At 49.0% G+C, this 144,179-nt stretch overlaps 1 pseudogene across 1 annotated transcript; it reads right to left on the bottom strand.

Annotated features, from left to right (window-relative positions):
- Positions 1-23,562: 23,562 nt before the first annotated feature.
- LOC311188315 (BOLA class I histocompatibility antigen, alpha chain BL3-7-like) lies at positions 23,563-140,960 on the bottom strand (annotated as a pseudogene). Its single transcript has 7 exons — positions 140,956-140,960; positions 136,745-137,061; positions 136,277-136,545; positions 135,426-135,701; positions 30,022-30,239; positions 29,551-29,750; positions 23,563-23,569 (listed from the first exon to the last, which is right to left on the bottom strand). The product of its transcript is annotated as a BOLA class I histocompatibility antigen, alpha chain BL3-7-like (transcript).
- Between the last annotated feature and the right edge of the window lie 3,219 nt (positions 140,961-144,179).

Raw genomic sequence — 144,179 nt, 5'->3', positions numbered from 1 at the left:
AGGGCACAGCAGACCTTTCCTGCCTTGCCGGCTGCTCCCCTCAGCAGTGTGTTTCAGTCAGTCTGTCTTTTCTGCTCACTCTACACCTCTGGCCAATACCCCAGTTATTCTGCACAAAAAAAGAAAAATGGTCCAACCAGACTTGATGTTGGGACACCCTGAAGAGTGATACAAGCCAGGGTTAGAGGGAGCTGAGGGGCTCTGTTCCAACCTCCAAAGAAAGAAGGGGAAGACTCTGTTCCTGGCCTCTGAAGAAAGGAGAACCAGAAGCTGAAAGAAGAAAAGCAGCATCCAGTAGCCAACCTCTGCAGGAGGAAGAGAGGATGAAGACCTCTGTCAGAGACTGGGCCTCCAGTCCTGTGTCTGACATCACCGGAAAGCAGCACCAAAGGCTCCGAGCCTCGTGTCTGAAAGAGCTGTTTGTTGTTGTTGTTGTTGTCCAGCAACTCACAAAGAATGTTTTAACACTTTGTGTCTCTGACATCAGCTGGGATCCCAACTGAAAAGGGTAGTCACAGGGCATGAATGGGATGCCAGGATAGGCCGCAGTGGCACCCACCTGCCCAGGCTCTAAGACAAGAGAGCTGCCAAAAAGCCCCAAAGCCAAAACCAAAGGCTGGAGCAATACAGACCCCATACGCTAGGGGCCTACAGGTTAGAGCCAATGGAAGGATAGTGCCCGGTAGGGGACTCATCACTGTGGTTCTCAACCATGTGCACAATTGCAAGAGACTTCAGGCTCTGGAAACAACCACATTGGGGTTTATTTTACAAATGGGAAACGGAGCTTACTGTAGCCACAAGTGGTGTCTACCTCAGCCAGGTACTGTCCACCAGAAGTACAAGTAGGGTTCCAATCCCCTGTCACCAGGAGTGCTGAGCAGCACTGGTCAGTAGTGATGGTCACTACTGGTCTCCCTGAGGTAGCGTCTAGCAGAGGCAGCTGGGTTCCAGTGACAATTTGGAGGCCAACTGCCACCTGCCCTCACCCCCCCGCGTCCTCCCTGCAGGTGGAGGAGAAATATCATGAGGGTCAGGAGCTGCAGCAGCAGCGGAACCACTACCTTAGTCACCTTCAGCAGTACATGGCCGCCTACGAGCAGCTCATGGCCGCCTACCAGCAGCTGGCCAATGAGAAGGACGTCCTGCAGAAGCCGGTGCTGCTTAACACCCAGCTTGGCGACTGGATGCAGCATGAAGAGCAGGGCAAGATGGAGGTCGAGTTGGCCCGCCAAGAGCTGCTGGAAACACAGGTGGGGCAGTTGGAGTGCCAGACACCCGGTGGCCGCCCGAGCAGGAAGACCTGCGAGCAGCATCCCTTCTCACTCTTACCTGCCAGCCCCACTGAACCTCCTGGCTCGGACTGGAGAAAGTGAGTGGGACTTCAGCAGAGGAGGGGTTTGCAAGAGTGGAAGCCACCCTTAGGACAACTTGGATCCTTCTCCTTTGGGGACTTGCTGGTGCAGGGTTGCACAGAGAGGAGGGAGCAGAGCTTGCTGGCTTTCAGGGCTGCTTCAGAACCCAGGTGTTCTTTGAGCCCCTCTGGCTGCCCCCCAACAGTAAATGGACTGAGCAGTGAGGAGGAGGAGGAAGAGGAGAACAAGGATCCCCTGCCAAAGCTAAGCATCCCTGACGACCTAGACAGCCACGAGGCCATGGTGGGGAGAGTGTGCCTGGGGAGACCCACCAGGCCTTTCAGGGAGCCATGGAGAAACTACAGGTGAAAGTGTGTAAGGCAGGAAGGAATGGCCACAGGGCAGGTTTTCTGATCCAGCAGACCAGGTACAGGAGAAGAGAGTCCTGGAAGCCTCAGTGGCTTTTGCAGGCTTTTATTGGGATTTACCAGGTACATGGCAGGCAGGGGTGCTGGGGGGGTCAGGAGGCAGACAGCCCTCCCAGCCCCCAGCAAGTCTTCACTCTTTCTGGGCTCTCTGGCGTTCTCTGGTGGTCTCTGCTGCTCTGCTCTCTCGGTTCTGCTTCTGCTTCTCTGCTGCTGCTGGCATCCCCGTGACGCCGCCCTTAAAAGCCCAGTCTTGGGCCTCGCTGGTGGCGCAGTGGTTGAGCGCTGGGTTCTGAAGCTGCCCACAGCCTCCGCGGCGCTGGTTTGATTTCTGGCCGCAGGGCGAGGGTCCCACACGGTACGCAGACCTCTCCTGCCGCCCGCTGCTCCCCTCAGCAGTGTACTTCGGTCCTTCTGCCTGCTCTGCTCCCCGCTCTGGCTCTGGTGAATTCTCTCACCCTCCCGCGCTTCTGACTGTACCCAGTGCTTGTATGAATAAATAAATCTTTAAAAAAAAAAAAAGAGACTGACATCACAAAGTTCATTTAAAAAAATAGATAAATAAATAAATAAAAGCCCAGTCTTAGCCCAGGTGAATCCCATCTACCTATACCCACACCCTATTCCAGGTGCCCGCATCAGGCATGCATTTGGGACCACAGGGTTCCGTCATCCATCCTAATGGCGGGAGGGCAGAAAAGCCTGATACTTTTACCTGCCAGACAGTCTATACGAGTTATACACACGTTTCTCTTGGCGAATATGAACACTGCAGCCATGGCCCACAAAAGCAAATGAAATATATCACAATGAAATATAACAGAACACAAATAAGTCCAGGCAGGGCACCGACCTAGGGGCAAAAGACTATAGGCACCAGTACGTGATCCACCACTTCAGCTGCCAAAGGCACTGCTCATGCGAGGGAGGGAACCACTCAGGCATCTGCCGTCACACGCCAGGAGCCCTCAGGCCTCCCGGCCCCCTCCAGCTGGGGTCTCGGCCACAAGCCACACACCGCATCCACCCCAGGATGCACTCACTCTTGGGTTGGCAATTCTGTACTCTTTGGGGGTAATCACCCAACCCTCAGGGTTTCTGTCTGCAGTCACTCCAACACTCGCCTTTCATAGCCACCAATGCGACACGCAGGCCCCTGCACTCAGGCCAGCCCACTGCACAAGCACATGGGTCGGGGATCCGTGGATGCAAGGTCCACATGCAGCCTCTCTTGGGTCCCTTCTTTGGCTGTGGGCCCCACCACAAGCCATGTTCCCTGCCCGTCCCCCAAGGATGGGTTCCTCAGCTCCTCACTCTCACTCAGCAATGAACAGGGCAACACCCACAGGTGATTTTAAGAGACTCACTGGCCTTCTTTAGCTTACGTAGTGCTTAGCAGCCACTCAGGGCTTCCCGAACTTAGCACCAGCTTTTGCCTTCTCAGTTGGCTTTTTCTCCTCTGCCTGGCTGCTGGGCAATACACTGGCTGCTTTTGGCCACCAAGGCCCACTGGCCACCCCCAGATTCCCATCTCCGGGGATGTACAATCCCATCCTCCCCCAGGGCCCCCAAAACATATCAAACTTGCCAAGGTCCTCCGCCTTCTGGCGGGATTGTTAGTCCATTAGTCCAAGTTCATCGGCTTTTCCCTTTGTCCACACTGGGGAGCTCTGAATCGTGGTCCTTTCTTCCCTAACGATTCTTGCTGCCTCGGGGATCATTGGCTGGTCCTCTTGGGAGTTTCCTCCTCCAGGCAAGGTCTCATCCTGCAGCTTCCGGACCTTTTCCATCCCCTGTGCCGCCATGACACGTCCAGCGCTGTCACAGGGAAACAGTCTGCTGCTCCTCAGTCCCTCCCAGTCTTCGGAGGGCTCCATACCCATCTGCATGGATCACCTTGCCGACTTACGTCAATTGTAAGGCAGAAAGGAATGGACACGGGACAGGTTTTCTGATCCAGCAGACTGGGTCCAGGAGAAGAGAGTCCTGGAAGCCTCAGTGGCTTTTGCAGGCTTTTATTGGGATTTATCAGGTACATGGCAAGTAGGGGTGCTGGGGGGCCGGGAGGCTGACAGGCCTCCCAGCCCCCAGCAAGTCTTCACTCTTTCTGGGCTCTCCGGTGTTCTCTGGTGGTCTCTGCTGCTCTGCTCTCTCGGTTCGGCTTCTGCTGCTCTGCTTCTGCTGGCGTCCCCGTGATGCCGCCCTTAAAAGCCCAGTCTTAGCCCAGGTGAATCCCATCTACATATGCCCACACCCTACTCCAGGTGCCTGCATCAGGCATGCATTCAACCGCAGGGTTCCGTCTTCTATCCAAATGGCGGGAGGGCAGAAAACCTGATAGTTTTTTCTTACCCTACAGTGTGGTTCTCTGGAGGGCTGGGCGGGCTGGGTGCTGGGCAGGCCAGCACTGCTGAGCCCCTGAGCCCGCTGTCTGGCTGCAGGGTCACTTTACCGAGCTCATGCAGGAGAAAGTGGCCTTACAGGACTGGATGGAGGAGCTGGAACATCGATGTATCCAGATGTCTGGAGAGACTGACACCATCAGTGAGTGGGGAGGCCTGTGCCCTGAAGCTGGGGTGTTATGAAGAGGCTAGGGAGACCCCAGCAGCTGAGCTATCTACACACCCTCCCCCTAGGAGAATACATCGCTCTCTACCAGACCCAGAAAGCAGTGATGAGGAAGGAGCACCTAGAGAAGGAGGAGTCCATAAGGCAGCTGGCCCAGAAAAAAGAGGAGATGAAGGTAGTTCAGAGCTCTGGCTCCATGGTGGTGCAGGTGGGGGCGGGATGGGTTTCTGAGTGTCTCTGCTTCCAGGTGAAGCTGTTAGAGCTGCAAGAGCTGGTTTTGTGGCTGGTGGAGGTGCACAACGAATGGCGGGTGAAGCTCCAAGCACCTGCCCAGAACCCTGCTGCTGATCCCACTAGCGCATGACTAGCCCCCAAGGAGCTTGGCGCTGCCAGCGGCCAAGGTGAGGAAAGCCCTGCACGGGCATCTAGGCAGGAGGAGCACACTCCGCCAGGCACACAGCATCCTGTCTCTGTCTCTCTAAATCACAGAGTGAGGTGAGCCTCGTCTACGACTTACAGCCGACCCAGGGGGAGGCCCAGCTGGGCCTGACTCCGCTCAAGAACACCTCTGTGCAGCAGATCATTCAGCTGCTTCAAGAAATGCAGAACCCCCAGGAAGGCATCACCATTGGAAACAGCCCATGCCTTCCCTTCTTCTACCAGGCTGATGACAACAAGGTGAAGATAATTGTGGTCTAGGCCACCAGCATGGGCCGGAGGCTCTGCCCCCACCTGGCCCTCACCAACCCATCCCTGTTCCCCAGGCTTTCCCCCCCTGTCCTTTGGCTCTCCTTCCCAGTCTTCATTTTATCCCTTGGCTTAAAAAAGGGGTACAACAACTCCCCTATCTAATAGGGGGAAACAGGTGCAGACCCTAGCCTCTTAGGTCAGGGCAGTGTCTTAATCTCTGGGCTATTCATACTTCCAGAGACAAGGAGCTAGAAACATCCAACTAGTTATTTAGGGGACTCCCTTCTACAACATTGGGGCTCCTTGATGACCAATTGAATCCTTACCAGAGGGCCTAGGTTATATCAGGCAATTTGGGGCCACGTGCCCCCCCACGCTACCCCAACCATGTGGAGTGGGGCAGCATTTTGAAGGCCCGGCACGGGGGCTAAGTCCAGACAGAGATACCAGCTGGGGCAGGTGGGCACCTACACCTGTCTAGAGTGTAGCCAAGAGATAGCAGTGGTTTATTTGAGACCACCCAGATCCACAAAGGGGTGGCCTCCCCTGCTCCCTTTTGAAATTTCCCCACGGCCCTTTACACCCAATTTTTTTTTAATTTTTTTGTTGGACTCAATAATTGTTTTGATTTTTCTTTATTTTTTTTCTTTTTACTTTTTGTTGCACCCAATTATTTTGGAGGTGATCCCTATTTGCAGAGGGGAGGCCTCTCCTACTACCTAGCAAAAGTCCCCATGGGAATGTATGCCCGATTATTTTGTGGGCACCCACCTGTTAAGGGTGGGGGTGCTCTGCTCACTACACAAGTCTTACGGCTTGAGGTTACCCTGTCTCCCTCACAAAAGTCCCGCGAGCATGAGGGCACCACAATCCTCAAAGGGGTGTCCTCCCCTGTCCCGGCTCACAAAAGGCCCGCGGGCATGAGGCCACCCCAATGTGCAAAGGGGTGGCCTCCTCCTTCCCCCCTCACAAAAGGCCCATGGGCATGAGGCCACCCCAATCCACAGAGGAGTGGCCTCTCCTGTCCCGCCCCTCACAAAAGACCCGTGGGCATGAGGCCACCCCAATGCACAAAGGGGTGGCTTCCCCCCTGTGCCCCGTCACAAAAGTCCTGCAGGTGTGAGGCCACCCCAATCTGCAAAAGGGTGCCTCCCCTTCCCTCCTCTCAAATGTCCCGCAGGTATGAGGCCACCGCAGTCCACAAGGGGGTGGCCTCCACTTGCTGTCTTTACAAAAGTCCCGTGGGCCTCTGTGCCTGATTATCTTGGAGGCCACCCAGGATTTGCACAGAGGTGGCCTTCACTGCTTCTTTAATAAAAGGTCCCCATAGAGGGGATGCATGGCTTACTCAGGCAATTTGGGGGTACACATTTACTCCCCCAACCCTGTGGAAAACTGGGCTTGGCCAGAAGCTGGGCCAGGGTGCCTGGTGGAGGCCAGGCGGAAGATGTGCAGGCACCCCGCGGTGTACATACTGTGCTGGGACATGTGTACATGGGGCTGAGACGGCCCCTGTATCACAGCGGAGGCCGCGGTGGCCCCTGGGAGAGGAGGTTTCTATGAATCATTTGACATCGAGGAAACTTATTTATGGGTCGCCCAGGACAGAGGAAGGAGGCAAGGCCAGGGAGTGGTTCCTGGTGTTTCACTTTTGTTTCTGAATAAACGGAACTCACCCTGTGGTCAGGCCCTGGGATCTGGGCTCAGGGGCTGCGCTGGGTGTGGGTCCTGCCAGCAGAGGGCAGACTTTGGGGTGCGAGGTGCTCTCTGCAGCTGCCTGTCAGGGCATCCAACCCAGCTCAGCTCTTAGGCCCTACAGGTGCCACCCATCCACTGCGTGCCACCCCGGGAGGGCCAGGTCCTGCTCTGATGACCAACACTGGGAAACCTGGTCTACTTCTGTGGGAGGAAAGCAGGGTGCCAGCACCCCAGACTACTGGCTTCCAGCCTAGGCATTTCTCCTCTCACCCTGTTCCTCTGGGGCCCCCACCCAGGTCCCATGAGTCCTCCAGGCTGGCACTCTACTCCTGGTGGCCACAGCAGGATTCAGATGAAGACCAGCTAACATCCAGGTGCTTTCCAGGGCAGCCCGGGAAGGACTGGGGCATCCCAGGCACCCCTGCGTCCACATGCTTAAGACTTCCCCTCCCACTGAATGCCACAGAACACAGCCAGCACACAACACGTTGCTCCCCATTGTTCAGAAATGGGTTTCATTCTCAGCCAAGAGACAGCAGGACTGGTCGCGGCCAGAAGCACACAGCTGCCCGGACAGCACCCCCATGCTCGGGGAAGGGGCAGGAAGGTGGCTGGGGGGGCTGACTGTGCACAGGCCGGGAATGGCAGGGAGGCTCGTCGTAGGAGGTGGCACGTTTTGACCGGAGCAGCTGGGGTGACAGTGTTTGCTTGTAGTTGGGCCGCAAGACTCAGAAGGACAGCACAGCCGGCAGTTCCCAGCACCAGAGATGCATGCGTGTATGTGTGTGTGCCCGTGTATTTATAGACATGTATAGAGCAGGGCAGGAGCAATACCACCGAGGGGGCACAAGTGTCACCGAGGTCACGCCTGGGGTGTCAGCTCACCGCCACAACAGACTAAAGTCACAGATGAAGGGGGAGGCTTGGGGGCTGGGGGCCAAGTCACAGAACAGCCACCCAGGCAGGCTTGGGAAGAGAGGTGTCCCAGGAAGAGGAGGGGTCTGGTTAGAGGCTGAAGGGGGCCCTGGGGCTCTCAGGACAGGATGGACTTGCCTGACCCGATCAGCTGGCAGCTGGAGAGAAGCAGAGAGAAAACGGGGGAGGGCAGAGAAGGGGGAGAGCTGGGAAGGCAGGTGCAGCCTGGGCTGCAGCACTGGGGGGGAGGTGGGGAGGGAAGACGAAGCAGGGGAGGGTGTGGACAGGGGTTCTGGATGAGAGGGGAGGGGGACAGGGAGGGGGGACGCAGGAGCAGGAGCTGGAGCCTCTCCCTGCTCGCTCAACGGCCTCTCACACACAGGAGACAGTGCACCCATAGGCCAGCATGTGATCGGCCCCCTCTGGCTCCCTCCTCTCTGCTCCCCTGTCTTTCAACCTACCGGCCCAGGGTCACCCTTAGTGTCAGGAGTAGGGGCCCGCGGGCCGATGCGACACCACCATTCCTGATGGAGAAAGACAGGGGAATACCACTGTACCTGGAGGGCAGAGCTGAGAGGATGGCTGGAGGGAGCACTGGGGGCCCCCTGGGGTGGGCAGAAAGCCCAGGAGTCCTCCATATTGACCCTGGGGAGGCAGGGAGGACAGGAGGCCAGATGCCAATGGCCACAGGCTTATAAGTCTAAGAGGGGAGCCTCAGCAGGCTGGAGGACCGCAGGTTGAATAGGTGAGGCTGGGCCCTTCCTGGTGTGGAAAAGCAGAAGAGCAAGCATCAGTGTAGGGGTTGGGGGGGGGCAGGCAGGTCTGTGGGGCAAGTTTTACTGACCAGCTTGGGTAGAACTCAGAGAAGCCGACTTGCCCAGGTCAGCCGACACTGAGGTCCCCTGGCTGAAAAAGGAGAAGTGACACTATGAACAACAGGCCCAGGTCCACGGGCCTGCAGGCGGGCTTCGGTGCTTCACCTGGGGCACAGGGACGGCCGTGGCCCTGTGCTGGCGGGAACAGCAACAGCAGGCACGGAGGGCAAGGCGCTCTGTGGCCTGCCTGGTTGCAAGGTGGCTGCGGGCCGAGGGTGTGGCTTGGACCCTCAGGCTTTCCAAAGCCATCAGACAACCTGAGCCTTCCTGAAGGCGACTCAGTTGCCACAATAAGGAGGAGGGGTCAGACCTCCTCTGCCCTGTGTTGGACCTGGTTCCAAAGCTCCCAAGGCAGCTGCCCTGCCCCAGCAGCATGCTCACATAGGGGGATGGGGGCTGCACCCCCAGGATGAATTTCTAAGGCTCCCTGACGGCCTGCTCCCTGACAGCGGCACAAGCGTCCTATCAGCTCAACACCCTGCGTGACCATCTGCTCTGCGGGCCCTTGAGCCTAGAGACTTCCACAGCCAGAGAACATCCACCTAGGTGGAAGACCCGGCTGAGACAAGTCGCAGTGACTGTCTTCAGTCAAAGGTACTTTGAGAACTTGGGGTTGGCTTGCCTGTATAAACGTAAGTGTGTGTGTGACCAATATAGGAATAAAAATTCTCTCTGAGAGCCAACTTCTGACTGAAGAATATCTATCACGCTCGCAACAGATGCCTTCTCTCAAACCTCGGTCCCTTGGGCCTTAGGCCAGATATGTGCCCTAAGCGTCTCATCTTTCACTGCAGCGCTGCGTGGCCTCAATACCAATTGGACAATGGCTCCCACGGGCCCGAGCATGGCGCTTGTGACTTCTCGTCCTTACAGACCTAAAGAGTTCTGTCACCGCCATGGAAAATGGTCAGAGATCCCTTAGGGCCAGGCTGGCTTTCTCTTGTGCTCCCGTGCCCCCTCCAGGCCCTCCCTCCTGAAAACCTGCCACACTCTCCAAGTCTTGAGACTCCTCTCACTCTCCCCCTCTTTGGACCCTCTTCAAAGTTCTCTGATCCTCTAGTTCTCAGTCTTCACCTCCTCCAGCTCCCCAATCCAGCCTCCCCTCTTTTTTTCACCTCCTAGCAGCCACACCCGTTCTGGGTGGTCCTCTTCTGGGTCCCCTCAGGGAAGTGGCGGGGACTGAAGGAGGAGTTAGAGTCCATGTTCCTTCCTCTCCGTCTGGTCTCTCCCAGACTGAAAAGCTTCTTGGCTCTTTCACTAACAATCCCACCACCTACACCAAAGAGTTTCCTTATCTTACCCAAGCCTGTGACCTTACTTGTCATGATTACATGAGATCCTCTCTTCCACCCTGACCTCTGACAAAAGGGAGCAGGTTTTTAGGTCTGCCCAAGACCAAGCAGATCAGATCCCTGTGACTGACACAACCATGGCCCCAGGCTCTGCAGCAGTTCCCAGCCCAGAGCTGGGTGGGGCTACCAGACTGACACAGGCAGGGCCCCCGGGGCAGGGCTCACCAAGACCGTTTTATTGCCTGTCTCCTAGCTGGTCTCCAAGCGGCTGTGCACAAAAGTGTAAATTTTGCTAAGCTCAGGGAGATCATCCAGTCTGCCTCAGAAAACCCTGCTGCCTTCCTTAGTCGCCTGAGGGAGGCGTTCCAGCCCCATACCAGGGTTGTCCCTGACTCAAATGAAGGCTCAACAGTTGTGGCTACCCATTTTATTTCTCAGTCAGCCCCTGACATTAGGTAGAAGCTTAAGAAGTTTGAGAGGCCTCCCCTGGTGGCACAGGTGGTTGAGTGCCACGCTGTGAGGCTCTCCCAAGCCTCTGCAGTGCCGGTACCATGCCGGCCCGCCAGTGAGTGTCCCACATGGCACACTGTTGCACCCACTGCTCCCCTCAGCAGTGTATTTCCTCAGTCTGCCTGTTCTGTTCCCCGCTCTGTCTCTGGTGAATCCTCTCATCCTCCCACGTATCTGGCCTGTACCCTGGTTCTTGTGTAAATGAATAAATAAATCTTTTTTTTTTTTTTTTTTAAAAAAGAAGGCTGAGAACTGTCCTCAAACCCTATCCGGGATCTGCTGAGTATGGCCTTGACAGTATTTAACAACCGGAAGGAACAGGACAGGGCAGAGAGAGAACTCCGTAGTCGCCAGAAGGATGGGCTTCAAGCTCAGTCCCTGGTAGCTGCCTTGAGACCGCCAAGCCCTCCTCCTCCAACCACCACAGCACCTGTCACCCCACAGAGTACGACAATGGGCCCCATAGCCCCCAACCGACCACCGCTGGGAGCCTGCTTCAAATGTGGTCAAGAAGGCCACTGGTCCAGACAATGCCCCAACCCCTGCCAGGACCGTGTCCCACCTGCAACATCTGGGGTCACTGGACAAGTGACTATGCCTCCACGCCTGGCTGTGGTGGGCCAGTCCTTCCAGCCCCTGCAACTCTTGCCACTGGCAGTCTTGGGTTTGGCAGCTGAGGACTGAAAAGGCCCGGACTCGTCGACCCCGATAAACTTCAAGGAGCCAAGGATAACAGTCAAGGTAGCAGGTAAGTCCATCTCCTTTCTGGACTCTCCTCCAGGATGTTGCTGGCCTCCTTCTCTGCAGTCCTTCTCCGCCACAATCTCAGCAGCACACTGCACAACTCCTCACCTTCCTGTGCTCAAAAGGAAATTGTGTTTCCCCATCCAAAGCCCAACTTTCAGTACCACAGTTGTCTATCTGGGTCTTCGACTAACTCCTTCCTCCAAACAGCTGACGGTGGACCACAAACAGGCCATCTGGGACCTTCCCTCCCCTGAATCGGCAGAACAAATCCTTTCCTTCCTAGGTTTGGTCGGATTCTTCCATCTTGGATCCCTAATTTTGCATTCCCAGCCAAGCCACTGTACAAGGCAGGAAAAGCCTCCCCTGAAGGACATCTCCAATCCCCAGGGAGGTCCGCAGGGCCTTCCTTTTACTCACACATATCCTCCTTAGGGCACCTGCCCTCGGCCTTCCTGACCCAGAAAAGCCTTTCCTCCTATGCACAGACGAACGTCAGGGTATGGCGGCAGGTGGCCTTTCCCTGCATCTGGGCCCAGCCCTGCATCCTGTTGCTTATGTCTCCAAGCAGATGGATCCCACCGTCAGGGGCTGGCAACCTTGCCTTAGAGCCCTGGCGGCGCAGCTCTACTCACCCGGGAACCCCTCAAATTACTCTGGGAAGACCTGTCCAAGCACATTCCCCGCACCGCCTTCAGGCTCCCCTGTCTCCCCGCCCGCTCTCCACTCTCACTCCTGCCCGCTCACAGGACTTCCACGTGCTCTTTATCGAAAACCCTCTGGCAAGTCTCACTCAGTCAGAGTGAGTCTCACTCAACCCAGCCCCTCTTCTGTCTCTGGCCCCCCTTCTGCCGCTCATTCGTGTCCCGAAATCCTGGAAAAAATGCAAACCTCCAGACTGGGTTTGGCCGACTCCCCTTTGTCAGATGCCTACTGGACTCTGTCTGTAGACGGCAGCTCTTGCGAAGGTGCGCGAGGTCAGCGGAGGGCTGCCTAGGCCATGGTTACCCTCGATCAGGTCATCGAGGCAGGAAAGCTGCCCGGGGGAAACACCTCCCGAAAGGCAGAACTCAGAGCACTTCCCGGGGCCCTGACCCTCAGCAACCATAAGAAAATCACCATCAATACGGATTCAACATATGCCTTCCTTATGGCTCACAGTCCTGCTGCGATTTGGCAGGAAAGGGGGTTCCTCTCCACCAAGGGGTCCCCCATCATGAACGCTAAACTTATTCTTAACCTTCTAGCGGCCTTGCAGCTTCCAACTGAAGTCGCCATGATCCACTGTGAAGGACACCACACGGACAGTTCTTACGTGACCACAGGGAATAACAAGGCTGATGCAGCAGCAAGGGCTCCCACCACTGACTCTGCTGCAGACCCTGCCTCTATTCCCAATCTGTTCCCTCCATCACTCTACTTAGGAGCCTAATGAACGCCAAATCCTGAGTCTGCTCTTCACCCCTCCTTGAATGCAAAAGTCTGGCAGATATGTTCCCGTCGTCAAACCTGTGCTCGTGTGTCACCTCAAGGGGGAGTTTTCCCACCTTCTTCTTTTGCAGTTCACCAGCTGCGTGGACACTTACCCGGACAGGATTGACCTCTCCCTACTCAGGCAACTGCTCCAGGAACACGCAGACCGGTACCTACCCAGTCCTGCCTCGGATCCTGACCTCCTCAGCTGACCTTCCCCTCCGTCCACACACGGTCATTCTCCCCACGCCTATAGTGGTAACACTTCTGGGACACCCCTCCTGGCACCATGTCTCTTGGGTCAAACGTGCCCCCGAAGACAAACAGTATGCATGTCGTAACCTGGGTCCTACTCGGATGCGCATTTCTTGTCAAAATCTCCCCTAGCCCAGTGTCCTGTGCATGGATTTTCAAAGTTAGGGAGACCTTTGTCTCAGGATCCATGGAGACTACCCACTTGTGGGTACTGCGGATGCCCACAGGCCGGATGCACAGCACCCATCACCCTCACCCTAACTCTTTCATCAATTACTAACCCTATGAACATCTTCTTTTGTTCCTTTTACCATCAAACCTTAGATCACTGCAAGAACACCTACAAATGTACACTCATGTACAGTGCACCTTCCAGACAAAGGCCTAATGTTCTCTCCAGTCTGTCATAATACGGGTTTGAATACAAAACAGGTTAACGATCTTTTTCAGATTCTTGGGACCAACGCTGGGTACAGGGAGTCCAAGCAGCAGTGCACACTGGCTGGCATTCCTACCCAGTGGCAACATTGTCCATCTCAAGGGACTATGTCCCAACACAAAATGCCACAGTCCAAGTCTCCCAGGACATCCTCCATTCAGAGCAAGTCCTACAAAATCAGCTAACATCATCAGAAAAGACAGAGACACCCTCAACCTGGATTCATATAATCCAAAGTGCTATACCCTTCCTAAATGACTCTTTTGGGACTAATACCTCCTCTTGTTTCCTCTGTGCTTCCCTTCAGAGGCTTCTACTGGCGGCAGCTCCAATTAATCTCAATACCACCATGACCAAGATAATGGACGCTGCTTGCCAGACTCCCCAACTCTCAGTCCCCCTATGGGACTCTAATCACAGCTACCCCTGCTAGCAAACTGGCGCCCTTGTTGGCTTTCATTCCTGCACTTCTAACATTTCGGTTAATGAATAGATACCTCCTTAGAAAAAAACTCTGTGTTTTTAGCATTATCACAAAGACAGCTCCCCTCCCTTGCACAGGCCATGCTCCAAAACCGACGGGCTCTCGACCTGTGAACGGCTGCTAAAGGGGGCACCTACCTGTTCCTCAGGGAAGAATGTTGTTACTATATCAGTGAGTCAAGGATTATAGAAGAAAATGTGGAAGCCTTCATGAAACTACGCAAGGACATGGCAAGGGAAAGCCGGGGCTCCAAGTCTCCACTCACATGGTTTCAAAATCCTGTAGCCTCATGGATCCTCCCACCCTTGGGGCCAATACTAATGATCACCTTATTTTTTTTCTTTTTGCTCCTTGCCTCCTAAAATTCACACAGGCTCGCATTCAGGAAATGTCTCCTACCACATTTAACCAACTCCTCCTCCACCCGTATTCTCGCATCCCTGCAGAAGACCCTCATAACCAGGCCTGAGCCACCCCCTCGGCTCCTGCCAGACCAGGGAGCAGTGATGAGGGAGGAGTTTGAGAGTCCATAAGCAGGCTGGCCCAGGACAAAGAGGAGCAGCGAATATGCAGGGGGGTGGGGGAGTGGGGGGACTAGGGGTGGAATGTAGTTAAATCACAGTCCCCTAGGAATCATCCTTACAGTCACCTAAAGAGCTGGGTGCTTGATCTGTTGCCCCAGCCCCCCAGGACTAACCCCCTTTCAGGTTTCCCTTGTGGCCTAGAACACCAACCTGAAGGGGGACTCAAGACCCTGGAACCCAACCCTGGGAGAGGATTCAGGCTCACTTGCTCTGTTCTGTACCCCACCTTTAAACACTGAGCGCCTACAAAGCCTACGCTTCCCTAGTAAACTTGAAACGCTGGCAACTGCTCTGGGAGACACTGGGAAGAATTGTTTAGTTTGGTTTTCTGCGGGGTTTCTACTTCTCCACGGAGACTTTCCAATTTTTGTCTGACTCCTCCATCTCACATTCTAATTCCTTATGACCCTGGGGCCAGAGTGCCCCCCAATCAGTGCTCTTTGGAGTGATCTGTTTACCCTCTGTGGATCAGACCCCAGCAAACTGACCTTCCCAGTTGGGAATCTTCCCCCAGTCGTCTCAACATGGGTTGCTCAGCTCACCACAGGATAAACAGGCGACTGAAGCATCAATTCTGCTTGAGTCTCCTGAGAAAAAAAAAGCCTTCTGTGTTAATGCACGTATGCAGACATATGTGAGATTGTAACAGATTGCTCTGAAATGGGCCTGGCTGTGCCCCTGGCTGTCCCCTCACTGCCTCCTGCCATCAGCATCCACTGGTGCAGGAGCTTGAGCAGCGCTGTTAATGGGTAACATGTACAAGAAAGGGCCCTGACGTCTGAGTACTCACATGCTTGCTTTTCCACCCCGCGCTGGCTTTGCCCGCTGGCAGCTACTGATTCATGGCATCCCAGAAGTTGGAGTCTGAAGACTGAGTGTAAATTCCTAAATATTTTTTCTTTAAACCATGTTATCAGTCCATTTCTTCTGTCATTGGGAGGGAGGTGGGGGGGGACTACTCACAGCACCTAGTAGAGGTGTTGGTGGCATGAAGTCAGATGGCAAATCTAACTTGTAAAGTGGGATGTGAGTACAGGGGCTTGCCGTTCTTGTGAGCCTCAACTCTCTTTTTCCTCTCTGCAGTTGAGAGACTACCAAAGGAAAAATATCTTGGGTTCTCCTGCAGGAGTTAAGAAAAAGAAGAAGAAACATGGTAGTAAGCCAGAGACAACTGCATCTGGTGGCTATGAGTCATCAAAAGATGTAAGTCTTGCTCTGCCAGGCTTCCTGGGAGAGGGGTGCTCCAGGGCAGCTGAGTGAGAGGTGAAGAGCATGAAAGAAGTGGGTAAGAACCCTGCGTCTGAGTGCGGCCTCTCCGTAGCTCTGCTGGGGATCTGATTTGGGGCGACACTGTTTAAGCTCTTTGTACACCTGTGAGTCAGGCTGCTACAGCTCTACTTAAATCTAGGCAGCATCCTGAGATGATTGTGTGGGGGCCTGGTTCGCAGTAAGCCTTCAGTACAGGACTTCTTGCTCTGGCAATTTCCCTCATCCCCAGCCTCAAGGGGAAGCCAGTCAACGAGGACATCCTCTCCCTTTAGAGCTGCACAGATGAGCTCTGGGTGCTTGGGATTAGGTGACTTCTGAGATGGGAGTCTGTCTTTGCCACCTGCTTGCTGGGTGATCACAGGGAAAATCATGTCCTTCCCAGGTCTCAGTTTCTCACCTGGAAGATAATATTGTTGGGCCAGATCAGTGTCTTCCAGACTGATTTGGTAGCTTTGATCATCTTTTGGTTCACGTTGCTTTCTGCCTCAGGCGAGGCAGTGAGTGGCCATTTGGAAAGATGGCACAGGCCGTGGTATGGATCCGTCACCCTTGTCTCCAGCATCCATCATCCACAGCTGCTCTTTTTCCTTCTCTTACCTTCCTGTCTTCTCTAAGTCACTTTTCTCTTTCTCCCCTTGCCCTTGTTTTTCCCTTTTCACCTGTAGATTCAGGATATTCTGCAGGTGTTGGTGTCTGACCTTAACCGCTCCAATGGGGTAGCGCTGCCCCCATTGGACAGGAGGCCGTTCTGAGACCCCCTCTCTTGCTTGCCCTCTCCCAGCGTGCATGCTGGAGGCTTGTCTGGTTGGGGTACTTGGCCTCTGGCTGATTTTATGTTGCCATCATTAACTCTTGGTGTGTCCATATCTGCAATTTCACCTGCTGGGTTGGTTGTTGTTTTCCTTCCCGCACATCTTTATCATCTTGGAGAAGATACAATACACCAAGAAGCATGGGAGGTCATTTGGGAAGAGCTTCCAGGGCAGGGGTGTGAGAATGGGCCTTCCAAGCCTCCAGGGTGAATGCTCAGGGGACCGTCCTACTGGGAGAGCGTCAATAAACGCCTCCCCCCAAACATAGGCTTGCCCTCTGGGCATATCCCCCAAAGACCAACAGTCCACATAGGAGTTGATTGGGCAACATAATGAATTTAGTTTAGCTTAAGAGTGGGAAATGCAGGCTTAGGAGAAAGGGGGCTTTTGTTATAGGTGCAAAGATTAAGGTGAGTTTTATAGAAGAAGTGCAAAGTACATGAGGTTCACCAGAGATGAGTGACTGGGATATTCTCCCTCACTGTCTTTCAAAAATCAACTGGACACTTACCCATCTCCCATGGGCCTTGGCAGTAGACACTTTGCTAGGCGGCAAGATGGGATGTGGCAACTGAGGGAGGAGTTGGCTCTGAAGGGTCTGGAGGCTGGAGGGGTGGCCTTTCAGACTGATGTGTAGAGGTGGGCAGTATTCATTCCTGTGGAGAGCGGGTGACGTGGGAGTCCCAGGCAGAGGGTGGGTGCAGGAGATGATCAGGATCCGGAGCCCAGAGAGCGCTTGGCAAGAAGGTAAGGTGCCTGGGGTGCCCTGGGCTGGGGGATGACCTCGTCCTGATGTGGGAGGGGACACCGAGCTCTGGGTCTCCAACTGCATTGGGTGGTGTCTCATTGTTTCTTCTGTCTGTCCAGTCCCATCAGAACATGGAGGTGACTGGCTCACTCCAAACAGAGCAACACACCAAGAGCGAGCTGGCCACGAAACTTGGCCAGCTGCGGGAGAATCTGGCAGAGCTGCAGGAGCTGGTAAGGCCTGCGCCAGCTGGGAAGGGCTCGGAGGCCTCCGGGAGGGAGGTCCTTAGGCCAGGACAGAGATGGCTCCAACTCAGGGCTGGGGGGCACTGAGGACCCTGCAGTCCTGCCAGGTCCGTGACCACCTGTGCCCTAGGCTCTGACATGAAGTGGTGGGTTCCTCGGGACTGCAGGTCACCTCCCTGCTGGAGGCATGAGCCAGTAGGGGAGAGACGAGGAGACGTGGAGACATCCTGGTTCCAGACTTGGCTCTAGGTCGCGCTTCAGTGAACAGGGCTGAGCCTCAGCATCCTTCACTTCAGAGAGCACTAGAAAGCAGTTCTGCTGCGGTGAAGGAAGGGGCCTGGACTGGTGGCAAAGTCCCACAGTGCCTGCCTCAGGAAGAGGGGCCTGTGCCTGTCCCCCGCATCTGTGGGCACAGATTGGGAGGTGCCTCGGTGGCAGGAACCAGCAGCAGCGGTGGTCTCCACTCTGCTGCTCCACCACTAGTCCATTGAGGCAGTTGCTCCTCAGAACTGCCCTTTCCTGCATGCTTCCTGGGTTATGGCAGGACCAATCAGGTGCAAGCTATGAGCTGATTGGTGCTAAGTGGCCCAGTCAGCCAAGGATGAAAAATGGTCCAGGGCCTCCCTGGTGGCCTAGGGGTTAAGTCTTGGCACCATCACCACTACTGCCTGAGTTTGATCCCTGGCCGGGAGCTGACCCACAGGGCGCAGCAGACCTCTCCTGCCTTGCCAGCTGCTCCCCTCAGCAGTGTGTTTCAGTCAGTCTGCCTGTTCTGCTCACTCTACACCTCTGGCCAATACCCCAATTCTTCTGCACAAAAAAAGAAAAATGGTCCAAACAGACTTGAGGTTGGGACACCCTGAAGAGTGATATAAGCCAGGGTTAGAGGGAGCTGAGGGGCTCTGTTCCAACCTCCAAAGAAAGAAGGGGAAGACTCTGTTCCTGGCCTCTCAAGAAAGGAGGACCAGAAGCTGAAAGAAGACAAGCAGCATCCAGTAGCCAACCTCTGCGGGAGGAAGAGAGGATGAAGACCTCTGTCAGAGACTGGGCCTCCAGTCCTGCGTCTGACATCACCTGAAAGGACCACCAAAGGTTCCGGGCCTCATGTCTGAAAGAGCTGTTTGTTGTTGTTGTTGTCCAGCAACTCACAAAGAGCTATTAACTCTTGGTGTCTCTGATACCGGCTGGGATACCAACTGAAAAGGGTATTCACAAGGCATGAGGATGGGATGCCAGGATAGGCCACAGTGTTACCCACCTGCCCGGGCTCTAAGACAAGAGGGCTGCCAAAAAGCCCCAAAGCCAAAACCAAGGGCTGGAGCAATCCAGTACCCATACGAGAGGGCCCTACAGGCTGCAGCCGATGGAAGGATAGTGCCCAGTAGGGGACTCATCATGTGGTTCTCAACCATGTGCACAATTGCAAGAGACTTCAGGCTCTGGAAACAACCAACTTGGGGGCCTCCCCTGGTGGCGCAGTGGTTGAGTGTTGGGCTGCATAGCTGTTTGAAGCCTCTGCTGCCCGCAGACTCTGCAGCGCCGTTTGATCCCTGGCCACCGACGAGGGTCCCACATGGCGTGACAGTCCTCTCCTGCTGCCTGCTGCTCCCCTCAGCAGTGTACTTCGGTTTTTCTGCATGTTCTGCTCCCTGCTCTGGCTCTGGTGAATTCTCTCACCCTCCTGCACTTCTGACTGTACCCAGTGCTTGTATAAATAAAATTAAAAAAAAAAAAAGAAGAAGTTCTGTTTGCAGAACTTCTAACCTCCTGGAACCCCCTGTGCAGAGTAAGCAGGTGCTCTCAGAGACTCCAGCTCCCTTTAGGGCGGCAGGTGCCAGCACACCAGCAGAGGACCTTACACTACTTCAAAGGAAACCGGCACCCCCCTGATCACTGCAGCACTATTTACAGTAGCCAAGCTGTAGAAGGGATGGTACATAGATAATAGGATACTACTCATCAAGAAACATAAACTCATGCCATCTGGGGCAACATGGATGGAGCTAATGGAAATAAGCCCAAAGGAGAAAGACAAATACGTCACTTAGATATAGAAAAATTAAACAAAGGGCTAGTTTAAGCTATCCTTTGAGTCTCCCCGGTGGTGCCTGACTACTGGCTGGGGCTGCAGACCAGCCCAGACTTTCTGGCCTGGCAGCGCTGGATGGTGGACTGACCCTCTCTAGTTTGACATCAAACTCATTTGACAACAAAGCCTGACTCCAGCTGACTGAATCCCCCATTGTGTCTTGTTTCACCTGCACCACCGCTGGGTCCCCAGCCTCTGCTGTTTGCTGGGTCTGAGATGGATCTTGTACTTGATGCTGCTCGTAATTTTTTGTTTGTTTGTTTTTAAGATTCATTTTTTATTTATTTATGCATACAAGAACTGGGGTATAGGCCAGAGGGGCAGAGGGTGAGAGGATTCACCAGACATAGAGTAGGGAGCAGAATAGGCTGATCCACTGAAATCCACTGCTGAGGGGAGGGGTGGGTGAGACAGGAGAGGTCTGCTGCCCCCTCTATGTTGCTCCCTAGCCAGGGATCAAACTCAGGTCTAAGCAGTGATAGCACTCAGACTTAAACCTTATGCCACCAGGGAGGCCCTCTTTTATATATTTTTTACATCTTTTGATATTATTTAAAATAATAGAAGTGCTCCTACTGCTCTACTTTCATAATAAACACGCTCCTTCCTCCCAGCCCTTGGCTCAGGTCGGGTTTACACGTGTCTTTGTCACCTTTACTCAGTGTCCATCTCTCATGACAGAGCAAGCTCCACGTCTCCGGGGTCCTCTCTCTGCTCCCCATTGTATCTGCAGGGGAGGCAGCTTGGGGAGGCAGGAGCCAGCCAGGGAGAGGGATGCTGGCAAGTGAAGAGGAGGCAAAGGCAGAGAACACTTGGGAGATGCTCCCTGGTTCCCTGAGAAAAGCATTTCTCAAAGTGTGGTTGTGGAATCCTTGAAGTCACCCAGAGCCTGTCACAGGAACCACGAGGTCAAAACTATTTTCAAAACGTCACTAAGACACCATTGGCTTTTTCACTATTTCGCCATCTGCTGAGGTAAAACTTACTAAAAATGGAGCTTAAATTACTAACTGCAGTTATTCTTCACAACTACCTACCACAGAAACACAGCTCCAAGCCAGTTTCACTTCAAAGTGTTTTGGCTGAAGCATTAAAAATTATCTTCATTATTCTGTCATCCTCAAATCCACATTTTACAGCACCTGATGCGATGACACGCAAGTGCACACACAACACTCCTGCTGTGTCCCCAACTACCATGTGCCAAGGAAAACATTTGCATGAGATGAATTAGACTGAGAACTGGGGAGGAGTCACAAGTGTCCAGGGCCCAGCACAGGTGGTGGAGACAGAAGGGAGGCCCCCTGTGCTGGGCCCTGGACACTTGTGACTCCTCCCCAGTTCTCAGTCCCCAGTGCCTGGAGGTTCCCAGAGAACCAGTCAGCATCACTGCCTGTCCAGGTAAGTCTCCACCCACCAGCCTAGGGTCAGAAGCTCCCCAGACCCCAGCAGTGCTGATCATGGGGCCCCCAACCCTGCTCCTGCTGCTTCTCTCCAGGGCTCTGGCCCAGACAGACACCTGGGCTGGTGAGAGCAGGGTGGAGGGAAAAGGCTTCTGCAAAGGAAGCTGCTGCCTTAGGCCCCTCTGTCACCCCCGTGGCCCCCTCAGTCCTGGTCCCTTTCTGTCCCCCCACCCTGCCTCCTCCTTTTGTCCCCTGAGTCTTGCCCCCTCTGGACCCGCTGCCCATGTTCAGTCTCTGGAGCTCCCTCCCTCCTGGACACTTTCTCCCCTGCCCCATCTCCATGGGACTCAGGACCTGCCCCGGGAGGAGGGTCCGCCAGGCTTCACCCCTCCCCGCCCCCAGGCTCCCCTTCTCTGAGGGTGTTAGAAATGGTGATGTCCCGCCCGGCCTCGGGGAGCCCCGGTGCATCGCGGGGGGCTACGTGGACGACCCGCAGTTCGGGGTTCAGCAGCGACTCCCCGGGCCAGAGCGCGGAGCCGCGGGCCCCTGGGCGGGCGGGGCGGGAGGGTCGGGCGAGGAGACGCGGCTCCGCAGACACTCGGCGCGGAGGCTCCAAGCGCTCCTGGAGGCCCCGCGCGGCCGCCGCAGCCAGAGCCGGGCCGGGGAGCAGCGCGGGCCGGGGCGGGTCACCGCTCCCGCCCCACCCCCCGCCCCGAGTCTCGGGGCCCCGTGACCCCCGAGGCCGTGGCCCCTGCCAGGCCCCTTGACCAGGGAGGAGCCCGCGGGACTTTCACCCTTTAGGTTTCTTTTAAGTTTGGGATTATTCAGGGCGGGAGATCGGGTGCGGGCGGAGACCACGGGGTGACTGAAGGGCCGGGGCTCAGGGTCTCCCACGATCCAGAGGACTCTGGGCTGCGCCGCGGGGCCCGACGGCGCCTCCCCCGCGGGCACGACCAGCTCCCCACGACGGCGCCGGGGACGCGCCCTGGGCGGGGACCTGCGCGCCTGGACCCGGCGGGCCCGCGGCTCAGCTCCCCGGCGCGAGGGGGAGGGGGAAGGTCGGGCAGAGCAGGACGGGAGCAGCCTGGGGGGCGGGTGCGTGGTGGGGCCCCCAGACTCCTGGGGGTGGGGAAGGAGGCGCCTCAGCTCAGAGGTAAGAGGGCTGCGGGGCCTTTGATCTCCCTGAGGCGCGCACCCCGCAGGGAAATGGAATCATGGTGAGGAAGCGCCCCCTTCTGGCCAGAGAGGGAGCTGTCGGCCACGTTTTCCAGCTCTGGGATGGAGACTGGCCCAGAGGCTCCTACTTTTTCTGAAGGACAATTAAGGAATCCAGTTCTTCCTGAGAAAGAGGGGAGACCACCCCTGAAATCACCCTGCACAGGATCCTTTTGACCGGCAGCCATCTTAGGAACAATGAGTTTCTCTCTCGAGATCTTGTTTTTTGGTGAGAGAGCATTTTTGGAGATCTCACTCCTGCCTGTCTGTGTCATCACCCTCCACCCAAGGCAGCAACAAAATGCTCAGAGACCTGCATCCCACCCTGGGCTCTCACCTGCTATCCCGGACTCCCAGACCAGGCTGTTTTTGGGGGTTTGTGCTCCTCCCTCCAAGCATAGTGTTCTGTCCACTGGAGTATGGTCACATGAGGCTGCTTCAGTGTCCATGGAGGAAACACAAAGCATGAAATGTCTGATTCTTCCTACTCAGGCCCCCAATCGCCCTATGTGACCCATCACCCCATCTCTGAGCATGAGGTTACCCTGAGGTGCTGACCCTGGGCTTCTACCCTGCGGACATCACCCTGACCTGGCAGCAAGATGGGGAGAACATGACTCCAGGAAATGGAGCTGGTGAACACCAGGCTGGGGGTGGCGGGGTATGGAAATTACCAGAAGTGGGCAGCTGTGGAGGTGTCTTCTGGAGAGGAGAAGAGATATACATGCCATGTGCAGCATGAGGGGCTGATAGCACCCCGAGTCCTGAGATGGGGTAAGGAGGGGGATATGGGCACCCGGCTGACTCAGGGGCATCAGAAGCCCTTCTGGAGACCTTCAGAGGATCACACTGAGGCCTCAGGTTCAGGGTCTGACCTTCTCTTCCATTCCAGTTCCCCCTCCTCAGTTCTCCATCCTTGCTGTCGTCCTCATTTCCAGCTTGGTTCTCTTTGGAGGTGTGCTCACTGGACACAAGTTGGCTTCATGTGAGGGGCTAGAAGAAGTGCTCAGGTAGGGAAGGGAGTGGGGGATCTTGTCCACTGGGGGCTTTCATGTCCCAGGGAGAACTTCCTACCCTGTTAATGGGTAGTACCATCCACACGTGTGTGGCCCAAAGGGCATCTGGTCCAGTTCCCTCTCACCTCCGTTCTTCATTTTTCCCAGTCCAAACCTGGGTCTTTACTCACAGTTCTGGAAACTTCCCTGTGGTGCAGGATTAGAAGATTCCTTTAGGCTTCTGACCTGATTCCTCCCTGGTCTCACATGATGCTTCTTCCCACAGGAGGACAAGGAGGAAGCTACACTCAGGCTGCAAGTAAGTGTGGTCAAGGGTTGGATCCCTGAGCCCCTGGGAACAGTGTAGATGGAGTCCATGTAGGAGTCACTCTCATCTGTTCCTCCTGTGGTCTCATCTCTGACCAAGTTTTGTTGTGTTCTCCCCCAGCAGCCACAGTCCCAGTGCTCTGAAATGTATCTCAGCCCCTAAAAGGTGAGACCCTCGAAGACTGCTGGGGGGGTTGGGGTTTGTGGCAGAGAGGCTGGGACAAGATTTTGGGGATGCTTTCAGGAGGACATCTTGAGAATGCAGTGGACCATTGATATTGTTAACACTGAGGTAATTCACCTGAATTTCTTCCTCATTATTTTCTTTTGGGGTATTAGACAGCTTTCCGTGGGCCTGAGTGTTACAGGATTTATTTTTGCCCACATTTTGTGGCTTTATGATCCCCTGGTTTAAACCACTTCACACCTTTGAGAACGGCCCATATCCAAAAGACCAGAAACAACAAGTGCTGGCAAGGATGTGGAGAAAAGGGGACAGTCCTGCATTGTTTTTGGATATAGACTGAGCCAGCCCTTCTGGAAACAGTACTGAGGTTTCTTAAAGAGTAAGTGTGGTTCTGTCATTGGACCGAGCAATTCTACACTGAGGATCTCCTCAGAGAGGATAAATACTCTCCTGTGAAGGAATCTGCACTCCCGTCACGCCACCAGTGCAGCAGTATTTACAGTAGCCAAGCTATGGTAACCACCTAAACGCCTCCAAACAGGTGACAAATCAAGAATTTGGGATTATATGTATACATATATGTACATATACAGGTGACTCCAAAGGACATGAACGTTGGGGTTTGGGGGAGGGAGCTGTCAGGGGTGAAGTTGCCACCACATACTAGTAGGGGCCAGGGTGGGGGGAGGGGAGTCCTGCCCAGCTCTCTATACCTCAAGCCAACTATGAGATACTTCTCAACCTCCTCCACTTCCTCAGGTCCTGTGCTTTTTCAGTCCTGCTCAGAAGCTGCTTCTCCATGGAACTGCATTTATAGAGGTGTTGTTCTGACACTCTCTACTCTGTGTGCAATTTGAATTAATTTATTCTGGAGCTTGATGTTATTTGATTTCCCATCATCTTATGTTGTGTATCCTGTCATTCCTGTTACACACACACACACACACACACACACACACACACACTCACTCCCCTCTCCTTGGGAACCAGACCTTCACTCAGCACTGGGGCTACTCTGACCCTCTGTCTCTGGTTCCCTCAGAGTCGCCCTCTCTGCAGTGTCTCTACTCAGCAGTTTCTGAGCAGCCCCAGGAGTCCCTGCACCTCCTGCCTCTGACCTTATGGGAAACCAGCCTCTCAGCCTGCATGACAGTGAGGAGGCGAAGGCAAAGTCCTGAGGTCAGTGACTGATGGAGGAGACAGTTTACTTTTTTTTCTTTTTACCTTCATTGTATTATTCAACTGAGGTTAGCATTGGTTTACAACACTGCATGTGTTCAGAGGCAAGGGTCACACCTCTTCAGATGTTTGTTACATCACACCCACCCTAACGGCACCCACAGTCTTAACCATAGTCCATTGGACCCTCTTCCTACTTTGTTTCCTACTCTTACCCCCAGCCCATAGCTTCCATTCTGCAGTCATATATATAGAGTATGTTTTGGTTTAGTTTCATCTGTCCCTGCTTTGTTTCTTTATATTACAAATATGAAATCATCCAGTATTTAACTTTCCCCTTCAAACTTATTTCACTTAGTATCATCCCATCCATATCTATCCATGTTGTTGCAAATCTAATATTTCATCTTTTTCACGGCCGAGTAGTATTCCATTGTGTATATAGCTTGTATTCTTTATCCCTTCACCTACCGCTGGGCACGTAGGTTGTCTTCATTGCTTGGTTATGGTAGACAGTGCTGCAGTGACCATAGGAGGTGCATATTCCTTGGAATTAGTGTTTTTACCTTCTTTGGGTAAATACCAAGGAATGGGATGCCTGACCATGTGACAGGTCTATTTTGAGGAACCTTCATTTTTTTTTTTTTCTATAGGGGCAGGACCAATCTGCTATCCATTGAAAAGAGAGGTTCCAGGTTACCGCCCCGCCCAAGGAAAGGTGGATCTGAGCAGTGATGAGAAGCTAAGGAAGAGGAGGAAGATGTGGAGTAAGATGAGGAAAGGAGACTGGAGGGGGAGCATGGAGCAAAGAGACATGTTAAGAAGAAACCACACTTGCTTCTCACTTGGACTTGTGCCAGGGAGTTGGGGACATGGAAAGAGACATGTGAAAGAGACAAAAATGTGAATGAGAGACCCATCAGGAGGCTGACAATGGCAGCTGTTATCTTGATGTGGATTTTGATTTTGTTCTTGTCCTTCCAGACTCACCTGGCCCTTCCTGCCCCTTTCCCATGGGTCTCTACCAGTAGGTGCCTTAGCCTTGTGGCAGGCGTTCAGGCCCCAATGGGCCTGCTTTGGGCCAAGCCTGTTTGGCTGGGCATTTACCCATGAGGGGGACGGGTAACTTTGAGTGCTTCACCTGGGAACTATTCTAACTATATTCTTTCTCTTCTCTCTCTCTATTGCACACTGATTTTTTATTTTATACTAATTGTATTAAAGTGCTTTCCTATTGACGATCTTACACTTTAGAGTAGTTTTGTCTTTATGCAGCTGATGGCAGATTGCTGCACCTCCCCCTGCAGTGACCTTTAGGGCTAACTGTCCCTAGGTCCGGCTGGGCAACCAGCGCGCAGGGGGAGAACAGCAAAACCCTACCTGCTGCACCTCCCCCCGCAGTGATCTTTAGGAATGGCTTTCGCCACGGTCCCTAGATCCGGCTGGGCAACCAGAGCGCAGGGGGAGAACAGCCTGAAGCAGAGAAAGTGCAGCAGAAGTTCCCTGAAAAGGCAGAAGCTTATCAAAAGATAACTAATGACCACCAAGAACCACTACAAGAATGCTAAAAATCTTATCCTGTCTTTCTAGAACTACAAACTTTAATCCCTTATTTGTCTTTCTAAACTTCCTTCTTTCTTCTATAATGGTCATTGCTTGTTATGTAGATCACCTCCCTGATAGTGATAGACTGAGCCCATGAGCAAGCTAATTTCCTTGATATTCATTCCTGTGCTTTTGGAAAACATATATATACTGGTCACAAACTCAAAGAAAATTACACTCAGATTTTCACTCTTGAAGTGTGTCTGTTTGTCATTTCTTTCGCAGACTCCCTGACCACCCTGCACGCTTCTCTCAACCCTGAGGTGGCCTCATCGTCTACTGCTGTGCTGGTCTGTGGCAGCAGATCCCATGTAGAATGTGCAGTTTTGAGGGCCCAGGGAACCCCTCATTCTGCCCACTAACAAGACGAGACATCATTCCCACCCACCATGTGCCAGAGTTCCTTTTCCTCCACACCCTTCAATGGGCCATTCTCACAGTGTGAGGTGGTAACTCATTATGGTTTCAATTGGCATTTTCCTGACAGCACATGACCAGCATTTATCCATGTACCTATTGGCCACGTGTGTGTCTTCTTTAGAAAAAGTATCTATTTAGCTCCTCTGCCCCTGTTTTGACTTGTTTTCTTGTTTTGGAGTTCTTCGTAGATTTTGGATATTAACTCCTTGTTGGATTGATGATGTGCAAATAGTTTCTCCGATTTGATATTGTCTTTTCATTTTAACGATAGTTTCCTTCACTATGTAGAAGCTTTTTTCTGATGTGATTCCATTGGTTTCTTTTTGCTTTTGCTTCCTTGGAGCACAGAATGCATTATGGGCAGTGAAAATACTCTGTATGATATTCTCATGATGGACACAGGTCATTATACATTTGTCCAACACCCCAAGAATGGACAATACCAGAGTGAACCCTGAGAGAAACCATGACTTTGTGACTGTGACATGCAGGTCCATCACTTGTAGTCGACGTGTCAGTCTGGTCTTCACACATGATTTGGACATGATGTGTGAAGAGTTTTATAAGTTGAGGAATGAAGTGTAATTTACTTTAGAAAGCATATTTCATGCTCATACAAGAACATTTAAATAACACTCAAGGATACTCATCAGTCATTCCCCTCCACCCCCAACACCCCAGTCAGCCAATGTCTGCTCAAAACCAGTTAGCAATTTATCTTTTATCTTCTAATACATATATATTGGAGATATATATATCTCCATGCTCCTGTCTGGGCGATAGTGTTTGTTTTCCCATCAGTAAAGGAGTTCAGGTCACAGATGCGGGGAAACATTTGCAAATCACGAATCTGATAAAGGACTGTATCTACAAATAATGCCTAAAACTCAATGATCAGAAAGAAATAACCCAATTTTAATAAGGACAAAAATAGTGTAATAAATGAATGGCAACTCATTTGTAAAAATGTACAAAACTTCCACACAAACAGCAACTGTAGTCATAGAAAAGTAAAAATATGAACAAATGTTCAATATCACAGTTAAGAACAACAGTGACACCATCACCCTGCTGCCCAGGGTGTGCACAACAGGAGCCTCATCAGGTTCATTGTAAAAGATCCTTAGGGGCTGAGAGACACATCAGAGCCCTGGGCACTGTCGCTGCCTGGTTGAGAACAAAACAGAGTCTGGTCAGAGATGAGACCACAGGAGGGAGTGATAATGGTGACTCCCCCATGGAGTCCATTTACACTGTCCCCAGGGGCTCAGGGATCAAACCACTGATCCACACTTACCTGCAGCCTGAGTGTAGCTTCCTCCTTGTCCTCCTGTGGGAAGAAACATCATGTGAGACCAGGGAGCAGTCAGGTCAGAAGACCTAAAGGAATCTTTTAATCCTGCAGAACAGGGAAGTTTCCAGAACTGTGAATAAAGACCCAGGTCAGGACTGGGAAAAAATGAAGAAAGGAGGTGAGGGGGACCAAATGCCCTCTGGGTACCATACATATGTGAGGATGGCAATTCCCATTAACCAGGTAGGGCAAGTTCTCCCTGGGACTTGAAAGCCCCCAGTGGAGAAGACGCCCCCAGTCCCTTCCCTACCTGAGCCTTTCTTCCTCCACATCACAGCTGCAGCCACCGCAGTTCCAGTGAGCAGAGCTCCAAGGAGAACCAGGCCAGCAATGATGCCCGCAGTGGGGATGGAGGACTGAGGAGGCACTGGAAGGGAAGGGAAGATCATACCCTGAGCCCCAGACCTTATCCAGACCCTCTGAAGGGCTCCAGAAGGGCACCTGAAGGCCCTGAGAATGGCCTCTGTGCCCACATCCTTCTCCTTACCCCATCTCAGGACTTGGGGCTCCAGCAGACCTTCATGCTGCACATGGCATATGTATCTCTGCTCCTCTCCAGAAGGCACCACCACCGCCGCCCACATCTGGAAGGTTCCATCTCCCCCAGGCCTGGTCTCCACCAGCTCCATCTCCTGGGTCAGGTCCTCCCCATCTCGCTGCCAAGCTAGGGTGATGTCCGCAGGGTAGAAGCCCAGGGCCCAGCACCTCAGGGTGACCTCATGCTCAGAGGTGGGGTGGTGGGTCATGTGTGTCTTTGGGGGATCTGAGGTGGTAAATCAGAAAATTCACTTTGTGTTTCCTCCATGGACACTGAAGAATCCTCATGAGACCATCCTCACAATGGACAAGACAACTGGTGTGGCAGGAAGAAGCATAAAATGTAAAAAACAGGATAATCTGGGGAAATCTGTGAGGTTCTCCTATTATTAGAAAGTTCTAGAATGAGGAATTAAACCCAGGGTAGGATGAAACAGATGGAGAAGAACAAAGGCTTTTTACTCCTGACCTGGGTGGAAGGTGAATGACACAGAAAAGCAGGAATCACATAAATGAAAATGTTCTCAGACCAGAAACAAGACTGAGAGAGAAACTCGTGGTTCTCAAACAGGCCCCTGGTCAAAAGGACCCGGTGACGTGTGATGTCAGGGACTGTCTGTCTTTCTCAGGAGAGACTGGATCCCTTCACTGTCCTTCAGGAGAAGCCGGAGTCTGTGGGAGTCTCTCTAGTGCAGAACATGAAACCCAGGGGAGCCCCCCTCTCGGGACTAGAGAGAGGACTCATTTCCCGCAGTGACTCCAGGCAGGGGGGGACCGGGAGCCTCCAGGCCCCTCTTACCCGTGCGCTGCAGAGTCTCCTTCCCGTACTCCAGGAATCTGTGCAGCCACCTCAAGCACCTGCCCTTCACATAGTTCCTGATGTGATTTGCCATGCCCTGGGCCTCCCACTGGCTCCGGGTGGTCTGAGCTGCCATGTCCACTGCGGTCCAGGAGCTCAGGTCCTCGTTCAGGGCGATATAATCAGCACCGTCATAGGCGAACTGCTCATACACACGGAGGAGGCAGCCGTCGGGCCCCACCTCGCAGCCAAACATATCCTGGAAGGTGTGAGACCCTGTCCCCGCCCGTGTCACCCCATGGTCACCCCGCCCGCACCCCCCTCCCGCCGGGAATAAACTAAACAGAATGAAATGGGATGAAAGTCCTGCTGGCTGTTCCCAGGCAGGTTGCAGAGAAGCCTGGAGGGGGAGACCCCGAGCGACCCCCGTCCGTGGGGATGGGGGTGCTGACCGGGCCCGGACCCGCGCCAGCTCACCGGTCTCGCTCTGGTTGTAGAGGCCGCGCAGGGAGTCCAGCTGCACGCGGTACCACAGTGTGCGCTCCCTTGAGATCTGTGTCTCCCAGTCCCACTCCTCCTGCTCCACCTGCTCCGCCCAGTGCGCCCGGGGCTCCACTCTCTGGTCGGGGGGAGTCGCTGTCCAACCGCCCGAACAGCATGTCATCCACGTAGCCCACCGAGATGAAGCGGGGCTCCCCGAGGCCGGGCCGGGACATAGCGGTGTGGAAAACCCTCATGGAGTGGGGGCCTGGGGGCGGGAGGGGAGACCCAGGCTATTCTCCCTTTCCAGGGCTCGAGTCCCAGGGGGCGCCCACGAGACAGAAAGTGGGTGAAAGACGAGTGAGACCGAAAAGCGGCTGCGGGATGAAAATGGCCGGGACTCGGGGGGCCAGAGGAGGCTGGGGTCTCGGGGGGACAGAAAGGGGCCAGGACGGGGCGGGGCCGAGGTGGGGGGACAACTAGGGCTGCGGCGAGGTCGCGCCTTTCCCACGCCCGCCTGCGCCCTCGCTCCCGCCTCTGGGAGCGCCCTGTCCCCTCCCGACCCGCACTCACCCGCCCGGGTCTCCCTCGGGGCCGCGGCCCCCGCGAGCAGGAGCAGGAGGGCTGCGCCCCCCATCCCCCAGGACGCGCCCCCACCCGGGCTGGGGAGATGGAGTCCCGGCGGGCGGGCGAGGGCTTTGGAACGGGAGCCGCGGGGCTGCTGATTGGCTGCTCTGGAGACCTCCAGGCAATGGGGAGTGAGCCCTGGGGTGAGTCACCAGTATCCAGGAAGGAGGACCCGACAAGAGCTGTGAGAAGTGAAACTGGGGAGGTGAGGAAGCCCCAACAGTCACCTTCCCGCCCCAGACAGCGCCCTGGGGACTGAGACCTTGGGAGCCACACCTGAGACCCTCCTCTCCTGCACCAAGACCTTTGTCACACGGTCTTCCTGAGTCCAGGCCCAGGAATTGGGTCAGCGATTCTCAAACATTTTTCTTTCAGGATGTCTCTACAGTCTCACAATTTATTACGGATCCCATGTATAATTTTTTAGGTGGGTTATAGCTTTAAATATTTACTAGAATAAAACCTTTCAAAATGATGTTATTACTTCTTTACTTTAGAATATTAATAACCAATGTATGCTAACAAAGCATTTTTAAGAAAATAACTTTCTGCAAATGTAAGGATAATTGCACAATTGTATGAATTTTTTTTTTAAAAGTTACCTATTGTTTCACTACACTTTATATATAGTGTTAATTACACTGGGATCAAGTTATCAAAAATCATGTGTTTTACTTTTTACCACAGATCCCAAATGAAAAATTAGTCCATACTGTAAGTTGTCAAGTTTATAGTGATAGGACTCAATTTTCCATAATTTTGGTTTTCTCTGGGAGTTTACATTTTATTAAGGCAACAAGTGCCCTCAGTTAATTTTTATTTATTTATTTTTTAAAAAATTTATTTATTTATACAAGCATTGGGTACAGTCAGAAGCATGGGAGGGTGAGAGAATTCACCAGAGCCAGAGCGGGGAGCAGAGCAGGCAGAAGGACCGAAGTACACTGCTGAGGGGAGCAGCGGGCAGCAGGACAGGTCTGCGCGCCATGTGGGACCCTCCTCCGGTGGCCAGGGAGCAGCCGGGGATCGAATCAGCGCCCCAGCCCTGCAGAGGCTGCGAGCAGCTTCACAACCCAGCACTCAACCACTGCGCCACTGGGGAGGCCCTCAGTTGATTTTTATTTTTATTTTATTTTTTTATATAGGCATGTTTTATTTATTTGTTTGTTTGTTTGTTTTGTTTTTTGTTTATACATGCACTCGTACAGTCAGAAGCACTGGAAGATGAGAGAATTCACCAGAGCCAGAGCGAGGAGCAGAGCAGGCAGAAGGACCCAAGTACACTGCTGAGGGGAGCAGTGGGCAGCATTTTTATTTTTATTTATTTTTTTTGTATTATCTTTTATTTTTACATATGTAGCTGCTTTTTTTTTATAATAAATTTTATAGTTATATTCCCCATACAATTGTAGCCCCCCCATTCTGACCCCAATCCCTCCCCTCCCGCCCCCGCCCCCTAAAAGTGTCTCTGGTTCATAGTTTTTTGTTGATTTTGATTTTCACTTTCTTATAGTTATTCATTTTCCTGGTCCCTTATTTAAGTTTTCTAGATTCCTGCTATGAGTGAGACCATCCGGTATTTTTCTTTTTCTTTTTGGCTTATTTCGCTGAGCATGATCCCTTCCAGCGCCATCCATGTTGCTGCAAATTGCATGTGTTTATCTTTTTTGAATGCTGAGTAATATTCCATGGTATATATGTACCACATCTTCTTGATCCAGTCATCTATTTTTGGGCATTTGGGTTGTTTCCAAAGCTTAGCTATTGTAAACAGTGCTGCTATAAACATAGGGGTGCAGGTGTTCTTTGGAATTGATGTTTCTGTGTCCTTTGGGTAAATACCTAGGAGTGGAATTGCTGGATCCTAGGGAAGCTCTATGTTTAGTAGGTCCAGAAATCTCCACACAGCTTTCCACAGTGGTTGGACCAGTTTGCACTCCCACCAACAGTGCAGAAGAGTTCCTTTTTCTCCACACCCTCGCCAGCATTTGTTGTTGCTAGTTTTTTTAATATGTGCCATTCTCACTGGTGTAAGATGGTATCTCATGGTAGTTTTGATTTGCATTTCCCTGATGGCAAGTGATGTTGAACATTTTTTCATATGCCTGTTGGCCATTTGCATTTCCTCTTCAGAGAAGTTTCTTTTTAGCTCTTCTGCCCATTTTTTGACTGGATTATTTTCTTTGTTGTTGTTGAGTCTCATCAGCTCTTTGCAGATTTTTGTGATCAGTCCTTTATCATTAGTGTTGGGTGCAAAAATGTTCTCCCAGTTGGTGGGGTTTCTCTTTGTTTTTGTTATTGTCTCTTTTGCTGTGCAGAAGCTCTTTAATTTGATGTAGTCCCAGCTGTTTATCTTTGCCTTCACTATCACTGCTTTGGGTGATGTGTTTGTAAAGATGTCTTTGATGTGCAAATCACGTAGTGTTTCGCCTATATTTCCTTCTATATATTTTATGGTTTCAGGTCTTATGTCTAGTTCTTTAATCCATTTTGAGTTGATTTTTGTGTATGGTGTGAGGTAGTGGTCAAGCTTCATTCTTTTGCATGTAGCGACCCAGTTTTCCCAGCACCATTTATTGAACAAACTTTCTTTGCTCCTGTGCATAGTCTTTGCTCCTTTGTCAAAGATTAGTTGACCATAAATCTGTGGGTTTATTTCTGGATTTTCTATTCGATTCCATTGGTCTGTATGTCTGTTCTTGTTCCAATACCATGCAGTTTTGATGATTATGGCTTTGTAGTATAGTTTGAAGTCTGGGAGTGTAATGCCTCCATTCCCTTCTTTTTTTTTCAGGAGAGCTTTGGCTATTCGGGGTTTTTTGTGATTCCATATGAATTTCATCAATAATTGTTCTATTTCTTTGAAGAATGACATTGAAATTTTGATCGGAATAGCATTGAATCTGTATATTGCTTTTGGAAGCATGGCCATTTTAATAATGTTTATTCTTCCAATCCACGAGCAGGAGATGTCTCTCCATTTCTTTGTGTCTTCTTCTATTTCTTTTAACAGTGTTTTATAGTTTTCTTTGTACAGGTCCTTTACCTCTTTTGTTAGATTTATTCCCAAATATTTGATTTTTTTTGTTTCAATAACAAAAGGGATGGTTTTTTTGATTTCTTCTTCTTCAGATTTATTGTTTGTGTATAGGAAGGCTACTGACTTTTGCGTGTTGATTTTGTATCCTGCCACTTTACTGAACTGATTGATGAGTTGAATTAGCTTTTCTGTGGAGTTTTTGGGGTTCTCTATGTATAATATCATATCGTCTGCAAATAGTGATAGTTTGACTTCTTCTTTTCCTATTTGGATTCCTTGGATGTCTTTCTCTTGTCTTATTGCCCTGGCTAGGACTTCCAGTATTATATTGAAAAGCAGTGGTGAGAGTGGACATCCTTGTCTTGTTCCAGATCTTAATGGAATTGCTTTCAGCTTTTCACCATTGAGAATGATACTGGCTGTTGGCTTGTCATAGATGGCCTTTATGATGTTGAGGTATGTTCCTTGTATCCCAAGAATTTCAAGGGCTTTTATCATGAATGGGTGTTGCACTTTGTCGAAAGCTTTCTCAGCATCTATTGATATTATCATATGGTTTTTATATTTCTTTTTGTTGATGTGTTGGATAACGTTGATTGATTTTCGGATGTTAAACCATCCTTGTGCCCCTGGAATGAATCTAACTTGGTCGTGGTGAATTATCTTATGGATACATTGTTGGATTCTGATAGCTAAAATTTTATTGAGGATTTTTGCATCAGTGTTCATTAGGGAGATTGGCCTGTAGTTTTCCTTTTTTGTGTTGTCCTTGTTAGGTTTTGGTATTAGTGTAATGTTGGCTTCATAGAACGTGTTTGGTATTGTCCCTTCCTTCTCAATTTTTTGGAAGAGTTTGTGAAGGATAGGCACTAATTCATCTCTGAATGTTTGGTAGAATTCATTTGTAAATCCATCAGGTCCTGGGCTTTTGTTTTTGGGGAGGTTTTTGATTACCATTTCAATTTCGCTAATTGTAATTGTCTGTTTAGTTGTTCTATTTCTTCTTTATCTAGCTTTGGGTGATTGTAGAGTTGTAGGAATTTGTCCATCTCCTCTAGATTGTTAAACTTGTTTCCATATAACTGTTCATAGTAGTTACTTATTATTCTTTTGATTTCTGCTGTGTCCGTTGTGATTTCTCCTCTCTCATTGATGATCCTGTTTATTTGTGCTTTCTCCCTTTTTTCCTTTGTGAGCCTGGCTAGGGGTTTGTCTATTTTATTGATTTTTTCAAAGAACCAGCTCTTGGTTTCATTGATCTTTTGGATTGTTTTTTTTTTTTAGTTTCAATTTCATTTATTTCTGCTTTGGTTTTTATTATTTCTTTTCTTCTACTGGTTTTGGGGTTTTTTTGTTGTTCTTTTTCTAGATCTTTGAGCTTCGAGATTAGGTTGTTTCTTTGAGTTCTTTCTTGTTTCTTGATGTGAGCTTCTATTGCTATATATTTTCCTCTTATTACTGCTTTTGCTGCATCCCATACATTTAGGATATTGGTGTCCTCCTTGTCATTCAATTCAAAAAATTTTTTAATTTCTTCTTTGATCTCCTCATTAGTCCAGTGGTCTTCCAGTAGTGTGGTTTTTAATCTCCATGAGGTAGGAAAGTTCCTTGCCTTCTTTTTATGGTTTATTTCTAGTTTGATGCCTTCATGGTCAGAAAAGATGGTTGATATGATTTCAATCTTGGTGTATCTGTTGATGTTTGTCTTGCGAGTGGGCGGCATTTTTAAAAGGGACAGACGCACATTCATTTTCAGGAAAGTGTTGCCAATTCAACTAGTCTAAGTAAACGTGTTTTTAGCCATTCATTCCTTCAATTAAAAATGATATTGCCTGAATTCACTTCATACATTTCCCCCCCTGGGACACAGCTCTTTGGACGGTAGCAGACACGCCTTATGTGTACTTCCTTGTCATCGTTTCAGACCTTTATAAAAATGTGGATTTCAGGATGATAAATAGAAAATATGCTTTCATGATTTAACCAGGACATTTTGAAGTAAAACTGGTCTGGATTTTTTTTTTCTGCAAGAAAGTGGTGGTAAAAATAACTACTACTGCAGTTGGTACTATAATTTCCATTCTTACTAAGTTTTATCTTAGCAAATGTCAAAATACTGAAAGGCAAATGGTATCTAAGTGATGTTATAAAAATAGTTTTGACCTCCTGGATCCCGTGAAAGGTTCTGGGTGACCTCAACAGTTCCACAGACCAACTTTAGAAATGCTTTTCTCAGTGAACAAGGGAGAGTCTCTGCCTTTGTCATTTGTCAAGTGTCCTCTACCTTTGTCTCTTATTGAGCTCTCAGGATGCATCTCCTTGGTTTGGATTTCCAATTTCCAAAGTTTTTCTTAGAGTTTTGTCCCTGGAATCTCTGGATGAGCACTCATTCCTCAGAGATGATGAGAGAGTGCTCAGTTTGAGAAGGGAGGTGGAGAGACAGGTGCTTCCCTTTGGAAATGGGACAGTTTATGTCTGGAGGCACCAGACCCACTTAATATACATTTCCATCCAATGACCTTTCCTAATCTTTAAGAGAGATATAGTATTGACCCCTTGATTTTACATGTGTTTAATGCATCTGACTTGATGCTCCCAAAGCATGAAGAGCAGTGCTGTCCAACAGAATGTTCAGGAAGAAAGAAATGTTCTATATATGCACTGACCAATATGGTGCCTCTAACTGTTGAATACTTGAAATGTGGTTCATGAGCTGAGATGTTGCATATTTTACTATGTATCATTTAAAATTAAGAAGCCATATGTGGCTAGTAGCTACCATATTGACGGTACCTATCTAGAATGTTCTTAACTTTCAATACTTTGAAAGTATTGAAATACTTTACTGTCCCCCAATACTGCCCCCCAATACTTTGCCCCCCAATACTTTGTTGTATAATAAAATAGTATAATAAAATATAATGTACAATAAAATTACCTTCATGTGGAAATCATGGATTTTTCTACATGGGTTTTAGGTATATCCTTAAAATATGGCATGTCCAAATAGTTTAATTAACATGTGTTTTAACAACAGATGGAGAGGTGAGATCCCAAATCTGAATACAAACTCTGTCAAATCGATGGCTGATGACTAAACTGTGCTGAGGTGTGGGACGTTCAAGAGAAACTGTCAGAAAACCAGAAGGAACTTAGAGGGCGTTCTACCCTTGAGTGACAGACTCATCCTGGTGCAATCTTTGAGTCTGCACCTATGACTGACGACTTCCCCAATCCACACAAGCTCAGAGAACCAGAAGAAAAATCTTACTGACTTGAGAAATCAAACATCAGATCTGGTGGCGGCATTTGGGTATTTGGGTACGCCAGGAACAAGGTAACCAACAAGTGAGTGAATGCCAACATCTGGCAGACACTGTCCAAAACCTTTGTTGACCACTGAATTCCATGGAGACAAGTCAAACCCTTCAAGACCCAGGATGAAAATGCAGCAAGTGGAGACTGAAGCAACAGAGCAGGGGCCCAGCTGTGCTCACTGCAGGGACAGATTTGGCCTTGTTCAGGCAAATGTCCAACTTCAGTGGGGAAGAAAAGGAATCCCCAGAAAAATAAAAGAGTCCAGATGTGTTAAATCTTACATCTTTCATGTATTTAGAATTAAACCTGCTTTCTCCATGGCGCTTGTTTGAATAAAGCCTGACTACTCTCTACAAGGTATCGGCATAATTTTCTTTCTTTGACAAAAGGATATAAATATTTTGTGGCCAGATGATGAACAATAGAAGTGTTTCAAATGTCCACAATTTTTTAATACACTCAAGAGGTCAAGACCAATTCCCCTCCTGTGAGTCCCTGGACTTGCTGGCTCCCTGCTCCTGGAGGAGGCTGGGGTGCCCGCACCACTTCACAGTGAGGCTCAAAAGGCATTGCGATCTCCTGCTTGATCTCTCCTGCTCCTCTCTGGGGGAAAGACATTTGCCGCGCTGGATGGGCACTCAGATAAGGAGACGCTCACATGGTGAGGAACTGAAGCTTTTTTCCAGCAGCCACATGCATGAGCCTCTATGTAGATCCTTCCATGTCCACCAAGCCTTTTCTTCAGCATGACGTTGTGATTGCATAAGGTGAGGCCCTGAGCTGGAACCACCACTGGAGCACAGGCCAGAGGTGTGGAGGGTGAGAGGATGCACCAGAGACAGAGTGGGGAACAGAACAGGCAGATTGACTGAAATACATTGCTGAGGGGAGCAGCAGTCGAGTCAGGAGAGGTCTGCTGCGCCATGTGGGTAGCTCCCTGCCCGGGGATCGAACTGGTGCTGCAGAGGCTGTGGACAGCTTCATAGGTCATGTCTTAACCCCTGCGCCACCAGGGAGGCCCATAAATAAATAAATCTTAGACAACAACAAAAGAAGTCTTGGAGAAAGAAGTTATGAGTGTGGAAGCCCTGGGCTTGGGTCCTAGATCTGTGTCATGCTAAATATGGGAATGTTGCCACTCTCGCCTGTAAAATGGGACTAATAGAGTCTTGGTTGTCTGCCTCACACAGTTGATAAGAGGATTAAGCTTAAACTTACAGTACTGTAGAAGTGAACTATATATTGCTTACAAGAGATGAAGTTTCAATATAAAGACACATTGAAGGTAAATTGATGGGAAAAAGATAAGCTATGAAGATAGACATCATAAGGAGATTGGAGTGGTTCTACTAAAATCAGCCATAAAAAATTTTATAATAGAATTCATTGGCAGATATAGAGAACTCCCTCATGATGATAACATCTAATAGAGTGAGAAACTCTAGAGTACAGATAGAAAGGAGACACGTTGCCTGGCTGGGGTAGGGAGAGGGATCAAATATAAAGGTGCAGCTATTGACAAGAGCTAAGATATGCAAACAACATAAATGCCCAAAATCAGATGTCTGGATCAAGAAGATGTGCTATATATACACAAGGGAATACTTTAAGGCAATTTTAAAGGGTTTAGAATCCCCAAGAGCTCAGACACAGGGAGCCTGCACCTATCCTTTGGCCCTTTTCCATGGACCTTCACAGGACAGTTTGAGGGGGCAGGGAGATAACTGAGAGACCTGAACTCAGGCATGGAAATCCTGCTGAAGTCAGAGAGGAAGAACTAGGGGAAGTCCCGAACACCCACGTCATGGTGCTGCTGATGAGCAGCATGTACCTCTGGGTGAGGAGCTGCAGAACTGAGAAAAACATCTACTTTCTGTCCCCAGGTACAGATGGGAGTCTAAGGAGAACTGAGAGTGATTCCGGGAGAACTCAGAGTCACCCCAGAGATACACATGGGCCTTACCCTGTGTTAGGTTCTTCTCCCCACTGAGGGAAGGACCAGGAAATGGAGGTAGACAGCCCACCCCAAACACAACTACAAAAGACCCCCTGAAGACTAAGGGCAGAACAAGGATCTGGAGAGAAACCCCAGACCTTGCACTGAGTACTAGGAAGGGACCATGTACAGTTGGTAGAGGGCAGGAGCGTGGATACCTGTGTTAAGATACAGGGGGGAATTTTTCCCCACCCCCCTGGGTTCTTCTGACACTAGACAAATACATTTATATCAAACAGATAAGTAGGAGAAAATATCAAATTTAATAACAGATATGGAGAATTTACATTATAAATTCTAAAATAAATGATGCAAGTCAGCGGTTTATATTCTGTGTGAAGGGATCTAAAGTATAAGGTGGTTGGGGGTCATTTCACGTGATGAGGAGGGAACAATTTCATATGACAAAATGTTCCCTCTGGATGTTTGCCCTGCCTTAAGGTAGGTTCCTCTGATTTTAAAAAGGAAAAAAAAAAAAAAAAGGTTGTTTCTGGAAATATCCTTAATTTAGTAAATCTAGGTAATCATTCTTGAAGAAGTAGTAACAGTTTCAGTTGAGGATCTCAACTGATCCTAGTTCTACATATCAAGATAACATATATGCGGGGGGGGGGGGGATCTAGATATCTTAGAAAAAGTCTATGTGAACCTTTTTCAGGAGACTACTACCACAGAGGAATAAAGCAAAAGCAAACAGATCCTGTTAAAAATGAAGGTAAGAAAGAAGTGATTGGCCTCCCTGGTGGCGCAGGGGTTAAGACATAACCTATGACGCTGCCCACAGCCACTGCAGCATGAGTTTGATCCGGAGCCAGGGAGCAACCTACATAGCACAGCAACCTCTCCTGACCCGCCTGCTGTTCCCCTCAGCAATGTATTTCAGTCAGTCTGCCTGTTCTGTGCCGGGCTCTGTCTCTGGTGAATCCTCACACCCCCCACAACTCTGGCCTGTACCCTAGTTATTGTATGCATAAATAAATGAATCTTGAAAAAAAAAAAAAAGAAGTGATTAAATACTCCCAGGTGTTCACATCCCAGTCTGTAAGTGTTTTAGAAGAGGCTTGATGGAGATGTGTCAATTTGGCATGTGGATTATTTCAAACTAAGGTTAATAAAGACCCTGCAGGTTCTCATAGCAGAAACCTTTACCACTCCCTTAACTATCTTGAAAAATGAAAATTGAGACTATTACTCAGAATTAGGCTTTTTACCAGAAAGAACCCTTCGATGGTAGAAACCTATCTACAAGGCAGGGCAAACATCTAATTCAAAAATCTGGTCTTTGTCATATGAGTCACCCAGTCCTCATAATGTGAGTTCCCTTCCTCTCTCCTTGAAGGCCCTGGCCTCTATCTTATTCCTTAGCTAAGGACGTAGACCCTCATTTGCCCCCACTGACCCTGGAATTCACCTCCACTTAAATTCTCTATATGTGGGCCTCCCCAGTGGCTCAGTGGCTGAGTGCTGGGTTGCTAAGCTGCCCGCAGCCTCTGCAGCACCAGTTCGATTCCCGGCCGCAGGGCGAGGGTCCCACATGGCTTGCAGACCTCTCCTGCCGCCCGCTGCTCCCCTCAGCAGTGTACTTCGGCCCTTCTGCCTGCTCTGTGCTCTCCTCTGGCTCTGGTGAATTCTCTCACCCTCCCGCGCTTCTGACTGTACCCAGTACTTGTATAAATAAATAATAAATTTTTTAAAAAAATTCTCCATATGTATGTAACTCAATTTTTTTTTTTTTTTTGTCCTATTGATGTATCTGACATTACTTTGTTGTTCAGTCAGTCTAAAAGAACCCAAAGGGGTAGGGAGAAACTTCCTCTCTTCCCCTACAGAAAGTTGTGATTCCTCTACCATGTAACATGAAACCTATAATGACCTAAATAACTAAAGCCACAAAACCTTACAGGCCTAGCTCCACTACTGACTAGATTGTCTCAAATCGTCTCACTAATGGTGAGCCAGATAACAAAAGTCTGCCCTTTCTCTAGAGATGATTGCTGTTTTCTTCAGACTCTACTATTTCTTTATAATTGATGATGTCTGAATTTAATCTTTATCAAAATCAAATTATAAAACACATAGAAAAAGTAAGAAAACTATTATGTCCTCAAAGAGGAAACAGTAAATGAAACCTTCCCTACAGAATAAAATTGTTGTTGGAATTATAAGGCAGACACTTTAAAATAATGTTTATAAATATTTAAGATGAATGAAATAGAATAAGTGAACATGTTTGGATAATTTCAGAGTCAAATGCAAATGCTAGAAATGAAAGATATATTACAGATAAATAATACTGTCAATGAGTTTATTATGTTGCATACAGCAGAAGAAGGAATCAGTGTCATTGAAAACAGACAATGTGATTTTAAAACATATTTGCTTTCAGGATAAACATGCTAATAAATACATAACTTGATTCCCAGGAGAAATACTTTAATGGCCCAGAACATATGAAAGCCATTGACCCAAGATTCAATAGACTCAGAAACCTAAAGAAGAATAAATACAAAGAAATACCAAAATTATACATCACCGTCTAACTGCTTAAAATCAAACATGAAAAGAAAAATCTTAAAAGCCACAAGAGAAAACAAAACACATTCCAGAAAGGAGAAAAACAATAGAAATTATATCTCCTCATTGGAATCAATAGAGACCAGAAGACACGGCCATGACAAATTTAAAGTGTTAAACAGAAAAACGTATTAGTCTAGAATTCTAGAACTAGTTAAATTATCTTTCAAAAATAAAGATATTTCCCCAAGGAAAAGGTGAAAGAAACTGTCTTAAATAGACTTCAATAAGGAATACTAAAATGTATTAGTTCAAGGAATACTAAAGGAACACTAAAATGTTTAGTTCAAAAAGAAAAATACCAAGTAGAGACCCAGTTATTTGCGAAGGTGTGAAGAACACTGGAAAGAGAAAAGACATATCAGTAGATATAAGTGACAAACACATACACACACAAATACATACATTTTAAAGACTATTAATCTTATAAGGTAAAAACAGTAACAAGGTAATGTTAGGTTGTACCATATTTAGAAATAAAAAAATGTGTGGCGGGCCTCCCCAGTGGCGCAGCGGTAGAGCACTGGGTTGCGAAGCTGCCCGCAGCCTCTGCGGCTCCAGTTCGATCCCCGGGTGCTCCCCGGCCACCGGAGGAGGTTCCCACATGGCGCGCAGACCTCTCCTGCCGCCCGCTGCTCCCCTCAGCAATGTACTTCAGTCCTTCTGCCTGCTCTGCTCCCCGCTCTGGCTCTGGTGAATTCTCTCACCCTCCCGGCTTCTGACTGTACCCAGTGCTTGTGTAAACAAAACAAATAAACCAATAAATAAATAAAAACATGCCTCTATTTAAAAAAAAAAAAATTAAAAAAAAATGTGTGGCAAGACAGAGCACAGGGGAAGAGAGAGTGATCATTAAAATATGCTATTTTAATATCTTTACATTGTAAAGTAACAGAACTTTGTTATTATATACATATGACAAGTTAGAGATATATAATGTAATCTTTAAATCAACCACTAAGAACATAACATAAAATGATATAACTAAAGATAATACCTAACATAGAAAATGAAAATAAAAGTAAAGACATAAAAATACTTAATTAACAATAAAAAGGGAGGAACAAAGAAAGAGCAAATGCAACAATAAAAATCAAATATCAGCATTGTAGTTTAAAATCCACATATACTAATAATAACTAATAATAACTAAAAAAAGAAATTAAAAGATGCAGATTCAGACTGGCTAAAAAATGCAACATCAAAGTAGATGTTTTGACAAGTAACACTCTTTAAACATAGCAACAACAGAAAAGGGGGCCTCCCTGGAGGCGCAGGGGTTAAATACACACACTATCAAGCTCTCCCCAACTACTGCAGCATGAGTTCTACCCTCAGCCAGCCAGGGCGCAACCCACATGGCACAGCAGACCTCTCCTGTCTCGCACACTTCTCCCCTCAGCAGTATATTTCACTCGATCTTCCTGTTCTGCTCCCCACTGTCTCTGGTGAATTCTCTCACCCTCCCCCACCCCCCGCACCTCTGGTCTACACCCCAGTTCTTGTGTGCATAAATAAATAAATCTTAAAAAAGAAGACAACAGGGTCTCCCCGGAGGCGCAGCGGTTGAACGCTGGGTTGCAAAGCTGCCCTCAGCCTCCGCAGCGCCGGTTCGAGCCCCGGTTGCTCCCCGGCGACAGGAGGAGCGTCCCACATGGCGCGCAGACCTCTCCTGCCACCCGCTGCTCCCCTCAGCAGTGTACTTTGGCCCGTCTGCCTGCTCTGCTCCCCGCTCTGGCTCTGGTGATTCTCTCACCCTCCTGCGCTTCTGACTGTACCCAGTGTTTGTATAAATAAATAAATAAATCTTTAAAAAAAAAAAAAGACAACAGAAAAATTGAAAATGAAAGAATGGAAAATATATAGCATTGAAATACTAATCATAAAACATCTTCCATTACCATATTTTATAATAGAAGTAGACCTCAAAGAGTATTACCAAGATAGGCATTTCATAATGATAAAAGGGTTAAGTCATCAAGAAAACTTAAAAAATTTAAAGCTGTCATGTTATTAGCTCTGTTATGAACTAATAAAAAGTATAGACAGATCCAAATTATTGTTGCAGATTTTAGCACCTATCTCTCAGCAACTGATAACAAGACAAAAATTTAACAAACACATCGGAGATATAAATAAACCTAGTTGAAAGTTATAGAACACTACACCCAAGAACTGAAAAGAATTGTATAATCTTCTCATGTGCACTTGAAAAATTCACCAAGGTAGACTATACTCTGAGACATAAAACAAGTCTCAATAAATGTCAGAAGTCAAAATCATACAAACAAAGCATGTTCTTAAGCTGTAACAGTATTAGATTAGAAATCATTAACAAAATATTACAATAGAATTTTCTGTAATGATGAAAACATTCTATATCTGTACCGCCCAAATATGGTGCCCATTATCCATATATGACTTTTAAGCAATTAAAATTTGGCTAGAATGCCTTAGCCACTGAATTTTATTTTTTTTTCAAAAAGACACTTCAGTCTTTTTTTTATAATTGCTCTTTTTTTTGTTTGTTTGTTTTAAAGATTTATTTATTTATTTATTTATACAAGCACTGGGTACAGTCAGAAGTGCGGGAGGGTGAGAGAATTCACCAGAGCCAGGGCGGGGAGCAGAGCAGGCAGAAGGACCAAAGTACACTGCTGAGGGCAGCAACGGGCGGCAGGAGAGGTCTGCGCGCCATGTGGGACCCTCCTCCTGTGGCCAGGGAGCAGCCGGCGATCTAAGCGGCGCTGCAGAGGGCAACTCAGCGTTCGACCACTGCGCCACCGGGGAGGCCCTGAATTTTAATTTAAATTCATTTAAATAAATTAAATATCCACAATTGAGTAATGAATATCATATTGGACAGTTCAAATCCATTAAATCTCCAAATATTCAGAAATTTAAAAGACACATTTTTAATACACTTAATACACAAAACCACATTTTCTTGGGTCAAACAAATCACAAGTAAAACTAGAAAATATTTTGAACAAAGTCATAATAAAACACACGATGTCAAATTTCATGGAATACACATAAAGCAGTTCTCAGAGGGTACTTCATAATTTGAAGACTTGTAGATATCACCTAACTTCTCTGAACCTCCATTCTGATTTCTTAATGGGGAAAATAATGCTACCTACCTAGATACTTTTGTAGGAATTAGATGATTATAAGTGCTATTACTTTAAGACATACCTAATAAAGATAAGATAGCCAAAAAAGCATATTTAGGAACAAAATATCACCCATGTTTGAATTATTATCTCGCCATTACCTAGTTGGGTGACTGTGGATACTTTGTATAAGGTCACTTGACCTCAGTGTAAAAAGAAGATAAAAACAAAAGCAAGGTAATTTTAAAGTTATTTTCAAACTCTAATTTTTAAGAACCATGAAAGTGTGACATTTCCTTTGTAATGTCTACATGACTACAAAGTGCACTGCATTATCATCACCAGGATTCCCTTCTTTCCTGTGGGATCAGGAAGGAGAATGGTGGAACCATCTGCTGACAAACACTGCACTCACTTCTTCACACGCATCATTCCATTTCTTCCTCACACTCCTCCTGGGGGGCTGGTATTTTAAGAAAAGTGTTACTGAAGAATCTGAGGTTCAGAGAAATAAAATGATTTGCCTAAGTCTGCACAGTTACACAAGAAGGGACAGTTCTCAAATTTACCCCCCACCCTTCTCTCTCTCTCTCTCTCTCTCTCTCTCTCTAACTTCATATTCACCCTCGAAAGTGACCTCGAGGACCCGCCAAGCTCACCAGGGAGCAGGGCCCAGGGAGTCTCTGCACCAGAAGTGGACACGCCCGTCCAGTCACCCGCATCCCCGCGGGGAGTGTCCGGGCCTCGCGCGTCCCCGTCTGTCTCGGGCCCAGGCCCGGGGACTCGCGCTGGGCGGGGCGGGGACGCGAGAACCACGAGGAGCCGCGACCCGCCGCCGGGTGACCGCGAAGACGGTCACGAGCACCAGCGCGGGCGCGTCACGCAGAGACGGGAACAGGGGTTTTCTCTGAGAGAACGTGTGACGTCCCCCAAGGACACCTTCTGTTGGGGCAAATGTTTTCTTTCTAAAGATTTATTTATTTACACACGCAAGAACTGGGCAACCCGCCGCCCCGGGGAGGTTCATTACCGGCTCCAGCAGCCCCGTTGGTGTCGTCACGCTCTCCGCGCTCAGCCGTCGCCGCGCCCCGTCTGCTCGGCCACTCCAGCCCCTCCTCCGGCCTCGGCACCGCACCACACTGCGCTGCGCTGAGCCACGCCACGCACGCCACGCCATACCTCGTACGCCACACATGGCACGCACGCATGCCATGCCACGCACGCCACGCCACGCCGTTTGGCCGAGTGCGCATGTGCAATGGGAGGGCGGCAAAGCCTGAAGCTTCCCCCCTACTTACCCCCACACCCCTTCAGATGCGTGTTGTCATTCCACACCCACCACCAAAGCACCCACAACCCTCCACCAGTCCATTGTGGTTCCCCCCTTTTTCTCCCCCAACACCCCCTCTGGTAACCTCAATTCTATAGCAGGATTTCTAGGGTTTGATTTAATTGTGTCCGTTCCTTGGTTTTGATGTTCCGTATATGAGTATAATCATCCAGTATTTGTCTTTCTCCAACTCACTTCACTTAGTGTAATCCCCTCCAGTTCCATCAGTTCCCTCCATGTTGTTGCAAATGGCATGACTGCATTTTTTTGTGGTAGGTGAACAGTGTTTCATTGTGTAAATTTACCATAAATTCTTTTATTCACCCATCAGTCCTCGGGAACTTAGACTACTTCCACAACTCAGCTGTTATAAATAGCGCCGCAATTAGGATAGGAATTCATTTATCTCTTTAAGTTAGTGTTTTTGCATTTTGGGAAATAGATATTTAGGAATGGATTTGCCAGACCATACGGAAGATATATTACACTTTTTTGAGAAACCGCCATACTGTTCCCATAAAGGCTGAACCAGTGTACAGTCCCATGAACAGTATGTGAGGGTTTCTTTTTCTCCTCACCAATATTGTTGTTTCTGATATTTTTGTTATGGGCCATTCTCACAGGTGTGAGGTGGGTGATATCTTGCCAAGGCAATCCAAACCAAAAAGAACAGAAGAATTACACTACCAGACTTCAGACTATACCACAAAGCTATAGTAATAAAAACAGTATGGTAATTGAATAAAACAGACAAGTAGACCACTGGAATACAATTAAACACCCAGAAATAAACCCATGCTTATACAGACAAGTAATATTTGACAAAAGAGCCAAGAGTATACATTGGGAAAAGGAAAGTCCCTTCAATAAATGACACTGGGAAAAGTGGACAACCAAATGCAGAGAAACTAAACTAGACCACTGTTTCACACCATACACCAAAATAAACTCAAAATATATTAAAGACATGAATGTAAGACCTTAGGTCATAAAGTACATAGAAGAAAAACATAGACAAAACACTCCACAACATTGGCTTCAAAGATGTTTTGGGGGACTTGACTTCAAAGGCAAGGTAAACAAAAACAAAATAAACAAATGGCTTTATATCAAACTAAAAGCTTCTGCACAGTGAAATAAATATCATTAAAATAAACTATCATTAAAATAAAAGATATCTACTGAGAGGGAGAAAGTATTTGTACATCATACATTCTACAAAAGATTGATTACCAAAATCTACACAAACTCTACAGAGAACTCATACAACTTAACAAAAAAAAAAAAAGCAAATAATCTAATCAAAAAATGGGCAGAAGAACAAAATAGACACTTCTCCAATTAAGACATGCAGATGGCGAACAGACACAGGGGGAAAAATGTGGAGGAGTGAGGGTGCCTGGTGGTGGGTGTGGTGTGGTAAAACATACCTAAAGAGGTGTAAACCTATACCTCTGAATCATAGACAGTGTTGTGAGCCAATGTTATTTCAGTGGACAACTAAACATTGGTTTTTGTTCCCATTCAGTGAAAATACAAAAATGAGATAGCAGAAGAAGACATCAAAGGAAAAGAATATTCATTGTCACTTATCATCAGGAAAATGCAAATCAAAACTGTAATAAAAAGTTCTTGGAATTATCATTGGATTACAATACCATATAGATTTTTGGAACAATTTTCCACACCTTGATATGAAGATGCCTCATCATACCCACTAACAAAGTTCTAGAGCAAGTCTAAATAATTTGAGTCTATAAATATTTCCAAAATATTTTTAAAAGACTATTTTCTCAGTATCTTCTATTGTATACTTTAAAAAAGAATTTTTTAAAAGATTTATTTATACAATTACAACCCCCTTATTTTGCCCCCAATCCCTCTTCTCCCCACCAAGTGTCTCTGGTTCATAGTTGTTTGTTGATTTTGATTTTTTTTTTCTTACAGTTATTCATTTTCCTGGTCCCTTATTTAAGTTTTCTAGATTCCTGCTATGAGTGAGACCATCCGGTAGTTTTCTTTTTTTTTTTCTGGCTTATTTCGCTGAGCATGATCCCTTCCAGTGCCATCCATGTTGCTGCAAATTGCATGTGTTTATCTTTTTTGAATGCTGAGTAATATTCCATGGTGTATATGTACCACATCTTCTTGATCCAGTCATTTATTTTTGGGCATTTGGGTTGTTTCCAAAGCTTAGCTATTGTAAACAGTGCTGCTATGAATATAGGGGTGCAGGTGCTCTTTGGAATTGATGTTTCTGTGTCCTTTGGGTAAATACCTAGGAGTGGAATTGCTGGATCATATGGAAGCTCTATGTTTAGTAGGTCAAGAAATCTCCACACAGCTCTCCATAGTGGTTGGACCAGTTTGCACTCCCACCAACAGTGCAAGCACTGGGTACAGTCAGAAGCACGGGAGGGTGAGAGAATTCACCAGAGCTAGAGTGGGGAGCAGAGCAGGCAGAAGGACTGAAATACACTGCTGAGGGGAGCAGCGGGCGGCAGGAGAGGTCTGCTCGCCATGTGAGACCCTCCTCCTGTGGACAGGGAGTAGGCGGGGATCGAACCGGTGCTGCAGAGGCTGCAGGCAGCTTCGCAACCCAGCGCTCAACCGCTGCACCACCGGGGAGGCCCTATAAAAGGAATTTTTATGAAATAAATTTAAGTCTCAACAGTGTGACCTTGCCAAAAAAAAAATATAGTTATGTTGTCTCCATTTGATTACTTTCTAAAATAGTGACCACTTTGGCAACAGCAATATTCATCTGCTTGGAACAAATATTATCCACACGTGTGAACATGTATCTCAAACACATATTGCAGCATATCTCTGATGACTCACTTCATTTGTGTTTCATAAACATCTTAAAATGCTTCTGAGGTCATTAGCTTCTGGGTGAAGTCAAACTACATGGATAGTTCATTTACTGCATCCAGCTGTAAGGCACCAAACTGAATTTCAGCTATGAGATCTTTCAGTACAAGAAGTACAATGTATTTTATGAGATTCTATTTCTACTTTAACTCATATGAAGAAAAGTTGATTATTTTAATTATTACCAGTCTGTAGGAGTTGGAAACAGACTAAATATTATGCTCTCACTAAAGCATAATTAAGGGATTTTTTTCCCTTTAGCTGATATTATAAATACTAGCATTTGTCCTAAGTATTAATTTTGAAAAGAAATATTACAAATTGCAATAACATTTCCCTTTTGTATAGAAGTGAATAAATGATTTTACTTAATTTCACTTTGACTTTGATTTCAAATCCTTCTTACATGCTTTCATTAAATAACTTAAATTTATCCAAATGAGAACTAGTTCTTCTAACTCCACCTTTTTGTCCCTCATAAGCTTGTGTTCTTTTGTTAGGCCTACTCAGCCACCTGGTCCTGAATATTTAATTTGAAAAGAATCTCCAGCATCTGTCATTAACTGTCAGTCTCTCTGCATCTGGTTTAGCTATGATCTTTGTATATTTATGGATAGTCTTTTAAGCAGACATTTAAAAAAAAAATGTAGGATAAACTAGGAAAAGAGAATGAGGGAAATTAAGCAAAAATCATGTACTGTAGCAGAATTTTTATAGTGTCTGGTAAAAAAATTGGGTCTAAAATTAAATTGATAATGCAGAGTTTCTTTAAGCTAAAATATATTTTTAATGTTTCTATAACATTATTTTTTAAAAGATTTATTTATTGATTTATACAAGAACTGGGGTACAGGACAGATGCGTGGGAGGGTGAGAGGATTCACTAGAGACAGAGCCCGGAACAGAACAGGCAGACAGACGAAGCACACTGCTGAGGGGAGCAGCAGGCGAGACAGGAGAGGTCTGTGGTGCCATGTGGGACCCTCGCCGGCTGGTCGGGATCAAACTGACGCTGCAGAAGCTGTGAACAGCTTCACAGTGCTCCGCTCAACTGCCTGTGCCACCAGGGGAGGCCCTGTTTCTATAACTTTTTGAGGGAACATTGATTTGCAACATTTTATACAATTAAGGGATATAGGTTCATGCCTCATAAGTTATATGTTTCCACACCAGGCCTACCACACATGTATACCTAGAATCCTCCACCATAGACCACTGAGCCTCCTTCCCACTCATCCCCTCTCTAGCCTCTATTCTGCAGCCATATTTCTAGAGTTTGTTTTTATTAGTTTTGTCTGTTCCTTTTGTTTATTTCTCTGTATTTCATATATGAATCAAATCATCCAGTATTTGTCTTTCTTCTTCTTAGTTCCTTAGCATAATCCCCTCCAGTTCTATGCATGTTGTTTTGGCAAATTTTCATCTGTTTTTAAACTGAGTAATATTCATTGTACAAATAGGCCACAACTTCTTTACCCACTCATCTATACTTGAGCACTGAGGTTATTTCTTTTTTTTTAAATTTCTTTTATTTTTATATTCCCCATACAATTGCAATCCCCTGATTTTGACCCCAATCCTTTCCCCGCCCTCCCCCCCATAGTGTTTCTCTGGTTCATTGTTGCTTGTTGATTTTGATTTTTTTTCTTTCTTATAGTTATTCCTTTTCCTGGTCCCTTATTTAGGTTTTCTAGATTCCTGCTATGAGTGAGACCATCTGGTATTGTTCTGTTTCTTTCTGGCTTATTTCGCTGAGCATGATCCCTTCCAGCTCCATCCATGTTGCTGCAAATTGTATGTGTTTCTCTTTTTTGAATGCTGAGTAATATTCCATGGTGTATATGTACCATATCTTCTTGATCCAGTCATTTATTTTTGGGCATTTGGGTTGTTTCCAAAGCTTAGCTATTGTAAATAGTGCTGCTATAAACATAGGGGTGCAGTTACTCTTTGGAATTGATGTTTCTGTGTCCTTTGGGTAAATACCTAGGAGTGGAATTGCTGGATCATATGGAAATTCTATCTTTAGTAGGTTGAGGAATTTCCACGCAGCTTTCCATAGTGGTTGGACCAGTTCATTGAGGTTATTTCTATAACCAATGCAAATCGTGGGTAGCGAACATAGGAGTATAAATATTCCTTTGAATTAATCTTTTTGTAATTCTTCTAGTGCATGCCTAAGTAACTTCAAATAGATACCTAGGAATGTGGCATCAACCATCAGATCTGTTTTTAATATTTTGAGCAAACTCTATACTCTTTTCTATAAGGGCTAGCCCTGTCTGAATCCAACCAACACCCTCCCCAAAACTTGTTCTAGTCTTTTCAATATGGGTCATTCTCACAGTGTAAGGTGGTATCCCAATGTGGTTTTGATTTACAGATGATGAAAAGTGATGATGAACATGTTTTCATGTTCCTGCTGGTCATCTATATGTTTTGTTTGGAGAAGTGTCGATTTTATTGGATAATTTTTGTTGTTGAAGTTTGTAGATCTTTTATATTAGTCCCCTGTCAGATATATGATATACAAATATTTTCTTCCACTCAGTGGGACATCTTTTTGTTTTAATGGTAGTTTATTTCACTGTGCAAAAACTTTTCAGTTGGGTGGCATCCCATTTGTTTATTTTTGCTGCTGTTTACCTTGCCATTGGAGTCAATTCCCCAAATACATCCCTGAAGTCCATGTGGTAGAGTGTTCTGCTTATGTTTTCTTCTGTGTATTTTTTATGGCTTCAGATCTTACATCCACATCTCTATTCCATTTTGAGTTAACTTTTGTATGTGGTATGAGACAGTGGTCTAGTTTCATTTTTCTGCATGTGACTGTTCAGTTTTCCTAGTACCATTTGTTGAAGAACGTTTCCTTTCTCTAATGTATACTTTTGGCTCCTTTGTCATAGATTAATTGTCCATTTAAATAAGTTTCTGTAGTCTCTAAAAAAATGTATGTTAGAATTTAGTGTGATAGATAATATTTTGTTATTATATAAAGAATATGGTAAGTTGGGCTACTTATCTACTTTGGGTTATCTTCCCTCCACATTCAATCTGATGTTAAGCAGACCACTTAGTAGTTTGTTTTGGAATCTTTATGGAGCAGATAAATTTAAAGATTTGGGGATTTGATCCATAGTAAAGTAAGTAAGTATAACTCCATGTCTTACCTACCTATGAAAGATGAAATAATTGAATTTCACAACTCTGAAATATTAAGACAAGAGTCAGTTTTCCTACTATGTAAAAGAATGAAAGGACATTATTCACCACATTATTCACCACTTCCTGAAAGCACAACAGGGAGTTAATTGAGTAATTATAACTAACTTAATCATAATGGAAATGAAAGTGCTATAGCTTATACTTATTAAAAATCTGAAAGGTTACAATTTGTTATAGAATTGAGTCAAAATTGAGAACTATCTATTAACCTAAAATATTCCATGTAATGGTAAAATTACAAGTACTTATGAGAATTGAAACTAACAGTAGCATCATTCCAGAAATTAGCTTTTGCATTTTAAAAATTGCCACAATATTACCCTTTGTCACAATAGTTGATAAACAATTTTAATGGATATGGCAATCCTTATTTCATATGATCATTATGAAGTTTACATGAGTAAATTCATATAAAGCATATGTCAAACACAACAGTTCACATATGGAAAATCTTCAATAAATTATAAACTAACAATTAATTGCTACCTATTTCAAATTACCAAATAAGTAAATATCCAAATTGTGAGGCAGTCTTCCCATTGATGATGGCTTTGATCTTCCACTAGATAATCCATCCATTGTTGGATAGCTCTAATGCTGAGAAAGGAAACTTTTATATTACATTCCAGCCTTCAACTTTTGCTGTAAATTTTGTTCATTGGAAAACACAGACCAGCTTCCCTGTTTTCCACATGACAACTCTTCAAACATTTCTGTACAGCTACATCCTCTTCCTTCAGACCTATCCCTTGACAGTCATCTTTAGAAAACTGAACCTGGAAATGACCACTGTAGTCCACCACAGTATAATCAGGGCAGAGCTTAGATTTAATACTTTATTAGTACTACCTAGAGATTTAATACTTTATTATTAGTCCACCCTTATTCTAGACACTATGTTGGAGGTTAAGTTTAAATATTATTACTGACATTTTGTGTTGCAAGTGACAGAAACTTAATTAGCTTGAGTTAAAAGGGAATTTACTAGATTCTGGCAGGTTATTACAGTAGAATGACACTAAGAGATAAAGATGCACCTCAGCCACAGAAGCAACTGACCCAAGGAAACTAAAAATAGAAAGAAGTCTCTCCTGTTCCTGTCTATACAGATCAGATCCCTGTGTTGCCCCCATAGTGGAGATATGGCTACCTGCCAACCCAAGGTTTTACCTCTTAGACCCCAGATTTCCTAAAAGGGACTGTCTTACCATTCTCAGATCTGATTTTGGACTCGAAATAGATTCTCTTTCTTGTTCAAGTGTCCACTTCTGTCTTATCACCTACATCATGTTGTACCTTAAGTGCTTATGTGGCTACCATTCTGTATAGGTAGAGAGTTAATTTCTGGAAAAGATGTGCTGGAAGGACAGCCCTGCCAGTGTTCACTGGAGAACACGTTGTTTTAGTTTTCTTTTCTTTTTTTTTTTTTTTGAATAGCAATTAGTTTAACCCACTTTAACATTTATATTTAAACCTCAGTTTAGTCTCATGTCCTGTTCTATTCTTGTGATTGTGACATCGTTTTTACTAACTGAACTTCAGAACACCTTTGCAGCCTATATCCATTGCTTTTGTATTTTACTTATCCAGAGACTGACTTTCACATCTTCGTGAGTGAATGATAAAGTGTACAGAGTTACAGATAGAACCTTGTTGCAGCCCATTAGAAATTTCTTTGGGGGTGAACATGGATCCATTTATCAATACCTTTTGGGTACAATCATTCAAACAACCACGATGTCTTAGAAGTGAATCTTTGTAGGAGCTCATGGATGTAATGTCAGAGACACTGAGGTTAGAACACTCAACATCTCCTCATCCCATGGGCGAAAAATATTTGAGGAGCAATGTTCCTGCTGCACCAAAAGAATAAAAGCATTTCTTTTTTTTTTCTTTTTTTAATTAATATTTTATTTTATACAATTCTTATATCATTTTACATTTTTGCACAATGTCTGCATTTTCATATTGGTTATATTCCCCATACAATTGCACCCCCCCTTGTTTTGACCCAAGTCCTCTCTCTCCCTGCCCGCCCCCCCATAGTGTGTCTCTGGTTTATAGTTGCTTGTTGATTTTGATTTTTACTTTGTATTAATTTGTCTTTTTCCTGGTCCCTTATTTAGGTTTTCAAATTCCTGCTCTGAGTGAGACGATGTGGTATTTTTCTTTTTCTTTCTGACTTATTCTGCTGAGCATGATCCCTTCTAGCTCCATCCATGTTGCTGCAAACTGCATGTGTTTATCTTTTTGATTGCTGAGTAATATTCCATTGTGTATATGTACCACATCTCCTTGTTCCAGTCATCTATTTCTGGGCATTTGGGTTGTTGCCATAGCTTAGCTATTGTAAATAGTGCTACTATAAACAAAGGCGTGCAGGTGCACTTTGGAATTACTGATTCTGTGTCATTTGGGTAAATACCTAGGAGTGGAATTGCTGGATCATATGGAAGCTCTATCTCTAGTAGGTCAAGTAACCTCCACATAGCTCTCCATAGTGGTTGGACCAGTTTGCACTCCCACCAGCAATGCAGGAGAGTTCCTTTTTCTCCACAACCTTACCAACATTTGTTGTTGCTAGTTTTTTAATATGTGCCATTCTCACTGGTGTAAGATGGTGTCTCATTGTAGTTTTGAATTGCATTTTCCTGATTACAAGTGATGTTGAACATTTTTTTCATATGCCTGTTGGCCATTTGCATTTTCTCTTTGAAGAAGTTTCTTTTTAGCTCTTCTGCCCATTTTGTCACTGGATTATTTTCTTTGTTTTTGTTGAGTCTCATCAGCTCTTTGTAGATTTTTGTGATCAGTCCTTTATCATTAGTGTCCTGTGCAAAAATTTTCTCCCAGTTGGTGGGATTTCTCTTTGTTTTTCTTATTGTCTCTTTTGCTGTGCAGAAGCTCTTTAATTTGATGTTGTCCCAGCTGTTAATCTTTTTTTTTTTAATCCTCTTTTTTTTTATAGAGGCACTTTTTTTTATTTACTTATTATTTATTTATTTATTTGTTTGTTTGTTTTATACATGCTTTGGGTATAGTCGGAAGCACGGGAGGGTGAGAGAATTCACCAGAGCCAGAGCAGGGAGCAGAGCAGGCAGAAGGACCAAAGTACACTGCTGAGGGGAGCAGCGGGTGGCAGGTAGGTCTGCACACCATGAGGGACCCTCCTCCTGTGGCCGGGGAGCAGCCGGGGATCGAACCGGCGCCGCAGAGGCCGCGGGCAGCTTCGCAACCCAGCGCTCAACCGCTGCACCACTGGGGAGGCCCCCAGCTGTTAATCTTTGCTTTCACTCTCACTGCTTTGGGTGATGTGTCTGTAAAGATGTCTTTGAGGTGCATGTCATGTAGTGTTTCGCCTGTATTTCCTTCTATGTATTTTCAGGTCTTATGTCTAGTTCTTTAATCCATTTTGAGTTGGTTTTTGTGCATGGTGTGAGGTAGTAGTCAAGCTTCATTCTTTTGCATGTAGCGACCCAGTTTTCCCAGCAGCATTTATTGAACAAACTTTCTTTGCTCCAATGCATATTCTTTGCTCCTTTGTCAAAGATTAGCTGACCATAAATCTGTGGGCTTATTTCTGGATTTTCTATTCGGTTCCATTGGTCCATTTGTCTGTTCTTGGTCCAATACCATGCAGTTCTGATGATTATGGCTTGTTAGTATAGTTTGAAGTCTGAGAGTGTAATGCCTCCATTCCCTTCTTTTTTATTTCAAGCGAGCTTTGGCTATTTGGGGTTTCTGGTGATTCCATATGAATTTCATCAATAATTGTTCTATTTCTTTGAAGAATGTCATTGAAATTTTTATTGGAATAGCATTGAATCTGTAAATTGCTTTTGGTAGGATGGCCATTTTAATAATGTTAATTCTTCCAATCCATGAGCAGGGGATGTCTTTTTTTATTTCAAGATGGGCTTTTCGCTTGGGCATGAAGTGGTGGCTCATTGTGGGTTTACCTTTAAATTTTTTTTTTCTCCACTAAAGTGAAACGCATTTTTTTTTAAAGATTTATTTATTTATTTATACAAGCACTGGGTACAGTCAGAAGTGTGGGAGGGTGAGAGAATTCACCACAGCCAGAGTGGAGAACAGAACAGGCAGACTGGCGAAATACACGGCTGAGGGGAGCAGCGGGCGGCAGGAGAGGTCTGTGCGCCACGTGGGACCTTCACCAGTGGCTGGGATCGAACTGGTGCTCCAGAGCCTGCAGGCAGCTTCGCAGCCCAGCGCTCAACTGCTGTGCCACCAGGGGAGGCCCATGAGAAAGGCATTTTTTAAAAATGAAATCCAAAGCAGAGGAAAAATAATTTTCCACCAATTTTCCCTTGGAAGCAAATTCACTTCCTGCTTATATTTCATCCCTTCACTGTTTTGTGTGCTCACTGAGGAAGACTCATTAGCCACCCCCTGTCTTCCCCCTCTTCTTTCTCATTGTCCCCCCCACCCCTACTGCTTTTCCAGGCCTGCTAAGTTCGGGTAGCCAACAAGGAATTATTGACAATGCGCCCAGTAATGCCAAATGAAAACAGTGCAAGCAGTCACAGATGGCCTACCTGAATAAGTGCCGCAGACCAGCTTTCGGCAAAATGTCGGGTCAGAAGTCCTTGAAAGGAAAAGACGGCCTAGGTGTGGTGTATAGGACTGAGGGGAAGGGGATGAGGCAGTGAGGAGACACTGACACTGGATGAGGTGCAAGTATCTTCTGCTGAGAGACTCAGCAGGTCTTTATTCAGTTTTAGTAATCAGAAAAAAAATGCATTATCATGTGTAAAGCAGAGACAATCAGAGTATTCTATTCCCATGGACTACTGGCTCCTACAGGTTTCAGCTAGACGGTAGCCTTCAAGGTTAATAGATAAAAAACCAAACCTAACACTAAAACTTATGATTTCAGCTAGACAATTACCTAAGACAGTGGATAGCTGCCAGTACATCCCTATCAGCTAAAGCTTAAGCAAGAAAAGACTTTTCTTATTCGCATGGCCTTCAGCCGGGACCGGCTGCTACTCAGCTATCAGAACTTTTTCTAACTAGAAACTTCTTAACACAGTTAACTTCATTTAAAAACTTTCCTAAGAAACTTCTAAATAAAAAGGAACTTCTAAAAAAGCGAAAGAAGGACTTACTATAATAGTTGTGCTGGTTTGCTTGTCAGGCATGTACAATAAATTGTCTCCCATTGTCAAGTGGGTCAAATTGTTTAATAACTAATTTCTAAACAATTTTCCACGCCATCCACCCACAGTCTGCTGACACGTACAATCCACTGCCCAATATACTCTCGAATAAATTTTTTCTCTCTCTATGACCAAGAACAAAAAGCAAAGGGATGCCAGATCTTCAGTCCCATGGTGTGAGGCCCTTTCTCTTTGCTGCTTGTCAGTATCCTATCTGGCTGGGGCAACAAGACCCCCTGCAGCAAATTAGCAAGAGCAGGACCCTTGTAAGAATATTTCCAGGGAGGGAGAACAATGAATCAGTTTCTCAGCTACCTGGGGTTTCCTCATGCAGGCTTGTCTCTCACCAGCAACCTTATGACACCTTCATTATTGAGGAATCCCAACTCCAATCCTTCAGAGGAATGACATTTTAGGAGCCTTCAAAGGAGAAGCAGATGTTTCTCTAGTGAAGAAGGCAGAGAAAGATGGTCCAGGCAAAGGGACCAGCATATACTAAGGGACGAGAAGGCCTGGAAAAGAATGAACATTTAGGAAGCATCTAGAGGTCAGCTAAATTAGAGGGTTCCCAGGTAGGGCATGGCAGGGCGTGATGGGAACACACTGGCCATGGAGGGCCAGGTCAAGTCCAGATGTGAAAAGTGAAGGAATCCCTTTGTTACAGGAGGACGAGGGGTACCCCAGGACCTCCAAACCTAAATAGGTTCTGCCACCCAGCACATCAAGACAAAACATGCCCCAGTGCATGAAAGTTTCAATGGAAAACAACTTTAATACAATTAGTGTGCAATAAAGAGAAGAAAAACAGGAAGAATACAGTTTCCAAATCAAGCACCAAAAACTACCACCCATGCGCTTGTGGGTAAATGCCCAGCCAAACAGAGTTAGCTCAAAACAGGACCCGAGTCTAAGGCATTTCCTGGTGGGGGCCCATAGGAAAGGGGCAAAAGGGGCCAGGAAAGTCTAGAAGGAAAAGAGCAAAATCAGGGCCTCCCCGTGGTGCAGCGGGTTGAGCGCAGGGCTGTGAAACTGTCTGCAGCCTCTGCAGTGTGGGTTCGATTCTGGCAGGCCAGGGAGATACCCACATGGCGCGGCAGACTTCTCCTTCATCGCCCGCTGCTCCCCTCAGCAGTGTCTTTGGTCCGTCTGCCTGTTCTGCTCCCCACTCTGTCTCTGGTGAATTCTCTCACCCTCCCCTGCACCTGGCCTGTACCCCAGATCTTGCATAAAAATAAAATAAAAAACTAAATAAATAAATAAATAAATAAAAAGAAACAAGCAAAATCAAAATCAAAACCCAAATCAGTATAAAGGCTGCCAGTGTCAGCCTCCCCACAGGTCTCTTCCCCACATCTCTGTCTCTTTCAATTGTTTCCTTCCATATCCCCCAAGTTCCTGGTACAACCCAAGGCCAAGGAGCAAGTACAGCTTCTTCACATGTCTCTCTGCTCCACTGTCTCCTCCAGGTGCTGGTCTTGGTATCCCCTTCCTTCCTTCTCCTGCATTCTCTTGCTCCCCATCCCTGCTCAGCTCCGCACTTCCATGACGGGGCAAGTGAGACACAGGGCAAGCTAGAAATTAGGCAGTTTTAGGGACAGTGCAGGAGGGGACCTCTGAAGAATTTAGGGATTTTCTCCTCAATAAACTTTTTCTTTCTCAAAACAAACCTGCCTCTTCTTGCTTGCTTGCCTGAGAGTCTGCGAAGTTCCTGCTGCGGCTTCGGAGACACCATCCCGTGGGGGTCTAGTGGCTGGGACTCAGCGCTGCACCTGCAGCCTGGGATCTGTTCCAGGCTGGAAGACTAGGCCTGACAATTCCGGTATCACAAGGAACCTGGAAACTCCCTTTTCCTGGGGATTGCCTTGTTATACCTTCAGCTCTAAAATCATTCCTGTGTATTGGCAGCAAGGTAGTTTCTCCCTGTTTGGATAATATTAAGTATTCACCTGCAGGAGGGTGGGGGAAGGACTTTCAACAATGCTTAAGAGAAACCCACACCTTGACCATTCACTCTGCTATCTGATGAGCACTAAATTAATTTCCATATGAACGCATGATGTGGAGGTAAGACACAGAAACACGAATTACAAGAGACACAGCCGGCTCTTATTAAATTTCCCAGAAACACAATGTGTGCATTAATTAGTCTAAAGCACCTGGAACCTAATGCAAGAGAGATTTACAGAGAGCAGCTGTACAGAGATGGATTAACCCCAGAAATAGGTTTGGCTCTCAGGCTGATGTTTTCTTTTCCTCTCTGAATGGAACAAGATAAGACACATTACTTACAAAACGTAACCATTTCTGGCAGTTTTACCTCTGATTCCTGCCTCCTAACCCCCACCCCAAGTGCTGCCAGGCACAGAGACTGGTTCTGAACACAAACCCCTGGGGCCTCTTCAGCTCAAGCCCCAGAGACACTTGTGGGTGAATTGTGCAAATCAAGAGGGGGGGGGGGGGGAATATGCCAGTTCCTGATCCTCTCAGGCTTGGCCCTGTTTTCTGTCAATCCAGCTTTGCATGAGGAATTGAAGAATTTCCCATATGGCCAAAGGCACCAAGGCACCATCACCACTGGGCTTAATCCTAATGCATTTTTAACTTCCCCTTTTTTAACCAGGCGCCAAGGAGAAAAGACCAACTTGAAAAAATTCCCTGAACAGGCACCAAGGAAGCAAGAGGCATGAATGCCACTTTCTTTGAAAGGCTGAGGCACTGGGAGTAGAAGAGTTGTCATAAAATGCAGGCTAGAGCTCCAGACCCCAGGGCTGTGACTGCGGCCAAGGCCAGTGTGGCACCCTCAGGACAGTTGTGACCTGCCTCTTTATGCTCCTGTGGAGAGTTCAGCAGGTGTGATGGGATTTTTTTGGAGTTAGTGGGTTTGGAGTGCGGGGTCCTTGGGCTCACTCTGGGAAAGGTTTCACCAGAGCTCCCGTTTCAGCAATACGCGGTGAGTTTCCCAGGCAAGTTCCTCCACGAGAACAGAGACATTGGTTATATTTAAAAAGCAGGTTTGTTAGGGAAAGGGACAGAAGAATAAAGGACACTTGCATAGACACAAGCAGGCAGGAAGAGCTGCCCTGAAAGGGACAGGTTGGCTAAGAGAGGCCTGCATGTTTGCAGGCAGGTGGCCTTGAGGAGAGCGGCCTCCGCTGAAGGAGGTCAATGAGGGGAAGTACAGGTCACGGGCAGGTAGGGAGCTGCTGCCCTGCAGAGGGAGAGGGTTGGTAAAAAGAAGCACCTGCATAGGCACAGATGGGCAGAGAGATGGCTCCCAGAGCCTGTGCAGAGACTGCACTGATAAAGTCTTCTCTTGTTTGGGAGGGGCTCACTCCTTGTGAGCCTTAGGTTAGTTGCTTATTTTTTTTTTTAAGATCTATTTATTTATGCATACAAGAGCTGGGGTACAGGGCAGAGGTGTGGGGGGTGAGAGGTTTCACCAGAAACAGAGTGGGGAGCAGAACAGTCAGACTGACAGAAATACACTGCTGAGGGAAGCAGCGGGCGAGTCAGGAGAGGTCTACTGCGCCATGTGGGTTGCTCCCTGGCTGGGGATGGAACTCGTCCTGCAGTGGCTTCAGATAGCTTCATAGGTTGCATCTTAACCCCTTGTGCCACCAGGAAAGCCCATTTGCTCATTTTGGATAACTATGTAGAATCTGAAAAGGACAGGAGATTCCACAATGGACTTGATCTCCATATCTTTACCCTTGAACCTTTGCTCTGGACACTGCCTACAGCAGCTTGATACCTGCTTGGATCTTATGCTTTGTAAATTGGGCTTTGGCACCTAAGGATCTTGGTTTCCATAGCTGTGTCAACAGCTATGCTAATCTCTTCTACCCCCAATTCCTGTGTGAGCCAGGTCGCTGGTCTTGTGGGGCCGCCTTTGCAGTTTTGCTATTCCTGTCCTCCATCAGGTGTATACCATGTGAACAGTCTTGTTCTGGAAAGAACAGACTTATTTTGCTGTAATCTTGCTGAGTGATCATGGGCAAGTCACTGAATCCCACATTTTCCTCCACTGTTCAACAGAGAGGTAGACTGGCATGATCTCCAATATCCGCATGATGTTACGATCCTATTATTTTACTAACAGCAACCTTATGCTTTCACATTGTGGTGGACATGGTGATGGGCTTCCCAGATGGTCCTTCTGTAACAGGGAGCTTCCCAGGAAAAGGGGAAGTGCCAGATTCCCTGCCCCACCCAAGGGAGGTTATAGCTGATCAGGGAAGAGAAGAAGCTGAAGAGGAGACTGGAGAAGGAAGGAAGCAGGATGGAGAGCCAGAAGGAGACCTAGAGGAGGCACATGGAGTGAAGAGACATGTGAAGAAGCTGTGCTTGATGTTTGGTCCTAGACGGACTGAAACAGATGTGGGTGAGAGACCAATGGCAGCATTGATCTTGATTTTGATTTTGCACTTTTCCTCCAGACTTGTCTGGCTGTTTCTGACCCTTTTCTATGGGTCCCCACCAGAAGGTGCTTTAGACTTGTGGCAGAATTTTGGGCCTCAGTGGCCCTGCTTTGGTTCAACCCAGTTTGGCTGGGCATTCACCCATGAGGGCATGGGTAACTTTAGGTGCTTGATTTGGAAACTATATTCTTTGTCTTTTCTGTACTGCACACTAATTGTATTAAAGTTACTTTCCATTAAAGGTCTTGTATGTTTTGTCTTGGTGTGGCAGACGGCAGAACGTATTTAGAATGGGCAGGTTTGGGGGTTCTGGGGTGTCCCTCTCTTGCCCTGTAACACTTAAGTGAAGACCTTATTGTCCAGAGTTGGAAAGTGTCACCAGGAAAAATTGCCTCAAATTGCATAAAACTATATACCAGAGTCAGTGATGCTCCTCAGTTCCTCCTGAATAAGCAGCCTTCCTGCTAAGCCCCTTCATGGAGTCAGCTTCTGAGAAAGCCCAGCCTGTCAAGGTCACTCCATAGAGTTGTACAGTTTGAGCCTCTGACTGCACGTCACCCCTGCCTTCCTCCCTCATTGTAGAGGAAATGATGTCTCAGATAATGACTTGCCAAGTTCATTCTATAAGCAGGGCTGGGACTAAGTCTTTAGTTTCCCACATCTCAACCAAGTCCTCCTATCATTACTCACTGATTTCCTCAACTTAAACCACTTTTCTTTGCATATGGAGAGAGAGAGATGTGTAGACAGAGAGATAAATAGAGTCATCCATCCATCTCCTCTGCGAGGAAGAATAATAAGCAAATGCATGCATTCATGAGCTCATTGCCTCTACTTTATATAAATAAACCATTGGCTTTTGTTTGAGGGAATTTTTTTATGTCCTCGAGAAGCCATATCACATAAAGACAATAAGCTGTGGCTCAGGAACCAGGAAAGGCTTCTTATTCTCAGATTCTCATTCTTGTGCTGCAAATATGCTGCCATTTGAGAGTAGGATTTTTTTCAGAATCCAAGACTGATGGCTGGGGGATAAGAGTGGGGAAGGGGTAATCATGTTATGAAATGAAGGTTCCACAAAAATTGATGTCATTGGGGAAAGCAGTGTGAAGGAGAAATAGGAATTTCTGTATACACACACATATTTGTATATATTTATATACATATATTTTTATATACACATTTATATTTTATATATGTATTTTTAGCAATATCTTGTGATCAAAATTATTTCATAAACATTTGATAATAATAATAACTCTCAATGGTTTCAGTTATTCTCACAAAGAGTGGATGACTTGAGGGGTGGGGGAGGGATGGGCAAGATACAGAGCATACTCACAGCACCTCGTTGCCAAGCTAGTGTATTTTGAGTGCCACTCAGTGAGGTAGAGGTGATGAAACTTGTTGCACCAGGCATGTGTTTTTGAAAAACATGCTCTCTATGAAAAAGCTAAGGGACGGACATTCTTTAACCAAAGCACTGAACACTGTCGGCTACAGCACTTGTTTTCTTGTTTGGGTTATATCACCCCAGGTGATTTAAGTCAGACCAGCTCCTTCATTTCATAGGTGAACAAAAACAGAAACCCTGAGAAGAAAACAGCTTTTGCAGGTCGGCCAAAGAGTGACTGATTTAACAAAAGCAAACGATTCCAAATTGGAAATACATACCTGGTCCGTGGTCTGGAGAGCATCCTCTTCTGTTTCAAGAGCCCAGGGTGCATGGGTGGGGAGGAGAGAAAAGCCAGCTGCCGCTAGGCTCCCCGCCATGTGCACTGGCATCGGGACTGCCCCATGCAGGCTGCAGGCTCCAGCCAAGAGTGGCCTGCAGCATGGTCAGCAGGTTGTCCAAGGACGGTCATGGAAGTCACGTCCTAAGAAAGGAGCCAGAAAGCAAGAATTAAGCATTTCCAGTTTTATAACTAAATAGCATTCCAAGGTACTATCAACTATAAATCAAATGTGATGTTAAAAAGGAAAAGAAACGAATCACCTAAATGGAAATAACTGTCTCCGATCAAAATATCTTGCAATTAAATATCCATTTCTTCTCTAAGTTCTAATTTTCTCTTAGGAGAAGTCAATGTTTTTGCAGTGACAGTCCAAAGTCATGAGGAGAACAGTGTGAGGTTTTATCCCTGGCACTGAACATTTTAAAGGTATATGTTTTTTTTTTATAATAAATTTTATTTTTATATTCCCCATACAATTGCAACCCCCTTATTTTGACCCCAATCCCTCCCCTCCCGCCCCCTTGCCCCCATAGAGTGTCTCTGGTTCATAGTTTTTTGTTGATTTTGATTTTCACTTTCTTATAGTTATTCTTTTTCCTGGTCCCTTATTTAAGTTTTCTAGATTCCTGCTATGAGTGAGACCATCCGGTATTTTTCTTTTTCTTTCTGGCTTATTTCGCTGAGCATGATCCCTTCCAGAGCCATCCATGTTGCTGCAAATTGCATGTGTTTATCTTTTTTGAATGCTGAGTAATAGTCGATGGTATATATGTACCACATCTTCTTTTTTTTTTTTATAAATTTTATTGTTATATTCCCCATACAACTGCAGCCCCCCCCATTCTGACCCCAATCCCTCCCCTCCCGCCCCCGCCCCCCTAAAAGTGTCTCTGGTTCATAGTTTTTTGTTGATTTTGATTTTCACTTTCTTATAGTTATTCATTTTCCTGGTCCCTTATTTAAGTTTTCTAGATTCCTGCTATGAGTGAGACCATCCGGTATTTTTCTTTTTCTTTTTGGCTTATTTCGCTGAGCATGATCCCTTCCAGCGCCATCCATGTTGCTGCAAATTGCATGTGTTTATCTTTTTTGAATGCTGAGTAATATTCCATGGTATATATGTACCACATCTTCTTGATCCAGTCATCTATTTTTGGGCATTTGGGTTGTTTCCAAAGCTTAGCTATTGTAAACAGTGCTGCTATAAACATAGGGGTGCAGGTGTTCTTTGGAATTGATGTTTCTGTGTCCTTTGGGTAAATACCTAGGAGTGGAATTGCTGGATCATATGGAAGCTCTATGTTTAGTAGGTCCAGAAATCTCCACACAGCTCTCCACAGCGGTTGGACCAGTTTGCACTCCCACCAACAGTGCAGAAGAGTTCCTTTTTCTCCACACCCTCGCCAGCATTTGTTGTTGCTAGTTTTTTTAATATGTGCCATTCTCACTGGTGTAAGATGGTATCTCATGGTAGTTTTGATTTGCATTTCCCTGATGGCAAGTGATGTTGAACATTTTTTTCATATGCCTGTTGGCCATTTGCATTTTCTCTTCAGAGAAGTTTCTTTTTAGCTCTTCTGCCCATTTTTTGACTGGATTATTTTCTCTTAGGAGAAGTCAATGTTTTTGCAATGACAGTCCAAAGTCATGAGGAGAACAGTGTGAGGTTTTATCCCTGGCACTGAACATTTTAAAGGTATATGTTTTTAATAACGCTTTAAACTGAAATATATCTTATTTATAATCAAGTGCATGAAAATTGGTTTTTACGTTTTATAAACCTGATAACCACTGCCCCGCTGACCAAGACCAAGAGGACATTTCCTGCTCCCTAGAAGCTTCCTGGAGTGCTTGGATATCTAAATAACATTAAAATATTACGAAAATGGAAACCTCCACCATCCGGGTGGCTAGCTCATCCCAAACCCGGCATTATCCTGAAGACAGGCCTCCTAAGACATTCAGGCACCCGAGCTCAGAACGCCCCACCCACTGCCTTCTCAAAACAGCACCATGCCTTGAGAACAACTTATTGACAAGGTAAAGGAAGGCTAAGGCCTAGGGTAAGGCAAAACTTTATTCTTTGCTCCCTCTAAGGAGCCATGTGGAATGGGGGATTGCCTCAGACCAGCTTTCAGCAAAATGTCAGGTCTGAAGTCCTTGAAAGGAAAAGACGGTCTAGGTGCAGCGAAAAGGACTGAGGGGAAGGGGATGAGGCAGTGAGGAGACACTGACACTGGATGAGGTGCAAGTATCTTCTGCCGAGAGACTCAGCAGGTTCTTTATACTTTTTTAGCAGCCCTGAGATGACAATATCATGTGCATAGAAACAAAGCAGAAACAATCAGTGCATCCTTTTTTCCATAGACTTTTGGCCACTACGTGCTCTCAGTAAGAAGGCAACCTTCAAGGTTAATAAAAAACTAAGCCTTACACTAAAACTCATTGTTTCAGTTAAACAATAACCTAAGACAGTGGATAGCCGCCAGGACACCCCTATCAGCTAAAGCCTAAGCAAGAAAAGACTTTTCTTATTCGCATGGCCTTCAGCCAGGGGACAGGCTGCTACTCAACTATCAGAAATTTTTCTACCTAAAACTCCTTAACTCAAATAGCTTCATTAAAAAACTTTCCCAAGAAGCTTCAAGAGAAGGCAAAAGAAGGACCTACTATAATTGTTGTGCTGGATTGCTTGTCAGGCATGTAAAATAAATTGTCTCCCATTGTCAAGTGGGCCAAATTGTTTAATAACTAATTTCTAAACAGATAATTTCCCGTGCTGTTCACTTACAATATGCTGATACGTGTAATTTATTGCCTAATATACTTTCTGACAAATTTTTCTCTTTTTTGTGACCAAGAACACGCAAAGGGTTGTTAAATCTTCAGCCCCACGGTGTGAGGCCCTTTTTCTTAGCTGCTTGCTAGTACCTTATCTGACTGGGCCAAAAAGGCCCCCTGCAGCCGGGGATGGTGAGAACCTGAGGTTTAAGGAAAACCCGGCGTTTGGGGATGACCTGATAGTTTGTCTTATAAGTTATGGTTTCCAATAAAGAATATTGAACTTAAAAGAGTGTTCATCAGTTTGTTTAATCGCCACTGGGTGGTAGAAACATACATCTTGAAGTTGAAAAACGATGCTTCTGGTGTGTTTCAGTCCCTAAACTGATGTTTGCAGGAAGTTTGCCTTTTCTTTCTTCTGGATTGTAGAATCAAGTGCCAGGTATCAACTTCCATTCCATTTTTTTTTTTCCCCAGTGGGAAATTTTCTTCAATTCTCAAGTCAGGATTTACTAATATTTGAATTTGGATTCAAATTGAAGTCACCTGATGATTTTGGAACGGATTTCCCCAACCTTCTTCATTCCAGTACACATTTCAAAATCCTTCATACTTAGAATCTTCACCCTGAAGATTTCTTCTGTGACGGGTGTGAAATAGAAAGTTGTGGGCCTCCCTGGTGGTGCAGTGGGTGGAACACTGCACTGTGAAGCTGTCCGCAGCCTCTGCAGTGTGGGTTCGATTCCCGGCCGCCCAGGGAGAAACCCACATGGCACGGCAGACCTCTCCTGCCTCTCCCGCTGCTGCCCTCAGCAGTGTCTTCTGTCTGTCTGCCTGTTCTTCTCCCTGCTCTATCTCTGGTGAATTCTTTCACCCTCCCATGCCTCTGACTACACTCCACTTCTTATATAAATAAAAAAAATCTTTAAAAAGAAATAGAAAGTTGCCTATATTTTCCAAAATTCAAATCCTGGTTCATAAAAGGGCTTCAATCACTTTCCCCACCTCTCAAAAACACTGTCTCAATTCCTTCCCAGTGCACGTTCTAGTTAGGAACTGAACCAAACTATATTAAGGACAATTATAAATAAAAGACTTGAAACTGTGGATCAGAGGGAGGGATAGTGGAGGAAAGATAATTGTAAATAGATGCCATCATTCCTCATAGGGCCCAAATCAGCCTTTGGAACAAATAAGCCAATTTAATTCCTCTTGTTATCTCTCATAAGTAAGAATTTTGAGGAAATACCAAATGCCTAAGAGTTTAGGACATTTTTTTTCTTTTTCTCCAAGTGGGAGTTGGAGTTATGTGATTTCAGCAAGGTTGGAGGATGGTGTGTGAGGAGAGCAAGAGGTTCCAGTGGAGCTCAGACTGAAGTCCAGCCCTTGCTATGCAACTAGTGGGCTCTGCTCATGCCTTGACACTTGTTTTGACAAGGTAAAACTTCTATTTACTTCTATAGAGATGGGTTTGCTTTCTGTCTTCAGGAAAAAAAGATTGTTATGTGTAGATGTCTAAAGCGAGAAATACCACCTTGGCCCAAAGATCTATTTATTGTCTCATTATTTGTACTCCCATTTTTACTACGTTTCTCTAATTATATAATGTAAATATCACACATTCATTGTGAACAACTCAAACCATTTATAAAATATGAAACTTTTGAAATATAAAAATATAATAAAAATTATCTTGTCATCTTACCATAATAATAAGCATTAATATTTTCGTGACATTTTTGCATGCATCTCTTTACATATCTATGTGTTTTTATATAAATAGCATTTAGCATAAATGATAATTTTCCTGGGATATCTTTCCACACCCATGTCAGCAGATTTATCCCCATCTCCATTTTCCCCAAGTAACACACGTATCTTAGCCAGAAAATAACTTGAGGTTTTGCATGCAAATAGTTTATTTGGGTTCATTACCAGGGGAACAGGAAACATAAAGCAGGGAGTGGAAGAAAAGTTGATACCAGGGTGCTTTACTGACCTGGGTACTGCCATGGGCAACTGGGGTTCAGTCTCCCTGGGGCCCTCGAAGGAGCTAATTCTGTGGAATACAGAAAATTATCCACCGATGGAAGGAAAGATGGAGGGACCTATTAACTCGCTGATTTCTATCTCCCATAGATCGAGGGTCGCCACATGGGCTATTAATTCCCTCTCCTAGGTTGTACATGAGTGAGCAGGTGCGAGACCAGTGCAGCAGTCATCTCACAGAATGGCTTCAGAAAGGACCTGAGGCAGCAAGTGACACATAAGGTGCAACTGGACTAAGGTGGTGGAAGGTTATACCTGCATGAAACTGCTCACTATGAAACAATAAACTATAGCAGTAAAAAGGTGAACTGAAGGGATAGAAGACATGAGGCCTGAGAAATGTCCCATACAGTCTACTCCTTACACCACTCATCTATTCACGCACTCTGTGGAGTCCAGTCAGTCACAGTCTTTGATGTGGTGGCCAGTGACAAGCTCTACAAAAGACTCTGTTAATGGACCAAGCCTCCACAGATGCATGTGGTCACAACACCATTATTAATGTGCTTTGTCTCTTTCCCACACAGTCATTCCAGATTCCACTCTCCCTGGAGCAAACCTATATTCTTCATCCCTGCAGAGTGGGAGACTGAGTCCCTCACCCCCATCAGGACATGGTTGCTGCATGGCCCGTTTGTATTTCTATTTGGCAAGAAGCCCCAGTTCTCCAGAGTTTCTACATGAGCTCCTTTCTTACTCCATTGTGCAGCAGCAACCCTAGCTCCTCATAGTAATCAGGGTCAATTATTCTGAAAACGATCACAATAGAGTTCATTATGGCTCACTGGCTCAAGGAATATAAATGCTTAGGCAGTAGATATAACATCAAATCCAGCAGAACCTTGCTGGTACAAATATACCTCCCAACCTCCCACCTCACGTCCCTGGAGAGCCTCTAATCTAATAGGGTGAAGGTGTGGGGTGAAAAGTATAAATTCCTCCAGTGCATCATTAGGAGTAATGGTGAGAGTGGCTGATCCTTCTTCACCTCTTAGTTGCAGGATCCATGCTTTCTCAATATTGGAACACAGATTATATATTGGCCATTACTTCAATGTGTATAACACATGTTGAAAGCTGTCTTCCACCATCTCAGAGTGTTTTGCCCAAGATAAAATGTTAAAAGTTTTTAATGTCTCTCATACTTCAATTATGCTGTCAACTTCCAGGTGACATGCTGTGTGGTAGAATCAGTGATTCCTGCAGACACGCTGCCAATGTCATACTTACTTCACCATAAAATGTGCCCCTTATCAGAGGCAATGTTATATAGGCTCTATGCTGGTGAATCAGGCAATCTGTTGGCTCTTGAAAGGAGATGCTGGCAGTCAGGGAAGGGAATCTTACATCCAGAATGGATGTCAATTCTTGAGAACAAATCACTCTCCATAACAGAGTAAACTGAGTGAAGAAATCCACCTGTTACCATGTAGCTGTCTGGTCTACTTAAGTGATGTTATCACAGCAAGAGCTTGACTGTGATTTCTTTGACTGGAAATCTGGGCATTCGTGAGTGACAGTGACTGATGAATCACCCATGATGAGAAGAAACTCATGCTACTGGACTCAGGTATGATTAAATCACCCTTGATCTTGATTTCGATGACTTTCAGGGACTGTTGAATAAGCCCTGGGGTGACCAACGAGAGAGGCTGAGTGTTATCCACACAAAGGGGACATGATCTGTGGTAGGTGCTCTCTGAGGTGAGAACTCACATGAGACACAAAGGTCTTAAACCCTGTGTCCACTCCCATGGACAAAAATGCCTCATTTCCTAACTTCCTTTGACGTTTATCTTTCGCTTTCTCATCTTTCGCCTTCTCAGCACTGAATCATTCAGAAAGTCACAAACCACTGCCAGGAGTCTATTTTATAGCCATAACGGAGGGAGGTCAACATTGGGAGGTCAACATTGCCACCATTCAAATTAAGTCATCAGGGCACTGCCTGCAGCTCTTGCCACTCCTCACTGTCTCATTGGGTGTTCCTGGGTGAGGCTATTTAATGAAATTGTAGCCCTGGATATCCCATTACATCTCTAATCTTAATATCTTCCTCCTAAAACATATGTTCTTATAAATGGATGTCCTAACATGGACTGATATAGACATTAATAATGATTTCTTGATTATACTTATGTAATGACATATGGCTGATTTGATAGATATTGCTCATTTACAAAACCCTACTGTTTAACTAAAATTCAATATCCCAATTTTTTTTTTCTTTCGGCATAGGGATAAGAGGATTCAGCAGAGACAGACTGGGAAGCAGAACAGGTAGATTTACTGAAATACACTGTTAAGGGGAGCATCTGGTGAGATAGGAGAAGTCTGCTGAGCCCTAGCAGGGTCAGCTCCCTGAGCTGGCCTAGATTCAGGCCTCAGTGGTGCAGCACTGAGACTTCACCCCTAGGACACCAGGGAGGCCCAACAAACCAAATTTGCATTACACCTACCATGTGTACTACCTCTATTGTGTACTTGGGAAGATCCCAGGTCACCACTTATTTGGTTCCTGCTCTGTAAAACGCCCAGGTAGAATTCAGAACAGAGGCAGCAGACATGTGAAGGAATCAGGGCCTGAGGGGCCTGGGCAGTGAGTGGTTTGGCTAAAGGGTTTACACTAGTTGTAGATCTTCTGCATAGGCCATAGCAAGAAGGAGGCCAGCACGATGACAGAACTGGACGCAAAAGGAGTGAAAAAAATTGGGTGATACAAAACAAACTTTATTAGTATTTCTATAATGAACAAGAAACCCTGGAGGAAATAAAATGAAAAAAACGTGAAATCAATTAGGAAACAAAGATTTTTGAATTACAAGAGGAGGGCCAGGTGTCAGTGGGTGGAGGGATAGTAGAAGTTCAACGAGGATATGTGGCTAGAGAGGTGGGTGAGGAGAGGTTTGGGGTCAGCGGTGCTTAGTCAACACCAGAGGTGGGCAGGCAGGACAGGGGTCAGGGGATGGGACCCTGGAGGAATGGCATCAGGTGAGCACCCTCTGCATATGTTGTTCCAGAGCAACAGGAGAGCCCAGCAGGCCTGCTGGGTCAGACAGACAATGCCCAGGGTACTGTAGCTGTTCCTGGGCACTCTGAGCTCACTAAACCCCTACATAGCCTGAAACCCTCCAGATTCCAGCAGGACATCCCCAGGCTGCTGAGCTAATACCAGCCCTGCTGGGGAAACCAGTCCAGGACCTGCAACCTGTGGGACAACCTGCTGGGCATAAGCACACACCACCTGTTTGTGGGGAGCCAGGCCCTAGCCAGGCCATAGCAGGGCATGTTGGCAGTGGTGTGTTTACACCAGCCCCACCGCGGGAGACAGGTAGAGGCCAGGATGCTTCAGGAGCTGCCCAGTGTGGGCAGTTCACACCCCACCCCTTCTGGGGAAGCCAAGACTGGCGCAGGATCCCAAAGACTTCTTTGAGGATTTTGAGATAAGAGGAGTGCTGCAGGAGGAACCAGACAATGACCAGGATGCTGCACCCCATGGGGACATTGCTGAGCTCACTCCACCCTGCTGGAAAAGCCAGGCCCTGGCCAGGAGAATGCAGCCTACGCAAGAGCGTCCTGAGCTCGAACCACACCTGTGGGAGGAAGCCACCTCTGGCCAACATCCTGCAGGTTCAAGTGAGGGTGCGAAGGCAGCAGCAGCCCTGCCTGGGGAACCAGCCCCTGCAGGGATCCTGCAGCACAAGCAGAGACAACCCCGGTGTCTGCTTCTCTCCAATCAGCAACTTGGCTGGGCTCTGGCCTGTCCCATGGGCTGCAGGGGAGCCCGACTGTGCTCCTTGAGAAGCGGCTACAGATGCAAGAGGACAGGCCATCAGCCACACGCCAGATTGCCTCTTGCCTTTTCAAACAGACCGCACGCTAGAGCCCTGAGCAGGGACCACCCTAAAATAGGGGGCCCTTGGGATTCTGTTCCTCAAATGAGGCAGTTGCAGATGCCAGGTCAGACTGCTCGTGGTCCAAATCTAGCCCGTGTGGTCTCCTCCAAGGGCCACCTGACCCTACCCCGCCCAGCCGGGCCCATGCACCAGCCTGGGCCACTCACCCTCGGACGGCTCCTCCAGGGATTTCGGGTACTGCAGCCAGTTCCTTTGGACATGTGCCCCAATCTCAAAGTTGCAGGTGCACTTCAACCTGGGCTCTGTGCTGGGACAGATCTCACACTGGGCTGTGGGAGGACAGTCGGGGAATTGCACTCTCTGGATCTCTTCACCTTCCTGGACACAAAAAACCCCCTGGGAGTAAACAGACGCACCTGCTGGGTAGCAACCAGCTGGGGCAAGAGGGAGCAGCCATGACGGTTTGGGTCCCACCACCAGCCAGGCTGGTTCTGGTGTAGACATGAGCAGACTCCTGGGTGGGCCAGACCCTCCTTCCTGGAGCATGCACACACTCACTCTCACCGCACGCACACCGGCACTCACAGGGGGAAGGGAGGGGTGGGGGCATCAGAGCCCTGGCGTTGTCTGACCTGTCCCCAGGGCCCCCCTAGTTACCTGAGGGGCAGTGCTGGTGCTGGCCCGAGGCGTACGCACAGGCTACTCATGCCTTTCAGCAGAGTGTGACACGAGTTTCCTGGACCTTTTTTGGGTCCACTGCGGGGAGACCTGGGCAAACAGCAAGAAAACGTGGGGCCGGGTCCAGGCCCACCAGGCAAGTGAGCTGGGTCAGGTTTGGTTCAGAACCAACTGCCTGGGGACCAGGGTTCCGAGGTCATGTGTGCCCTGTCATCTCGCGGAGGTGATGTCACTTCCTGGGTCCCCTTCCCTGGACTTCCTGCTCAGACAGATGCTCCCCCGCTCCCCCCCACCCCCCGGCCCGCCACATGGCTACCTGGGCCACTTCCTGTTGGCCCTCCATACCAGGCTCATCTCACAACACTGACAGCAGCACAGCCTCCCAGAGACCTTGGATGGAGCCATGCAGCCAGGGACAACCTGGGGACCCAGGTCTCTGGCTGCTGACCTGGCTCATCCTCCCTGCCAGGGAGCAGGCCCTGCAGCATCGGCAACTCCAGGCTCCTGTCTCCCATGGGCCCAGAGGAGCTCCAGAGTGTGGAGCCTCTCCCTAGGGAGTGGGCCACTCCTCTCTGCTGCCCTTGGAGGGGAGGCTGGTGTCAGGCTCACAGCACTTGGAGGGTCCCACCCGGGGAAGGGCACCTGCACACGCCTCACCCAGGCCTGGCCAGCCCTGCTGGGGGCAGAGACATCTCCCACCCGGGGTGCCTGTCCTCCCACCCAGTGTGCCTGTCAGCCCTGCTCCTCTCTGGCCGTGCCCTACAGGGCTTTGCGGGCCCAGTCAAGGTGCCAGGGCCACAGACAGTGCACACGTGCCGGCCACAGATTTCTCAGGACCCCCAACCTGCTCACACACCTGCCCACCTGCCTGGAGGTTGTATTGACTTGGGACTGGGTTCTGACTGGGACGAGGCCACCCAAGGCAGGGGGTGTCCACTCCAACAGTGACTGATGCCAGCGAGGCCTCTTCTGTCTCCTTCCCTGTCCTCACTGGCTGACTCTCCCTTTCTCTTTCTGTATGTCCCTCTGATGTTCTCTCTACCCCTCCTGGTCTGTCCTCATCTCACTCTCTGTGTGTGTCCCTGTCCCTCTCGGCCTCTCTGTCCCTGCCCCATTCCTCTGTGTCCCTGTCTCAGTCTCTCTCTGATCCCCAGTGTGCAGAGGACCAGAGGGAGGGAGGGAGGAGCACAGGGGACTGAGGTGATGGTGCACGGTTGCCTTGGAGAAGGAAACTCTATGGGGACTACACCTGAGGGGGTAGGGGGAAAACAAATAGTCCTTACAAGTGAAAAGTGAAGTTAAAAAATAAAAAAAAAGAAGAATATAAAAAAAAATACAATCACGCCTGCAGGATCCTCATCCTGGTCCTGGTTTCTGCAGCAGTGGGGGTGTGAACTGTCCACACTGGGTAGTTCCTCAAGCATCCTGGCCTATTCCTGTCTCCCGCAGTGGGGCTGTTTTGATCCTGTCTCCTGGAGACAGCATAAAATTGGGTTTTGTTTTTTGGTACAACCAGTCACTCTGTGTCTTTCTCTTTGGTGAGTTCAATTCATTTCCATGAAGGGTGATGACATGATGACTTTCTACTGTGCTTTTGTCTTTAGTCAAATCCAGGCAAGAAATGTGTGGTAGGGCCTCCCCGGTGGCGCAGCGGTTGAGCGCTGGGTTGCAAGGCTGCCCGCAGCCTCTGCAGCATCGGTTCGATCTCTGGCTGCTCCCCAGCCACCTGAGGATGGTCCCACATGGCGCGCAGATCTCTCCTGCTGCCCGCTGCTCCCCTCAGCAGTGTACTTCGTCAGTCTGCCTGTTCTGCAACCTGATCTGGCTCTGGTGAATTCTCTCACCCTCCTGCACTTCTCACTGTACCCAGTGCTTGTATAAATAAATAAATAAATAATTTTTTAAAAAAAAGTTATATCTCAATAAATTTGCTTTAAAAACATAACAAATAGGGTCTACAAGTTGCCCTGTGTCTGTCCTCCACAGTATCCTCATCAAGGGCTTGTGTGGCAGGGAACTGCCTGAGCCCATGAGGAGCTGAGCACAGATGGTTTCACTGGACAGAAGCCGTCAAGGCGCCTCCTTTGCGTGGTCCTGAGTCACGCGATGAGATGCTGACATCACGCTGCTTCTGTGATGGGAGAGACTTTAGGGGCCTTGGGTGGGAGGCAGCTTATTTTTCATGTGGGCAGAATGGAAATAATGAGTGTCCAGAAGGTTTACTGTGTTGGTTTTCAATTCTCCACCAGTTCTGGGATACATAGGAGGGGAGACAGCTCCCCCCGGGAGTGTGTCTGACTCCCTGGCTCTTCCTCGTGAGGAGAATGAAGCAGAAGGGACGCGCCACGTCACAGAGTCAGGCTCACAGGGGCTGAGACTTCCCGCCCGGGCTCCCCCTCTCTGGGGTGACTCCCTGCACACGGTGGACCCTCAGCTAAGGGGACGCCCACAGGACAAGGACCTGAGGGTTTTCTCCAGGAGCCACATGCAGGAGCTCTGAGGCAGGTCCTTCCACGCTGATCACGGCCATTCAGAGTCGCCAACATCTCGTCCCCATCACAGCCTCGTGGAACCCAGAGCTGGAGCCTCTGAGTGAGGCCCCACCTGCCGCCTCCCCCTCAGAGACTGTGGAGATGCCAGATCTTTGTTTTAGGTGCAAAGGAGGAAGAGATTTGGTACAAACCCGTAAAATATTCAGGCGATAAAGTGATCAGTGGCTGTTTTCTCACAAGAAACAGTGGAGGCCAGAGTAGCTCACGTGACGGTCAAGGTCCTGATTGCAATGAGCTGTCAGACAAGGAATCCAAGTCCTCTGAAGTGTCCTTCAAAATATGTGATTTTTAAAAATCAGTTCTACCGTTTTCAGATTCCCATTTAATTTTGCTGTTTTGTTTTCTTTATACTATCCCCAGAGCGGTGTCTGCAGGGTCACGGCACAGAGGGGCTGTCAGCAGCCTGGAGCTGTGAGCAGGGCTGACTCTAACCTGCTAGCAGGGAGTGGGGCCCTGGAGCCCCAGAATCATTCCCCACAGATGGCCCTCCAGGGCAGCACAGGCCTTTCTCCTCTTGATTCCCTGAATCACCTCCTCTTCATTGCAGGAATCTCCCTGCCACCCCAGCATTGGGGAGTTGGGGAGGATGTTGAGGCTCAGGAAATGGGGGCCTCCTCCTAACCATCTGTCCTCTCCTCCTCTCTCTCCTTCATCAGCTTGAGTGTGCGTGTTTGAGTCACACCAGCCCTGCACTGACAGGAAAGGCCCAGAACCTAAGTGATTCCCTATCAGTTACAGCTCCAGCCCCTCTGCAGTCCCACCAGGGGAGACAGAGACTCTCCCAGGCCCAGCCAGAGTCGCATCTCCCACACAGACCTTCCCCTCACAGTGTCCCCGATGCTGCCCCTTCCTGGCCCCACCCTTCTTCGTGCCCCCACCACTCCTTTTGGGCCCCATCCCCTAGTCCCCATTTTCATCCTCTGCTCCATTTCCAGGAGCCTCCCTGTCTTCCTAGTCATGCCCTGGGGGCTCTCCTCAACCTCCCCTCATTAGGGATGGAAAATTTTTAAAAGATGTATATTTGTTTATTTATTTCCTTACAGCGTGGGTCATCTTTCTATAGTTATTGTTCCTCTTAGGTGCGGCCCTTCCACCAATGATCCACCACACACCACCACCAGCTCCCCGGGTATCTCCCGGGCTCTGATCACTCCTGCTCCCCCCCTGCGGTAAGACGTGGATGGGTGGTTGGCCCGGGGTCTTGGCGTTTTCCTGGAACCTTGTCCTTTTCCTGGGCGAAGCCCTGGGCTCCTGGGTAGAATTGAACGTTAATTCCCTGGAAGCAGAAGCAGAAACAAAGTACAGAGACTCTGGAGTCCAAGGATCCATCCGAGACTGAAGGAACCTCTATATTTGGGGAATCAGCCCATAGTCTGGGAATCAGCTGTAATGACCTGGAAACCTGCTTTTGTCCTTTGTCCATAGGACTAAGAAAATTGGAGGCCTTCTGACCTGACACAGCACTTGGGCGCCCCCTTGTGAGCAGATCCCTGTCCTGCCGCTGGGGGCGCAGGGAGCCTGGGGAGGGCCTGGCTGAGCAGGAGAAAGGGCGGCTCTGGGCTCCTGTGCTCAGCCCTGTGGCCACACGGGGGCGCTGCCGCGCTGCTCCGGATTCTGGTGGAGCCGCCAGGATGGGGCGGGGGCTGAGGTGGGCAGAGTTGGGGATGCTGGAGGGTGGCGACCTGGGGGTGAGTTGCTCTGTGAGGAGTCAGAGCAGCAGGGCTCAGAGGAGAGGAGACTCCGGAGCCTGCCCTGTGTGTGAGGTTTCCAGCTTTTCTCCCAGAACCCCTCTCTCCAGTCCCTGGACGGTGATACCTGGAAAACTGGAAAAGAAAAAAATTTTTCTTTATATAACCTATTAAATATTGCGAGTATTTTAAAAAATAACATTTAAAGAATACTGTTCGATTTACAGAAAAGTTGCAAAGGCAGTACACGTCTTGTTTATCCCACACCATTTCCATTTTGTTAACATCCTACATGAGTACAGATTTTTCTTTTACCACTAATGCAGCAATGTTGACATAATAACTAAACGCCATACTTTAATTCGTTTTTGCTAATGTCCATTTTATGCCCAATAATCCCATCCAGTTTGCATGGATGACAGTTTCTCAGACTTTCCTTGTTTCCTTGGGAGAGGTGTTGGGGTCACAGATGGGGGTTCTTGGGTCACCTCTAAGAAAAACTTCACCAGAGTCCTCCTATCAGTGGGGTGAGGGCACACACACACACACACACACACACACGAAAAGAAAGAAGTCGATGCTTGCACAGACACAAATTGGCAGGAGGACCTGATCCTGGAGGGGGAGGGGCCGGGGGGGTGTGTTAGGGGAAGCCTGTTAGTGGAGGCTCATTAGAAATCTGTTGGTGTGTGTGGTGTGGAATTACACATTTTAATAGGTGTGAAGCTGTACTCCAAAAATTTATACAGTGTTATAAACTAGTGTAACACACACATTTATATATTAATTATTGCTTTTGGGTGTTTTGCTTACATTACTGCTAAAAGCCATGATCCATTACGGAGGTCTTACTATGTGGGCCTCTTAGTTGAATCATAGTCTTTGGTATACTATCAGCTTTCCAATCCTCAGATATGGAGGAAATTTCTAATTCCATTTATACCACATCTAGGTCATGGGTAAGAAAATGTTTGCTCCTCAGTTGATCTATGTAGCCAACATCTGCATCAGTAATATAGAAAATCCTTGAATTTCCTCAAATTATGTCCTGGAAAATGTTCCTCAAATTATGTCCCCTGCAGTTATTTCATTGTTTTCCTTTCCTTTCCAGTCTGATTTGGCTAATTTTAATGCCATTCCAATAGGGAGCAGTGGTAGAGAAAGAAATAGATGAGATAGTAATACATCACTCCTTGATTCTTGTAGCCCTAGGAAAATCAAGTGTTCTCTATGGTGGTGAAAAGAGGAGCTGATTCCTGATGCAGGAGCCCTCACAATGTAATGGAAATGCAGGGTTGTATTGCCATGGTTTGATCCATAGCACATTTTGGAATAGTGCCCAAGTCCTGTTTCATAAGCCTAAATAACTAACCTGGACCCGGGTTCCTAGGAGGACCATGAATTTGTGGCTCATGCCTGCACACTCCTCTGCCCCACGGGGGGCATATTGTGGCAACACCCTTGTAGAGATTTTGTTTCCTGTGGTTTCCTGAGGGGAGGTTCCCCGAACTGTGTTTGCATGGAATAGCTGTGAGCCATCTACAAACTTCCATAATGGAGTTTCCCTTCATATATTTAAGTTGTATTCTGTTCTGTAGTGATTTGTGGACTAGACAATGTAGCAGAAGTACACTGAAGCAAGTTGATTAAGAGTTGATAAATGAATGTAATGTAACAGAATTAGCTGACTGATTTATTCTCAAAATGTTTATACTTCAGTTAGTTTATGCTTTAGTTTGAATTACCATGTTAATCCCTTCATCATATTGCTCTGTACTATTCTCAAATAATTTCTCATTAAAGTCTTTTCTCCTTGATCTGCTTTGCAGACTTTCCAAACATAGACTGCCACCTTTTTCCAATGTATGTTTTTCAAGCATCACAGAACTGGGGTGTAGACCAGAGGTGCAGTGGTTGAAAGGATTCACCAAAGAGAGTGGGGAGCAGAACAGGCAGATGTACTGAAATACACTGCTCCAGGGAGCAGCAGGCATGACAGGAGAAGGCTGCTGTACCCTATGTGGCTTAGCTCCCTCGTGGGGAATTGAACTCAGGCCACAGCAGTGATAGAGCTGAGACTTACTCTCAAAGCCAACAGCGTGGCCCCTTTCCCAATAATTTCTCACTGCCCCATTGGCCATATAGAATTTAATATAAAATGAATGTGTCTTTACTGATCAATGAATCATGTCACAGGCAAGTTTTAGATTTAAATTAATTGGTATGCATGTGTAAGGACTATATACTACATGGTTACTATGAATAGTTTTTTCTGAAATTGAAAAGACTCTTTTTGGTAAATGTCAAAGTAAAAACTAATATGAAAATATTTAACCTTTCGTTCTTATTATAACAAAATGGAAAATAACAAATGACAGGGTTTCACATGGTAGCCCTGAAGGATAATGCTTTTCAGATCCCTTTTATCCATCTCTTTTAATAAATAGCCCTTCATTACCTTTTTATGTTACAAGTTTGCATACTGAACCAGATTGCAATGAAATAACAGTCTAATAAAAAACATTATGTTTGAAATAGATGTAGTTCATTCTGTGCCCATAAATTTTTAAGTAGTTGATGGAAAATTGGTCTCTCTAAGTAAGAGATTTTTGTTTTATTTTCAAGTTAGGCTATAGTTTTGGATCTGTGGACAAACCATTTACTCTCCCTGGTATTATCTTTCTTCTAGCTAATTCTGTGAGTCATAGTCTCTTCTGGTACCATCGATATTATTGCAAAGAGGAAGATTTAATCCAGTGGGGTTTTTTTAGTAGCTGAGTAGTATTCGTGTGTTGTGCGCCATATTTTTGTAACCAACTCATCTATTGTTGGACCCTTAGGTTGCTTCTATCACTTTGGTATTGAAAATACTATTACAATGAACATAGGAGTGCACATATCCCTTCATATTAGTGGTTTTGTATACTTCAGAGAGATATCTAAGAATGGGATTGCTGGATCATCAGGTAGAACTATTTTTAGTGTTTTCAGAAATACCTATCCTACTTTTCTAGGAAAGGAAACAGTCTTCATTTCCACCAACAGTGGAGTAAAGACATGGCTATAAGTTCTGAAATCACAAAATACACAGAAAAACAAAAATGACACAGTTCCTTAATCAGCCTTAGAGATGAGTTTTGTCAATCGGATTACATTGGCAAAGGAAACAAAAGCAAATATAAACAAATGGGACAATATTAAACTAAAAGGTTTCTATAGAGTGAAAGAAACCACCATTAAAAAAGCTAATGATTTGGAGAAAATACTTACATATGTCAGACAAGGGCTTAATATAGAAATTTTATAAAGAACTCATTAAACTCATCACCAAAAGAACAAATGCCCCCATTGAAAAGTGGACAGAGATGTTGAAGAGCGCCTTGTCCACAGGAGACAGAGATGGCAGCAGGCCCATGAACGTGTGTTCTTCCTCTCCTATTCAGAAAGCAAATCAGAAGCAAAATGAGCGATCATCTCCTATCTGTTAAGAGGGTTATTATCAAAATAGACAAGAAACAAGTGATGGTAAAGTTGTGGAGAGAAAAAATTCTTTGTAGATGTTGTTACAAATTTAAACTGTTCTAATCATGGAAATAGTGTGGCAATCCCTCAACAAAATTAAGAAAAGAAATATCACATGACCCAGCTAGCTGACTTCTCTTTAGTTGTCAAGCTTTACCACAAAAATATACAAACTTAAATTCAAAGAGATATATGGAACACCATGTTCATCATAACATTATTCACAACACTCAAGACAGAGAAACAAACTCAGAGCCCACTGATAGATGATAAAATAAAAAAAAAAGTGATATATATGATATATATATCATATATATATATACAGTGGGAGACTACTCAGCTATAAAGAAGATGAAATCCTGCCGTTTGCAACAACATGGATTGACCTAGAGTATCTATATTTTGCTATCTAAAATAAGTCAGAGGGATAATAAAAACACCATATGATTTTGTTACAGGGCAAGGAGAGGGGAAGCCCAGACACCACAAACCTACCTGCTCTAAATGGGTTCTGCCGTCCACCGCATCACCACAAACATATGAGACTTTACTGGGAAGGAACTTCAATACAATTAGGAAACAATATAGGAAAGGCAGAGACTACAGTTTCTTTTTTTTTAAATATTTTATTTTATATAATTCTTACATCATTTTTCATCTTGGCACAATGTATGCATTTTCATTTTGGTTATATTCCCAATACAATTGCACCTCCCCCTTATTTTGACTCTAGTCCTTCCTCTCCCTGCCCTCCCTCCCTCCCCCCACCCCCCACCCCCTCCCCCTGCAGTGTGTCTCTATAGTTTCTAAATAAAGTATCCAATGTTACCAGTCCCCTTGTTGGTAAAAGTCCATCCAAAAGGGATTGGCCCAGAATAAGGTCCCAAAGCCTGCCACAGGTCTAAGGCATCTTCCAGTGGGGACCCATAGAAAAGGATCAGAAACCACCAGACAAGTCTGGAAGGAAAAGAGTAAATTATCAAAAGCAAGACAAAAACCGCCATTGCCACCTCCCCACGGGTCTCTCGCCCACATCTGTGTCACCCAGTCCACGACCAAAAGGCAAGCGTGGTTTCTTCACGCGTCTCTGCTCTACGTGCCTCCTCTGGGTCTCCTTCTGGCTCCATCCTGCTTCCTTCCTTCCTCAGTTTCCTCTGCAGCTTCTTCTCTCCCTGCTCAGCTCCACCCTCCCTTGGGTGGGGTGGGAACCTGGAACCTCCCCCTTTCCTGGGGACCACCCTGTTACAATTTCACTCCTATATGGATGATAGAGAAACAAAACAAATGAACAAACAAAACAAACCAAAAACAACATCTTAGTCTGTAAGAACAAAATATTTGCTGCCAGAGGGAAACAGGAAAAGGGGCTGAGGAATTTGGGTGAAGGAGTTCTTGTATGGTGAAGAATAGAAACTGTTTATTCAAATGTTAATTTTTAATGTACACCAAAACCTATTGCTATATAATGGTACAAACCAGTGGAACTTCAGTAAAAATTAAAAGAAAATGAAGTGAAACACAAAGATGTTTATTAGAGCTTATGAAATTTGTGATAATTCCGAAGCTCCGTTTGTATATATATGTAAAAAAGTAAAAGCTATTCTGAGATATTTTGACTTGCTCTCTTATATGCAATCCTCATACTTTTCCTTTTTTAAATTTTTTCTCCCTCAGCAGTTAATTTTTAAAAACAATGGAATCAACTGATGGCCTATGAAGGGACATTTAAAGGTCTTAATTTCAGAGGACATTTATTCTGATTGCTGTGTGTTCTTTACAGTTTTTGCTATAATACATGGGAGTCAGAATCTCCAAGATGGATGAGGGTTGCTCAAAGACCCACATTTTGATGCAAATTTCCTAAGTCATCCTAAATTCCAGCCACTTCAAAATTCATGGAGCAAACCCAAAGATGTAAAATTGTGGAGAAAAGGGAAATGATTTCCTTAGAACAAGAAAATGACACCTCAGGCTAAATTCAACCTTGTAAATACAATGAAAAACCAGCCACATTCATTTGTTAATTGTCCTTGGCTATCTCCTTGCTGTAGTGCAGATTTTAGTAGTTGCAAAAGGAACTACAATATATGGTAAATAAAGTTTGAAATATTTATTCTTTGAGGAGAGAGAAATTTGTCAATCCTTGTTCTACAGTCATGATTTGTAAACATTCAAGCGCAGCTTCTCTGGCATAGGGAGGGTGAAGAAAGAGATCTGAGCCTGTGTTCTTCTTCCCTTATCAGGTCTCTGAATCTACAGAAAATAAGGGAACTGTTTAGAGTTTGAAAATCAGTGAATTTATCTTTAATTGCCGCATCAATATTAGCTTGCTAATGCTGTTAATAACATTTATATCAGAAATAATATTAATTCAGAGTCAGTGATATAAGCGATGATTGGATAGTTCATTAAGTGGAACAAACATTATTAAGCAGTCTTTGTGGTGGAACCATAGCTGGGGGAGGCGTGAGGTATGGGGGTGTAAGAGTGCGGCAGAGATGGAGTAGAGAACAGAAAAGGAGGATTTATTGAAATACCCTGCAAGGGAACAGGGGGCAAGAGGGAGCTATACAGCTGTGTGTGAAGGATTTGAGACTTTTACACTAGGGTTCCATAGGGTTTCTTACTTGGGGAGCCAGTTTGCACAGGTTATCGGCTGGGGTGTCTGCTCTTGGGTGCAGACCCTTGACACAGACACATGTGCAGGCCCTGCCTCTGCATTCCTGGAGTTGGGCTGGTTTATCTGCCATGGTGGTCAGTCTAGCGGCCCAGTTCCCATGGCAGCCTTATTGATGCCCTTCTCTGCTCAAGTCTCTCAAACATGACTGTGGGGTAAGAGTGAGAGCTTAGTTTTTAACCTTATGAAATGACACCCTGACACCCCTGTTGGGCCAGATGTATACGGCAGGAGTGACAACATAATCCTTTCTCTGGAAATCACAGTATTTTCTTTCCTTTTTCCAGAATTTATACTATTTTTGCTGATTTGATGGGCTCATGTTTTAATATTTGGTAATTAAACATGGTTTTGACAGGGAATGAGTAATAAAAAAATAAAGCAACCCAATTCAACCCCCTTTTGCTCTTTTGATTGTACCATAACTTACAACTTAATTGTCAGAAATGCTCTCTTAAGAAAATGTAGAATTGCTTCCGTGTTTAGCCTTTGGGGATTTGGGGTTCCCTTTTTGGTAATTTACTTGACACTTATTGATATAAGAGTGTTAAGTCATAAAGTGCATGCTTTGAATTGTTTCTGTCAGTAGAGACTTCCAAATTTAATGGATGCAGACAGGTGAAGACGAAGAAGAGGGAATGTAAATCGCATATAGGGAATTATCCACTGTGGCAGAAAAACAGAAACCAAATGGTGGGGTAGTGTTAAATAAGGTTAAAATGAAGCCCCTACCCCTTGCCCAGCAGGAAGGTTTGGGAGGCTTGAACACAGAGAGAACTGATGAGGCTGCTCTGGGTCCCAATGTGTAAGATGGATCCCTTTGACCAGGAATGTGGAGGCAAGGCCAGGACACATTCTGGGTCAAAGATCAAGCCCCCAGGATCAGACACCCCAGTACTAACCAGCCCAAAACTAACTCCCCAAAGCAAAACTGACAAAACTATTTATAAAAGGGAGCCCAAAATCTTTCTTCACTTGCAGATCTTTCCTGTCTCCCTAGCTGCTTCTCTTAGCAGTGTATTTGAACAAATGTGCCTTTTCTGTTCTCCAGTCTGCCTCTGGTGAAATTTTTCACCCCTGCACATCTGGTCTGTCAAGGTATCATTAAGAATTTGAAAACCAAGCCCCCACTCCTTGGCCAGAGGCAAGTTTGGGAGGCTGGGATGATAAAGGGAGTGGATGGAACTGCCATGGAAACATGGACCTTAAGCTGGTGAGGCCCAGAACTGATGATCCTCTATGCTGATTCAGATCATCAGTCAGGACACACCCAAGACTAGTCACCCTAACCAGTCAATGGTTCTAAAGCGTAGAGACTTGGGACCCAAACTCTGAGCAGTCCACCCTTCCTGTTTCGCCCTCTGCTTCTTTTAGCAGTGTATTTCAATAAATTCGCCTGGTATTTCCCATCTGTCTCTGGTGAACTCTTTCACCCCTGCAACAGGGCCTCCACCTTGATTCTTCCCCACAACATTCTATATCAATAATCTTTGTTAGATAGAGTGGTGTGATTTCTTATAAAAGAAGATGGAACCTAACCTCTTCAACTACACCAATCTTCCATCTACCCAAACCTCTACTCTTTGTTCTCTGAATTCAGCAAATAAAAATAAAACTTAAAAAAAAAAAAAAAAAAGCATGGGCCTCCCCTAGTGGCGCAGGGGTTGAGTGCTAGGTTGCGAAGCTGCCCACAGAATCTGCAGTGCCGGTTCAATACCTGGCCACCAGCGAGGGTCTCACATGGCACCACAGAACTCTCCTGTTGTGCCCGCTGCTCCCCTCAGCAGTGTATTTCGTCACTCTGCCTATTCTGTTCTCTGCTCTGGCTCTGGTGAATTCTCTTACCCTCCCGCACTTCTGACTGTACCCAGGGCTTGTATAAATAAATACATAAATCTTAAAAAAAAAAAAAAAAGCAAATAGCAATTACATCTACCAAGTTGCTCAAGATAGAAAGTTTGGCAGCATCTTTAATTTCTGTCTTTCCCTCACTTTCTATATCCATCCAAATCAGCCCTATTAGCTAACATCCTAAGCAAAGTACCACTCTGACCCACTCCTCTCTCTTTGTCTACTGCAAGTTTCTCCGTTTTTTTCCCTGTTGCATCTTGTTCTCCTACAATCTAGTTTCCCCACTGCAAAGAGATTTTCCTCAAACACAAATTATTCAATTCACTCCACTCGCCAACACCTCTCTCCATTTTCACAATTAGTTGAAGTTCAGGCCATCCCCCTGAATTAGGAAGTTCTGAGTGACTAGTTTCTGTGAATATCTTTGACCTTGTCTCACAATTCCTTCTCCTTTGTCCACATGAAACACTGACCTCCTTTTTCTTACTGCAGGGTGATTCAGTCCTTTCTGCCTCTCTGTGCTCCCCTCTGCAATTGTGCTTTCTCCCAAACTTTGCTGTATGCATCCTGGTCTGTCAATAGAGTTCATATTGTCATTTATTGAAGTCTTATCATTTCCATGAAAGAATAATGTTTTCATAGCTTTACAGATACATACATTTTATTAAAAATATCCTGATGGGTTTCATATTTTGATGTTATCCTAAATGGCATTGAAAATTCAATTGGTTTGTTTCGATCCTTTGTACAGTTCCTATCACCATTTGTTATTTCTCTGTTGGATATTTTAAAACTTATTAATATTGCTTTTATTCCCTGCCACTGAAAAGTCAGTTTTATCACAACAATCTCTCTATATCTTGATCACTAGAACACTATCAATTCTACAAAAGTACAGTGTAGTTTCTCAATAATTAGTCATTGTTTCTTTTGAGTGAATATCATATATAGGTAACCTTGGAAAAAGTAATTAGCCTCTCTAAATCTCCTTCCTCAGATATTAATATATATGTAAGTGCACATATTGATATATGTAATATACATAGAATTAAACCAATGATACTTATACTTCCTGATATTTATCACTATTAAATCACTTTATTTTGGTTGAAGTGTTAAAAGCAACCTAAAAAACAAAGTATTCTGAATTTCCTAACATTTTTGTTTAGTTTGAAGCACACTGGTACTGTTATGACCTATTGGATTTGTTAGTATATTCCTTCTCAAAGGAACTTTTGTGCATATAGTATTATTATTTAATGTTATTTTTCTACTAAACTGACTGCATGACACAATTACAGCCCCCCAAAAAGAAAGACAGGCTGAAAAAGAATCCTGAAATTACCTCTTGAAAATTTTAGAATTTAAACCTTACTAGTTCATTGCAACAGCAGTAACTGTGCCTTTATTTTTTTTTTAATTTTCTTAAAGATGTATTTTATTTATGCAAGCACCGGGGTGCAGGCCAGATGCGCAGGAGGGTGAGAGGATTCCCCAAAGACAGCCTGGAACAGAACAGACAGACTGACTGAAATCCACTGCTGAGGGGAGCAGCGGGCGCTGCAGGAGGGGTCTGCGCGCCACGTGGACCCTCGCGGGCGCCGCAGAGGCTGTGGACAGCTCCCCAGCGCGCGCCCAACCGCCTGCGCCCCCTGTTTGCTGTTCTCCCCACAGTGTGAGCGCGACAGTAAAGCATCTGCACAAGGCGGGGCCAGGATGGGGACGCCTGGAAAAGCCAAATCCCAGGACGGGATTGCTCAGGACCGATGAAAGGGCCTCTAGGGCATTCCAAGGGTTGTCGTTAAGCGGCAGCTTTTTCGTTAAGGCTGAGAAACCGCTGGCGGTTCCCTCTGCCAATGGCTGTGGCCTGTGGCTCTGACGCCACAAAGAGCCCTTGTGACGGCACCGGCACCGCCTGCATCAGGCCCGCCCGGACTGCGCCTGTGTCCTCAGGAGCCGGGAAGCTCTGGACAGTGACCTGTGCACTCCGGACGACGTGAGAGACAGTGAGAGCCTGTTTTGGTTCTCTTTTGTTTTATTTTTTGGTTTATTTATTTAATTATTTGTTTAGGCTATTTATTTTAGTTATTTTATTTTTCTTTCTTTGTTTTTTACCTTATTTTCCTTGTTTTTGTTTTTTTTTTTTGTATTTGCTTATAGTCAGGGCTGGTGAGGGTGGTCAGCGTAGTCAAGCGCACAGGCGCTATGTCCCAGGGACGGCAAGGGCAAAGCTACCTGGTGCTGGGGGAGCTGGGACGGGGCTCCCACGCCAAGGTGACGCTGGCGCTGCATGCGCTCACGGGCACGAAGGTGCTCATCAGGGGCGTCCGCAAGTCTGAGGTGCCCGACCTCCGCCTCCTGGCCCGCGAGATGGGGTGCATGAAGGCCCTTCACCACCCGAACATCGTGGAGCTCTTCCAGGTGGTGGACACCGGGCCGGAGCTGCAGCTGGTCATGGAGTACGTGCAGGGGGAGGACCTGCAGGACTTCCTGGACAGGCGTGGGCGCCTGGGCGAGCGCGAGGCTCGCCCGCTCTTTCGGCAGATCCTCGCGGCCCTCAGCTACTGCCATGCCAAAGGCATCGCGCACAGGGATGTGAGGCCTGAGAACATTCTGCTGACCCGAGAGGGGAAAGTCAAGCTGGTGGACTTTGGGCTCAGCGTCCAGGCCTTCAACCGGGCGCTGAGCAGGTGCTGCTGTCGCCCAGAATACAGGGCCCCCGAGGTCTACCTTGGCCAGCGCTACAATGGCCCCAAGGTGGACGTGTGGAGCCTGGGCGTCGTGTTCTATAAAATGGTGACCGGCACACTGCCCTTCAGGGGCCCAAACCTCTGGGCGATCAGGGTGCGCGTCGTGGGCAGGCGGGTCCAGCTGCCCGACTATCTCACGGAGCAATGCCAGGACCTACTGGCCAAAATGCTGGCACCAGACCCCTGGAGGCGCAGCACCCTGGAGAGCATCCGGCAGCACGCCTGGCTAGCAGAAAACACTGAGGGACTCCTGCCCTTCAGCGAGCCGTCCCTCAGCCCCCAGGACCCGGCCATAATCAAAGGTATGGAGCGCCTGGGCTACCAGAGGCAGGAAATTCGGGAGGCCATTGACGCTAACAAGTACGACAAGGTCATGGCCACCTACCTGATCCTCCGCTCCAGGAAGCAGGCGGGGGAGGAGGACTATGAGGAGGAGGGCCAGGAGCGGCCCAGGCGCGTCACTTTCCAGGTGCCAAAGCTCGTCACCTTCCGGGAGCCCGGTGACCCCGATTCCAAGGACAGCCTCCCGCAGCCTGAGGTTTCGGGGAATACCCCAAGGCCGGGTATCCTGCGAAAGCAGGAACTCCAAAAGAGGGCAAAGGATGCCACCCCGGGCACCAGGGTCATCTCCGCAGGAGTCCCTGAGCTGGAGGACGCCCAGAAGCACACCACCGCCGCAGGGCCAGGCCGCCTGTTAGATGATGCCCCGAAGGGCAGACCCTCTGCGCTAGGCCCGGTACTGGAAGACGCCTGGGGGGACACCAGCACCTCTGTGGCCAGACCCCAGCAGGAGGACACCAGGGAGCACAGTAGCACCTTGGTGTCAGTCCTCCAGCTGGAGGACACTGGGGAGCACGGCAGCACCACTGAGACAGGCCCCCAGCTGGAGAGGGACCAGGAAAGCAGGGCCAGCACGATCTGTCCAGCTCCACAGGCCTCCAGCACCCACCTAAGACCTCCCCCAAGACGTGGCTGGCCTTCCAGTGCAGTGGCCCCTTCAGCAATCATCAGGGCCAGAGACAGGGTATTAGATATTATCCTAGAATTTTGTTGCTGCTGTGCAGCATTCGAGTTGCAGAGCAACAAAGAGTAAAAATAGCACCACACCAGACAAAAGCCTCCCCACCCCAAAGCACAAAGTGGCCATGGGGAACAGGAGTACACCAGGGAAGGTTGAGGCTCTGGAGAGGCTCAGGGGCTGGGCCCAGTCACAGGAGCCAGGAGCAGCATGAGACCCATGGGACTGCAGCACAGAAATCTGGGCAAAACTGATGTCCCTGAGCAGAGCAGGTGAAGGGCCAGGAGGGCCACGGAACTGGTGAAACACCTGGAGGGGAGCAGAGTGGGTGAGTGGTGGGGTGTGGAGGGGCTGGGGAGAGCTGAGCAGGTACAGGGCCCAGGAGGGGTATGAGGCTGTGTGGGTGGCCCCAGGGCCAGAGGCAGGAAACCCTGGGCCTCTCTCCCCCATCATAGGCTCAGTTCCCTGAGGACCATACTGCCCCCTTGCTGGGAGAGACCTGCTGCTCTATCCTGGGCACAGGGATGGCATAGAGGATGCAGGAGCTCTTGCAAAGGCTTGGGTCCAGGTGGTAAAACGTGCAGATTGCAAGGAGCAGATAGAGAAGGTCTCTAGCTCCCCTTAAGAAAGACTCGGGGACCAGTATATTAGAATCCAAACAGGACTCTTCAAGGTGGACAGAGTTTATGCACAGACCAACCTTACTCCACACGACCTGCTCAGCTGGAAAATCTGCACATCTTCCTACACCAGGAAGCCCTAGGCTGTGATCAAACTCAGTCCCACAGTGAGCATTGTCACCTCAAATTTTTGCAGCTTGGGATTCTTACACAGTGTCAGCCCAGCTGGTATTTCCCCTTTTAAAAATCCTCTCCAGACGGCCACCCACCCCTCCTCCTCCCTGGATTCAAACCCTGCAGGGTGACCTTAGCCAAATTGGAAACGTTAATATCGCCCAACAGATGCAGGCTTTGGACACCAGTCTCTACCAAGTAAATCACTGGGTCCAGGAACGAAAAGCTACAGGGGCTGTCTACCTTAAATTTGTGTTTTTCATCATTGTTTAGATGGTGTTCAAGATGGGTAAAATGAAATGGCATAAGAAAGAAAGCAAAAGAAAGTGTTGAAGGTCTGATAGAGATTTTGGTGAGAAATCATGTGTACTCAGGTGTCTCCCCCTCCTCCAACACATTCATGGACTTGCTCATCTGACCAGCAAAGTCCCCTCTGATCGATACTTCGTCAGCCGAAGCTGGGGCCAGGACATCCAAATGTGGACCAGCTCTCCCTTACTGCCATGGATCCTGCCCCTAGTAGGCCCAGTGATTATGATGATGCTTTTCTTTGTTTCTACACCCTGTTTTCTCTGCTTTATCCACGCAAAGCTCTCTGAGATGAGCCTTCGCTCTCCCAGACCCGGGAAAGCCATTCCTGTTATTGACAGATGAGCAACAGGGCATTGCTCTAGGGGTTCTGGGCCAACCTGGGCTGTCCAGCGACCAGTTGCTTATTTCCCTAAACACACGGATCCCACTGTAAGAGGATGGCAGCCCTGCCTGCACGCACTTGCGGCAGCTGCTCGTCTCGCTAGACAGGCCTTAAAACCCACACTGGGCCAATCTGTAGATGTTAATTCTCCACATCGGCTCCAGGACCTACTCAAGCAGTATGTATGCAAGTGCTGGGCCCAACTCGGGCACGCATCACTGCTCCCCTGGTCCAGGTTCCACTCAGCCTACAGAGCAGAGACCCACTGTTTCTAATCCCATCACTTCAAGCCACTTCCCCTTCTTCTGTCTATACCTGGAAATTCCAGATCAGCGCAGCCTCAGGCAAGGTATTAGCACTCACAGGGCCTCTGATCCTAACCTTATTTTTTTCTTTTTGCCCCATGCTTACTGCATTTCATCCAACACCGGATCCAAGACCCACCCCGTAGCACCTTTAACCAACTCCTCCACCCATATCCTCGTGTCCCTGCAAAGACCTTCTCATAACCAGGCCTGAGCCCCCACCCCGGTCTTCGCCCCCGTCCAGCAGGAAGTAGCCAAAGAAAGAACCGTCGCCCCTTTTCCTATCAACAAAAGGCTGATATGAAAGGTCTATGCAGGGGCCAGGAATGGGGAAGCCCACATACAAACAACAAGATGGCCCTGACACCAGTACCCCTGATTCCATCAAACCGAAACTGAAGCCATAAGCAGGGGAAAACAACTCGGCTCCACGAAAAAACAACTTTGTTCCACCTAAACCTGTTCCCCCCTGCCAACCCAGTTTTCCTGCCTAACCTCTCCTCACCCTATGAAATGACATCTCCCCCCACAACAGGCGAGACTTCAGGGACACCCCACCTTGAATCAGCAAAGCTCGCCTGGGGGCACAATGAATGTCCCTTCCTTTGAGAAAGTTTAGCCTGGCTCCCCTTTTCTTTACCGCGCCAAACCTTTCATCTTGGTGCCCGAAACCTGGAAGGCTGTGTCCCCTGGCGCTGGGGCCACCTTCCCGTCCCTGGGACCTCTCCTCTCCATGGCAGACGCCTCACATCCACCACCGGCCTTGATCCTTGGGGTGAGTCACCTGCCTGACCCTCCTTCCTAGGAGGCCCTCACCCCTGGTTACCTGGCTCCTCTCCTCACCCCCATCCTGGTCGACTGTTCCATAAACCGCGGGCCTACGCCAGCCGACCCCCATTGCTCCTGGTTCTGATTTGGGGATGTCCATCCAGTCCAGGTGTCCCCTTCTCATGCCCTCCCATCTCTCCCTCCTGCAAACCAGTTGTACTTTCCAAGTCTCCAGTCTCCTCTCCCTCTTCGCCCTCTCCTCTTCTGCGTTCTCTGATCCTCTAGATGTTCAGTCTTCACCTCCTTCAGCTCCCCAGGCCTGCCCCCGCTTCCACCTCCCAGCTACCACACCTGCTCTCACAGTCGTCCTCTTTGTCCCCTTAGGGAGGTTGCGGGGACTGAAGGAGCAGGTGGAGTCCACGATCCTTTCCCTCTGTCTGATCTCTCCCAGATTGAAAAGCATCTCGGCTGTTTCACTAAGGACCCCACTACCGACACCAAAGAATTTCGTTATCTTACCCAAGGTTACACCTAAGGTTAGACCTATAACCTTCGGTGTCATGACTACACGTTATCCTCTCTTCCACCCTGACCTCTAATCACAGAGAACGTGTTTTTCAGTCTGCTCGAGGCCACGCAGATCAGGCCACTTCACTGACACAACCATGCCCCAGGCCCTGAAGCAGGTCCCCGCCAGGAGCCTGGCTGGGAATCCCAGACTGACACTGATGCGGGTCGCAGGGGCAGGGCTCGCTGCCTCTTAGCCAGGCTCCAAGCAGCAGCCTGTCTCCAAGGCAGTTAATTTTGACAAGCACGGGAGATCACCCAGTTCCACCCCATACGAGGAGGACGGTGACTACAAACAGCGATGAACAGCATGTGGGTGCTAGATCTGTTCATAAACCTACCCGGGATGGGTTGGTTGCACTACAACTAGCGTAGACGGCAGGACGGTTCAAAGCAGGACGGCTCTACGCAGACGAAACCCTTTGGAACCTGGGGAGGGGTTGCCAGGTGGCCAGCCACGAGCAGATGGTACTCGGTGGCCAACCTCCTCGCCCTGTGGGCACCTCTCCAGGAATGGCCAGAGGTAGATGGATCCCCAGGGCAGTTGGAACAGGCCCTGCATGAAATAGAAGAAACCCTGAGTGGATGTGTTATAGGACAGGGAGAGGGGCAGCCCAAACCCCGCAAACCTGCCTATTCTACATGGGTTCTGCCATCCGCCGCATCAACACAAAACATAGGAGACTTTAATGGGAAGGAACTTTAATAAAACTAGGAAACAATACAGGGAAGGCAAAGAGTCTAGTTTCTAAATGAAGCATCCAGAGTTACCCGTCCCCTCGTGGGTAAAAGTCCATCCAAATGGGATTGGCCCAGAACAAGGCCCCAAAGCCTGCTACAAGTCTAAAGCATCTTCCAGTGGGGACCCACAGAAAAGGGTCACAAACAACTGAACAAGCCCGGAAGGAAAAGAGCAAAATCAACATCAAGAAAAAAGCTGCCATTGTCACCTCCCCACGGGTCTCACCCACATCTGTGTCACCCAGTCCACGACCAAAAGACAAGCACAGTTTCTTCACGTGTCTCTAGGCTCCATGCGCCTCCTCCAGGTCTCCTTGCTCCATCCTGCTTCCTTCCTCAGTCTCTTCTTCAGCTTCTCCTCTTCCTGCTCAGCTCCACCCTCCCTTGGGTGGGGCAGGGAACCTCCCCCTTTCCTGGGGACCACCCTGTTACAGATGCAGTGCCCGCGAGGTGGCAGGAGCAGTGGGATGGGTGTTTCTCACAGCTCTGCTTGAGTCCAGGCAGAAAGAGCAATCTAGAATCCAGCGAGTATGGGATGAGATGCGGGAAAAGATGCGAAAACTACAATGTTTGAGGATTCTGGAGGAAGAAGTTCAGAGAAACCAACCCACCATTCTGGAGATGCCAGACTCCAGCTCAGAAAGGAAGGAGAGGGAGGCTGGCCCTTTGCCCGAATCGCAGCTGGTGGTGGGAAACCAACCCATGACTCCAGAGATGCCAGACCCCTCCTCAGGACAGGAGGAGAGGGAGGCTGGCCCTTTGCCCGAGTCACAACCAGCAATGGCAAACCAACCTGCGACCCCTGAGATGCCGGACTCCTCTGGAGAGGAGGTGGAGGCTGGTCCCATGCTCCGGGCCCGCCGAGTGGTGACTCAGAAATAAAGCAGCAGCCACCCATGGCCCCAGGTGTGTGGTCAGGCTGCTGGACCACCACAAATGACAGAATTTACTTCCTATCAACCATACACCCAGGCGGAACTGGTGGACTTGGACAAACAGTTTCCACCAGAAACCAGGGGAACCCTTGGCAGCCTGGCTGCTACATTTGTGGGGCCTGGGGCTGGATGGGATCATTTGCACGGCACAAGTGATGGAGAGACTGGCCTCCATGGTTTACACCCATCCTTGCGACAGAGGCTACAGAACAGCCAGCAGTATGGCCAGGGCGACCATACCAGGAATGGATAATAGCTGCCATACGGACAGTCTGGCTGATGCAGGAGACGTGCTGGACACAGTAAGTGGATGGCAGACGTACGCCGAGCTGGTACAGGTCCTTCGGGAATTGGGGATGCGGCAGGCCATGTTTAATGTGAATTCCCGTGGTCCTGATGATGAGTGTTTCACAGCAGGGATGAGAGACTTGGTATTAAAATGTCCCCTCATCCTCATTTGGATCCCTCCTGGCAGTTGTAGCACCCCATGTGAGTCGTCAGCTACACGACGTCACAACAGTTATAGCCAGCTTGGGCGAAGTTGAGAACTGGCGCTCTCAAACTCAGGAGGGAATATGGGTAGTTGTTGAAAAGTCAAAAGGAATGCCAAGGAGGGAAAGGAATCTTCTTGGCACCACAGAATTTATTAAAGTCACCCATAACCAAATGTGGACAGATTTATTGAGAGCAGGTGTAAATAGCACTAAAATACACGCACAGCCCAATCTATATTTGTTGGAATTATGGCAGCAGCTGCAAGAAGACCAGAGGTTCACGCCCATGAGAAGGACTGCTGCTCAGGGGGAGCCTGGAAGCTCCAGGCCTCAGGCACATGTCCTGCGCCTGGAAGACACTTGCTGCCAACCCTATCCTCGGGTGAGGCCTGATCGCTTTCAAATAGGGTGAGGGCCAAGGAACCCGTCCACAGGGGACGGGCGGGGACCGGAGGCCACATGTGGAGCTTGCCATCCACTGGTCCCCAACTAACATGCAAAGGGTTTTAGCTCTGGCAGACACAGAGCTAATGTACTCTGCTCTATGGAAATCCAGAAAGATTTCACAGGTCTACTTGTATTGATGGCTATGGAGGCCAGAGTGTCAAGGTGACAGCAGTGAGACTATCTCTGGGGATTGGGCCATTACCCCCCAAAAGAGTATAAAGTATATGTGTCGCCCGTCCTGGAGTACATCCTGGGGGTGGATGTACTAAGTGGCTTATGGCTAGAGACCACAGCCGGAGAGTTTCACCTTAGAGTGCGTGTGGTAAAGGCAGTGGTGAGAGGACACGCTAAGCATCTGCCCACACAACTGCCAGTCCCTAGGCAAGTGACTAATACCAACCAATATCAGTTGCCCGGAGTCTACAAGGAAATGACGGGCACAGTATCAGAACTGGAGAAAGCGGGCATTGTGCGTACTGCCCACAGCCCCGACAATTCACCGGTGTGGCCAGTGAAGAAGCCCGATGGCTCTTGGCGTATGACAGTAGATTTATCATGAGTTAAATAAGCTAGTTCCCACTTTGCATGCTGCAGTGCCTTTGGCAGCAGATTTGGTGGATCATCTGCTGGTGCCAATGAATGTCTTTTGCCACTAGGTTGGTACCTCGCCTGGAATAACTTGTGTTCTCTTGTCTTTTTTGTTATAGTGTGATGTGTACTATTTACTTTTGTGGGCCATGGCTGCGTTGTTTATGTTTGCTAAGAAACAAAATTGTCTATATGTAGATGGTCTGGCAGAAAACCCTGAGGGGGTGGATTGTAGGGTAAGGTAAAAAGTATCAGGCTTTTCTGCTCTCCCGCCATTAGGAGAGATGACACATCCCTGCGAGCCTGTCATTAGTTGTCATTTATAACTAATACTCCTAAGGCATTAGATAGTGATACAAACAGATTTTTTGATTTTTTTTTTTAAAACTTTGGTCATGTGCATTAGTTTTAAAAAGTAGTTATTCTTTTTTTTAATAATAAATTTTATTTTTATATTCCCCAACAATTGCAACCCCCCCCCATTCTGACCCCAATCCCTCCCCTCCCGCCACCCACCCCCAAAAAAGTGTCACTGGTTCAAAGTTTTTTGTTGATTTTGATTTTTACTTTCATATAGTTACTCATTTTCCTGGTCCCTTATTTAAGTTTTCTAGATTCCTGCTATGAGTGAGTCCATCCGGTAGTTTTGCTTTTCTTTCTGGCTTATTTCGCTGAGCATGATCCCTTCCAGCGCCATCCATGTTGCTGCAAACTGCATGTGTTTATCTTTTTTGAATGCTGAGTAATATTCCATGGTATATATGTACCACATCTTCTTGATCCAGTCATCTATTTTTGGGCATTTGGGCTGTTTCCAAAGCTTAGCTATTGTAAGTAGTGCTGCTATAAACGTAGGGGTGCAGGTGTTCTTTGGAATTGATGTTTCTGTGTCCTTTGGGTAAATACCTAGGAGTGGAATTGCTGGATCATATGGAAGCTCTATGTTTAGTAGGTCCAGAAATCTCCACACAGCTCTCCATAGTGGTTGGACCAGTTTGCACTCCCACCAACAGTGCAGAGAGTTCCTTTTTCTCCACACCCTCGCCAATATTTGTTGTTGCTAGTTTTTTTAATATGTGCCATTCTCACTGGTGTAAGATGGTATCTCATGGTAGTTTTGATTTGCATTTCCCTGATTACAAGTGATGTTGAACATTTTTTCATATGTCTGTTGGCCATTTGCATTTCCTCTTCAGAGAAGTTTCTTTTTAGCTCTTCTGCCCAATTTTTGACTGGATTATTTTCTTTGTTGTTGTTGAGTCTCATCAGCTCTTTGCAGATTTTTGTGATCAGTTCTTTATCATTAGTGTTGTGTAAAAAAATGTTCTCCCAGTTGGTGGGGTTTCTCTTTGTTTTTGTTATTGTCTCTTTTGCTGTGCAGAAGCTCTTTAATTTGATGTAGTCCCAGCTGTTTATCTTTGCCTTCACTATCACTGCTTTGGGTGATGTGTTTGTAAAGATGTCTTTGACGTGCAAATCATGTAGTGTTTCGCCTATATTTCCTTCTATGTATTTTATGGTTTCAGGTCTTATGTCTAGTTCTTTAATCCATTTTGAGTTGATTTTTGTGTATGGTGTGAGGTAGTGGTCAAGCTTCATTCTTTTGCATGTGGCAACCCAGTTTTCCCAGCACCATTTATTGAACAAACTTTCTTTGCTCCAATGCATAGTCTTTGCTCCTTTGTCAAAGATTAGTTGACCATAAATCTGTGGGTTTATTTCTGGATTTTCTATTCGATTCCATTGGTCTGTGTGTCTGTTCTTCTTCCAATACCATGCAGTTTTGATGATTATGGCTTTGTAGTAGAGTTTGAAGTCTGGGAGTGTGATGCCTCCATTCCCTTCTTTTTTTTCTCAGGAGAGCTTGGCTATTCGGAGTTTTTTGTAATTTCATATGAATTTCATCAATAATTGTTCTAGTTCTTTGAAGAATGACATTGAGATTTTGATTGGAATAGCATTGAATCTGTATATTGCTTTTGGTAGGATGGCCATTTAATAATGTTTATTCTACCAATCCATGAGCAGGGGATGTCTTTCCATTTCTTTGTGTCTTCTATTTCTTTTAATAGTGTTTTATAGTTTTCTTTGTATAGGTCCTTTACCTCTGCGGGCTCAGTGCCCAAGGCTTCCCCCAGGCGCTGAGCACGTGCTGCTGTCGCCCAGAATACAGGGCCCCCAAGGTCTACCTTGGCCAGCAGTACAACGGCCCCAAGGTGGACGTGTGGAGCCTGGGCATCATGCCCTACGAAATGGTGACCAGCACATTGCCCTTCAGGGGGCCCAGCCTCAGGGCAATCAGGTAGTGCGTTCTGGGTGGGAACGTCCACCAGACCACCTACCTCATGGTCCAGGGCGGGGACCTGCTGGCCAAAATGCTGGCACGGGACCCCTGGAAGCACAGCACCCTGGAGAGCATCCAGCAGCACGCCTGGGTAGCAGAAACGAGCAGGGGACTCCTGCCCTTCAGCGAGCCGTCGCTCTGCCCCCAGGACCTGGCCATAACCAAAGGTATAGAGCGCCTGGGCTACCAGAGGCAGGAAATTCGGGAGGCCATTGACACCAACAAGTACCGCGAGGTCATGGCCACCTACCTGATCCTCCGCTCCAGGAAGCAGGCGGGGGAGGAGGACTATGAGGTGGAGGGGGAGGAGCGGCCCAGGCACGTTACCTTCCAGGTGCCGAAGTGCGTCACCTTCCGGGATCCCGGTTACCCTGATTACAAGGACTCCCCACCCACCCCCACCCCGCCGGCACCTGAGGTTTCGGGGAATACCCCAAGGCCGGGTATCCTGGGAAAGCACCCAGTGCAGAAGATTGGAAAAGATACCCACCCCACTCCCTCAGCCTGAGGTTTTGGGGAATGCCCCAAGGCCAGGTATCCTGCGAAAGCAGGAAGTCCAAAAGAGGAAAGGATGTCACCCCAGGCAACGGGGTCATCTCCACCAGGTCCCTGAGCTGGAGGATGCGCAGCAGCATACCACTGCTGCAGGTCCAAGCCCCCTGCTAGAGGACACCCCAAAGGGCAGTCCCTCTGCGCTAGGCCCAGAGCTGGAGGATGCCTGGGGGGACACCAGCACCTCTGTGGCTAGACCCCAGCTGGAGAACACTGGGGAGCACGGCAGAACCACTGAGACAGGCCCCCAGCTGGAGAGGGACCAGGAAAGCAGGGCCAACACAATCAGTCCAGCTCCCCAGCCCTCCAGCACCACCCTAAGACGTCCCCCAATATGTGACTGGCCTTCCAGTGCAGTGGCCCCTTCAGCAATCATCAGGGCCAGAGATAGAGTATTAGAAATTATCCTAGAATTTTGTTGCTGATGTGCAGCATTAGGAACTGGAGAGCAACAAAGATTAAAAATAGTGCCATACCCGGCAGAAGACCCCCCACCCCCAAAGAACAAGCACTCAGTGGCCATGGTGAACAGGAGTACACCAGGGAAGGTTGAGGCTCTGGAGAAGGCTCCGGGGCTGGGCCCAGTCAGAGGGGCCAGGAGCAGCATGAGACTCACAGGACTGCAGCACAGAAGTCTGGGCAGCACTGATGTCCCTGGAGCAGAGCAGGTGAAGGACCAGGCGGGCAACGAAACTGGTGAAGCATCTGGAGAGGAGCAGAGCAGGTGAGGGTTGGCGTGCGGGGGGGTTGGGGAGAGTTGAGCAGGTACGGGACCAGGAGAGGGGTGTGGGGCTGTGTGGGCAGAGCCTCCAGAGGTCCCAGGGCCACAGGCGAGGAACCCTGGGCCTCTCTCCCCCATCTTAGGTACTGCCCCCTTGGTGGGAGAAACCTGCTGCTCACCCCTGGGCACACAGATGGTGCAGAGGATGCAGGAGCTCTTGCAAAGGCTTGGGCCTGGGTGGTAAATCGTGCAGATTGCAAGGAGCACATAGATAGGCTCTCTAGCTCCCCTTAAGAAAGACTCTGGGACCAGTATATTAGAATCCAAACAGGACTCTCCAAGGTGGGCAGAGGTTATTCACAGAGCAGCCCTAATCCACCATGACCTGCTCAGCTGGAAAATCCGCACATCTTCCTGCTCCACGAAGCCTAGGCTATGATCAGTCTCAGTCCCGCAGTGAGCACACCTAGGTGTCCAGTGTCCCCTGGGCCGAAGCTGCAGCTCGTCATGGAGTACATGCAGGAGGGATTTTGCAACTTGGGATTCTTACACAGTGTCAGTCCAGCTGGAATTTCTCCTTTTAAAAATCCTCTCCAGAGGGCTACCCACCCTTCCTCCTCCCTGGATTCAAACCCTGCAGGGTGACCTTAGCCAAATTGGAAACATTAATATGCCCAACAGATGCAGGCTTTGGACACCAGTCTCTGCCAATTAAATCACTGGGTACAGGAATGAAAAGCTACAGGGGCTGTCTACCTTAAATTTGTGTTTTTTCATCATTGTTTAGATGGTGTTCAATTCCCTTCTAAAACTAAGGTTTTGCTAAGTCTGGTAAATGCAAGTGAGGTGAGGTATGTGTGTTTGAAAAAGAAATGTATGGAAGAGGGATATTCTGAAGGGCCTTAAGATAATGTAAAGCCGGATGGGTAAAATGAAATGGCATTAGAATGAAAGCAAGCAAAAGAAAGTGTTGAAGGTCTGACAGGGAGGTTTTGGTGAGAAATCGTGTGTACTCAGGTGTCTCCCCCTCCTCCAACACATTCCTGGGCTTGCTCATCTGACCAGCAAAGCCCCCTCTGACTGACCTTTTGTCAGCTGAATCTGGGACCAGGACATCCAAACTTGGACCAATTCTCCCTTACTGCCATGGATCCTTCCCATAGTAGGCCTGGTGATCATGATCATGCTTTTATTTGCTTCTACACCCCATTTTCTCTGCTTTATCCAGGAAAAGCTCTCTGAGATGAGCCTTCGCACTCCCAGACCCGGGAAAGCCATTCCTGTTATTGACAGATGAGCAACAGGGCGTAGCTCTAGGGGTTCTGGGCCAACCTACGCCAGTCCAGCGAGCAGTTGCTTATTTCTCTAAACAAATGGATCCCACTGTAAGAGGATGGCAGCCCTGCCTGCGTGCCCTTGCGGTAGCTGCTCGTCTCGCTAGACCTAAGGCCTTAAAACCCACACTGGGCCAACCTGTAAATGTTAGTTCTCCACTTTGGCTCCAGGACCTGCTCACTCATCAGGCTCTCTCCCCTCCATCACCCTCTTGTCTGTTAGATTTCTACTCTCTTTGTCAAAGACCCTCTCATCTCCCTCTCCCAATCCTCGACTCTCCATCCTGCCAGGCTTCACGGGTGTTCCACTCCCTAACGCAGGTAACACCCTCTTCTTACTACGGTGGACACCATCACCAGTTGGACAGTGGACCTGTCTTTATCTCAAAGATTACTCCACAGGTCTCCTCCCTGGGCATCACCTGGGAACTACACATTCCTTCCCGACCGCAATCCTCTGGTAAGGGAGAACGGGTAAATGGTCTGACCAGAGACCACCTAACCACTGAGCTGCGCAAATCCTAGGTGGAGCTGCTCCCACTGGCTTTAATGCACCTCTGAGCCACTCCCTGTGGCCCCTTGTTCCTGAGCCCCCTTGTATGGATGTATGGCAGACATCCTCTTACTAACCATGAGCTCCCCGTCCAACTTAAACTGTTGGCTGGATATTTTTCATACTTCTCTGCTCAGACAGCTGCTCCAAGAACACACAGACCTTTGTCTGCCACAACCTGTGCCTCCGTCCCCTGATGCACCTGTCAACCTGCTGTGCCCTGGAGACCAGGTTCTTCTGAAAGCCATCTCTCCAAAACCACTTCCGCCAAAGTGGATGGGTCCACACTCGATCATCCTGACTACACCAATGGCTGTCAAGGCATCAGCTGTCCAGGGTCAAAGCGGTCCCTGTGGACAAGCAGTATGTATACAAGCACATGGGCCCAACTCGGGTTTGCATCAATGCATCCCTGGTCCACATCCCACTCAGCCTATAGAGTAGAGGCCCTCTGATTCTCCTTCCTCCGTTTCTTTTTTTTTTTTTTTTTTAAAGATTTATTTATGCAAGCACTGGGTACAGTCAGAAACACAGGAGGGTGAGAGAACTCACCAGAGACAAAGCGAAGAGCAGAACAGGCAGACTTGACGAAGCACACTGCTGAGGGGAGCAGTGGGCGGCAGGAGAGGTCTGCCCGCCATGTGGGACCCTCGCCTTGAGGCCAGGGATTGAACCAGTGCTGTAGAGGCTGTGGGCAGCTTCACAACCCAGCGCTCAACCGTCAACCGCTGCGCCACCGGGGAGGCCCCTCTCCTTCCTCTGTTTCTAATCCCATCTCTTCCAGCCACTTCCAGTTCTTCTGTCTATGCCCAGCAATTCCAGATCAGCACAGCCTCAGACCAGGTATTACCACTCATAGGGCTTCTTATCCTAATCTCCTCATTTTTTCTGTTTGCCCCATGCTTACTCCATTTCATCCAACACCGGATCCAAGAACTGTCCCATACCACCTTTAACCAACTCCTTCTCCACCCATATCCTCGCGCTGCAAAGACTGTCTCATAACCAGGCCTGAGCGCCCACCCTGGTCTTCGCCCCTGTCCAGCAGGAAGTAGCCAAAGAGAGAACCATTTCCCCTTTTCAACAAAAGGCTGGTATGAAAGGTTGATGCAGGGACCAGGAATGGGGAAGCCCACATACAAACAACAAGATGGCCATGACACCAGTACCCCTGATTCCATCAAACCAAAACTGAAGCCATAAGCAGGAGAAAACTACTCAGCTCCACGAAAAAACAACTTAGTTCCCCCTAAGCCTGTTTCCCCCCGCTACCAACCCAGTTTTCCTGCGTAACCTCTCCTCACCCTATGAAATGACATCTCCCCCCACAACGGGCACGATTTCAGGGACACCCATCTTGGTTACGACACTTGCCTGGGGGCGCAATGAATTTTCCCTTCCTTTGAGAAAGTTTAGCTTGGCTCCCCTTTTCTTTACTGCGCCAAACTGTTACAGGGCAGCCCCGGTATAAAAAGGGTTGTCTGACTGTTTCCCGATTCTGGTGGAGTGTTTCGGATTCTGGTGCAGCTGCCCGGACAGGGCCGGTTCTAAGATGGGCAGAGTTGGGGGTCCTGGAGGGCGGCATCCTGGTGGTGAGATGCTCTGTGAGGAGTCAGAGAAGCAGGGCTCAGAGGAGAGGAGACTCGGGGAATGCTCTGGGTGTGAGGTTTCCAGCTTTTCCCCCCAGGACCCCTCTCTCCAGCCTCTGGATAACAAAACCTGGGGAAACAGGAAAGTAGATCATTTTTTCCTTTTACAACCTATTTAGTATTGAGGACTTTAAAAAAAAAAAAACATAACATTTAATGAATACTGTTAAATTTACAGAAAAGTTGCAAAGATAGTACAGTTCTTATTCATCCCACACCATTTCCACTTTGTTAACATCTTACATGAATACAGTTGTCTTTTTTTTTCACAGCTAATGAAGCAATGTTGACACAGTTACCAAACTCCGTGCTTAATTTCATCAGTTTTCCCTAATGCACATTTTATGTTCCATAATCCAAATTGCCTCACTCAGTTACAGCCAGTTCTCCTCGATGTGCCTCTTGCTGACTGTTTCTCTGACTTTGCTTGTTTTTATAACGTTGACATTGGTGAGGAGTGATATTTTGGAGAGGGGTTGGGTTCACAGTTGGGGTTCTTGGGTCACGTCTGAGAAAAGTTTCACCAGATTCCCCCTTTCACATACACAGTGAGTTTCCCCACAAGACAGAGACTTTTTGTCTCTGCCAAAGAGAAGTTTTATTATTTCTTTTTTTAAAAAAAAGGGAAAGAGTCAGAACCCTGCTACTCTCCCCCACCCACTGAGTAGGCTCTCTCCGACCAACGGAAAGGAGGGGAAAAAAAAAAAACTGCAAGAACGAACTACAGATCAAGTGGGACACTGAGTAGAGAGGAACTATTTCAGGCACCGCACCCCACAAATGGGAACTGTGGAGAACGGTGAAGAAATCACCACAGAGGTGATCGAGCGGCTCCGGGCGCCATCAGAGGAAGACAAGGATTCCACGGAGACCTACAAATAGCCTAAGGCCAGCCGAGAACCACTGGGAAAAAGCAAAGGTCAGCAAGGACAGGTCTCTGGTGCCACCTCATGACCAGAACAAAATCACCAACTAACTGATTCCCTGTTGGAACTAAGTAAATACAGAGGGAGGGAACTGTAAGGGACAGTGCCCAGCAACACAGCATCAACACTCTGGTGGAGTGTTGTCCCCAGTGCTAGTCTCAGTCTGGTGAACAGTTTCCGACACCCCTAAAGGAGCACTCCAAAGAGATGGAAGCCACCCTTAGGACAACTTGGATCCTTCTCCTTTGGGGACTTGCTGGCGCGGGGTTGCACAGAGTGGAGGGGGCAGAGCTTGCTGGCTTTCAGGGCTGCTTCAGAACCCAGGGGTTCTCTGAGCCCCTCTGGCTGCCCCCCCCCAACAGTAAATGGACTGAACAGTGAAGAGGAGGAGGAAGAGGAGGACAAGGGTCCCCTGACAAAACTAAGCATCCCGGACCATCTAGACAGCTGTGAGGCCATGGTGAGCTCGGCCCTGGGCCCCCTTCCCTGCCCCACCTTCCCCCTCCCACCAGCACACCCTTCTTCTTGGTTCCCCTCCCTTTGATTAAGCTTTCACCCACCTCTGCTGGGAGCCAGTGGGTAGACACCAACACCATCCTCGAATCTCAGGTGTGCCCACGGAGGCCCTGAGAGGTGTGCCTCCCAACCTCCTGCCGGGCGCACAGGGGCACCCTGCACTTCTGGCCCACAGGTGGCATTTTGTGACTCGGCCTTGGCCAGTGCTGAGGAAGAACAGGCGCGGCTGCACAGGCAGCTAAAGGAGCAAAAGCTGCTCTGCTGGCTCCTGGCTCAGCAGGTAGCCCCATGGGACCAGGAGCCTGAGAAGATGGAGGCCCCAGCCCCCGGGGGGAAAGTGTGCCTGGGGAGACCCACCAGGCCCTTCAGGGAGCCATGGAGAAACTGCAGGTGAGTGTGTGTAAGGCAGGAAGGAATGTCCACAGGGCAGGTTTTCTGATCCAGCAGACCAGGTATAGGAGAAGTGAGTCCTGGAAGCCTCAGTGAATTTTGCAGACTTTTATTGGGATTTACCAGATACATGGCAGGTAGGGGTGCTAGGGGGCCAGGAGGCTGACAGGCCTCCCAGCCCCCAGCAAGTCTTCACTCTTTCTGGGCTCTCTGGCGTTCTCTGGTGGTCTCTGCTGCTCTGCTCTCTCGGTTCTGCTTCTGCTTCTCTGCTGCTGCTGGCGTCCCCGTGATGCCACCCTTAAAAGCCCATCTTAGCCCAGGTGAATCCCATCTACCTATGCCCACACCCTACTCCAGGTGCCCGCATCAGGCATGCATTCGGGACCGCAGGGTTCCGTCATCCATCCTATGGGCGGGAGAGCAGAAAAGCCTGATACTTTTACCTTACCCTACAATCCACCCCCTCAGGGTTTTCTGCCAGACAGTCTATACAAGTGATACACACGTTTCTCTTGACGAATATGAACACTGCAGCCATGGCCCACAAAAGCAAATGAAATATATCACAATGAAATATAACAGAACACAAATAAGTCCAGGCAGGGCATCAACCTAGTGGCAAAAGACAATTATTGGCACCAGTAGATGATCCACCACTTCCGCTGCCGAAGGCACTGCTCATGGGAGGGAGGGAACCACTCAGGCATCAGCCGTCACATGCCAGGAGCCATCAGGCCTCCCGGCCCCCTCCGGTTGCAGTCTCGGCCACAAGCCACACACCGCATCCACCCCCAGGATGCACTCACTCTTGGGTTGGCGATTCTGTACTCTTTGGGGGTAATCGCCCATCCCTCAGGGTTTTCTATCTGTGGTCGCTCCAACGCTCCAACATGCAGGCCCCTGCACTCAGGCCAACCCACTGCACAAGCACATGGGTCGGGGATCCGTGGATACAAGTCCACATGCGGCCTCTCTTGGGTCCCCTCTTTGGCTGTGGGCTCCACCACAAGCCACGTTCCCTACCCATCCCCCAAAGATGGGCTCCTCAGCTCCTCACCCTCACTCAACTATGAGCAGGGCATCACCCACAGGTGATTTTAAAAGACTCACTGGCCTTTAGCTTACGTAGTGCTTAACAGCCGCTCAGGGCTTCCCGAATAGCACCAGCTTTTGCCTTCTCAGTTGGCTTTTCTCCTCTGCTTAGCTGCTGGGCAGTACACCGGCTGCCTTTGGCCACCAAGGCCCACTGACACCCGCAGACTCCCATCTCTGGGGGTGGACAATCCCATCCTTCCTCAGGGTCCCCAAAACATATCAAACTTGCCAAGGTCCTCCCCCTTCTGGCGGGATTGTTAGTCCATTAGTCCAAGTTCATCGGCTTTTCCCTTTGTCCACACTGGGGAGCTCTGAGTCGTGGTCCTTTCTCCCCTGATGATTCTTGCTGCCTCGGCGGGGATTGTTGGCTGGTCCTCTCGGGCATCTCCTCCTCCAGGCGAGGTCTCATCCCGCAGCTCCCGGACTTTGCCCTTCCCCTGTCCCGCCATGACACGTCCAGCGCTGTCACAGGCAAACACTGTCTGCTGCTCCTCAGTCCCTCCCGGTCTTCGGAGGGCTCCATACCGGTCTACATGGATCATCTTGCTGACTTATACCAATTGTAAGAGAGGAGGGAATGGACACGGGGCAGGTTTTCTGATCCAGCAGACTGGGTACAGGAGAAGAGAGTCCTGGAAGCCTCAGTGGCTTTTGTAGGCTTTTATTGGGATTTACTGGATACATGGCAGGTAGGGGTGCTAGGGGGTCAGGAGGCTGAAAGGCCTCCCAGCCCCCAGCAAGACTTCACTCTTTCTGGGCTCTCTGGCATTCTCTGGTGGCCTCTGCTGCTCTGCTCTCTCGGTTCTGCTTAGGTTTCTCTGCTTTTGCTGTGAATGCCACCCTTAAAAGCCCAGTCTTAGCCCAGGTGAATCCCATCTACATATGCCCACACCCTACTCCAGGTGCCTGCATCAGGCTTGCATTCAGACCACAGGGTTCCCTCATCTATCCTAAAGGCGGGAGGGCAGAAAAGCCTGATAGTTTTATCTTACTCTACAGTGTGGTTTTCCGGAGGTCTGGGCGGGCTGGGTGCTGCGCAGGCCGGCACTGCTGAGCCCCTGAGCCCGCTCTCTGGCCGAGGGCTGCTTTACCGAGCTCATGCAGGAGAAAGTGGGCTTACAGGACTGGATGGAGGAGCTGGAGCATCGATGTATCCAGATGTCTGGAGAGACTGACACCATCGGTGAGCGGGGAGGCTTGTGCCCTGCAGCTGGGGTGCTATGCAGAGGCTGGGGAGACCCCAGCAGCTGAGCTGTCTGCGCGCCCTCCCCCTAGGAGAATACATCGCTCTCTACCAGAACCAGAGAGCAGTGATGAGGGAGGAGCACCAAGAGAAGGAGGAGTCCATAAGGCAGCTGGCCCAGGACAAAGAGGAGATGAAGGTAGTCAGATCTCTGGCTCCATGGTGGTGCGGCTGGGGGGGGGGGGTGGGCTTCTGAGCATCTCTGCTTCTAGGTGAAGCTGTTAGAGCTGCAAGAGTTGGTTTTGCGGCTGGTGGAGGTACGCAACGAATGGCGGGCGAAGCCCTGAGCACCTGCCCAGAACCCTGCTGCTGAGCCCACTAGCGCATGCCTAGTCCCCAAGAAGCTTGGCACCGCCAACGTGCAAGGTGAGGAAGGCCCCTAACGGGCGGCTGGTCAGGAAGAGCACACTCCGCCAGGCACACAGCATCCTGTCTCTGTCTCTCTGTAGGGTAAAGAAAATATCAGGCTTTTCTGCCCTTCCACCATCAGGATAGATGATGGATCCTTGTCCTGAATGCATGCCTGATGGCGGGCACTGGAGTAGGGTGTGGGCATAGGTAGATGGGATTCAGCTGAGCTAAGACTGTGCTTTTAAGGGCGGTGTCACGGGGACGCCAGCAGCAGCAGTAGAAGCCGAAGCCGAAGCTGGAAGAGAAGTCGAGATCACCAGAGAGCCCAGATAAAGTGAAGATTTGCTGGGAGCTGGGAGGCCTGCCAGCCTCCCAGCCCCCCAGCCAGCACCCCTGCCTGCCATATGCCTGGTGAACCCCAATAAAAAACCTGCAAAACCACTGAGGACTCTGACTCCTCCTTTACCCGGTCTGCATGGGATCAGAAAACCTGCGCTGTGCCCTGCTCCTGCCCTTACTCTCTCTAAAGAACCAAGTAAGGTGAGCCTTGTCCACGATGTGTAGCTGACCCAGGGCGAGGCCCAGCTGGGCCTGACTCCCCTCGAGTACGCCACTGCACAGCAGGTCGTTCAGCTGCTTCAAGAAATGCAGAACTCCCAGGAAGGCGTCACCATTGGAAACAGCCCATGCCTTCCCTTCTTCTACCAGGCTGACGACAACGAGGTGAAGATAATGGTGGTCTAGGCCACCGGCATGGGGCCGGAAGCTCTGCCCCCACCTGGCCCTCACCAACCCATCCCTGTTCCCCAGGCTTTCCCCCCCCATCCTTTGGCTCTCCTTCCCAGTCGTCCTTTCATCCCTCGTCTTAAAAAAGGGGTACAACAACTCCCCTATCTAATAGGGTGAAATAGGTGCAGAGCCTAGCCTCTGAGGTTAGGGCTGTGTCTTCATTTAACTCTGGACTAATCATACTTGCAGAGGCAAGGAGTTAGAAATATCCAGCTAGTTATTTAGGGGGCTCCGTTCTACAATATAGGGGCTCCTTGAATGACCAATTGAATCCTTACCAGGCCTTCTTGCAGAGGGCCTAGTTTATATTAGGCAATTTTGGGCCAAGTGCCCCCCACCTCACCCCAACCATGTCGAGCGGGGCAGCACTTTGTGGAAGCCCAGCACGGGGGCTAAGTGCAGACAGAGATACCAGCTGGGGCAGGTGGGCACCAACACCTGTCTAGAGTGTAGCCACAGAGATAGCAGTGGTTTATTTGAGACCACCCAGATCCACAAAGGGGTGGCCTCCCCTGCTCCCTTTTGAAATTTCCCCATGGGCCTTTGCACCCAATTTTGTTTTTGTTTTTTTTTTGTTTTGTTTTGTTTTTAATTTTTTGTTGGACCAAATAATTGTTTTGATTTTTCTTTATTTTTTTTTTATTTTTACTTTTTGTTGCACCCAATTATTCTGGAGGTGATCCCTATCTGCAAAGGGGAGGCCTCTCCTACTACCTAGCAAAAGTCCCCATGGGCCTGTGTGCCCGATTATTTTGTGGGAACCCACCTGTTAAGGGGGGGCTCTGCTCACTACATATGTCTTGCAGCTTGAGGTTACCCTGTCCCACTCACAAAAGTCCCGCGGGCATGAGGCCACCACAGTCCTCAAAGGGGTGTCCTCCCCTGTCCCCACTCACAAAAGGTCCGCGGGCATGAGGCACCCCAATCTGCAAGGGGGTGGCCTCGCCCATCACCCCTCAAGTCCTGCGGGCATGGGGCTACCCCAATCCACAAAGGGGTGGCTTCTGCTGTCCTCCTCACAAAAGCCCCATGGGCATGAGGCCACCCCAATGTGCAAAGGGGTGGCCTCCTCCTTCCCCCCTCACAAAAGGCCCATGGGCATGAGGCCACCCAATCTGCAGAGGAGTGGCCTCTCCCGTCCTGCACCTCACAAAAGATCCACAGGCATGAAGCCACCCCGGTGCACAAAGGGGTGGTCTCCCCCTTGCCCCCTCACAAAAGTATGAGGCTACCCCAATCCACAAAGGGGAGAACTCCCCCATCCCCCTCCTCACAAAAGTCCTGCAGGCATGAGGCCACCCCAATCCGCAAAGGTGTGGACTCCAGCGTCGCTCCTCTCGAATGTCCCACAGGTATGAGGCCACCGCAGTCCACAAGGGGGTGGCCTCCACTTGCTGTCTTTGCAAAAGTCCCGTGGGCCTCTGTGCCTGATTATCTTGGGGCCACCCCGGATTTGCAGAGGTGGCCTTCACTCTTCTTTTACAGAAAGTCCCCATAGAGGGGTTGCATGGCTTACTCAGGCAATTTGGGGGTACACACTCCCCCAACCCTGTGGAAAACTGGGCTTGGCCAGAAGCCGGGCCGGGGTGGCTGGTGGAGGCCAGGCGGAAGGCGTGCGGGCACCCCGCGGTATACATAATGTGCTGGCACTTGTGTACATGGGGCTGAGACGGCCCCTGTATCACAGCGGAGGCTGCGGTGGGCCCTGGGAGAGGAGGTTTCTATGAATCAGTTGACATCAAGGAAACTTATTTATAGATCGCCCAGGACAGAGGAAGGAGGCAAGGCCAGGGAGTGGTTCCTGGTGTTTCACTTTTGTTTCTGAATAAACCGAACTCACCACGTGGTCGGGCCCTGGGATCTGGGCTCAGGCGCTGCGCTGGGTGTGGGTCCTGCCAGCAGAGGGCAGGCTTCGGGGTGCAAGGTGCTCATTGGTGCTGCTTGTCAGGGCATCCAATCCCCCTCAGCTCTCTGACCTGTGGGGCCTGTGGGCTGCATGCCGCCGGGAGGGCCAGAGTACTGGCTTCCAGCCTAGGCATTTCTCCTCTCACCCTGTTCTTCTGGGGCTCCCACCCAGGCCCCATGAGTCCTCCAGGCTGGCACTCTACCCCTGGTGGCCACAGCAGGGTTCAGATGAAGAACAGCTAAGTCCAGGTGCTTTCCCAAGCAGCCTGGGAAAAACTGGGGCCTCCCAGGCACCTCTGCGCCCCCATGCTTAAACCTTCCCTTCCCCTTGAACACCACAGAACACAACCAGCACACAACACGTTGCTCCCCATTGTTCAGAAATGGGTTTCATTCTCAGCCAAGAGACAGCAGGACTGGTCGCAGCCAGAAGCACACAGCTGCCAGGACAGCACCCCCATGCTTGGGGAAGGGGAAGGAAGGTGGCTGGGGGGCTGACTGTGCACAGGCCGGGAATGGCAGGGAGGCTCGTCGGAGGTGGCACGTGTTGGCGGGGGTGGCTGGGGTGACAGTGTTTGCTTGTAGTTGGGCCACAAGACTCAGAAGGACAGCACAGCCGGCGGTTCCCAGCACCAGAGATGCGCGCTTGCACGTGTGTGTGTGCCCGTGTATTTATAGACATGCATAGAGCAGGGCAGGAGCAATACCACCGAGGGGGCACAAGAGTCACCGAGGTCACGCCTGGGGTGTCAGCTCACCACCACAACAGACTAAAGTCACAGATGAAGGGGGAGGCTTGGGGGCTGGGGGCCAAGTCACAGAACAGCCACCCAGGCAGGCCTGGGAAGAGAGGTGTCCCAAGAAGAGGAGGGGTCTGGTTAGAGGCCGAAGGGGGCCCTGGGGCTCTCAGGTTGGATGGACTTGCCTGACCCGATCAGCTGGCAGCTGGAGAGAAGCAGAGAGAAAACGGGGGAGGGCAGAGAAGGGGGAGAGCTGGGAAGGCAGGTGCAGCCTGGGCTGCAGCGCTGGGGGGGAGGTGGGGAGGGAAGACGAAGCAGGGGAGGGTGTGGGCAGGGGTTCTGGATGAGAGGGGAGGGGGGACAGGGAGGGGGGATGCAGGAGCTGGAGCCTCTCCCTGCTCACTCGCCAGCCTCTCACACACAGGAGACAGTGCACCCGTGTGCCAGACATGTGATCGGCCCCCTCCGGCTCCCTCCTCTCTGTTCCCCTGTCTTTCAACCCACCAGCCCAGGGTCACCCTTAGTGTCAGGAGTAGGCGGCCTCGGGCCCCACGTGACTCCACCATTTCTGATGGAGAAAGACAGGGGAATACCACTGTTTGCCCCGGGAGGGCAGAGCTGAGAGGATGGCTGGAGGGAGCACCGGGGGCCCCCTGGGGTAGGCAGAAAGCACAGTAGTTCCCCATATGGACCCTGGGGAGGCAGGGAGGGCAGGAGGCCAGATACTAGTGGCCACAGGCTTATAAGTCTAAGAGGGGAGCCTCAGCAGGCTGGGGGACCACGGGTCGTGTAGGTGAGGCTGGGCCCTTCCTGGTGTGGAAAAGCAGAAGAGCCAGCATCAGTGTAGGGGTGCGGGGGCAGGCAGGTCTGTGGGGCAAGTTTTACTGACCAGCTTGGGTAGAACTCAGAGAAGCCGACTTGCCCAGGTCAGCCGACACTGAGGTCCCCTGGCTGAAAAGGGAGAAGTGACACTATGGAACAACAGGCCCAGGTCCACGGGCTGCAGGCAGGCTTCGGTGCTTCACCTGGGGCACAGGGGCTGCCGTGGCCCTGTGCTGGCGGGAACAGCAACAGCAGGCACGGAGGGCAAGGCGCTCTGTGGCCTGCCTGGTTGCAAGGTGGCTGCGGGCCGAGGGTGTGGCTTGGACCCTCAGGCTTTCCAAAGCCATCAGACAACCTGAGCCTTCCTGAAGGCGACTCAGTTGCCACAATAAGGAGGAGGGGTCAGACCTCCTCTGCCCTGTGGTGGATCCGGTTCCAAAGCTCCCAAGGTGGCTGCCCTGCCCCAGCAGCACACTCACATAGGGGGATGGGGGCTGCACCCCCAGCATGAATTTCGAAGGCTCCCTGACGGCCTGCTCCCTGACAGCGGCACAAGCGGCCTATCAGCTCAACACCCTGCGTGACCATCTGCACTGCGGGCCCTCGAGCCTAGAGACTTCCACAGCCAGAGAACATCCACCTAGGTGGAAGGCCCGGGTAAGACAAGTCTCAGCGGCTGTCTTCAGTTGGAGGTACTTTGGGAACCTGGGGTTGGCTTGCCTGTATGAACTTAAGTGTGTGTGTGACCAATATAGGAATCAAATTCTCTCTGAGAGCCAACTTCTGACTGAAGCTTATCTATCACCCTCGCGGCAGATGCCTTCTCTCAAACCTCGGTCCCTTGGAGCTTAGGCCAGATATGTGCCCTAAGCGTCTCATCTTTTACTGCAGCACTGCGTGGCCTCAATACCAATTGGACAATGGCTCCCATGGGCCGAGCATGGCGCTTTTGACTTCTCCATCCTTACAGACCTAAAGAGTTCTGTCACCGCAATGGAAAATGGTCAGAGATCCCTTAGGGCCAGGCTGGCTTTCTCTTGTGCTCCCGTGCCCCCCTCCAGCCCCTCCCTCCTGAAAACCTGCCACACTCTCCAAGTCTTGAGACTCCTCTCACTCTCCCCCTCTCTGGACCCTCTTCAAAGTTCTCTGATCCTCTAGTTCTCAGTCTTCACCTCCTCCAGCTCCCCAATCCGGCCTCCCCTCTTTTTTTCACCTCCTAGCCACCACACCCGTTCTGGGTGGTCCTCTTCTGGGTCCCCTCAGGGAAGTGGCGGGGACTGAAGAGGAATTAGGGTCCATGGTCCTTCCTCTCTGTCTGGTCTCTCCAAGACTGAAAAGCTTCTTGGCTCTTTCACTAACAATCCCACCACCTACACCAAAGAGTTTCCTTGTCTTACCCAAGCCTGTGACCTTACTTGTCATGATTACATGTGATCCTCTCTTCCACCCTGACCTCTGACAAAAGGGAGCAGGTTTTTAGGTCTGCCCAAGACCATGCAGATCAGGTCCCTGTGACTGACACAACCATGGCCCCAGGCTCTGCAGCAGTTCCCAGCCCAGAGCTGGGGTGGGGCTCCCAGACTGACACAGGCAGGGCCCCCGGGGCAGGGCTCACCAAGACCATTTTATTACCTGTCTCCTAGCTGGTCTCCAAGCGGCTGTGCACAAAAGTGTAAATTTTGCTAAGCTCAGGGAGATCACCCAGTCTGCCTCAGAAAACCCTGCTGCCTTCCTTAGCCGCCTGACGGAGGCGCTCCAGCGCCATACCAGGCTTGACCCTGACTCAAATGGAGGCTCAACAGTTCTGGCTACCCATTTTAATCTCAGTCAGCTCCTGACATTAATAGAAGCTTAAGAAGTTTGAGAGGCCTCCCCTGAAGGCGCAGATGGCAAAGCGCCGCTCTGTGAGTCTCTCCGAGGCCTCTGCAGTGCCGGTTCCATGCCGGCCGGCCAGCGAGGGTCCCACATGGCACAGCTGACCAATCCTGCCTCGCCCGCTACTCCCTTCAGCAGTGTATTTCGTCAGTCTGCCTGTTCTGTTCCCCACTCTGTCTCTAGTGAATCCTCTCACCCTCCCACGTATCTGGCCTGGACCCCGGTTCTAGTGTAAATGAATAAATAAATCTTTTTTTTTTTTTTTTTTTAAAGAAGGCTGAGGACTGTCCTCAAACCCCTATCCAGGATCTGCTGAATATGGCCTTGACAGTATTTAAAAACCGGAAGGAACAGTACAGGGCAGAGAGGGAACCCCGTAGTCTTCAGATGGCTGGGCTTCAAGCTCAGGCCCTGGTAGGGTCTTGAGACCGCCAGGCCATGTTCCTCCAACCACCGCAGTGCCTGCCGCCCGACAGAGGACGACAACGGGCCCCATGGCCCCCAACCGACCACTGCTGGGAGCCTGCTTCAAATGTGGTCGAGAAGGCCACTGGTCCAGACAATGCCCCAACACCTGCCAGGACCGTGCCCCATCTGCAACGTCCAGGGTCACTGGAAAAGTGACTGTCCCTCCATGCCTGGCTGCGGTGGACCAGTCCTTCCAGCCCCTGCAACTCTTGCCACCGGCGGTCTTTGGTTTGGCAGCTGAGGACTGAAGAGGCCCGGACTCATCGACCCCGATAAACTTCAAGGAGCCCAGGGTAACAGTCAAGGTAGCAGGTAAGTCCAACTCCTTTCTGGGCTCTCCTTTAATATGTTGCTGGCCTCCTCCTCTGCAGACCTTCTCTGCCACAATCTCAGCAACACACTGCACAACTCCTCACCTTCCTGGGCTCAAAAGGATACGGTGTCTCCCCGTCCAAAGCCCAACTTTCAGTTCCCACAGCCGTCTATCTGGGTCTTCCACTAACTCCTTCCTCCAAACAGCTGACGGTGGACCACAAACAGGCCATCCGGGACCTTCCCTCCCCTGAATCGGCAGAACAAATCCTTTCCTTCCTAGGTTTGGTCAGATTCTTCCGTCACTGGATCCCTAATTTTGCTTTCCCAGCCAAGCCACTGTACGACACAGCAAAAGCCTCCCTCGAAGGACTTCTCCAATCCCCCGGGGAGGTCTGCAGGGCCTTCCTTTTACTCACACATATCCTCCTTAGGGCACCTGCCCTTGGCCTTCCTGACCCAGAAAAGCCTTTCCTCCTGTGCACAGACGCACGTCGGGGTATGGCGGCAGGCGGCCTTTCCCAACCTCTGGGCCCAGCCCTGTGTCCTGTCACTTATCTCTCCAAGCAGATGGATCCCACCGTCAGGGGCTGGCAACCTTGCCTTAGAGCCCTGGTGGCGGCAGCTCTACTCACCCGGGAAACCCTCAAACTTACTCTGGGAAGACCTGTCCAAGCACATTCCTTGCACCGCCTTCAGGCCCTCCTGTCTCCCGGCCCACTCTCCACTCTCACTCCTGCCCGCTCACAGGACTTCCACGTGCTCTTTCTCGAAAACCCTCTGGCGAGTCTCACTCAGTCAACTTCTCTCAACCCAGCCCCTCTTCTGTCTCTGGCCCCCCTTCTGCCGCTCATTCATGCCCTGAAATCCTGGGCGAAATGCAAACCTCCAGACTGGGTTCGGCCGACTCCCCTTGGTCAGATGCCTACTGGACTCTACCTGTAGGCGGCAGCTCTTGTGAAGGTGTGCGAGGTCAGCGGAGGGCTGCCCAGGCCATGGTTACCCTCGATCACGTCATCGAGGCAGGAAAGCCGCCCGGAGGAACCACTGCCACGGACCAGCGCAGCGGTAGACTTGCAGGACTGTCTCAGGATTGAGAAACTGTGAGGATGCTCAAGGAATCGGCGCGTAAATGACAGACAGACACACAAATGACAGACAGACACACTTCAAGAGTGAAGATCTGAATGTAATTTGCTCAAAATCATCATACACTTTTATACCTTTTCCAACAATAGATGATTTCATACAATTTAATTCTTTCTCAGCATAAAATACTTTGTAAGGCATAAGACATCTACTTTGTTATTCATGTTCATGTGATCGCTGTTCCATGACATGGCACAGTAAACGATCTCCAGGTACTGAATCTACACAATCATTTTTGCTTATACAGAACAGCACTCTTTAAGCTAGTTTTTCTTGATTTGTTTCCCAAGACCTCAATTATCAGAAAGCATTGATATTTACCTACTGGTACCTTTTACTTTTAGTGATCACGAGCAATATATTCTCTACATAAGCATTTTGATTTTTATGGTGTTGTCTCATGTGAGAAGTATTATGATTATTATAAAACTACCATTGCCACACACTATTTTCTTTATCATGCATTTCCTGAAACTGATTGTACACATATAAAGAAAAAGCAAAGTAAGTGAAAAGTTGTATGATTATGGACAGGTTGCTAAGTTGTTGCTATTTCTGAAACAATGTCTATCTGGTTAATGGTTAAACTGCTTTGTAGGTAATTCCATCAGGCTTGTTTGCAGGTGACGCCCTTAGCAGCCTTGTTTCCATCAAAGGAGGGGTTAATTACTGGGGGCTTGTTGCCTAAATTAGGCTTATAGGCATGTGTGCCTTGTTTGATCTGAACGCCAAAGTTTATCATGATGAAGCCCCTCGGGGACTGCGCCTGTCTTAGGTCGTCAGGAGTCACAGACATGAGGCTGGCCAGTGCCTTCTTTAGTCTGCCCCCGATCTTACCCGTCATTGACTGTCCAGTCCAGCGCACAGGGGAAGGGGGTCTTACTGTAAGGGCAGGAACTGGACACAGAGCAGGTTTTCTGATCCCATGCAGACTGGGTAAAGCAGTCAGAGTCCTTAGTGGGTTTTTGCAGGTTTTTTATTTGGGGTTCACCAGGCATATGGCAGGCAGGGGTGCTGGCTGGGGGGCTGGGAGGCTGGCAGGCCTCCCAGCCCCCAGCAAGTCTTCACTCTATCTGGGCTCTCTGGCGTTCTTTCTGCTGCTTTTCCGCTTCGGCTTCTACTGCTGCTACTGCTGCTGCTGCTGGCTGGGGCTGCTGGCGTCCCCCCGTGACGCCGCCCTTAAAAAGCACAGTCTTAACTCAGCTGAATCCCATCTACCTATGCCCACACCCTATTCCAGGTGCCCGCCATCAGGCATGCATTCAGGAAAAGGATCCATCATCTATCCTGATGGCGGAAGGGCAGAAAAGCCTGACATTTTCTTTACCCTACAGTCCACCCCCTCAGGGTTTTCTGCCATACAGTCTATACATATATATACAATTTTCTAAGCAAACAAACAATGCAGCCATGGCCCACAAAAGCAAATACATCAAATATAACAAAATACAATATAACAAAATACAACAGAACACAAATAAGTCCAGGCAGGGCACCAACCTAGCACAAAAGACAATTATTGGTACCAGCAGACGAGCCACCAAATCTGCTGCCGAAGGCACTGCTCATACGAGGGAGGGGAATCACTCACGGCATCTACTATATCACACCAGGAGCCGTCAGGCTTCCTGGCCTTCTCTGGCTGTAGTCTCGGCTACAAGGCACACACAGCATCCACCCCCAGGATGCACTAGCTCTGGGATTGACAATTTTATTCTCTTGGGGGTAATCACCAACCCTCAGGGTTTCTGTCTGCAGTCGCTCCAACACTCGGCCTTCATAGGCACCAATGCGACTCGCAGACCCCTGCACTCAGGCCAACCCACTGCACAAGCACATGGGTCGGGATCCAAAATCTGCATTCGGCTTGGGCTCCACCCCAAGCCACGTTCCCCACCCGTCCCCCAAGGACAGGTTCCTCAGCTCCTCACCCTCACTCAAGAATGAGCAGGGCATCACCCACAGGTGATTTTACGAGACTCACAGGGCTTCAGCATAGTCAGGCTGCTTAACAGCCGTTTAGGGCTTCTCAACTTAGCATCAGTACCAGCTTTTGCTGCCTTAGTTGGCTTTTCTCCTCCACCTGGCTGCTGGGCATACACAGGCTGCTTTTGGCCATCAAGGCCCACTGGCCACCCCCAGATTCTCAAAAAAAAAAAAACAAAAAAACAAAAACATAACCTGCCAAGGTCCTCCGCCTTCTGGCAGGATTGTCAGTCCAAGTTTATCAGTCCATGTCCATTGGCCTCTCCCTGCGTCAGCAGCGGCCTGCTGCCTCAGGGGTCATTGCCTGGTCCTTTCCGGTGTCGTTGGCTGGTCCTTTCCGGTATTGTTGCCTGGTCCTCTCGGGCATCTCCTCCATGCAAGGTCTCGTCCCACAGCTCCCGGACCGTATCCATCTTCTGTGCCGCCATGGCGCCTCCAGCGTCGTCACAGGCAAACACACAGTCTGTTCTCCTTAGTCCCTCCAGGTCTTCGGAGGGCTCCAATACCCGTCTGCATGGATCTTGCCGACTTACGCCAATTGTAAGGGCAGGAACTGGACACAGAGCAGGTTTTCTGATCCCATGCAGACTGGGTAAAGCAGTCAGAGTCCTTAGTGGGTTTTTGCAGGTTTTTTATTTGGGGTTCACCAGGCATATGGCAGGCAGGGGTGCTGGCTGGGGGGCTGGGAGGCCTGCCAGCAAGTCTTCACTCTATCTGGGCTCTCTGGCGTTCTTTCTGCTGCTTTTCCGCTTCGGCTTCTACTGCTGCTACTGCTGCTGCTGCTGGCTGGGGCTGCTGGCGTCCCCCCGTGACGCCGCCCTTAAAAAGCACAGTCTTAACTCAGCTGAATCCCATCTACCTATGCCCACACCCTACTCCAGGTGCCCGCCATCAGGCATGCATTCAGGACAAGGATCCATCATCTATCCTGATGGCGGAAGGGCAGAAAAGCCTGATATTTTCTTTACCCTACACTTACTCACTCTGATGTGTCTGAGTGAAAGCCTCCCTCTTTCCAGTAAGTTCACTGGCGTTCAGCGGCAGAGGCTGCCGCAGTTCCCCCTCTATTTTTAAGTTTAAGCTGCATGGCGTACATGTCACGTTTTACCGTTAACCAACTCCCGAAAGGCAGAACTCAGAGCACTTACCGGGGCACTCACCCTCAGCCACCATAAGAAAGTCACCATCTATACGGATTCAACATATGCCTTCCTTATGGCTCACAGTCCTGCTGCGATTTGGCAGGAAAGGGGGTTCCTCTCCACCCAGGGGTCCCCCATCATGAACGTTAAACTTGCCCTTAAGCTTCTAGCGGCCTTGCAGCTTCCAACTGAAGTCGCCATGATCCACTATGAAGGACACCACACGGACAATTCTTATGTGACCACAGGGAATAACAAGGCTGATGCAGCAACAAGGGCTCCCACCACTCACTCTGCTGCAGATCCTGGTCCTATTCTCTCTCTATCTGTCCCCTCCATCACTCCGACTTAGGAGCCTAATGAACGCCAAATCCTGAGTCTGCTCTTCCACCCCTCCTTGAATGCAAAAGTCTGGCAGCTGTGTTCCCATCGTCAAACCGGTGCTCATGGATCACCTCAAGGGGGAATTCGCCAACCTCCTTCTTCTGCAGCTCACCAGCTGCGTGGACACTTACCCGGACAGGATTGGCAGGTTGATTTTACTCACCTCCCTACTCACAAAAAAGTAAAATATCTGCTCACAACGGTTGATACAATAACAGGTTGGGTCAAGCCCTTCCCCGCAGCTAGAGAAACGGCTCAGGGGGTAACCGAGGCCCTTCTTAACCACATTATCCCATGCGTTGGCCTCCCCACATCTGTCCTATCTGACAATGGTCCAGCTTTTATCTCAAAGATTACTCAGCAGGTCTCCGCAGCTCTGGGTATCACCTGGAAGCTTCACATTCCCCACCACCCACAATTCTCAGGGAAAGTGGAGCGCGCCAATGAGCTAATCAAGGGTCACCTGACTAAACTCTCCTGAGAGCTCTGCGACTGCTCCAGGAACACGCAGACCGGTACTTACCCAGTCCTGCCCGAATCTCGACCTCCTCAACTGACCTTCCCCACCACTGCATCCAGGAGACCAAGTTCTGCTCAAACCGCTTCAGCCAAAGCCACTGCAGCCTCCATGGACTGGTCCGCACACAGTCATTCTCACCATGCCTATAGTGGTAACACCTCTGGGAGACCCCTCCTGGTACCATCTCTCTCGGGTCAAACGTGCGCCCGAAGACAAACAGTATGTATGTTGTAACCTGGGTCCTACTAGGATGCGCATTTCTTGTCAAAATCTCCCCTAGCTCAGTGTCCTATGTGTAGAAATTCAAAGTTAGGGAGACCTTTGTCTCAGGATCCACGGAGACTACCCACTTGGTGGGTACTGCGGATGCCCACAGGCCGGATGCACAGCACCCAACACTCTCACCCTAACTCTTTCATCAATGAACAACACTATGAACACCATGTTTTCTTTCTTTTACCATCAAACCTTAGATCATTGCAAGAATACCTACAAAGAATATGGGGGGTGCCCTTGCCCGTCATGTGCAGTGCACCTTCCAGACAAAGGCCGAATGTTCTCTCCATCTGTCATAATACGGGTTTCAATACGAATCAAGTTAACTATACTATTTCAGGTCCTTGGGACCTACGCTGGGTACAGGGAGTCCAAGCCACCGGGTACACAGGCTGGCATTCCTACACAGTGGCAACATTTTCCCATCTCAAGGGACTATGTCCCGACACAAAATGCCACAGTCCAAGTCTCCCAGGACATCCTCCATTCAGAGCAAGTCCTACAAAATCAGCTAACATCATCAGAAAAGACTGAGACGCCCTCAACCTGGATTCGTAAAATACAAAACGCTATACTATTCCTACATAACTCTTTTGGATCTAATACCTTTCTTGTTTCCTCTGTGCTTCCCTTCAGAGGCCTCTACTGGAGGCAGCTCCAATTCATCTCAATACCACTATGATCAAGATTACAGACGCTGCTTGCCAGACTCTCCAACTCTCAGTCGCCCTATGGGACTCCAATCACAGCTACCCCTGCTATCCATCTGATGCCCTTGTCGGCTTTCATTCCTGCACTTCTAACATTTCGGTTAAAGGTATCTACCCCTCCTTAGAAAAAACCTCTGTGTCTTTAGCATCATCACAAAGACAGCTCCCCTCCCTGGCATAGGCCATGCTCCAAAACCGGCGGGCTCTGGACCTGTAAATGGCTAACAAGGGGGGCACCTGCCTGTTCCTCAGGGAAGAATGTTGTTATTGTATCAATGAATCAGAGATTGTAGAACAAAATGTGGAAGCCTTCATGAAACTACGCAAAGACATGGAAAGGGAAATTGGGGGCTCCAATTCCCCGCTGACATGGTTTCAAAATCCTATAGTGTCATGGCTCCTCCCACTCTTGGGGCCAATACTAATGATGACTTTACTTTTTTTTTTCTTTTTGCTCCTTGCCTCCTGAAATTCACACAGGCTCACATTCAGGAAATGTCTCCTACCACCTTTAACCAACTCCTTCTCCACCAACGTTATCGCATCCCTGCAGAAGACCCTCATAACCAGGCCTGAGCCACCCCCTTGGCTCTCTGCCAGACCAGAGAGCAGTAATGAGGGAGCAGCACCTAGAGAAGGGGTTCTCATAAACGGGCTGGCCCAGGACAAAGAGGAGCGGCGAATGTGTGTGGCGGGGCAAGGGGTGGAAGGTAGTTCCCTCACAATCCCTGGGAACCATCCTTATGTCACATCAAGAGCTGGGTGCTTGATTTGTTGCCCCAGCCCCCCAGGACTAACCCCCTTTCAGGTTTCTCTTGTGGCTGCAGATTACCAACTTGAAGGGGACCCAAGACCATGGGACCCGGCCCTGGGAGAGGGTTCAGGCTCGCTTGCTCTGTACTGTACCCCACCTTTAAACACTGAGCGCCTACAAAGCCTACGCTTCCCTAGTAAACTTGAAACGCTGGCAACTGCTCTGGGAGACACTGGGAAGAATTGTTTAGTTTGGTTTTCTGCGGGTTTCTACTCCACGGAGACTTTCCAATTTTTGTCTGACTCCTCCATCTCACATTCTAATTCCTTATGACCCTGGGGCCAGAGTGCCCCCCAATCAGTGCTCTTTGGAGTGATCTGTTTACCCTCTGTGGATCAGATCCCAGCAAACTGACCTTCCCAGTTGGGAATCTTCCCCCAGTCGTCTCAACATGGGTTGCTCAGCTCACCACAGGATAAACAGGCGACTGAAGCATCAATTCTGCTTGAGTCTCCTGAGAAAAAAAAAGCCTTCTGTGTTAGTGCACGTATGCAGACATATGTGAGATTGTAACAGATTGCTCTGAAATGGGCCTGGCTGTGCCCCTGGCTGTCCCCTCACTGCCTCCTCCCATCAGCATCCACTGGTGCAGGAGCTTGAGCAGCGCTGCCTGCTGGCAGCTACTGAGTCATGGCATCCCAGAAGTTCGAGTCTGAAGACTGAGTGAAAATTCCTAAACATTTTTTCTTTAAACCAAGTTATCAGTCCATTTCTTCTGTCATTGGGAGGATGGGACGGGGGAACTACTCACAGCACCTGGTGGAGATGTTGGTGGCATGACGTCAGATGGCAAATCTAACTTGTAAAGTGGGGTGTGAGAACAGGGGCTTGCCGTTCTCGTGAGCCTCAACTCTCTTTTTCCTCTCCGCAGTGGAGAGACTACCAAAGGAAAAACACCTTGGGGTCTCCTGCAGGAGTTAAGGAAAAAAAGAAGAAACATGGCAGTAGGCCAGAGACAACCACTTCCAGTGGTTGTAAGTCATCTGAAGATGTAAGTCTTGCTCAGCCAGGCTGGGAGAGGGGTGCTCCAGGGGCAGCTGAGTGAGAGGTGAAGAGCATGAAAGAAGTGGGTAAGAACCCTGGGTCTGAGTGCGGCCTCTCCGTAGCTCTGCTGGGGATCTGATTTGGGGCAACACTGTTTAAGCTCTTTGTCCACCTGTGAGTCAGGGTGCTACAGCTCTACTTAAATCTAGGCAGCATCCGTGAGAGGATTGTGCATTCATCCCTTCATGCGGGGCCTGGTGCGCAGTGAGCCTTCAGTACAGGGCGTCGCTATGGACTTCTTGCTCTGGCAATTTCCCTCATCCCCAGCCTCAAGGGGAAGCCAGTCAGTGAGGACACCCTCTCCCTTTAGGGCGGCAAAGATGAGCCCCAGGTGCTCGGGATTAGGTGACCTCTGAGGTGGGAGTCCGTCTTTGCCACCTGCTTGCTGGGTGATCCCAGGGAAAGTCACGTCCCTCCCGGGCCTCAGTTTCCTCACCTGGAAGATGAAGTTGTTGGGCCAGATCAGTGTCCTCCAGACTGATTTGGTAGCTTTGATCATCTCTTGGTTCATGTTGCTTTCTGCCTCAGGTGAGGTGGTGAGTGGCCGTTTAGAAAGATGGCGCAGGCCGTGGTATGATCCCTCGACCATGTCTCCAGCATCCATCGTCCAGAGCTGCTCTCTCTTTACTTCTCTGACCTCTTTGTCTTCTCTAAGCCACTTTTCTCTTCCTCCCCGCATACTCTTGTTTTTCTCTTTTCACCTCATGTAGATTCAGGACATTCTGCAGGTGCTGGTGTCCGACCTTAACCGCTCCAATGGGGTAGCGCTCCCCACATTTGACAGGAGGAAGGTGAGGCTGTGCTGAGACCCCCTCTCTGGCTTGCCCTCTCCCAGCATGCATGCCCGAGGATTGTCTGCTTGGGGTACTTGGCCTCTGGCTGATTTTATGTTGCCATCATTAACCCTCGGTATGTCCACATCTGCTATTTCACCTGCTTGGTTGATCGTTCTTTTCCTTCCTGCACATCTTTATCATCTTGGAGAAGATACAATACACCGTGAAGGGTGAGAGGTCATTTGGGAAGAGCTTCCAGAGCAGGGGTGTGAGATTTGGGCCTTCCAAGCCTCCAGGGTGAATGCTCAGGGGCCCGTCCTACTGGGAGAGCCTCAATAAACCCCCGCCCCAAACACAGGGCTTGCCCTCTGGGCATGTCCTGCAAAGACCAACAGTCCACACTGCAGTTGATTTTCCAAAGTGATGAATTCATTTTAGCTTAGGAGTAGGAAATGCAAGATTAGGAGAAAAGGGGCTTTTGTTACAGGTGCAAGGACTAAGGTGAGTTTTGTAGCAGAACTGCAAGTGCGTGAGGTTCACCAGAGATAAGTGACTGGGACATCCTCCCCCACTGTCTTTTAAAAATCAACTGGACACTTACCCATCTCCCATGGGCCCTTGGCAGCAGACACTTTGCTAGGCGGCAAGGTGGGATGTGGCAACTGAGGGAGCAGTTGGCTCTGAAGGGTCTGGAGGCTGGAGGGGGTGGCCTTTGAGACTGATGTGTAGAGGTGGGCAGTGTTCATCCCCGTGGAGAACGGGTGACGTGGGAGTCCCGGGCAGAGGGTGGGTGCAGGAGATGATCGGATTTGGAGCCCAGAGAGCGCTTGGCAAGAAGGTAAGGAGGCTGGGGTGCCCTGGGCTGGGGGATGACCTCGTCCTGATGTGGAAGGGGACACTGAGCTTTGGGTCTCCAGCTGTATTGGGTGGCGTCTCATTGTTACTTCTGTCTGTCCTGGCCCATCAGAGTATGGACCGGCTCCCTCCAAACAGAGCAACACACCAAGAGCGAGCTGGCCATGAAACTCGGCCAGCTATGGGAGAAGCTGGCAGAGCTGAAGGAGCTGGTAAGGCCTGCGCTAGCTGGGAAGGGCTCGGAGGCCTCTGGGAGGGAGGTCCTTAGGCCAGGACAGAGGTAGCTCCAACTCAGGGCTGGGGGGCACTGATGACCCTGCAGTCCTGCAAGGTCTGTGACCACCTGTGCCCTAGGTTCTGACATGGAGTGGTGGGTTCCTCAGGACTGCAGGTCACCTCCCTGCTGAAGGCATGAGCCAGTAGGGGAGAGACGGAGGAGATGTGGAGACATCCTGGTTCCAGACTTGGCCCGGGTCATGCTTCACTGAACAGGGCTGAGCCTCAGCATCCTTCACTTCAGAGAGCACTAGAAAGCAGTTCTGCTGCGGTGAAGGAAGGGGCCTAGGCAGGTGGCAAAGTCCCACAGTGCCTGCCTCAGGAAGAGGGGCCCGCGCCTGTCCCCCGCATCTATGGGCATAGATCTGTGAGATGACTTGGCGGCAGGAGCCAGCAGCAGCGGTGGTCTCCACTCTGTTGCTCCACCACAAGTCTGTTGTAGCAGTTGCTCCTCAGAATTGCCCTTTTCTGCATGCTTCCTGGGTTATGGGCAGGACCAATGAGGTGCAAGTTCTGAGCTGATTGGTGCTAAGTGGTCCAGTCAGCCAAGGATGAAGATTGTCCAGGGCCTCCCTGGTGGCCTAGATGTTAAGTCTCGGCACCCATCATCACTACTGCCTGAGTTTGATCCCTGGCTGGGAGCTGACCCACAGGGCACAGCAGACCTCTCCTGCCTTGCCAGCTGCTCCCCTCAGCAGTGTGTTTCAGTCAGTCTGCCTGTTCTGCTCACTCTACACCTTTGGCCAATACCCCAGTTCTTCTGCACAAAAAAGGAAAAATAGTCCAACCAGACTTGATGTTGGGACACCCTGAAGAGTGATATAAGCCAGGGTTAGAGGGAGCTGAGGGGCTCTGTTCCAACCTCCAAAGAAAGAAGGGGAAGACTCTGTTCCTGGCCTCTGAATAAAGGAGAACCAGAAGCTGAAAGAAGAAAAGCAGCACCCAGGAGCCAACCTCTGCAGGAGGAAGAGAGGATGAAGACCTCTGTCAGAGACTGGGCCTCCAGTCCGCAGTCTGACATCACCGGAAAGGAGCAAAGGCTCCGGGCCTCATGTCTGAAAGAGCTGTTTGTTGTTGGTGTTGTCCAGCAACTCATAAAGAGCTTTTAACACTTGGTGTCTCTGACACCGGCTGGGATCCCAACTGAAAAGGGTAGTCACGGGGCATGAGGATGGGATGCCAGGATAGGCCGCAGTGGCACCCACCTGCCCGGGCTCTAAGATAAGAGAGCCGCCAAAAAGCCCCAAAGCCAAAACCAAGGGCTGGAGCATTACAGTACCCATACGATAGGGGCCTACAGGCTGGAGCCGATGGAAGGATAGTGCCTGGTAGGGGACTCATCACTGTGGTCCTCAACCGTGTGCACAATTGCAAGAGACTTCAGTCTGGGAACAACCACCTTGGGGGCCTCCCCTGGTGGCGCAGTGGTTGAGTGCTGGGCTGTGAAGCTGCTGCCTCTGCTGCCTGCAGCCTCTGCAGGGCCGGTTCCCGGCTCTATCCCTGGCCGCTGGTGAGGGTCCCACATGGCGGGACAGACCTCTCCTGCCACCCACTGTTCCCCTCAGCAATGTACTTGGGTCCTTCTGCCTGTTCTGCTTCCTGCCCTGGCTCTGGTGAATTCTCTCACCTTCCCGCGCTTCTGACTTTACCTAACGCTTATATGAATAAAAAAAAAGAAAAAAGTTCTATTTGCAGAACTTCTAACCTCCTGCAACCCCCTGTGCAGAGTAAGCAGGTGCTCTCAGAGACTCCAGCTCCCTTTAGGGTGGCAGGTGCCAGCATACCAGCAGAGGACCTTACACTACTTCAAAGGAAACTGGCACCCCCTGATCACTACAGCACAATTTACAGTAGCCGAGCTGTGGAAGGGGTTGTACATAGATAATAGAATACGACTCATCAAGAAACATAAACTCATGCCATCTGGGGCAACATGGACGGAGCTAATGGAAATAAGCCCAAAGGAGAAAGACAAAAACGTCACTTAGATATGGATATAGAGAAATTAAACAAAGGGCTAGATTAAACTATCCCTTGAGTCTCCCAGGTGGTGCCTGACTACTGGCTGGGGCTGCAGACCAGCCTAGATTTCTTGGCCTGGCAGCACTGGATGGTGGACTGACCCTCTCTAGTTTGACATCAAACTCATTTGATGACAAAGTCTGACTCCTGCTGACTGAGTGCCCCATTGTCTTGTTTCACCTACACCACCACTGGGTCCCCAGCCTCTGCTGTTTACTGGGTCTGAGATGGATCTTGTAGTTGATGCTGCATGTAATTTTTTATTTCTTTGTTTTTAGATGCATTTTTAATTTATTTATGCATACGAGAACTGGGGTACAGGCCAGAGGTGCAGAGGGTGAGAGGATTCACCAGACACAGAGTAGGGAGCAGAATAGGCCAATCCACTGAAATCACCTGCTGAGGGGAGTGGTGGGTGAGACAGGAGAGGTCTGCTGCCCCATGTGGGTTGCTCCCTGGTCAGGAATCAAACTCAGGTCTAAGAAGTGATAGCACTCAGACTTAAACCTTATGCCCCCACGGAGGCCCTGGTTTTTGTTTTTTTTTTAACATCTTTTGATATTATTTAAAATAATAGAAGCACTCCTACTGCTCTACTTTCATAATAAACACGCTCCAGCCCTTGGCTCAGGTCAGGTTTACACGTGTCTTTGTCACCTTTGCTCAGTGTCCATCTCTCATGACAGTGCAAGCTCCATGTCTCCAGAGTCCTCTCTCTGCTGCCATTGTGTCTGCAGGGGAGGCAGCTTGGGGAGGCAGGAGCCAGCCAGGGAGAGGGATGCTGGGAAGTGAAGAGGAGGCAAAGGCAGAGAACACTAGGGAGATGCTCCCTGGTTCACTGAGAAAAGCATTTCTCAAAGTGTGGTTGTGGAATCCTTGAAGTCACCCAGAGCCTGTCACAGGAGCCACGAGGTCAAAACTATTTTCTAAACGTCACTTAGACACCATTGGCTTTTTCACTACTTCGCCATCTGCTGAGGTAAAACTTACTAAAAATGGAGCTTAAATTACTAACTGCAGTTATTCTTCACAACTACTTACCTCAGAAACACAATTCAAAGGCAGTGTCATTTCAAAGTGTCTTGTTTGAAGCATTAAAAATTATCTTCATTATTCTGTCATCCTCAAATCCACATTTTACAGCACCTGATGCGATGACACGCAAGTGCACACACAACACTCCTGTTGCGTCCCCAACTACCATGTGCCAAGAAAAATATTTGCATGAGATGAATTAGACAGTTTTTCTTTTTTTGTAGGTAATTCCATCTGCACATGAAGGAATGAATGACAAAATCTGTGGCTATTTGATTCGGTTAATTAGACAGACATTGTCCTGAAAATGAGTGTGTGCTCCTTTGAGAAAATCAACTGACAATTGCTAACTGAGAGTAACTTCTCCTTGACCAAATATAAGTGCTCAGAAAAAACCAGAATCATGGAAAATTGTGTCCTATCACTAACTTGACAATTTCCAGTACTACTTTTACTTTTTGGATTTGTGGTGAAAAATAAAATGAATTTTTTAAAATAATTTGATTCCAGTGTAATGAACATTGAAGAGCTTTATAATTTGTGGAACAATATATTACTTTACAAAAATCACACATTAAAACTAACTGCAGTTAGTTTTATGCAAGAGAGAACTAAGGAAATGTAACAGAATAAGAAATATTTAATGATATTGTTTCAGGTTTCACTTTGCAAATAACCTGGGAGAAAATACCAGCTGTATAGATTTAATTTAGTATCAAAGTGAAATATTCACAATAATGTGAAAACACTACTCCAACATATTTGTGTGAGGCTGTAGACATTTTTTCATAGACTTCAACCAGAACCACAGCTAAATGCAGAAGGAAACTTGAAAATCCTACTGTCTTCTAATGAGACAGACAAGAAAAAACAATGAGACAGACAAGAAAGACAACTGCAAACATAAACCACGTGAAAGATCCACTCTTCCCATTGCCCTGATTAAAAGAAGTTATTTAACAGGCATTGGTTATTGATTATCTATTAAGACATTGATTATTACTATAATTCTAAATGAAACAACTACATGATCAAACTCGCTTTATTCCCAGTGTGGTAAGTATGGGGAGCGATACCTCCTAAACAAGATTATGCTTGGCGTCCTCCCTAATTTGTCAGACTGGACACGGATCCGGAAGGAAAATACTGAGAATCACAGACCCAGTGCTTGGGTCACAGAGACAGGGTGGGGAAGCTTTGGGTGAGGAGAGGAGGGGCCAGAGCAAAGCCCCAGGGCCCCAGTCTGGTTCTCATAATTCCAGGCCCCAGGGCTGTGTCTAGGGCAGGAAGGTTACTGTTGGGGATACCCCACTGCCCCCTTAGCCTCCCTTCTGTCTCCACCACCTTTGATGGGCCCTGGACACTTGTGACTCCTCCCCAGTTCTCAGTCCCCAGTGCCTGGAGGTTCCCAGAGAACCAGTCAGCATCACTGCCTGCCCAGTTAAGTCTCCACCCACCAGCCTAGGGTCAGAAGCTCCCCAGACCCCAGCAGTGCTGTTCTTGGGGCCCCCAACCCTCCTCCTGCTGCTTCTCTCCAGGGCTCTGGCCCAGACAGACACCTGGGCTGGTGAGTGCAGGGTGGAGGGAAAAGGCTTCTGCAGAGGAAGCAGCTGCCTTAGGGCCCTCTGTCACCCCCGTGGCCCCCTCAGTCCTGGTCCCTTTCTGTCCCCCCACCCTGCCTCCTCCTTTTGTCCCCTGAGTCTTGCCCCTTCTGGACCCGCTGCCCATGTTCAGTCTCTGGAGCTCCCTCCCTCCTGGACACTTTCTCCCCTGCCCCATCTCCCCGGGACTCAGGACCTGCCCTGGGAGGAGGGTCCGCCCGGCTTTCACCCCTCCCCGCTCCCAGGCTCCCCCTCTCTGAGGGTGTTAGAAATGGTGATGTCCCGCCCGGCCTCGGGGAGCCCCGGTGGATCGCGGGGGCTACGTGGACAACACGCAGTTCGGGGTTCAGCAGCGACTCCCCGGGCCAGAGCGCGGAGCCGCGGGCCCCTGGGCGGGCGGGCGGGGCGGGAGGTCGGGCGAGGAGACGCGGCTCCGCAGACACTCGGCGCGGAGGCTCCAAGCGCTCCTGGAGGCCCCGCGCGGCCGCCGCAGCCAGAGCCGGGCCGGGGAGCAGCGCGGGCCGGGGCGGGTCACCGCTCCTGCCCCACCCCCCGCCCCGAGTCTCGGGGCCCCGTGACCCCCGAGGCCGTGGCCCCTGCCAGGCCCCTTGACCAGGGAAGAGTCCGCGGGACTTTCCCCCTTTAGGTTTTATTTAAGTTTGGGATTATTCAGGGCGGGAGATCGGGTGCGGGCGGAGACCACGGGGTGACTGAAGGGCGGGCTCAGGGTCTCCCACGATCCAGAGGACTCTGGGCTGCGCCGCGGGGCCCGACGGCGCCTCCCCCGCGGGCACGACCAGCTCCCCACGACGGCGCCGGGGACGCGCCCTGGGCGGGGACCTGCGCGCCTGGACCCGGCGGGCCCGCGGCTCAGCTCCCCGGCGCGAGGGGGAGGGGGAAGGTCGGGCAGAGCAGGACGGGAGCAGCCTGGGGGCGGGTGCGGGGAGGGGCCCCCAGACTCCTGGGGATGGGGAAGGAGGCGCCGCAGCTCAGAGGTGAGAGGGCTGCGGGGCCTTTGATCTCCCTGAGGCGCGCACCCCGCAGGGAAATGGAATCATGGTGAGGAAGCGCCCCCTTCTGGCCAGAGAGGGAGCTGTCGGCCACGTTTTCCAGCTCTGGGATGGAGACTGGCCTGGAGGCTCCTGCTTTTTCTGAAGGACAGTTAAGGAATCCAGTTTCTCCTGAGAAAGAGGGGACACCACCCCTGAAATCACCCTTCACTGGATCCTTCTGACCAGCAGCCATCGTAGGAGCAATGAGTTTCTCTCTCGAGATCTTGTTTTTGGTCAGAGCATTTTTGGAGATCTTACTCCTGCCTGTCTGTGTCATCACCCTCCACCCAGGTCAGCAACAAAATGCTCAGAGACCTGCATCCCTCCCTGGGCTCTCACCTACTACCCCAGACTCCCAGACCAGGCTGGTTTCTGGGGTTTGTGCCCCTCCCTCCATCTACACTGTTCTCTCCACTGGAGGATGGTCACATGAGGCTGCTTCAGTGTCCATGGAGGAAACAAAAAGCATTAAAATTCCATTTCTTCCTACTCAGGCCCCCCAATCGCCATATGTGACCCATCACCCCATCTCTGAGCATGAGGTCACCCTGAGGTGCTGGGCCTTGGGCTTCTACCCTGATGACATCACCCTGACCTGGCAGCGAGTTGGGGAGGACCTGACCCAGGACACAGAGCTGGTGAACACCAGGCGGGGGGCAGTGGGGACTGGAAACTTCCAGAAGTGGGCAGCTGTGGAGGTGCCTTCTGGAGAGGAGCAGAGATACACATGCCATGTGCAGCATGAGGGGTTGATAGCACCCCTAGTCCTGAGATGGGATAAGGAGGGAAATGTGGGCACAGAGGCTGACTCGGGGCCATCAGAAGCCCTTCTGGAGACCTTCAGAGAGTCAGACCGAGGCCTCAGGCTCAGGGTCTGACCTTCCCTTCCCTTCCAGTGCCACCTCCTCAGTTCTCCATCCTTGCCGTGGTCCTCATTTCCAGCTCGGTTTTCTTTAGAGGTGCTCATTGGACACAAGGTGGTTCATGTGTGACGTGGAGGAAGAAGTGCTCAGGTAGGGAAGGGAGTGGGGGATCTTGTCCACTGGGGGCTTTCATGTGCCAGGGAGAACTTGCCCTGCCTGGTTAATGGGAAGTACCATCCACACACACGGGTGTTGCCCAGAGGGCATTTGGTCCAGTCCCCCTTCATCTCCTTTCCTCATTTTTCCCAGTCCTGACCTGGGTCTTTAGTCCCAGTTCTGGAAACTTCCCTGTTCTGCAGGATTAAAAGATTCCTTTAGGACTTCTGACCTGACTACTCCCTGGTCTCACCTGATGCTTCTTCCCACAGGAGGACAAGGAGGAAGCTACACTCAGGCTGCAAGTAAGTGTGGTCAAGGCTTTGATCCCTGAGCCCTGGGAATGGTGTAGATGGAGCCCATGGGGGAGTCACTCTCATCAGTTTCTCCTGTGGTCTCATCTCTCACCAAGTTTTGTTGTGTTCTCCCCCAGGCAGCCACAGTCCCTGTGCTCTGAAGTGTATCTCCGCCCCTATAGGTGAGACCCTGGAGAATTGCAGTGGGGGTGGGGATTGAGGCAGAGAGGCTGGGACTATGCAATGGGGATGCTTTCAGGAGGACATCTTGGGAATGCAGTGGACCATTGATAATGTTAACACTCGGGTAATGAGTGAGCTGTCAGGGGTGAAGATGCCACCACATCCTAGCAGGGGCCAGGACAGGAGGAGGGGTCCCGCCCAGCTCCTTACACCTCAAGCCAACCATAAACCTCCTTCTCTTCTGCAGGTCCAATGCTTTTTCAGTCCCACTCAGAAGCTCCTTCTCCATGGAACTGTATTTATTGGGGTGTTGTTCTGACACTCTTTACACTGTGTGAAATTTGAATTACTTTATTCTGGGGCTTGATGTTAATTGACTTCCCATCATTTTATATTGTGTACCCTGTCATTCTTGTTACACACACACACACACACGCACACACACACACACACACGCGCACATTCCCCTCTCCTTGGGAACCAGACCCTCACTCAGCACTGGGGTACTCTGACCCTCTGTCTCTGGTCCCCTCAGAGCCTCCCTCTCTGCAGTGTCTCTACTCAGCAGTGCCTGGGCAGCCCCAGGAGTCCCTGCACCTCCTGCCTCTGCCCTTGTGGGCAACCAGCCCCTCACCCTGCATGGCAGTGAGGAGGCGAAGGCCAAGTCCTGAGGTCACTGACCAATAGAGGAGACAATTTACCTTTTTCTTTTCTTTTCCCCCTCATTGTATTATTCAGTTGAGGTTAGCATTGGTTTACACACTGCATGTGTTCAGAGGCAAGGGTCACATCTCTTCAGATGTTTGTTACCACATCACACCCACCCTAAGGGCACCCGTAGTCTTCACTACAGTCCATCGGGCCCTCTTCCTACTTTGTTTCCTACTCTTACCCCCAGCCATAGCTTCAATTCTACAGTCATATATATAGAATATGTTTTGGTTTAGTTTCATCTGTCCCAACTTTGTTTCTTTATATTCCAAATATGAATGAAATCATCTGTATATAACTTTTTCCTTCAAATTTATTTCACTTAGCATAATCCCATCTATATCTATCATGTTGATGCAAATTCAATATTTCATCTTTTTCACAGCTGAGTAGTATTCCATAGTGTGTATAGCTTGTGTTCTTTATCCCCTCATCTGCCGTTGGGCACTTAGATTGTCTCCATCGCTTGGTTATAGTAGACAGTGCCGCAGTGACTGTAGGAGGTGCATATTCCTTGGAATTAGTGTTTTAATTTCTTTGGATAAATACCATGGAATGGGATCCTTGACCATATGACAGGTCTATTTTGAGGAACCTTCATTTTTTTTTTCCCCATAGGGGCAGGACCAATGTGCTATCCATAGAAAACAGAGGTACCAAGTTACCGCCCCGCCTAAGGAAAGGTGGAGCTGAGCAGGGATGAGAAGCTAAGGAAGAGGAGGAAGACATGGAGCAAGATGGGGAAAGGAGACTGAGGAGGTGCATGGAGCAGAGAGACATGTGAAGAAGAAACCACGCCTTGCTTCTCACTTGGACTTGTGCCATGGAGTTGGGGACATGGAAAGAGACATGTGAAAGGGATTAAAAACATGGGTGAGAGACTCATGGGGAGGCTGACAATGACCGCTGTTATCTTGTCATGGATTTAGATTTTGTTCTTTTCCTTCCAGACTTGCCTGGCCCCTCCTGACCCTTTCCCATGGGTCTCTACCAGTAGGTGCCTTAGCCTTGTGGCAGGCGTTCGGGCCCCAGTGGGCCTGCTTTGGGCCCAGCCTGTTTGGCTGGGCATTGACCCATGAGGGGACGGGTAACTTTGGGTGCTTCACTTGGGAACTATACTAACTATATTCTTTCTCTTCTTCTCTCTCTATTGCACACTGATTCTCTACTTTATAGTAATTGTATTAAAGTTCTTTTCTATTGAAGGTCTTACACTTTAGTGTATGTTTTGTCTTTATGCAGCTGATGGCAGATCCCATGTAGAGTGTGCAGTTTTGAAGGTCCAGGGAACCCCTCATTCTGCCCACTGACAGGACAAGACATCATTCCCACCCACCATGTGCCAGAGTTCCTTTTTCTCCACACCTTTCAATGGGTCATTCTCACAGATGTGAGGTGGGAACTCACTGTGGTTTTATTTATTTTTTAAAGATTTATTTATTTATTTATACAAGCACTGGGTACAGTAAGAAGCGCAGGAGGGTGAGAGAATTCACCAAAGCCAGAGCAGGGAACAGAATAGGCAGGCTGACGAAGAAATACACTGCTGAGGGGAGCAGCAGGAGGGGCAGGTGAGGTCTGTTGCACCATGTGGGACCCTCGCCTGCGGCCGGGGATCAAACTGGCTTGCAGAGGCTGCTGGCAGCTTCGCAGCCCAGTGCTCAACCGCTGCGCCACCAGGGGAGACCTTCATTGTGGTTTGAATTGGCATTTTTCTGACAGCACATGATGATAAACTTGTATCCATATATCTAATGGCCACATGTGTATCTTTTTTAGAAAAGTACCTATTTAGCTCCTCTCCTCTGTTTTGAGGTATTTTCTTGTTTTGGAGTTCTTTGTAGATCTTGGATATTAAATCCTTATTGGATTGATGATGTACAAATAGTTTCTCTAATTTGATATTGTCTTTTCATTTTAATGATAGTTTCCTTCACTATGTAGCTTTTTAGTCTGATGTGATTCCACTGGTTCCTTTTTGCTTTTGAATCCTTGGAGCACAGAAGACACTATGGGCAGTGAAAATCCTCTGTATGATATTCTCATGATGGACACAGGTCATTACACGTGTCCAACACCCCAAGAATGGACAATACCAGAGTAAACCCAAAGGGAAACCATGACTTTGCAACTATGACGAGCAGGTCCATTACTTGTAACCCACGTGTCAGTCTGGTCTTAACACGTGATTTGGTCATGATGTGTGAAGAGTTTTATAAGTTGAGGAATGAAGTGTAATTTACTTTAGAAAACATATTTCATGCTCATACAAGGACATTTAAATAACACTCAAGGATACGCATAAGTCATTCCCCTCCACCCCCAACACCCCAATCAGCCAGTATCTGCTCAAAACCTAGCAATTTATCTTTTCTCTTCCAAATATATGTATCTCCATGCTCCTGTCTGGGCAACAGTGTTCGTTTTCCCATCAGTAAAGGAGTTCAGGTCACAGAGTTGGGGGGAAACATTTGCAAATCACGAATCTGACAAAGGACTGTATCTACAAATAATGCCGAAAACTCAATGATCAGAAAGAAATAACCCAATTTTAATAAGGACAAAAATAGTGTAATAAATGAATGGCACCTCATCTGTAAAAATGTACAAAACTTCTATACAAACGGCAACTGTATTCATAGAAAAGTGAAAATATGAACAAATGCTCACTATCACAGTTAAGAACAGTGACACCATCACACCTAGGAGAGACTGAAAATGCAAACTCTGCACAATACCAGGTGCTGTCCAGGGTGTGAACAACAGAAGCCTCATTACATTCATTTTTTAAAATTTTTTTATTTATATAAGAGCTGGGGTACAGGCCCAAGTCGCGGGAGAGTGAAAGGGTTCACCAGAGACCTGATTCACCAGATCTGATGAATCAGGATTCACCAGAGTGGGGAGCAGAACAGACAGACGAACTGAAAGCACTGCTGAGGGAAGCAGCGGGCGAGAGAGGAGATGTCTGCCCTGCCAAGTGGGAGTCTTCCTGGCTGGCCAGGAATCGAACCTGCACTGTGAGGCTGCGGACAGCTTCACAGCACTACGTTCAACCCACTGTGCCACCGTGGAGGGCCCTCATCACATTCATTTTAAAAGATGCTTTAGGGGCTGAGAGACACATCAGAGCCCTGGGCACTATTGTTGCCTGGTTGAGAACAAAACGGAACCTGGTAAGAGATGACACCACAGGAGGGACTGATGAGGGTGACTCCCCCATGGAGTCCATTTACACTGTCCCCAGGGGCTCAGGGTCAAACCACTGATCTACACTTACCTAGAGCCTGAGTGTAGCTTCCTCCTTGTCTCCCTGTGGGTAGAAAAATCATGTGAGACCAGGGAGCAGTCAGGTCAGAAGCCTAAAGGAATCTTCTAATCCTGCACCACAGGGAAGTTTCCAGAACTGGGACTAAAGACCCAGGTCAGGACTGGGGAAAAAGAAGAAAGGAGGTGAGGGGGGACTGGAGCAAATGCCCTCTGGGCAACACATGTGTGTGGATGGCACTTCCCAATAAACAGGCAGGGCAAGTTCTGCCTGGGACATGGAAGCCCCCAGTGGACAAGATCCCTCACTCCTTTCCCTACCTGAGTGCTTCCTCCTCCACATCACAGCTGCAGCCACCGCAGCTCCAGGGAGCACAGCTCCAAGGAGAACCAGGCCAGCAATGATGCCCGCGGTGGGGATGGAGGACTGAGGAGGGGGCACTGGAAGGGAAGGGAAGATCATACCCTGAGCCCCAGACCTTATCCTGACTCTCTGAAGGTCTCCAGAAGGGCTCCTGATGGCCCTGAGAACAGCCTCAGTGCCCACATCCTCCTCCTTACCCCATCTCAGGACTTGGGGCTCCAACAGTCCCTCATGCTGCACGTGGCACGTGTATCTCTGCTCCTCTCCAGAAGGCACCACCAGAGCCGCCCACTTCTGGAAGGTTCCATCTCCCCCAGGCCTGGTCTCCACCAGCTCCATCTCCTGGGTCAGGTCCTCCCCATCTCGCTGCCAGGTCAGGGTGATGTCCGCTGGGTAGAAGCCCAGGGCCCAGCACCTCAGGGTGACCTCATCCTCAGAGGTGGGGTGGTGAGTCACATGTGTCCTTGGGGGATCTGAGGTGGTAAATCAGAAAAGTCATTTTGTGTTTCCTCCATGGACACTGAAGAATCCTCATGAGAGCATCCTCACAATGGACAAGACAACTGGTGTGGCAGGAAGAAGCATAAACTGTAAAAAACAGGCTAATCTGGGGAATCTGTGTGATTCTCCTATTCCTAAGAAAGTTCTGGAATGAGGAGGAAAGCCCAGGGTAGGATGAAGCAGAGGGAGTGGAACACAGACTTTTTATTCCTGACCTGGGTGGAAGGTGAATGACACAGAAAAGCAGGAATCACATAACTGAAAATGTTCTCAGACCAGAAACAAGACTGAGAGAGAAACTCGTGGTTCTCAAACAGGCCCCTGGTCAAAAGGACCTGGTGACGTGTGATGTCAGGGACTGTCTGTCTTTCTCAGGAGAGACGGGATCCCTTCCCTGTCCTTCAGGAGAAGCCAGAGTCTCTGGGAGTCTCTCTAGTGCAGAACATGAAACCCAGGGGAGCCCCCCTCTCGGGACTAGAGAGAGGACTCATTTCCCGCAGTGACTCCAGGCAGGGGGGGGACCGGGAGGCCTCCAGGCCCCTCTTACCCATGCGCTGCAGAGTCTCCTTCCTGTACTCCAGGCATGTGCGCAGCCACCTCAAGCACCTGCCATCCGCATAGTTCCTGAATTTCTCTGCCTCACCCTGGGCCTCCCACTCGCGCCGGGTGATCTGAGCAGCCATGTCCGCAGTGGTCCAGGAGCGCAGGTTCTAGTTCAGGGCCAGGTAATCAGCGCCGCGAACTGATCATACCCGCGGAGGAGGAGCCCTTTGGGCCCCAAGTCGCAGCCAAACATGTTCTGGAAGGTGTGAGAGCCTGTCCAGGCCCCGTCACCCCGGGATCTCCCCGCCCACGCCCCCTCCCGCCGGGAATAAACTAAACAGAATGAAATGGGGTGAAAGTCCCGCGGGCTGTTCCCGGGCAGGTTGCAGAGAAGCCTGGAGGGGGAGACCCTGGGCGACCCCCGTCCGTGGGGATGGGGGTGCTGACCCGGCCCGGACCCGCGCCAGCTCACCGGTCTCGCTCTGGTTGTAGAGGCCGCGCAGGGAGTCCAGGTGCTCTCAGTACCTCAGTGCGCTGTCCCTTAGGATCCGCGTCCTCCCGTCCCGCTCCTCCTGCTCCTCCTGCTCCTCCTGCCCCGCCCAGGGCGCCCGCGGCTCCGCACTCTGGCCCGGAGAGTCGCTGTCGAACCGCCCGAACTGCGTGTCGTCCACGTAGCCCACGGCCATGAAGCGGGGCTCCCCGAGGCCGGGCCGGGACATCGCGGTGGAGAAAGTCCTCAGGGAGTGGGGGCCTGGGGGCGGGAGGGGAGACCCGGCCTGTTCTTCTCCCCTTCGGGGGCTCGAGTCCCAGGGGGCGCCCACGAGACAGAAAGTGGGTGAAAGACGAGTGAGAGTGAAAAGCGGCTGCGGGACGAAAATGGTCGGGACTCGGGGGGCCAGAGGAGGCTGGGGTCTCGGGGGACGGAAAGGGGCCAGGACGGGGCGGGGCCGAGGTGGGGGGACAACTAGGGCGGCGGCGAGGTCGCGCCTTTCCCACCCCCGCTCACGCCCTCGCTCCCGCCTCTGGGAGCGCCCTGTCCCCTCCCGACCCGCACTCACCCGCCCGGGTCTCCCTCGGGGCCGCGGCCCCCGCGAGCAGGAGCAGGAGGGCTGCGCCCCCCATCCCCCAGGACGCGCCTCCACCCGGGCTGGGGAGACGGAGTCCCGGGGGGCGGGCGGGCGAGGGCTTTGGAACGGGAACCGCGGGGCTGCTGATTGGCTGCTCCGGAGACCTCCAGGCAATGGGGAGTGAGCCCTGGGGTGAGTCACCAGTATCCAGGCAGGAGGACCCGCCCAGGCTGTGAGCCCAGAAGGGGAACCGAGGGGAGGGGGCGAACCCCCAGCAGTCACCTTCCAGCCCTGCACCCCGCGCTGGGGACTGAGACCCAGACAGCCACACCCGGAGACCTGGGACTTTGCCGCCCCCTCCTATCCTGCTCTGAGACCTTTGCCACACCGTGTCCCTGAGTCCAGGCCCAGGGAATGGGTCCGCAAGTCTCAGACATTTTTCTTTCAGAAACTCTGTTCAGTCTCACAAATTATTACGGATCCCATGTATAATTTTGTTACGTGGGTTACAGCTTTAAATATTTACTTTACTAGAATAAAACCTTTTTAAAAGATGTTATTGCTTCTTTACTTTAGAATATAAATAACCTGGGGCCTCCCTGTTGGCACAAGGGGTTAAGCATCAGCACTGTGAAGTGACCTGTAGCTGCAGCAGCACAAGTTGGCCAGGGAGCAACTCATATGGCACCGCAGACCTCTCCTGCCTCACCTGCTGCTCCCCTCAGCAGTGGATTTCTGTAGATCTGCCTGTTCTGCTCCCCACTCTCTGTCTTTGGTGAATCCACTCACCTGCCACACCTCTGGCCTGTACCCCAGTTCTTGTATGCATAAATAAATAAATCTTTTTTAAAAAGAATACTAATAACCTATGATATGCTAATGATGGAGTTTTTGAGTCAGTGGGTTTGGAGTGAGGGATTCTTGGGGTCACTCTGGGAAAGATGTCACCAGGGCTCCCATTTCAGCAGTACGTGGAGAGTTCCCCAGGCAAGTTTCTTCACGAGACAGAGACACTAGTTATATTTAAAGGGAAGGTTTTTTACGGGGAAAAGGATGTCCTAAAGCTAATTCCATACAGGCTTTGTGGACTCCACCCCCACCCCAGGCCAAAGCCAAAGACACTGGGAACTCCAAATCCCATCACCACCCAAGGGAAGGTGGCTGGGATCTGAGGGTGGGGTTAAGCAGCCAGGTTTGGTATAAAACCAGACACGTGGGCTTTGGTGGGGGGCTCTTTTTTTGGCTCTCCGCCAGCTGGCAGTGCTTGGCCAGCTCTGACAGTGCCTTTGTGTTTCCAGGTTGGCGAATAGGGTAGGACGCATTAAAGACTTTATTTCCCTATTTTCTCCCTGAGTTGTACATTTCCTCATGTCCCTTTCCCTTTTATTAACCTTTTGTGTGTGCCTGTAGGGGAGTACAAATAAGTCCCTTTTATGCGCGCAGGTGAGAACCCACAGCCAGGCAACCCATTTTTATATCGGGGCTGCTCAGGTTTATTAGGGAAAGGTTTATTAGGGAAAGGGACAGAAGAGTAAAGGATATTTGCATAGACACAGGTGGGCAGGAAGAGCTGCCCAGAAAGGGACAGGTTTGCTGAGAGAGGCCTGCATGGTTGCAAGTGGGCAGCCTTGAGGAGAGCTGCCTCCACTGAGGGAGGTCAATGAAGAGAAGTGCAGGCATGATACAGGTCATGGGCAGGCAGGAGGCTGCTGCCCTGCGGAGGAGAGATTTGGTGAAAAGAGGCACCTGCATAGTCACAGGTGGACAGAGGGAGTGCTACCCCAGCCTGTGCAGAGACCGCACTAATACAGTCTTCTGTTGGGGAGGGGCCACTCCTTGTGAGCCTTTGGGTTAGTTGCTGATTATGGATAACTGTGCAGAATCTGAAAGCGACCAGAGATTCCACCATGGGCTCAATCTCCATATCTTTACCCTTGGGCCTGTGCTCTAGACAGCAGTCTGATACCTGCTTGGATTTTCTGTTTTGTAATCTAGGCTTTGGTGCCTACGGATCTTGGTTTCTAGATCTGTGTCAGTGGCTGTGTTAATCCCTTCTACCCCCTGCTCCTTGTGTGAGCCAGATTTCTGGTCTTGGGGAACCTCCTTTCCAGTCTTTTTATATTGCTGTTCTCCATCATTTACTAACTTGACAACTTCCAGTACTATTTTTACTATTGGGATTTGTGGTGCAAAATAAAGTGAAAAAAATTTTTTTAAATAATTTGATTCCAGGGACCTCCCTGGTGGCGCAAGGGGTTAAGACGCAACCTATGAGGTAATCAGAAGCCTCTGCAGCCTCAATCTGCTCTGGATTCCCAGGCCAGCCAGGGAGCAACCCACATGGCATAGCAGACCTCTCCTGACTAGCCCACTGCTACCCTCAGCAGTGTCCTTTGGTCAATCTGCCTGTTCTGTTCCCCACTCTGTGTCTGGTGAATCCTCTCACCCCCCACACCTCTGGTCTGTTCTCCAGCTCTTGTATGCATAAATAAATAAATCTTTTAAAAAATAAATAATTTGATTCCAGTGTAATGAATACTGAAGAGCTTTATGAAAGGTTTGGCCTGGTAAAGAAAAGGAGAGCCAGGCTAAACTTTCTCAAAGGAAGGGAAAATTTATTGCGCCCCGGGCGGACTTCACGGACCCATGGTGGGGGTCAGTGAAGCCTGGTGGGCTGTTCCCAGGTGGGCTGCCTGGTGGGTTTTTGCATTTGGCCTCCTGCATGGACCTTGACTTTATAACTTAGTGGAACAATATATTACTTTAAAAAAAAAATCACACATTAGCACAAGACCCAACCAATATGCAAGAGAGTGATGAGAAAATATATTATTGAGCAAATGAATATAAAGATTCCAGCAGAATTTCCAGTCTAGGTGCAATTGTAATAGAGTGGTGCCCAGGAAAATGTTCCCTCGCCCCACCCAAAGGAGGGTGGAGCTAAAGAGAAGAGAAGAACCTGGAGAGGAGACAGAAGAAGAAATGAAGCAGGATGGAGCCAGAAGGAGACATGGAGGAGGCACATGGAACAGAGAGACACGTGAAGAAACTGCGTTTGCCTTTTGGTCCTGAAACAGACGTGGTTGAGAGACCCATGGGGAGGAGAGCAATGTTAGCTTTTATCTTGATTTTGATTTTGCTCTTTTCCCTCCAGACTTGTCTGGTTATTTCTGATCCTTTTCTGTGGGTCCCCACTAAAAGATGCTTTAGATTTGTGGCAGGCTTTTGGGCCTCGCTCTGGGCCAATCCCATTCGGGTGGTCTTTTACCCATGAGGGGACGGGTAACTTTGGGTGCTGGATTTAGAAACTATATTCTTTGTCTTTTCTATATAGTTTACTAATTGTATTCAATTTCCTTTCCATTACAGTCTTAAATGTTTTGTCTTGATATGGCCGATGACAGAACCTATTTAGAGCAGGCAGGTTTGCGGGGCCTGGGGTGCTCCTCTCCCTGCCCTGTAACACAATGAACACGCCCATGCAGGCATAATTAACAAGTTTGCTTACTCACAGCTCTTTCCCTTCTAAGATGCATGGCCAGGGCCTGAGCACTCTTATCTACAACGTTGGGCAGTAAACCAGCTGGCCTGTCTCTTAAAGGGCATCCTCAAATACCTCATCTTGCCCCCTTTGCCTGGCGCCCCTTGTCTGGGGACTTTGCAGCAAATGGTTGTGCCTGCTTGTAGGGTAAAGAAAATATCAAGCTTTTCTGCCCTTCCGCCATCAGGATAGATGATGGATCCTTGTCCTGAATGCGTGCCTGATGGCGGGCACCTGGAATAGGGTGTGGGCATAGGTAGATGGGATTCAGCTGAGCTAAGACTGTGCTTTTAAGGGCGGCATCACGGGGATGCCAGCAGCAGCAGTAGAAGCCGAAGCCGAAACCGAAAGAGAAGCCGAGATCACCAGAGAGCCCAGATCGAGTGAGGATTTGCTGGGGGCTGGGAGGCCTGCCAGCGTCCCGCCCCCCCCAACACCCCTGCCTGCCATATGCCTGGTGAACCCCAATAAAAGACCTGCAAAAAACCCACTGAGGACTCTGACTCCTCCTTTACCCGGTCTGCATGGGATCAGAAAACCTGCACTGTATCCAGTCCTGACCCTGTACTGCTGAAAACGATGCTATTGATGGAGGACAGGAATGAAAAAAACTGAAGAAAGGAAGCACCACAAGACCAGAAACCTGGCTGTAGGATAAATGGTTTTCAGGCTTTTCTGCCCTTCCACTATCAGGATTGCCTTGCCTGATGGGGCACCTGCAGTTGTTACATTGTTGCAAGCTGTCTGGTTTACTTCTGTGGGCCGTGGGAGGGGTATTGAGATAGGCTCCAGAGAAGCAGAAGCAGGAGAGCAGCAGAAGAGAAAAGGGGAGAAAGTAGCCAGAGAAGCCCAAAGTGAAGACTTGCCAGGGGCTAGGAGGCCTGCAGGCTTTCTGGCCCCCTGGCACCCCTGCCTACCCTGTACCTGTTTGCCACACTACATGTAAAGCTCAATAAAAGCCTAATAAAATCAATGCGGGCTCCAGGACTCTCCTTTACCCCATCTGCCGAATGATAAATAACCTGCTCTGTGGCCATCCTGGTCCTACACTGGCTCTCACAAGGATGGGGGTAGAAGAGATTAGCATAACCATCAACACAGTTGTGGAAACTAGGATCCTTCTGCTCAGACTACACAGTTGTGAAAACTAAGATCCTTTGGCGCCAAAGCCTAGATTACAAAGCATAACATCCAAGCAGGTATCCCAGGGTGCATCCAAAGGTAAAGATATGGAGATTGAGCCCATTGTGGAATTTCAGGTCTTTTTCAGATTCTGCAAAGTTATCCCAAATCAGCCACTAACCCTAAAGCTTACAAGGAGTGGCCCCTCCCAACAGAAAAGGACTATATCCCTCTGCCCACCTGTGACAGATACCTCTCTCCGCAGGGCAGCAGCCTCCCTGCCTGCCATGACCTGTACCTGCCAAGGCTTCTCCTCACTGACTTCCCTCAGTGGAGGCAGCTCTCCTCAAGGCCGCTCGCCTGCAACCACGCAGGCCTCTCTCAGCAAACCTGTCCCTTTCGGAGCAGCTCTTCCTGCCCACCTGTGTCTATGTAAGTGTCTTACTCTTCTGTCTCTTGCCCTAATAAACCTTCCCTTTAAATATAACTAGTGTCTCTGTCCCGTGGAGAAACTCGCCTGGAGAATTCTCCATGTGTCGCTGAAATAGGAGCTCTGGTGAAACCTTTCCCAGAGTGACCCCAAGGACCCCACATTCTAAACCCACAGACCACAAAAACCACATCACTATCAATGTAAGAGATATGGACACAGTTGTGTATAAAAGGAACCCTTGGTCTTTATTTTTTGTTTTGTTTTGTTTTGTTGATTTTTTTAAAATAAATTTTATTTTTATATTCCCCATACAATTGGAACCCCCTTATTTTGACCCCAATCCCTCCCCTCCCCGCCCCCCAACCCCCATAGAGTGTCTCTGGTTCATAGTTGTTTGTTGATTTTGATTTTCACTTTCTTATAGTTATTCATTTTCCTGGTCCCTTATTTAAGTTTTCTAGATTCCTGCTATGAGTGAGACCATCCGGTAGTTTTCTTTTTCTTTCTTGCTTATTTCGCTGAGCATGATCCCTTCCAGCTCCATCCATGTTGCTTCAAATTGCATGTGTTTATCTTTTTTGAATGCTGAGTAATATTCCATGGTGTATATGTACCACACCTTCTTTATCTCTGAAGAGTAAATGCAAATGGCCAACAGGCATATGAAAAAATTTTGAACATCACTTGTCATCAGGGAAATGCAAATCAAAACTACCATGAGATACCATCTTACACCAGTGAGAATGGCACATACTAAAAAAACTAGCAACAACAAATGTTGGCGAGGATGTAGAGAAAAAGGAACTCTCCTGCACTGCTGGTGGGAGTGCAAACTGGTCCAACCACTATGGAGAGCTGTGTGGAGATTTCTGGACCTACTAAACATAGAGCTTCCATAGGATCCAGCAATTCCACTCCTAGGTATTTACCCAAAGGACACCGAAACATCAATTCCAAAGAGCACCTGCACCCCTATGTTTATAGCAGCACTGTTTACAATAGCTAAGCTTTGGAAACAAACCAAATGCCCTTGGTCTTTAAACCGGTGCTCAAACCTTATGGGGCTACCCAGGTCTGGGACCTCATACATGAATAATAAAGCTGCTGACCTCACCATTCCTGAAGTACCGATTGTTCTTCCTCTGCCTGGATAAAAGGCCAGAATTTATTTCTACAAGAACACTATGGAAATGTAACAGAATAAGAAATATTCAATGATACTGTTTCAGGTTTCACTTTGCAATTAACCTTGGAGAAAATACCAAAACACCACCTGTATAGTTTTAATGTAGTATCAAAGTGGAATATTTCAAATTGTCTGAAAACACTACTTCAACATATTTGTGTAAGGCAGTGTCTGCATAGTTATAGTAAGGCAGTGTGTATTTTTTCATAGACTTCAACCAGAACAACAGACCAAATGGAGAAGAAAATATGAAAATGCAAAGGTCTTCTAATGAGACAGACAAGAAAGACAATTGCAAAAATATAAAATGCAAAAGATCCACTCTTCTCATTGCCCCGATTATTTTCAGAAATATTATTTCTGTTAAGAACACTTTCTGTTAACATGCATTGGGTTATACATATTATTCTAAATGAAATAGTTACATGATTAAACACAGCTTTATTCCTAGGGTGGTAAAGAGGGGTAGTAATACCTCATAAACAAAAGTATACTTGGCGTCCTCACTTATCTGTAAGACTTTATGCAGATTCTGAAAGGAAAATGACTGAGAAGCAC

Source organism: Talpa europaea, assembly GCF_964194135.1.
Source record: "Talpa europaea genome assembly, chromosome: 2".
NCBI classification, from domain to species: Eukaryota; Metazoa; Chordata; class Mammalia; order Eulipotyphla; family Talpidae; genus Talpa; species Talpa europaea.
This window is presented reverse-complemented; position numbering and strand designations above follow the sequence as displayed.